Source organism: Pavona decussata, unplaced genomic scaffold (genome assembly GCF_977016875.1).
Source record: "Pavona decussata unplaced genomic scaffold, jaPavDecu1.1 SCAFFOLD_14, whole genome shotgun sequence".
NCBI lineage: Eukaryota > Metazoa > Cnidaria > Anthozoa > Scleractinia > Agariciidae > Pavona > Pavona decussata.
Genome location: NW_028145437.1, coordinates 321,068 through 445,000, shown reverse-complemented (window position 1 = coordinate 445,000; position 123,933 = coordinate 321,068). Strand labels below are relative to the sequence as shown.

The 123,933-nt window shown below is 37.9% G+C and overlaps 5 protein-coding genes and 1 long non-coding RNA gene across 11 annotated transcripts in view; 1 reads left to right on the top strand and 5 right to left on the bottom strand.

The window, feature by feature from the left end:
- Nucleotides 1–2,407: 2,407 nt before the first annotated feature.
- LOC146487568 (protein CFDP2-like) lies at nt 2,408–2,932 on the bottom strand. The gene has a single exon (XM_085129048.1). It carries the CDS (start codon nt 2,930–2,932, stop codon nt 2,408–2,410), a length of 525 nt encoding a protein of 174 aa, XP_084985174.1.
- A 3,735-nt stretch (nt 2,933–6,667) lies between these two features.
- On the bottom strand, nt 6,668–34,413 carry LOC146487567 (uncharacterized). Of its 4 annotated transcripts, none has more exons than XM_085129748.1 (24): nt 34,187–34,413; nt 23,411–23,526; nt 22,466–22,507; nt 22,138–22,251; nt 20,703–20,786; nt 19,966–20,136; nt 19,674–19,792; nt 19,302–19,380; nt 18,822–18,881; nt 18,443–18,526; nt 17,545–17,645; nt 17,309–17,380; nt 15,666–15,723; nt 15,124–15,174; nt 14,528–14,632; nt 14,229–14,300; nt 14,010–14,096; nt 13,381–13,467; nt 13,129–13,281; nt 12,537–12,604; nt 10,471–11,317; nt 9,755–9,833; nt 8,894–8,979; nt 6,668–8,479 (listed from the first exon to the last, which is right to left on the bottom strand). In XM_085129748.1, the coding sequence occupies exons 2-24, from the start codon at nt 23,438–23,440 to the stop codon at nt 8,192–8,194; spliced, it is 2,937 nt and encodes a 978-aa protein (XP_084985874.1). In that variant the 5' UTR covers nt 23,441–23,526; nt 34,187–34,413; the 3' UTR covers nt 6,668–8,191. The 4 variants fall into 4 exon arrangements, with proteins under 4 accessions (XP_084985874.1, XP_084985881.1, XP_084985857.1 ...); XM_085129755.1 differs by lacking the exon at nt 34,187–34,413 and adding an exon at nt 27,546–27,706; XM_085129731.1 differs by lacking the exon at nt 34,187–34,413 and adding an exon at nt 27,407–27,518.
- Nucleotides 34,414–54,481: 20,068 nt separating this feature from the next.
- On the bottom strand, nt 54,482–79,148 carry LOC146487566 (inhibitor of growth protein 4-like). Its single transcript, XM_085129722.1, has 10 exons — nt 78,937–79,148; nt 71,902–71,973; nt 70,218–70,384; nt 68,753–68,852; nt 64,318–64,353; nt 59,792–59,861; nt 57,966–58,083; nt 56,419–56,457; nt 56,216–56,277; nt 54,482–55,571 (listed from the first exon to the last, which is right to left on the bottom strand). The coding sequence occupies exons 1-10, from the start codon at nt 78,971–78,973 to the stop codon at nt 55,532–55,534; spliced, it is 741 nt and encodes a 246-aa protein (XP_084985848.1). The 5' UTR covers nt 78,974–79,148; the 3' UTR covers nt 54,482–55,531.
- Nucleotides 79,149–86,724: 7,576 nt separating this feature from the next.
- Nucleotides 86,725–99,990, bottom strand: LOC146487564 (uncharacterized). Its single transcript, XR_014868477.1, has 4 exons — nt 99,734–99,990; nt 94,473–94,544; nt 93,498–93,725; nt 86,725–87,430 (listed from the first exon to the last, which is right to left on the bottom strand). It is a non-coding gene; the product is annotated as an uncharacterized LOC146487564 (long non-coding RNA).
- Nucleotides 88,816–97,917, top strand: LOC146487565 (uncharacterized). Its single transcript, XM_085129703.1, has 3 exons — nt 88,816–89,622; nt 93,468–93,771; nt 95,980–97,917. The coding sequence occupies exons 1-3, from the start codon at nt 89,322–89,324 to the stop codon at nt 96,230–96,232; spliced, it is 858 nt and encodes a 285-aa protein (XP_084985829.1). The 5' UTR covers nt 88,816–89,321; the 3' UTR covers nt 96,233–97,917.
- Nucleotides 99,991–102,681: 2,691 nt separating the features above from the next.
- Nucleotides 102,682–123,933, bottom strand: part of LOC146487563 (kazrin-like) — a 24,657-nt gene continuing 3,405 nt past the window's right edge. The window contains exons 2-10 of one of the 3 annotated variants that reach the window (XR_014868472.1): nt 123,838–123,933; nt 119,795–120,101; nt 115,849–116,029; nt 115,252–115,305; nt 114,173–114,274; nt 111,877–112,043; nt 110,995–111,121; nt 104,024–104,268; nt 102,682–103,989 (exon numbers count right to left, since the gene is read on the bottom strand). The exon at nt 123,838–123,933 is cut by the window's right edge and continues 147 nt beyond it. Coding sequence is in view for 2 of the 3 variants with exons in the window: in XM_085129684.1 (XP_084985810.1) it covers nt 104,119–104,268; nt 110,995–111,121; nt 111,877–112,043; nt 114,173–114,274; nt 115,252–115,305; nt 115,849–116,029; nt 119,795–120,101; nt 123,838–123,933 (1,184 nt within the window). In the remaining variant the exon portion in view is untranslated. Of the gene's footprint in view, nt 104,269–106,520; nt 106,600–110,994; nt 111,122–111,876; nt 112,044–114,172; nt 114,275–115,251; nt 115,306–115,848; nt 116,030–119,794; nt 120,102–123,837 lie in introns of all 3 variants that reach the window. The other 2 variants (XM_085129693.1, XM_085129684.1) reach the window with 2 other exon arrangements.

Genomic DNA, 123,933 nt, shown 5'->3' with positions numbered 1-123,933 from the left:
TAACGGCTTGCTTTTTATGGAACGTTTTTCATTTTGGCTACAAGAACGATATCATCATCAGTTTTATGAGAGAGAAACATAATGCGTTTATAAGTTTGAACACACTGAAACATAGATTTGCGAAATATAAACTTTCAGGAAACGAGACTTGGAGAGATGAAGAAGAAGTGAAGACGATTATCAAGGAAGAAATTCAAGGGTTCTGGGTGCTTGTTGCATTGGGTTACAAAAAATGTGGCATGTGTTTAAAATTAAGTATACAATTGTCCATGTGCCGCGGAATATGTTTGAACAAATCTTACATGGTCTTGATCCCGAGGCAAGCAGGTTGAGGAAGAAAAAGAAGCAAAAGCGACGTTAGTATTTATCCCATAGGCCAAATCAATGTTGGCATAGTTAGTTAGTTAGTTCTCTCCGCGCCATGAGGCGCATAAGGCTGCAACTTTCGTTTTCCAACCAGTCCTGTCTTTTGCTGCAGTCCTGGCTTCAGCCCAGCTGGTCCACCTTTCTTGTCTGCACTCTCTCTCCTCCACGTGATTTTAGGTCGCCCCAATTTCCTCTTTCCCTCGGGTTGCCACCCCATTGCTACCATACAATCATCGTTCCTGTCCTTTCTAAGCACATGGCCAATCCAGTTCCATCTTCTCCTTCGTATTTCGTCACTTATCTTTCTCACGCCTGTTATTTCTGAAATTGTGTCGTTTCTCATGCGTTGCGGCCACCATACTCTCAATATCCGTCTTAGACATGCGAACTGAAATCTATCTAATTTCTTCTCTTCGGCAGCTGTTAATTTCCATGCTTCACATCCATACAATAGCACTGGTCGTACCAGAGTCTTAAACAGTTTGATTTTTGTATTCCGACCAATGCTCCTTGTATTCCAGATCTTCTTTAGGTTGTAGAAAGCTCCCTGTGCCTTGCTTAGACGTTTCTTGATGTCTTCCGTGCCACCACCCTCTTTTGTCACAGTCGCTCCCAGATATACAAACTCTTCGACGTCTTCAACTTCCTTTCTTTCAATCATTACTTTGTCTTCTCTTCGTGCATTCATTCTCATCACTTTGCATTTTTGCGCATTCAATTTCAGCCCCACTCTCCCTGCATTATCTACTAGTCGGTTGGTCTTGTCCTGTATTTGTTGGTGTTTTGATGAGAGAAGGACTATATCGTCTGCAAAATCGAGATCTTCAAATGTAGTTGTAAAGTTCCATCTGATGCCATTTCTTTGTCCTTCTGTTGTTCTTCGCATTACCCAGTCTACAGCAAGCTGGAATAAGATACCTGACATGACACATCCTTGCTTAACGCCAGTTGTGATCTTGAACCATCTTGTTTGTTCTCCCTCATCCAGTATTGAACATTCAAAGTCTTCATACATGATCTTCACCATTCTTATCAGCTTGTCTGGGATCCCATAGGCCTTCCTGATTTTCCACAGTCCTTCGCGGTGTACTGAGTCAAAAGCTTTTTCAAAGTCGACAAAGTGTGCATAAAGTGTCGCCTGCCATTCATTCACCTGTTCTATGATGTTACGGAGGATGAATATTTGGTCTACTGTGCTCCTGTTCTTTCGAAACCCAGCTTTTTCTTTTCTAAGGACACTGTCTACCCCGTTTCGGATTCTCTGGATGATGACTCTGCCCATTACTTTGCTAGCCACAGGTAACAATGTCACACCACGCCAGTTCTTGCACTCTTTCAGGTCGCCTTTTTTGGGTATTTTTACTATCAAGCCTTTCTTCCATTGTTCAGGTACCTTCTCCTCGTGCCATATCTTATCAAACAGTCTTGTCAGCTCCTTAACTGCCACATCACTATCTGCTTTGTACAGCTCCGCTGGAATGCCATCTATACCTGGTGTTTTTCCACTCTTTGTCTTCTTCAGTGCCTCCCTTACTTCTACTTCCCTTATCTCTGTTGTATCCATCTCGCTAATTTCGTCTTCCTCCACTTCGTTCTCTTCAATTGGGTTCATTGGGGCCTCCCTGACTAGCACCTCCTCAAAATGTTCAGCCCATCTTTCAAGTCTGGCATTCTTGTCTTTTATTGTCTCGCCCCTCTTGCTCTTAATTGCTGCAACTTGGCGCCGTCTCTTGTTTGTGATTTTCTTTGCTGTTTGGTACAGTTCCCTATTTCTCCCATTTTCGGCATACTTTTCTGCTTCATTTCCTAACTGTTCTAGCCAAGCTCGTTTATCCTCCCTTGCTCTGCGTTTAACCTCTCTGTCTTTCAATTTGTACTCTACTCGTAGCTTGCTTTTTATTCTCTCTGATTTCGTGCAGTGTATTTTGTCGTGGATCATCTGTCGTTGATCTATTGCTTTCCAGGTTTCCTCTCTCAACCACTGCTTGTTTTTCTTTTTCACCCGGCCTAGTACTTTCTCAGCAGTTTCTATGTAAATTTTTTACATTTGCATGCAATCTTCATTGATGTTTTCCTCGACCTCTAATGCTGCAAATCTGTTTCGCAGTTCGACGCTGAACTTGGACTTGAACTTTTCGTTTTCCAGTTTTTTTGTGTCAAGTCTTGCATTAGTCTTTGCTCTATCTGGGTTTCTATGTAGTTTCAGCTTTATTTTCATGATTAGCAGAAGGTGATCGCTTGCTGCATCTGCACCCCGGTACACTCGTGTGTCTTCCACAGACCTCCTCCATTCTTTACGGATCATCATGTGATCAATCTGATTTTGAGTCCTTCCATCAGGTGACACCCAAGTCGCTTTATGAGTTGTTCGGTGTGGAAAGCATGTTCCTGTGATGACAAGACCGTTCATTGAGCAGAAGTCACATAGCCTTTCACCATTATCGTTTATGTTACCCAGTCCATGTTTTCCCATTATTCCTTCCACATCCTTGTTGTCGTCACCAACCTTTGCATTCAGATCTCCCATAACAATGTTGGCATATTGACGGTAAACATCATCATTCATTTTTGTTGTTTAACAAATAAAAAAAAACAGTGCTTTGTTTGTTATGTTAAAAAAAATGGCGAAAGCATCAAAAACGTATATTGAAAATAAGCTGATGAATTGCAGTTTAGATGGAAATAGATGGAATTGACCCTAGGTAGATTTGAATAGTTTTAGCAGCATTGCTTCACTTCCGACGTTTTCATCCTAATTTCATAACTGTAGAGTCATATATGTTCTCAACTTAGAAAGAGGAAGAACCACCTTGAAACTAATACATACTAGGCGCTCAAAAAGAGAAATAGCCAATAGTTCAACTGGCAGTAAAAAGCCAGCCCTATGTTATGTCGCTGTTACGTCATCAGAATGGAATTTTCTAAAAAAGGTGGAAGCCGAATCTAAGTCGTGGGAGTCTAGCGATGACGCGTAACCAGTGGGCGGGAAGTGTGGCCTGCTTTCGCACGCTATATTGGGACAAAAATCGCTGTTTCTTTCCCGTGTTAGAATCCTCCTTCACTATAGGTTTATCTGCTAGGTTTAGTTGTTGTCAATTTAGTAATTGATCAGTAATGGTCGTGCCAAAAAACAATAAAAAAAAACCCTTCAATCTTTAAAGGTTTGTTGTACCACCTGGAGATGTTTATATGCTGGCAAATTAGTTGAATACGGTCAACAAAAAGTGACCCTGAATTCTGCAGTCGGTATAATGTTTCTTTACCTACCATTTTGGGAACAATTGTACTTTACTTTTGTACGGAAACCTGCCATTTGTACGGGACCCCACTGTAATTTCAAAGAATTGATTATTTTAAAAGGTAAACTAAATAAATAAATAAATAAACAAACAAACAAACAAACAAACAAATAAATAAATAAATAAACAAACAAACAAACAAACAAATAAATAAATAAATAAATAAATAAATAAATAAAAACGGAACAAATTGTTATTCACCGGCAACGCTATTTAACAAAGGAATTGTGGAGCTCCCCTTTTAGGCTACCCACCCATTACTCTTCGCGCGATTTTATTGGCTACTTTACGTCACGTGGTGCAGATTCACAGGACGGTTATCAGGCAATAACCCCTGCCTGCGTCGATATTTGCCCTCCTATTATTTCCATTGAAAAGAAACAAAGCCAGCGAAAAATAGCCAGCTCAAGAGTTTCACCTTTTTATCTTTACTATTTTACATGGAAGAAAAACAAACTGGGTTTTTTAGATTTCCAGTCATGTTTACAGCAAAAAGCTGGTCGCAAATGCTATTCCGGAAAGTACAAAAATGTCAACGAAACATGCTGTCAACGTCTTTGAAGGTGAAGAAAGTTACGAGTAGACTTTCAGATTTAGTCCTACGCAAACTGAGTCAGTTTGTCAAATTTGCCCTCGAAATTTGTCATATTTGCCCTCGAAGCTTCGCTTCTCGGCCAAATATTCAATTTTTGGACAATCTCTCAGCCGCGGACATTATCAGCCGACATACCAGCCGCCTGAAGGGATTTATTTACTAAATATAAACACTTTCAACTCTTTCAACCTCAACGCAACAGTTGTCAACACACCTCCATCCCCACGGCAGCGTTTACAAAAACAAGACACCTAGAGGCGTTCACGCGGGATGTTTTGACCGATACGAGCAGTTACTTTGAATGGCTACCCACGGTCACAATCTGTTTATACGTACAAATAAATTATGAAAGGCATTCATTGGTGGGCGCGGGGATAGAAACAAGTTTCACTTTGTACTTGGAAGGGTCAATTTAATACTTGTAGGGGAAAGAGTTTAAACCTTGAGCCTTGTTTGAAATATTTGTCAAAATATTGAAGAAAACGCAAGGGGATGTAAGCTTAAGCGAAATACAAGAAAACCATAAATGCGTAATAAGCGGCGTCATTTATTCCCATTGTACGTCTCGCAGATTTCTTAAAACCTATTCCCCCGTCGCGACTGAACTAATTGAATAGCATGAACTTGTTTTGGTGGTTTCCGGTGCGCTATGCGCTACTTGACGTCATACCGGAAATTTCATGATGATAACGTAATGACTGAGTGTCAAACCATCCAGGACCCATGGCGTAATGGTATTTAAAGACAAACGATTTCGCACAGTCAAAAACAAAACGCAGACGAGCTTGAAAAACACTCAGACGTTTCTCCATCGTATTTTCTCCCTCCATTTCGCCCGAAATCTCTGCTAACTTGAACCATAATCTCATTCTATTGGAGCCTTTCAACACGGCTTTTTGACACCAAAATATAAACGTACGAGGTCTATACATCGATTTCACGTTCATGTTATCGGTCAGTGAGCTTGGGCTGCCAGTGTAATACCTAGTATTCAATCAAATAAGAAATTTTATCCCCGTTGTGGCCGGACCTTTCGGCCTCGTTTTACAATCTGTTTCGGGAATCTGTCCCTCAAAGCGTGATTTCGGCTTTGAGCTCTCCAATTTCCACCACTTAAACTGTCGAGTACTTCTTTGAAGTTATTCTTTCGATTCGCCGCTTAAAAAAAAGTTTGTTTCCTTTCTGAAAACAGCATATAAGAGTCTTGAAAATTACGCTTATAGCTGCCATTCTGACTGACTGATTGAATCTTTCACTGGACAAAATCATTCCTTTCTGTAGGCCTAATTAAGACCTATAACTATGCGGGCAGGTAATGGTTCTGATTGGGCCGTGGTTGCTTCAGACAATAGCCCTTTTCATGGTTGATTTTTCTCATTTGCATTACAATGTTATCCAACGTGGATGCGAGGCAATTTCGGGCTAAAACTACAAAATAGCCCGAAATTGCCTCACATACATGCTAGATTTCATTGTCATTCAAATGAGCAGAGTTAACCGTGAAAAGGGCTATTGGAACGATAGAAGACAATTGTGTCAATTTGCGACCACGATGAAGTAAAATACAACGACAACGAAGAAAAAAAAGATACTCTACCGAAACCTTTACTCGGTCTGGCCCAAGGCATCCTGCGTAACAAGCATCTACCAGGCGGGAAGATAAACCAATCGCTTTGAAATTTTGGACTCATTTTTGGACCTTATTTTATTTCTTATTTGCTTCCCAAGCCCAACCTTATTGCAAGATAAGATTATTATCACTGGGTTATTCCCAAAAATAATTCACTGCTTTGTGGAACGTACGGAGAATCTGAACTGAACTATTTTCTCTGTGGTTGCTAGTGATGGGTTGTACTGACGGTTGAGGCTTGCACCCAGTAGCCTTTTCCAGGCATCCAGATCGAAGGGGGACAACAAAGGCAATACGCGATGAAAAATGTGGTGAGGGGAAAAAAGACAGGGTATTCCCTTCAGCTTTATTCGCGCCGTGCACCTGATCCTCTCTTCGCTCTTCACAATCCGGAATAATCTGATGATCTACAAAGCCTTTGTACATAAGAATGGTATGATTACATTCAGAGTTGTGCATCGATTAGTAATTAAACTGGGTACTTTCAAACAGCAAACTGTGCCCATATCGTTTCACACGCGCGCAGAAAATGCTTTCAACGAGCATTGTTAGAAGATCACTGAACACGTTCCTGAACCCTTCCTTGTGTTTGTTCTTTTGATTTACAAGTGGGTCAGTGGGCTTGGGTCAGATTAATCGTGTTTGAACAATTGGGGGTTGGGTGCCGATAAACTCAATGCCACCCAAGTTTTCAGTAAAGTCACTCCCAGTTAGTAATGTGCACCACACTTTCCTTGTCTGTAGCACAAAAAAAATAATAGGTTTTAAGGATCTCAATAAGGGTTTCAACTGTCATTTTATTACATTTTTGTGATCATAGAATAGTATTTTTACGCACAGCGAATAAAAAAAGTATAACGTTTTCTTCTAATGGAAGAATAGCCTAAATTTGTGGATCGTAACAAAAAGAAAAAAACAACAACTATAACTATTATAATATTGAGTGATTTTTCCTGTTTTTTTCCTAGTAAATTACTTTGTTAGTAACATTAAATAATGATAAATTACTCGATCTGGCAATTCTGTACAGTGAAAAAACTTTAGCTCATAAATTACACTTTTCGTGCGAATTATTACCATGTATTCCACCATGACAATCACTAATGCGTAAATTATAAAGGGTAGGTTACGCTATAATAAAACTATAACTATAGCCAATGGATTTGGGCTCCTTCTTAGCTCTATATTAAGAAATATCACAGTATTAAAAAAGCCGCATAAAAATTAAGTTTTTTCTTTGAAAAATTCTCTTTAGCCTGAACTACTACTAGCGCAGTTGTCTGTTCCAAAATTGTAACACAACGTTGTGAAACTAAGGTAATCCAACTCAGCGTTGTCAAACAATTCTGAAATAACTACGTACGATGTATAACTTTTTAAGGAAATTGTTGGCAAAATATAGTAGCTTAAATCTGAAATAAATTGTACATTAATTAATGTACACAATTAATTTTCAATATGTTTTTATATATTTTTTCTATACCACAATTATTCTCCCTTTCACTTGAACTTTAGCAATACGTAATAATGGAATTAAATTTTTAAATGACAAGAAAAAAGATTACAATTTTAAAGCTTAGATTTGTCACATTAGATCTTTCAGCATAAAATTTGCTTTTACAAAAATACTTTTTTTGTTTATTAAGCTGATTTCCTAGAGGGTAAGCTACCAAAAGTGTATTTGTATATTTGTTTGTACAAGTTGCTGTAAACAATTGGGATAACTGCAAGCAACCAAAAGGTCCATTTTTTCTTTCAAAAGTGACTTCCTCACTTCCTGTTTAGTGTGTTGACAGTCGTTAAAGACCGTCAAATTGAAAAACGAATCACGGTAAGCTTTATACATTTTGTCACACAAACTATTAAGAACACTGAATAATTTGTTATATCAGTAACAGAAAATTCCCAACTGTAAGCCTTGAAATTACATACGTTCAAAGAGCTTTTCAGGGGCATATTTGTGGCGAAGGCTTGTTTCCGGGGAGAGGGGAGGTGGTACTACTGGTATGAATTTTGTGCTTCAACATTACACAGGCCTGCCAAAAAAAAAGTATGTGTTCGTCTGACTACCTCGAGCAAAACTATAAAGCAACAAAGTTCGCCAATGAAAGGCACCATTCGAACCGGATCTGAAAGCAGTGTGAACGACGCACTCTTTAAGTAGAACAGGTAAAGTTTAGTTTATGAGTAAACGGAACCAACCCAGATTTCAATTACCTAACAGCTACGATACCACAGGTCATTTCCAAAATATATTACAGAGTATTTACTATCAATTCGACAGCGTTTATATATGCTCTCTCAGAGCCGCGTATGTCGATAAGGAGACCTTGAAGCGACTTCTTCAGGTTCGTCTCTTTCCCTTATATAAGATCCTGTCGTTACGTCTCTACGGGCAAAGCTTCCTTTAGGAGACGAAATACTGCTCTCTCGCACAGTGACAGTTTCTATCGAGGAGGAGTCCCTTGGGGGAACATTTTCACTTGGGAGTAGAGACCTCAGTCGAGCTATTTCACACCGCGCTTCATATAAGTCAGCGGTCTGCTTCATGGCTCTGTCTTTAATGGCGCGGTTTTCACGCTGCAGTAGCTATAAAAACAGACAAGCTTTAGTTAAAGAATGAGTCCGAGCATTATCACAGTGAACATTTTACACGTACGACGCAAGGGCTAGCAAACGAACAAGAAATCTTTCCCTTTTTTCCTATGCTAGCTCTTGTGGTTGCGCGTTGCGTCACACGTGAAAACCGGAATAATACAAATATAAGGCATATACAAGCAACACAAGCAGCGTGCACCAAATTATACTCTCGTCAAGACAGGTGATCATAGTTTAATGCCACAGTGCCTGCGTAAGTCAACTTTTGCGTGTGTTAAAATCCTTGCACTTACGTTCTACGTAAAAAGCCTTAAACTGAAGTATCTTTACTTTCCAATGATCTACACACTGAAAGCATAAATCGAGCCTCTATTCATTGGTATCTATGAACTGAATTCCACTTACCACGTTCTGCCGCGCCAAGTCAAGCTTTTCACATTTGAGCTTAGAAATCTCATTTTTGAACATTTCGATTTGTCTGAGAAACGATTCTGAAAAGGAATACAACACAAAAAGTAACGTTAAATCATTGCGTGGTTCACAAAGACAAAATATCAACTTCAGATGCTGTTTCCTCTCGTGGACCTACCAATTTGGAACGGCAGCCAAATGACCTCGTTACGTCCGCTATGATTGTTACAAACACGTTATGTAAGGGCGGTTTTCAATTTAGTCTTGACAGTGGTTCGTGTTTGCTTTGCGCTTTGTGATTTGTTATCGAAACTCGCGTCACTGTCTCAACCAATGAATAATGCATCAACTGCTCGCACGCGTTTTCACGCGTTGGCACTGGTTGTATGTATTTGATTCTAGTTCTGATTGGTTAATTAGGCAGATTACGTCTGTCTGTGATTGCCAGAGTAATTACTTGAATTTTGGTTTTACGACACTCGTTTAAAACCGCTCTTATAGCAACAACACTACGTTACGTGCGCAATAGCATATTTTAGCTTTACCGAGAGTTTATTCGTTAGTTATTTAACTATAGCGTTGAATGTTGACTGAGCTATTTACTTTCCTGAAACAGTCAAATTTAAAGATGTTTGTATGTTGTCACAAAACCACAATCGTCTCTGAATGTTGTGACGTTCGAATGAATCCACTGAACAGGGTTTTCACAGCCTTCGTTGCAAACTTGGAAACTAAATTCCGTATAAAGTTACTTTTCAATTACGGGGAATTTCTAAGTAAAAAAACTGTAAACGACGAATGAAGCAAAAATCTTCCTATCAAACTAGCTCACAGTCGCTGTCCAACACTACTCACCACTGGAAGTCATATCCACATTCGACAATACACTTTCGCTGTCCAGTTTAGGAAGAGACGGTGACCTTTCATGAAATACCTGAAGAAATAAAAAAAAAAAAAAAAAGACATGCTTCTATTTTTTCGGTTAGCAAACAGAACGGGTATTACCTAAAGAAGAATTTGGCTGCGTGAGACGGCATAACCGCCGGGTGAGTGAGGTAAATCTAGCAGAAGACGCAGCTTTAAAAGAGGGCAGGAGATGCGAATAAATGCTGATTACTCAACGTAATACAAAAGAGATTCACATCAACTATCTTTCAGATTTCTTACATTTTAACGTTTACAGACTGCTTGCACCATGGTAAACCAAATGGGACATTAGGAAAATGTAAGAAAATTATATTTGAAGTTTCTTCCCAAACGCCAGTAGGTTAATTCCATCATGTTCCGATTGTTCAAAGCAGGAAACCGGAATTACGCGTCACTCTGTATGGGTCACTTGCGTCAAAAGTTGAGCCTTGAGTGTTTATCAATATTAGAACTTTACTTTCCGGTTGCGGTGTGAAAACAGTTCTTCTTGTGAACACGGGAAAAGAAAGCTTGATTTACATTTCCTTCTCCTTCCCCACATCGTGGGAAATGACCAACATGGTATATTCCTTTCATGAAGTGAATCAACCAGCTGTGGTTTACTGTCACAATAAACAGTCATTAACCAATCACACTGTCCTAACCTGCTCAACTCTTTCCGACTCAGGGTCGGTTGGATCAAACATCATAAGGCCAGGTGGAACCGAGCGGGGCCTGGAATCCGACATCTCCAACAACGGCGAAACGATGGCAGTTTTCTTCTGCTTCTGCCCAGAAACTAGAGTTGAACCCGCGGACTGAGCATAATTTGCACTGGCTTGGCCATCAGTGGCTTTTCTACGGAGATACGGTGAGCTTGTGGGTGATCTACTAAAGTTCAGAGGAACGTCTGCTCTCTCATCTCGAGGTTTGTGAGGGGATTGAGTGCAAGCTCTGCTGAGTTCAGAAACACTTGAGCTTGGCTTAACATTCTCAGTTCGTCGCACTTCTACAATGTCCGCCGGTTCAGAGCCCCTTCGATGACGCGACGGTGACCTATCGTAAGGCAATAGTCTAACCGGCTCTTCCGACTCATCTTCGGGACCCGAGCGGTACCCCCCGACGTACCTAACTTGGTAATCTACAGACGAACTTCCCTCGTAGGATACCCGAGAAGAGGACGATTTTTCCTGCTCTCGAGATGGAGTCCTTACTCCACGATCATAAGTTTCCAATTGTGGCACCGACTGCGCATGCGCAACTGGTTTAGGTGTGCGCGGAGAGCCTTCAGGTGACGATGTAAACTCAGTGATATGTTTTTCTTTTCGTGGTTCTGGGGTGCGAGAGCGCGTGTTTTGTGTCCTTGAAAAAGATGAATCCTCGTCCCGATTCCTTGACATGTCGGAAATGTTCGATTCGGAGCTGGAGTCTTCAGTGTAAAACACTGAATTGTTTTTGTTTTGTTCTTGAACCACAAGTGACTCCATGCTTTTACAGCGGCCAGCGGACTCCCTGAAAACACAAGCAGCAAGATTTAATTTCTCAGCTAGCACGCAATTCGTTGACCCTTTTTAAGAGTTGTGTAGGACATCTCATTTAGTCCCAACAACACTAGCTTCATCACGTCAGTTCCAATATAAAATATCAAAAAACACACAGACAACAGAAACGCGCTTCTCAAGAGTTTTCACTGGAATGGTCACAATAAAGTCTTTCTGCATCCAATCACGCAACAAAGCAACCAGCCTGCCGTACAGCAGGAAAGTACTGCTACAAAGGAACACAGTTGACGCTATACAGAGCTACTAACCAAGAACGATACTGCTGAATACACATCTTAATCTTCAACTCGAAACTCGAAAGGAGTTTTAAAAAGTACTTATCGGCATTAGTAACATGCCTGGCGATATTTACACCTATAGGCTACACAATTCTTTCCACATACATGTAGTACAGAACTTTTAATATTTCATTTCTATTCCTCAACTCAGACATGTTATTATCACTGCCACGCCGGTAAAGAATAATTTTTCGTACAAATGGAAGGCAAAATATTTCGCAGCCATTTAACAGTCAACAGTTTCACTCAAGATGAAGATATATAGTAGTCTTTATAGTGACAAACTTTTGTTTTAATAATTTACCTATTCAATTCCAACACTAAACAGAACTTTCGATTACATGATTTGATGGAAAGCAACATCTTGGTAAATTAGCACAACTTTCAAGGGGATGAAAAGATACTCGAAAATTTCAGTTTCATTTCATCTGAAGTTTACAGACAACCCCAGGCCAACTCGCGGTTTTCTTACATTTCAAACTTGGCTGGAATAGGGAACAATGGATACTGCTGTTTTAACGTATGAATTGGGAGCTTTTTTTACAGAATAGTGACAAGGGTTTGTTTCAGAAAAAAATGAACTTTTGCAAACAATTGCATAGCAGTGCGTAAATCTCGCGTTAAACTAATTTTTTTTTATTGTAATGGTCACCAGATTTCATGAAATTGAAAGATAACTGCTTTGTAATGATTTACTTTGGCGACTTTTGAGAGAACAAGAATGCAAAAATGAAAGGGCCCTTAATTTGTTTGTTTGTTTTTTTCTACATTGTGAAAAAACGAGAAAAATGAATGAATACCAACCAAGCCTTTGGTTTTTCCCTTCATGGCACGTTTTCAGTCCTTATTTTAGTAAAGAGCACAAACGCTGATGTTTATCACCTCACTTACTTTTTTGGCGGCTTAGACGATTTCTTGGCCGTTAATAAGCTTTGCACAGATTTTCTTCTTTCCTTAGCCTAGAAGAAAATTGAAAGAAAAAGACAAACGTAACCAATCAATGAGTAGATTCATTGATATTAAACAGCTAAACAGGAGCACAAATATGGGGACTTTGAGGTGAACAATACGAGAAGTATAAGAAAAGTTTCATAGCAAATGAGATTTCAGCAATGCTTCGTAACGGCTTCCACAGTTTAGAAAATTCAGCTTTTCCCAGTTTGCAGTTTAATTTTTTCAGCTTCTCTGTAGCAAGTGAAACGAGTCTGGGGGATATTTGACAACGGATGGAAGATTTAAATCTTTAAAAGATGTCTAAAGTATGACCTATCCAATTTTCCTTTAATCCTTTCACCCACGGTTAATATGCATGACTTATTTCATACAGTACAAATGATTCAAATATGGCAAAATTCTGACCATCTCCTATCACTTTACAATTCAGACAGCATTTGCTCGCAGTCCACCTGTATTACTCTGTATGATTTATTTCTTGTATACTAGTTATCACGAAAACAGGATGTGTGTTATAATTATGTGTCACCTTCTTGGCCCACGCTCTTGGTACACTATCGTCTGAGTCTGCATCATCAGCCGCTGAATGTGATTCTCTCATAGACATTGTGCGGCTGACTGGACTCCTGCCACGCCACACCGTCCGTATTGACCGAAAGATCTTACGTTCCCTTGGCGGAGCCTAAAGCCATGCAAATACCAAGTATTAGAATGGCAATACGCTAACACGTGAATTTCACCGTCAGACGTTAATCATTTCAAGTGAAGATTTTAAGCTTACCTCCTCGCCTCCTGTGTCCAGTATCAGAGCATTCTTCTCAATCAGATCATTGGCCAATCCACGCAACAAAGTGGAACGAGTACGATCCTAGGAGAAACAACAGAAGCAACTCTCTACTATCTTAATTGGATTCAAGAGCAATGAAAGACAGGATCACCAATTACGATTTTCAATTATGATGCTGATTATGAATGGTTTTCGCTTTAATGAAGCGGTAAAGTACTATGTATACGAACGGAAAAGTTGATCCAGTATCCCATCCCCTTTCAAGGCCATAACTGTCAATAGAAGATGGATTCCTACAACATCGCGCTTACTTCAGACATAACGGCGAGTGGATAAAAAAGAGGCTTATATTCCAACGAGCTTTCAATTTCCTTATTTAAAGTTTAGGTAATAAAGTGAAAGTCATTTCTTCCACAGGTGTTTCTGATGGATGCCCCCTTCATCCACATCAGAAGATAAGTAAACTTGGAGAGTAACCCTCTGAGATAACAGTTGCTTCATCAGGTTTGAACGCGGGACATACTGGTACATTGCCAGCCCTACAGCCGATAATCCAAAACATCACTCTTTTCAGTATTTGTCAGGGAAAATATGCACCAGATGGCAACCATGTTTATACTCACTGCTAGTTTGGCAAACTCTGCACTGTTGTAAGCCGCTAGCTCTGCATTGATAAGCTTTGTCAACAGAAATTTGCGAAATTCCGGACCCTAGAAAGAGAGAAACAAAAGTAAGACATAAACATAAGCCAACAACAACAACAAACATTAAAAGAAATGAAGAATCTTTTGATGATTGGTTGTGGTATTACATTTTTTTGTAATAATAATGGGAACACAAACCTTTTTAAAGACAGCAGGATTTGGAAGCTTAGGTCCGAAATGTGGAACATCCTCACGAGCAGTGACAGAGACCTATAATGACATCGATAATTCATCAAAAAATTAGTCAGTTACCCAATCACTTAGCCGGCCAGTCTTAACCAGCACGCCAGCCAACTGGCCAGGTAGTCAGTCGGTCAGTCTGCCTACCAGCCAGCCAGTCAACCAGCAGACCACCTAATTTTATAAAATGTTTCAAATTTACACTTAAATTGGAGGAAGTACCAATACTGTAACCAAGATTACTACTCAAACTGTACCTTGTATCTTGTGTTGTTTGTGTTTGGTTCTTCAACTTGTACTACTATAAACACATGTAGAAAGTGCGACCGGATAGAAACTGGTGAAAAGGGTGTGTTTTCATCCTAAAAGTGAATAATATTGAACTTATAAGGGGTTGAAAAAACTGACATTAATAAGTAAATTAGAGGCAATACATTTGATATGGGAACAGCAGGAATCTCATGATGCTTGTTTTTGGCTTGACACACACACCCCAACTTTCCACAAATGGTTACTAAATGAAGATCTTCTTGAATTCCAGTCTAGAAGGTCCTGATGCTCATGGCCTGTGCTTCTTTCCCTCCCCCAGAGAAATTCCCAGCTTGACTTGTAGGCAAGTCATAGATAAACACACAAAGGAATATACCAGTGACATGTTATCAAAAAATACTCTGAAAGTCAATCATCAAAAATAACAATAGGTAAAATTATGCAATACATAAGCATAAAACTGCTGAGGAACAACATCAAATCAAATTTCAGCTGCTTGACAAGGAAGAAATCTTTATGCACCCTTCTTGTCTGTAGTCATGGCTAAATTTTTAAAATGAAGGCACAGACAATAACAACTTACTTGGAAAACTATGGCCACGATATCATTCCCAATGTGCCTCTTTCTTTGCACCTTCAGAATGTATAAAACACACATTTAACATAACAATATGAAGAACGACATTCAAGTTTGTAATAAAATAATTACAAAAAACTTGTGTTCCATAATGGAGTAGGCATTATGTAAATTAAGCATATGGGAAGGGAGCCCAACTGGGGGGGGGGGGGGTGGTCTGGAATTTGGGCATGAATACCAAAGTAAAGAAATTAGCAGTAAAAGGTTGTAAAGAGGAGAAAAACAGCCCTATGCTATGTGAACATGATTGTAGAATATTGAAAGTAACAAAAAAGGCAGCTAATGTTCAGCATGGTATATTACATCGAGACTAGCAATAGGCAATTGAAACATCATTATTTTTCTCTCAAGTGACTACAGTACTGTACATCATAAGATGAAGAAGAGCGTCCTTTGTTACTTTCTTAAAAGTACATGTCATTTTTTATCTGAATGAAAAGAAAAATGAAAACATTTAGAAATGACAAACATTGTCCCTATCACTGTACCTGCTGATTGTCACCATTACTGAAAGGCAAGAGCGTGGAAACATGAAACATGATCTCCCTAGAAAAAAAAGGTTTAAGGCAATTTAATACCAAAGTGAAACTACACTGTACAATACAATTTGGGATGGAACTACGAAAATCCACATATTTAAAATGATGCTGCTACACCAGACCATGCTCTGTGCAATTTGTCATGCAATGCCTAAACATAACAAGTTGCAGGAGAAATGCTACACTATACAATAATTGAGAAAATTGTTGGAGCAGTAGAACTGACTCCAACCTTTCACAACGATTTTGGCAATGCTTCAAGAAATTTATCAAGTGCCGTGTAGTCTAACATGTCTTCCAATGCCACAATGCACCAATTTTGGCCATTGCAAGAGAGGCTGCATTGTATTGCCTACTGTAACACCACCTTAAAGGAGAAGGTCACTCAAGAAATCATGTAACTTTTTAAGCCACCAATAAAAAGTACATACTGAGTTGAGCTACTTACCATTGTTTTAACTTCTGAAGTGCAATCGAGGAATGCCATTTTGCTTAGCACTTAGAAGCCTGGCCACCTTTTTGTGACGTCATTCCGTCCAAAGGAACATTGTGAAACCAACAAACATAAACACATGTATGAAGGAAAGGAAGATAATGAAAATAACCAGCGAGTACAAGGGACATTTTGGTGTAGCTGTGAACGTTGTGAAGTCATACCAACCCCAAGAGAATGCCTTTGTTAATGGAAGAGCTGGAGTCGGAGAATGGAATGGTACAATTTGTACTCGCTATGGTAGTTTATTAACAAATTGTATGTCGTTTCAAGAATTAAACATGCTTTTCGATCATTTTTGTTTTACATTTGTGTTTGATTTGTCTCTAATTAATCTTATTCACTGCTTAGCAGTGTATTATGAAAAAATTTCATGTATCACTGAAAATGAAAAATCTTCAACGGCTTGTCTTTTGACGAACAGTGTCAATTATGAACTTCAACCTCCATTGTTACAATCGTTTTCCAATGCAGAATCGGTACGAGTAATAATGCTTTATTCTACAGTTTTTCTTAGCTTAAATTATTATGATATTTAAAGGCAGTCTCAAAGTCTTTCAAGGCAATGTTCACTATGCACAAATACATTTTGAAGTTTTTTTTAGCAGCCCAAGTCTCTTTTCACAGCAATGCAAAGCTGGTTGAGCCACTTCTTTGCTAAACTCTATTTTTTTTCTGGCAAATGACGAAATGTTACATGCCTTTCTTTGTCTATTTCCGATGTTATTACAGTCTGGAATGAACACGACAGCATTTTCAGTCCAAAGACGAAAAATAAAATACATCAATGTGACTAACTACATTTAAGATCTGTGCCAACTTTGTTGGATGGAATGACACCACAAAAAAGCAGCCAGGCTACTAAGTGCTATTCAAAATGGCAGCACTCAATTTGGAGCTTGGAGAGGAATTTTGTGTGGATCAGTTGCACTTCAGAAGCTGAAACAACGGTAAGTAACTCAACTCAGTATGTACTTATTATTGGTGGCTTAAAAAAAATACATGATTTCTGGAGTGAGCTTCTCCTATGTTACATGTAAATGTTACATTGTATGTTCTACACATGTCAAATGGAAAGTTGATAGAGTTTACTTCATACTTGGAATCTAACACTGTATGAATGGATGTTTCTCCTGTTTGCCCATGCTTTACATCTAAGCCTCCATGAAACCTAAAAGAGAGTAATTGTGAAATGAAACACCTAAATGCAAAATTAATGTACTATGCCACTCAGAAATATTTAATATGCAAAGGCATGTTGTAAATTATAGGTTCATTTGCACATTGGAGATTCAGAGCAACAACTTCACAAAATTATTAAGTTCTGCAATGTACCCTTTGAAGTTTTTGAGATGGACTTGGTTACCAAGCAGCTCAAGAAACTCAGTCATTCCAGGACTGTGAGTTCGGTTACAGAAATACTCCTCCTCTGTTCTCTGCAATTTAACAAACACAACATTTAATATTGGAGAAAAGGCTATACATGTAGCTTTTTTGGGTCCTGCCAGAAAATGACAATAATAATAATAATAATAATAATAATAATAATAATAATAATAATAATAATAATAATAATAATAATAATAATAATAATAAACTTAATTTATATAGCATTAAAATTATAATATATTCTAAAGCGCTTTACAGTACATGAGTAAAATCAATATAAAAAAGCGGACTAATGTGAAAATGATCACAACAAACTATATGCAAACTTAAAAAGGTATGTCTTTAACTTTGGTTTTAAAATAGAGACCTTCAGACTGGATCGTATATCAAGAGGGAGTTTGTTCCAAAGTAACGGCACAGAATGCGCAAAGGCCTGATCACCAAAGGTCTTGTGATTAGTTTTGGGCACAAAATGAAGTCCCTGGTCACAAGAGCTTAGGTGATAGGCTGAAATGGAATTGGGGTAACAGCAGTTACAAATAACCATACCATACCATAATTATTATTTATACATGATAAGTTTCCAAGCAATAGCTAAACAAGTCAAGATAAATAGATAGATAAACACAGGACATTTTACTTTACAATAAAAATAATTCATTCAAGCTTGTCATACATGACATCATTGCAGTCAGTGCATCAGTCACTGCACACCTCATTACCCACAGTTTGTATGAGGTAGGCTCAATTTTTTTGAACAAATGTCATTTTTAGTATCAAATGTTAATTGCTTGTTTGCTATTTTAAAAGACTGCTTCCCATTATAAATTTTATAAGCCATTACCTGTTGATATTTTTGATAAATTACTCCAAACTTGAAGGTATTGGATAAGTTGTGTTCATCGTACTTGACTATGAGCTCTGATGCCTAAGATTTCATGAAGGAAAAAAGGAAACAAGTCAACATACTATAACAGTAGGTACAGTAAGTGTTTTTCCACAGGAAATACTACAAGTTTTTAAATTTAAGACTCCTCTCTGTCTTAAATGCAAAAAGTGACTACTGAAACAAATATAATAAATTTAAGAAGAAAACTTTATTTAATTAAAATGTATAATACTAAATGACAAAAGTTGAGGCATTTGTCTGGGATGGTATTGTTCATGCCTGCAAAAGTGACAACTCAGATGTACACATGTAGAAACTAAACACTGATCCATACCTTGGGGTGGGCCAAAACTTGAAACTGATCTACATTTTCTGCATCATCTCCAAGAAGATACTAAAACAAAAAATTAATAAAAATATTATTTTTTCCTGTAAAATATTATAAAAAATTGTAAAATATGTCATTACAGGTACTCATAGATGCATACAATCAACACAGAGAAACCAGAAACTGCAGCTGGAAAATCAAACTGTTTAGAGAGCTGTTCATCATGTTTGGTGATTTTTGAAATAATTTATATAACGGCACTGTCACAGGTGATATTTCAAGCATAATCATTCATAATTTTCCTCCTACAGCATAATTATTTGTGATTTCCCAAAATGTCTGTCCTTTTTTTCTCAAACAAATGAAAAATATTCAATTGCATTTCCAATTTCAAACCAGCATAGTAGCAAGTCAGCACATCTTTGTAAATGATAATGTTGACAGTTACACAACATAATGTGGTACATGTATCTTGTATGTACATACTTTGACGATCTGTCTTGGTCCTGGATTCTCAGACAGATTCTCTATTGGTAGTGAGTCTGCAATGGTCTTTTCTGTTGTTCTGTTGATACAGTAAAAAAGATCAGTACCCACTTAACACATCATTATATGCACTTAATAAAACAACTAACCACATTATTGTGGTCTGCAAATAAACACTTCCTCTTGTTTCAACACCTGTCTAGAAAATGCAACCATTTTCAAGCAGGAAATTAATATTAATAACAATTAATATACACTAAAATTCAGCACATGTTAAGTGATACTGAATGTTTAATGTGCTGCACAATGTCACGAATTTGTTATAATTAAGTTGATTCTTTTGTAATCAGACCAAGCCAATACTGATGATACCTTAGAATCACTCTAATAAAGCCTTGTGTGTCGCAACCATCCAACTTCTCAATTTCCTGTTTTACTGACAAGATAACAGGGCCAAGTTTTTCATCATCACAAATGAAGTTCAGATGCTCCTAAGAAGTAAAAATAAGAAGAAAGATTAGTAAATTATAATAGATTAAACGTATGTAACTTGTATCTAGAAGTGTCACAACAAAATCACAAAATTAATGGCTTAAAGGTGAAGAATTGTATATCACAATTTCCCCAAAATTTGATGCTTTAATACTAAATGAATTAATTGTACCTTTCCCATGAAATCTCTCCTGTAACTCTGAATGATGTTGTTTGTCTCTATCTTGCAATCAACTGATCTGAAGTCAGAGTTACTAGTGACACAATGATTAATTCCTTCAAGCCAGTATTCACCACCAACTGGTGGAACTACTAAGGGATAGGGACCCCCTGCTGCTAACACCTGAAATAAAATACAGACATATGTGCTGTATGAGTTGCGGTATATTCATTTGTATCTAACATAGAGCCTTCCTGAAATGCAAAAATTTAATGTTTATGCAAAACAGGATGGAACCTCAGAATGTTTCTGAAACTCTATTATATGAGACAAAAAGTCTGATGTTCAGAAAATTTAATGAAATGTTAGAATGCAAATAGCGGGAAAACATTAAAATGACAAAACTACATTGGAGATGACTTCTGTATTAATATTTACTAAACATTAAAATGTCTCTTCCATAAAACAACAGAAAGCAAAAATCCAAGTCTAAGATGTGCATCAATTTTAAAGACTAATTCTGCCAGTCCTTTAAAATAGTGTATGTTATTATACACAACATGGTGGAAAAAAATGGTACCAAACAAGTTGGTCACATTAGCACAGAACATTAATTAAAAACTGAACGTTGTAGTCATCCAGTTCTGAAAAATAGAAACTTTCTCATGAGAACTGTATACAAGGAGAATACAATGGCATGCCCACTTTTCATGCATATTGTATGCACGTATCTAGAGTTACCATTGTACCTCTATAACAGGGTCAAGGTCTCTCATCATTCCTTCGTCGTCTTCTTCAAGTTCAATTTCTTGCTCTTCTCTTGAATTATCACTCTGAAAATCACAGAAAAGTTGTAGTTTAGATAAGTTAGTATTAAGACTAAAAATACTACATGTAACTAATTATGTATTTACTAACAAACTTGATACACTAACTTATGCTGTACCCTGTTAAATTGGCAGTACAGCACGAAAGTACGGGCATGTCACACCTATACTAAAATAACTTAATTGGTTGCCAGTATCTACTCAACTCAATCATTGAAAAGCCATTCTGGCATTTAAGTGTATCAGGAACAGTGCTTCTGACTCCGTGGAGTCCTAGGCCAAAAAACACCTCTCTACTTGGAACACGGACAAAATGTGCTGATTTTGGAAAAAATAAAGCCCTGCAGTAAAGCTAGGAGCCCTACAGCCCAAATGTTTTCAGTTTCTCAATGTTTTAGAAAAGTCATAGGCTAATGTTAAGGGTAACAATAACTAAGAAATGTATCACAAGTCTTAAGGGTGGAGCCTACTAGTACACAGATATTTTTCCACAGTCTATGACTGTGGGAAAAGCAGATCCTAGCAAGGGCTATTGGAATCCAAAAAGAAAATTGGGGGTAGCCCACATTTTTTAGAGATAAACAAGCAACAATTATTACAAAAAGTGCTAAAATAAAAAGCAATGTATGGCATTTTTTCCCAAATTGAAAATTAATTATCTCCAAAAAATGAATGGTTACCCCAAATTTTCTTTATGGATACCATGAGCACTCACTAAGTTCTGCCTTCTCCTCACAGTTTTAAACTGCATTAAAATATCTCTATATTAGTATGCATCACCCATAGGAAACCCAGGTATCTCTAGATATGCAGAATGTATGCGCAATAACAAAAGTAGGCACCGTCCTTAACATAGAAAAAAAATCGCTAAATTAACTTTTATGTTTGTTAATAATATTATTATAAGTAATAACCAATCTGTTTGCTAACCAGGAAGTACATGTAGTCCTGGAAAAAAGTCAGTGGAAATTTTTAGATTTTTCTCTAATTTCACCCACAAGTTGTCTAAGCTGAGTAGTTTAATCCTGAAAGTTTTGTTGTAAAGTGTCTGACCAGATTTTGAGATAATTGATGTTATTTAAAATGACGTGCTTTGCATCACCTTTGCTATGGTAACAGCTGTTCCTTGGAACCAACAAAAACATACAATTTGATCATGTATGATGGAAATCAAAGCAGGCCTTCAATGTGAAATATTGATTTAGAAAGATTCTTCCCAATGGCAGAAAAACTGTTGCGAGGCTTCCTTTTTAAAACTATAAGGACACCTCAACACAGCCAAGGGGACTGTCACCAGGCTGGCAAAGCTTTAAACACTGGTGTGTTCAAAAGACACACTGCTCATGTGTATACTGACCTCTTCTATTTCCTGCTTATTGTCTGTTGTCCTTATAACTAATGATGGTACACTGCACCATGAATTTCTTAGAGAAATGGGCAACTCTACTCTCTGTTCGTTAAGGCGATTTGACTGCAAAGAGAAAATGGCAAATATTATTTTGTTAGCAGATGACTAAAGCAGAACCTTCAAAATCTATTCAATATTGTACCTTACAAACTGTCTGATGTTAAGGGTAAATAAATACAAATACAGGTGTAACTGTATTTACTATAGGAATGAGGGCCTTTAGTTTACTTACAAAGTTACTTGTATAAATACAATCAACGGAAAATGATTAGCTTACCTGTGCTTTCCCTATTTGATCAAATAACTCATTTTGGTCTTTCTGTAGGTAAAAACAAAACAAAACAAATGGATAATGTCAAAGTTGTACAGGGAATTACTGAACTCAAAGAGCCAGTTATTTAAACAAAGTTTGACTGAGGCCATGGCTTACAGTGGGCCTCCAAATCTGTTATAAGTGGTTTATTTTAAGCCGATAAATGGCCTTCTAGTCTGGGATGCAAGCCTTCTTACTACCACCAGCAGCAGCCAATGATTGGTGGCAAAATTGAAAACGGTTTAGAACGTGGTTTTGTTAAAGAGTCTAAACTATATTCAAATAACTGACCCAAAGAGAAACTTGTAATATACACCTGTAGAATACAGTTTACATACTCAGTTAGTAAAGAAACTGTCCTGAACTGGTAAACGTTCCTTTAGAGTGAAATGCATGCCATTTTGATCAAGAGACAATCATTGAACTTTTCTCATATCAAACCCTCCAACAGACAAGAAGAACAGAGATCTCAAATGTCAGAGAACTATGGCTGATGGCACTCAATCACCTAATAATTACCAGGATGCAATTCACCATTCAGCTGCCTGCTTCTGCTATTCATGCCCTGTACTACAATGAAGATGACCAGCCAATTATGCGGAGTTTGAAAATGACCAAAAGAGAACAGTCAAAGGGAATTTCTTTAGTTTATGGCTTCCCTCCCCCCTGCTTACAATGTTGAGCCTATATGTCCAGAATGGGTAACTACTGTGAAATTTGGATGGAGGACAGGGAGGGGTACAGTCATACATGGTGAACAACATAACCACTGTTAGTTATAGTCCAGATATCTGCCAAAATGCTACAGCTGCAACCACTTGAAGGTGGACACCTCTCATTAGGACACTCAAATGTGGTTCCAGGGACATCCTCATATTAAAAAAAGTATATATGTATATATGATCATACCATTGCCATTCCAGTCTCAATTGAAGGCATAGTCCCTGTTGAGGACTAAGTGCACACTGGAGAGCACACAGGGGTGGACTGTGAAGTGTCTTTAATCCCAGTATCATAGCCTTGCCCTACAAAACAAACAAATTATTATTAAAGGTCACATCAGATCAAAACAAATCATAGTATATTTTAATGCAAGGCTGCATGTCAACAATCAAGTCAACTTTGAATGTCTGTTCATTCCTATTCCTGGAAACACAAGGATTAGAATAAAGACAAACTCATAAAAGATATGTAACAGCAACCCCACAGCTCTATTTAGAGTAAATATGAAATGAATTCTGCATGCATTAGCCAAATAAAACACAAAATAAACCAGAATCAAACAGAATCTTGAAACGTTTCATTCCATGTTTAAAACCAATAATAAATTCCATCTGGAAGCAGATTTGTCCTATCAATACAATCTAAGCACATTAGTCGCCCTACTTGGCTTTGCCTGGTTGCATGCAAGATGTACTTTGTTCCTAACATGTTTTGACAATAGCTACTAACATTGTATTCTTCAATAGTGTACAACAGCATAGCCAAATACAGACTATTGGCAATGAAAACAAATTTCTGGCCTAGTATTGATAATGAAATTTGCTATCACATTGCCAAAATAGCTGAATTGTTGTGTGGATTCAATTATCTGACAGTTGCCTCACAAATGTTATGTAAACAAGTTGAGTCTAAGAACATACAGACTAAATAATGATTATGTCCATTGGGCTGTTCAGATGTGAGTGGGAACAGCAAGTGGGCACAAAATACCCCCTGGTTCATGGCAATGATCCATCAGCAAGCAGCCAGAACAACAACATCAATATCAACATGACAGAGTTTGTGAAAATTACATCAAACTAAACACGCAATTCAAGGCTGACAAGCACGTAATTCTGATGTACGATTACATCTGGTATAATCTTGAATCTACCTGTTGAGCCTACATACCCCCCGGGGCACTACTCTGGGTATATGCCTAGTTGCCATTTGAACTTTTAAACTTAGTGCTGTTGAAATTTTAGAAGAGGTAACTCATCCATGTCAGGGTTAATAAATGACGTTAGGACTGGCTGAACATTGGTGAGCTACACATAAGGAATGAGCCTCACTGAATAATGGTACTTATCCAACTGGTTTCTTTTAAGAAGTAAAAACACAACATACTCCTTTTTTGTCATTAAATTACAAAAAAGGCATTCTGTCATCAACTTGTGATCAAATTATAGAAACTCAAAATTCTCTATCCTTGTCTTGTTTATTGCTGTTGCTATTTTATCGCAACACCTTTGTCTTTTGTCATTTCTTCATGCCACAGATTTGTTACTGTGTGGCTTATCTGCCCGGAGTTCACCCTGACAGCATCTCATCTCAGAATATTACTCACTAAGAACTCAAAATGCTTGAATCTCAGGTAGACCCTGAGCCACATCTTAATCAGTCTTGGTTTAATTAAAAATATTTTAGCACAAAAAATCACATGTGGTACAAGAATCTTGGGAATGGCACATTTTGATCATTATAATAATAATTTCAAATATGTTCCCTGAATTGGTACTGCCATGTTATCTTGAATCTATTAAGTTACTCTTGGTCACTATTAAACAAATCCATTGAGTCTACATTTACAAGTAACATAAATTACTGCCCAGTGGAACATCCAAACTAGAAAAACACATGCAGGCATAACTTATGTGAAGAGCAATAAATTCTTCTACAACATCTATATTAACAATATATCACATAATTTGTTTAGGTTGGTGTACCCACTGAGTGTTTACTTATTCATGTAAATCATTCTGAGACACAGCTGTGTTAATTATAAAGAGGTCCCTGCATTCTTAAAAGTTTATTCACCAAGGCCCTCAATAAGATTTCAAGAAGGTGACTGTTATAGTGTAGTATCCAGCTGAGGGTAATACTTGTATCATGGGTTGAAAGCCTCAATCCACTTGGAGAATTGCATTTAGCTTATAATTACTGTTTTCAGCATTTTGAGCAAAATGATACATTAGAACCACAGAGAACTCTTTGGTTATGTACTAGTTACTTTTGATTTGCATTAAACATCATGTCTACATATACTAGAATGTTGTGCTGAATAAAGGAATTATAACTGGCTGTTTAGAGCAGAATACCTGCTGGAGCTCTGGAGGATGCCATGTCTTATTATAAGCACTGTACGCAGTTTTGAGAACCATGCAGTAATAAGTTCAACCATGCAAAATATCATATCTGTATATGAGCTCAAAGTTTGAAACAAAAAAAAACTTCTTTGGATCCCATAGGTCTATCACCTAATTTGAAAATTATCTTTAGACATGAATTCCAAGAGTTATAGGTCACGTCGTAGGTGGCCTTTTTATTACACAAGATCACCTGGAGTCATGATTTAAAATAAAGTGCTGGCTCCAACTGTGTTGTTAACATTGTAAAAGACAAGAAATATGAAAACTTTCATAGTCAGAAACATTTAAACATCATTTCCTTTGAAGCAAAGTCCTGTTGGATTTGTCTGAACTGGAAAATAAAATAAAGGTGCTGTAGACAAACCAACACAGTCACTACAACCACCAAAGGTGATTAACATATACAATAAAGCGGATAGGAAATACGTGTTTGTACTTGGCTAAAGAGCGCTGAATGACTAGAATGGGTTGGCCTTGCATGAATTATTTTTATTATCCCAAAGGACAGATAAACATAAACAGCAAAGCTTGGGAAACAATGGCAAAACTGTTATTATCATTTAAAGGAAATCAGCTGTGTTCCAGAAATGTAGCTAAACGTTGAGAAGATTGCACAATGATAATCAAGATTACATAGCTCTAATATTGATGAAGTAGAGATGATGGCATAAGCCAACAAATCTAACGATCCATGAATGAAGAAACAAAATTTGCAAATCAATACATAAAGACTCTATTGTGCTGTGAAATAGGGGCAATTAAGCTTTTTCCCGCTTCTTGCGAAGAGAATTAAATTGAATGTAAAAACACGAAAACATTGATTGAAAGAGATGTCGGCACAATCCATTTCAAATGTGATCACTCATAATTTTACACCTAACCGGATAAAAATGCTTTCATTTTAAAAGCAGCTAAAAGTGTTTCACTTGATTTTCAAAATACCTTTAGCGCTAAGAATACTCGATAACACTTAAGAAGCGAAACTTTCTGAATAGAACGCTTTGAATGCGGCAATTATAAGATCGCTCAACTTTCCCTTGGTAAGAAAAAGGGGTTAAGGTGACATGTTATTTTTGATAACACTACAACCTCGATTTTACTAAACAAACGTATAAATCTGAGGCCAACAATGGAAAGAAACTTGACAAACATTACAAACTATTTCACTTACCGTCAGCTCGGGCAAGGGGACTTTGTGAAAATTTAAATAAGAAAGGTTCCCGTAAAAATGCCAAGCTTTAGAAGTTACCGCGTATAACGCCTTGGATAAAAGGTCACGAGATTATCAGTTCGGCTAATACGAAATTTATGATGCAGTCGCAAGGCTTCGCATGTATTTGTGCTCACCGCAAATTTGTAATACAAATATTTATCCGCCAATCAACGTTGGAAACAATAAAGTGACACAAAATGTCTCGAGGCACTCAAGGCTAGAGGCGAAAAGGCGGTCTAGATTGGTCAACGTCGGACAATTTTCAGTCGTGACCACTGCACACAGTCGAATATAGTAAATTACATGTACATAACTTTTCCCACAAGTGAAAGAAATGAAATGATACATTCTCAAGTCGTTAGTGATTTCTTTAACCTCAATATACTCAAAATAAACTTAAACCGTGCTCTTTGAAACACGAAATTACAAAAGTTAACAATATTGACATCGACGGACAACTGCCTTTGAAAGCAAAGACGTGCGGACATGAATTTGACAGAAGGCCGGTCGCCTTGAACCGAAAAATAACAATTGTAATCCAAAAGTAGACGAAGTACATACCTTTAGTGTAAACCAGGTACAAAAAAGATAGAAAAGAAAATGAGATCTCCGGCAAAAGCACAGGAGAAAAGCTGCAAAATTCAGCTGAGTAATTTGTTGTCGAGAATTTGTCTGTAAATTTCTATTAATAGCCACTGACCTGTATTGGCGAAGCACTGCGGGAGCAAGATAGAGGCTTGGCTCCCATTCCATTCCAGAGAACATATTTTATCAATACTCCCCCCACTTTACATAGGAAAACAGACCACAACGAGCGCTTTGCATAAGATCAGTTGAAACAAATGCGTATTTGCCAACGTAAGGAAGTGCTTTGATGTGTGAACTTCGGTGCGGGAAAAAATAAGTGTGACGGGAGAAGCAGGCCGATATTGAAGTGCGTTTTCATTGGCAACGATCTAAATAACAATAATTTTTTCTTTACTATAATAACCTTTCTTTTCGGCTACTATTTGATCTTTCTTTAAAGGTTTGAAGCGTGATTTAACGTAATAATAGGCCAGTAATAGCCGCCACCGGTATTCATTTTAGTTTACCGCAAAGCGACTTTCATGCCATCGTGACAAATTTTATGTTAACCCGTACAAACTCAATATATCAATATCCGTGAGAAAGCGTCGAGGATGAGCCTGTGTCATAAATCTACAGGAAATTTGAATGAAGCAAGCCATCGCGATAAGAGCAAATATCACTGCATTAGAGCTTTATCAGTAGAGACAAATTCATTTGCTCAATTCTAACTTGTGTCTAAATTTTATTTCTTGCAATCGATCTTCTAAAACTGAATCTGCTTTTTCAATGCTTTTAGTTTTTATTGAGCATGCAAAGACACGAAAATCTGACGTGTACGGCAGTACATACTAGGGAGACTTCGGTGGACTCAAAGAGACTGTGATAAGTGATTTCCAATTATATGCCGGCAAGAATATATTTAGAGCTGTTTGCTCTAAATAGTTGTCTATTTTTGATAACATTTTGCACTTTATTTTTTCAATAATCAATCTGGTTAGGTATGGTTGTATTAGAAGTAAGCCCCTTTTCGACCCTTTAGTTTATAAAACAAACCACATAAGGTAAACATCCACAAAAGTTTTCCTGCACGCGACATCCTTGTAATATTTAGCCTATTAAACTAAGCTAAGAATTGTTGATTCTTAAAGAGCGAATACACGGCCTACCATATCTTATATCAAGTGCGGTAACTTGTGTTTTAATACTTTCTTAAGTACAGCATGCAAACCCCGTTAAGTTCCTCAAAAAAAGTTAATTAGAGGAGTAACTATGATTTGATGAAAGAACAACAGAAACAAATAACTCAACAGTTTTGTTATTGTAATTCCTTTGGTGGAATGACTTCTTTTTGGCAGTTTTTTTAGAAGCGCAAAATTGTGCGTGGGCAGGTTAGTCTCTTGTAGATTCCGTTCATTGTAATCAAGTTGTAGTCGCCTGCATTATTAGTTAATATACGCTCAGTTTTGAGTCTCATCGATATAAAGTATATGATTCATCCACTTATTTTGATGCTATATGAACATATGAAATACACGAAACACACGCGATTATAGAATAAATTACTCAGTAGCAGTCAGTTCAGTTTCTCATTGTTGTAAAGAAATATGCACAGAGAGACACTCAAACACACCTGATCCAATTTGAGAGAACTTCCACAGAAAGAATAATGCTGAGTAAGTGGTTTCAGTTATTATCATCTTGGAGGGGCCTATGAGTTGATAAGACTGAACACAAAGTGATTTGCATTCAATTGATGGAGGTGGCTACAGGCAGTGTTATGGAGGGGCAGCAGTCAAGTGCTTCGGGCGTCAGTCCTGGCTTTTGTTCTGGGGTTTCATCTTCAGATAAGACACGTGACTCTACATCTTCCTCTCCACCCAGAATTAATTGATAACAGTTCGCAGTTCATGCCAGACCTCGCTTCACCCTTCACCCAGGCGATTCATAGTTTATTCAGCTTTGTGGTCTAACTTAAAAACGGATACCTATCTTGGAGACGTTTCCGTTTGACTGACGAGTTCTCAACCTTATGTGTAAGTGGTATGTGAGTTGGATAGTGTCAGTGTTGGAACAATATTCACTATTGCAAGATGTTTACTTTGGACAGCTGGTCACCCCAGCAAGGCCATATTCCCAGAGAATACTCTCTTTCGAGGCCGGAATGTCATCTAATTTGATATGTGGTCATTTTGAAGCAACGTACTCCATCCTTGAATTGATGTCTCGGTTTAGGGAGGATTTTGTTAAACCGAGCATGAAAGATTCCTCCTGGGAAAGTATCTGTGAAATAGTGAAACTTCAAAGAATTTATATGCTGCTAAAAAACAAGAACTAACAATTACGACTGAATTACCAATCAGCACCCTGACGCACAGAACCACCGGTTTGGGCTTTGTACTCCCTATAATGGACTATACAAGGTGCAGGGGGCTCCGTCTGAAAGGGCTACCTTTTGCATGCTGGAGATCAATAAACTGAGGGTAGGGATTTCATACACGTACATACATACCGGCAGAGGTGTAGTTGTTCTGGCGTTAGCTGAAATGTATTCCACAACTTGAAAGAAGCTCCACTGTAGGAAAAGCCGCGTTTTAAAAAATCAGTACGGGGCTTAGTCGCAGCAAATCGGTTCTCTTTGTCCCTGAGTTCTGATACGGAGTTCTGAGGCACATGAGTAGTAATCAGACGTAATTATAACCCCAACAGCTCGATTGTTTAGTCTTTTCGACTTGTCGGCCAATTCATTGCTTAGGCCGCCCCAATAGCAATAGTAAAGCAGCGGAATCGCAGTAGTAAAAAATAATTCTAGGTAAATGCTGATAAATTTGAGTGAATGAAGATTGCTAGGGATTTTGTGTTATACACTGTTTTAATTTTTTGACCTTCTAACTGTATCTGGGATGAATGGCTAAGTGTACTAGCAAGTCGTTGGCGTGAGCCTGTCAGCATTAGCTCGGTTTTGGCAATGTTTAGGCTTAATTTATTTACTCTAAGCCAAACGTGAGGGTTAGCAAGCTCGTCGTTTCCTGAACATTCCAGCTCAGGTAGGCTATTAGCGATGATGCTGATGTTTGTGTCATCGGCATACATTGTACATTCACGGTAGCGCAATACTCAAGCAGTTTGGCAGATTGTTTATGTATATCAAGAAAAGTAGGCGACCAGTGAGACTTCTCTAGTCCCAGAGGGACACGACAAGTAACAACACTCAGCGCACGAGAAAGTTCGCCATTGACCAAATACTTTTGTTGTTCTACTCCAAAGCTACAATCTAACTTGCGTAACAGGATTGAATGGTATATCGTGTCAAAAAACGTTTTTAAATCTATGAATATTATACCTTTAATGAAACCGTTGTCTTTATTGATAAACCAAGCGTTGCTGGCATCAAGCAAGACAGTAAGTGTGCTATGGACTGAACTGAAGCTGGATTGACAGTTAGTCAACGGCTTTTTAGTGTGAGATATTTATAAAAGTGATCACAAATTATCCTCTCGAATACTTTAGCAACAGTGAGAATGATCGAGATCGGATGGTAGTTGTTAATATCTAGTTTGTTACCCTCTTTAAAAATTGGCGTTACTATGGCTAGCTTCACACTTTCGGAACAATACCAGAGGAAAGAGACTGTTTAAACATAATGCCAGGGAAGGTGTAAAAAGCTCCTGCGGTCAAGGCCTTCTTAACGTCTAATTTTTCAAGTAAAGAGTGGACCCTCACTGGTACTGCAACTTTTGAAAGAGAAGGACATATTTGTCCGATCAAAAAAATATACTGGTTTCTTGTCGGCCTCGGGTATGTCTTTTACTAGCTAGATTGTGTCCTATGTTTGTGAAATGACAATAAAAGGCCCCTGCCCCTAATTACAATGTCTGTAACGACCTTATCTTGTGTTGCTCGGCGCTCGATTCATTAACAAACTCCTACGTTTCGCGAGGACCTTTACAATTGGAAGCTATGTTATCTTTAAAATATTGTGTTTGTCTTATTTAACCGATATGTTCACATCATTTCCTGTCTTTTTTAAATCATCCCAAGAGGAACAGTCTTTTGTCCGTTCGGCTCTCTTTTTTAGGAATTGAAGTTCCTTTTGCTTTTGCGTTCCTTTTCCTTCACCTATAAGCTGATGGATAATCCAAGAAAACTTCTTGTTCCCAATTCTTTTGGTTTTCAAGGGCGCTTGGGGTCATAATTTTTTGTTTTTCAAAAATGGTACATAGAAGGGTAAGGATTCGGACCAAGGTCGTCAACGTCGGAAGCACCCTATTTGGCGTTAGAGACAGAAAGAAAAATGGCCAGTTTTTCTCCTTAGTTGAACCTAATACTGTAAATGGACAAGCTCGCCACGGGTCTCCCAGTAGCTCAGTGATTAGATCATACGACTGGGACTTAAATTAGTTTCTCTCTCCCATGCTACCATCTTTCTTTCTTTCTCTCTTTAATACTGTCTACATCCATTTATGGCGTCTTTGGTAAGAACCGCTTTAATACAGCCTGGCGATTGGTATCGACAAGGCCGTGTCAATCCTTCACCAGCACAAGTCCTCTACCACCTTTTGTCATCAACAACACCGAGACCAAGTCCGCCAAGGCAAAGTTCTACTATCTTTCACGTACCACAAGTAGGTCTCATATGCAAAGAACAGCTAGCTTTCCGTATACCCATGTACCCTGTACACACCATGCTCACATCCCACACAGATTGTCGCGCAGTGCATATTTTACTGCTGCAAGAGTTGGACCAAGTACAACTAGGACAGCTCAAACTCTGATCCTTGCACAAGCTCTATATAATTTTAACCTCCAGATCAAAAAATAGTGTGGCTTACTCAGTAACGGGTGCCCATAAATCAACTGCCAGCTACGATGGACAGGATACGACGTTGTATGTTTGCAAGACAACAGAATCGTTGTTTGGAGTACAAAAGCAAAGTCAACATGACGAGAGAGGTTTCTTAAAAGTTAAATAAAAAGAAACTTTTGGAATAGGCCAACCATAGAATATTGACCATGTTCTTCTCGACAGAGCACACTGGAAGCAGTGGGCAGGGAGTAGAAGGCATCGGCCGTAAATCAAGAAAATCTAGGAAACGAAGGGAACGGATAACTAAGAAGCAAGGCGACCGCCTTGTAAAATTTCGTCTCTTGCAGTGTCTGCGAACGAGCCTCCTGGACTCTCCCCGACCTTAAAATCCACCATGCTTTCTTTCTTTTTTTTTTTTAGAATCATCAACTTTATTAAGTGCAATTATAAATTACAGTGCGTTTACAAGAACTGGATTTTTATTGATAAATTATATGTTACTTTTAAGTTAAGGATAAAAAGGTTTATTTTTTGAAGAGTGTACTTTGATACAGCTTCCGTTTTCAAAACAAACAAGAATAAAAGAAAAAAAAGGATAATAAATAAAAATGAACTACAAACGAATCAAATTATCAAATTGGAGGGAGTATCCATTTCTTTTGAAAATTGTCTTTCTTGTTAATTTTCCTTTCTGTTTTATATTTTGTTCTTAAAGCCGGTAATTTCCGGAATAATTTGGTTTCCTCCGCAGTCCCACAAAAACAGTTTTCCAATTACTATAAAGTTATTATTCCGTATAAAACATTTTCCAGCGAAAGGTGTACCTGTTGATTTTATTAAAAATACCAGTAAGACCCAAAGGCAGTCCAGAATTGCCTGGAATGACGACACGATAAAAATGTGGCTTAAAGTTTCTGATTGAGCCTTGTAGAAAGTGCACAGATCATTTGGTTTAAAACCAATTTTGTGTTGGTGTAAAGTACTGATGTCAGTGACTTTGTACTGGAAGGCCTTGACATACGATTCGAGGGAAATACGGTGAGGTAAAATAACAAAAAATGCTTTGAGCTAAAAAGATATTTTTTGGTGGTCAGGTTTACTGGAGAAAACTCTCTAAAAGAATGTCATAAGTTAAAATCCTCCAATAGGACATTAAGGTAAAATAATTTGCTAACCGTCGAGAATCCTGGATTGAAATTTTCGGTCATTAGTCTAATGTTAGAAGGCTTTTCTCAGTTAAGGTTGCTATCTAAACGAACTGTGCAATAAATATCAAAGAAACAAAAAATTCAGACTGAGAGAAAAACACGAGTTTTGAATTCACACCATAGAACCTTTATGTACCACTGATAGAGTTACGTTAACCACTCTTTCCCTTCAAGTGACTTTGTTTTATAATTTATCTTACAGATAACCTCTGGGTGACGACTTGTGTGGACTGGACCTTTACATTGGAGCGATCTCCGTTATGAAATCCTTATGAATTAGTTCCCAGTCAAACACCGTATAAAAAAATCGTGAGGTAAACTTGGTATAAGACAGGCTTTTCTGACCCCAAGTGTATACAGCTTACAAATTACCTCACCAATATAACTGATCTCATTTAGGTATTCAGTTTCACAAACCGAGGCATCCCTATTTTAATTTTTGGCCTATCGTTCGATTATGTCTACCTTTCTTGCAGGCATCTTTCTGTTCCTTTCAGTAAGACGAAGCAAAACTTAAGCTACTATTCGAAAGGAAATGACAAGGTTAATCAAGTTCAGAGAGGAGGGCCGGCATACCCCTGGGGGCATACATCGAGCCATCATTTGAGCAAATGATCCAATTGTTCATTTAGGATTAGTATCAATCAGCAAAAAGGTTTTGTACTGTAACTGAATTGCTTCATTTCATTCCAGGCAATACAATCGTTATCCTAACATTTCATTTGCACTCACATACCGCATGATTATATTTTGAGTTACCTTCGTTATCCCAGGTTGTTCATATTCACTACCTCGACGGGTTTGTGTTTGTAGCCAATATGTCTCACAAATCAACTCGTAAAAGTTCCGTCCGGACTCCCAGTTGAATGAAGCTTGATAGATAGCGTAGAAAATCTTGATGATCGAGACAATAGCCCCAAATGGTGTGCCGCTTTGATATACGGCTTCGTGAAGTACGTGTTGCAGTGTATTGCTGTAGAGCCCGTCATATCAAGCGCCAGGCAGTACAGCCATAGGTCGCCCGTATATAGACTCTATATACAGTGATGAGGTGGAATGGAAGGCAATATTTAGCAATCATTCCGAGAAAAATCTAGCCGAGTTTGAGATTATGTTAAATTTTGTTTACTTACAAAGGCAAACATTCCTGTTAAAACTAAAAGATTTTTTCCAATGTTTACTTGAAAACATTTTTTTAAATATCAGCTAGTAGCCAAGCGGTGTAGGAAATGAACCTGACGAAATAGAGCAATTACTCAGAATATCCGATATACTGAATACACATTATTGTAGAAGATTAAGAGTGCTTTCCTTAGTCAGAATTGTCGCCAAACTAGACAGTTTGCAAACGGAATCCATCAATTTTTAAGGTCCGATTGTAAGCAATCCAACGAATTTCTTAAAAATGGTGCATACCATTGAAAGTGTGCCATTTTGGAGAATTTGACAAACCATCGCTTTCAAAAGCTGGATTGTACTAACAAAATGACCCACCTGGCGGCTCAGTGACCCGGTTTAGTTCTTACAAAATGACGGTGCCCTGCGTTTATTGTGCAACATTAAGAATTCCATGAATTTTTCGATCCTTTCTCAGCATTACACTGAAAGCAGTGGCTGTATATTGTAGGCAATGACCCTGTACTATATCAAGCTGTCCTGTGTCAAGTGAGACCTTAGCAGATTTATTTTTCGTGCATGTAGTGTTTAAAGCATTTCCATTACCGTCCGTACTACCAAGAAACTAGACTGTCCCATAAATGACTGAGGTATTGCTACTGTGAATCAAAATTCTAACTACAGTGCAACTCCACCTTGCGACCAATCCTTTAATAAGACCACCTCTTTTCGGCCTGAACAAAATTCATGCAATCATTTTCTTATCTAAAGACTTCTGTTAATGCAAGTAAACTGGTTCGACCCCGTGTTCCATCGTAATTACATGTAAACATTTTCTTTTAGTTGGCCATAACTTGACATCACTTGCTAGAGAGTGACACAGACTTTTGACGGATTCACTAATGCTAAAATAACAACTTTTGGCTATAGCATCACAATCGCATGAAACTGTAAATTATTAAGATTAAGGCTGTCTATCATTTACCGGAAAAATTCTGGAAATCTATTTCCGTTTTTATGAACGAGTTCCATTTACCCCAAGAACCTGCCATTTCAGTTGAGACCATATTTGGGATGGCCGTAAAGGCCATTGGTGTGGAACTAGCGTGGAAGATGTGACATGTGAATGGGACACAGATTTCCACTTAATCACAGCATCCCGCCAACAGAGAAAACGCACTGATTACATTTTCCGGTGGAAGGAGCCAAGAATACTGAACTGTGCTCCATTTTCTTGCTGAACTTTTTTGTGATGTTTAGGTGTGATCTCGATGAATGCCACGTTTCTGGAGTTTACAGCGTTTTTTGATTTTTCTCTTCGATGTTTCAAACAATCTAAAAATGCTTCCGATAGGTTTGCTGTTGGAGGCCACGTCAATGTTTCAGAAATTTTTAAAGATTTTTTTAGGTTGTTAAAAAGAAAAAAGAAAAAAAAAGGGAATAAACTGAAAAAGTTTATATTATAAGGTGATTAAAAATTTTAATGTGTTAACGATTAATAGATAACTGAACACCAAAACAGTCCGCTGATAGCCTGGTGTGTGCTCGTGCGTGGTGTCCAACTGTCTGGTAGTGTGTCTCTAAATCACATCCTGCACCCTTAAATGGTAAGACCTAAAACCTCTGGCGCGGTGTAACGAAGCAGGCGAGACACGGTCACTAAGAAAATCTGCTTCACGTTGCGTTTTCCTATCCAGATGTATAAATGGATACCGATTACATGCTGTGTGGAAGCCAGCAATGGACTAGCACACATCCACGGGGAAGTAGTAATATCTCTTTGGCTCTTCAGGGAGCAAAACAAGTAAGACAGTGTAGGTGTCCTGTGGCCTTTTTATCATATCAACCTCTTTAATCAGCTGCACTTCCATCAGAGCGACCTTCGATTGAATGATAACATGCTATAATAAGCTATTGCCGAAAGATAAAACACACGAGAGGCGTCGGGTGTCTGATTATTGGATGAAGCGGGAATGACGAACGTTTGCTGCCATTTATAGGCATAACTTATGATTAACTAGAGATTCAGCTCTTATTGTTGTTTTTGTTTTGTATGCACACCCAGTTTAGAGATACTCTCGCGTGCAGCATAAGTGAAAGTTAATCACAAATTACAAAACTTCCGTTCACTTGAAAGTGCTTAGAAACTAGCGTTAAACAACCAATTCTTTGCTGCTTGATGTTTTGCATTTACCTGGCTGCGTGGGTCGTCAGTTTGGTAAGATAAATGACTCACCTCATCTGCAGATTGATAAATATTGATAAACTCAGTTTACTTATTGTCATTGAATTAAATATTGTCACTCTGGTGAAAGGCTCGAGAGAAATGAAGCCTTTTTAGAACAAGTTAATACACCGTACCAGTGATGCATTGGCCAAATTCAAGGTCGTATTATTTGCTTTTTCCAGATTAATCAACATTCAATTTGTCTTGAATCTCATAATGATAATGGCAAGCAAACAGTCAAGAGAATTGTCAAAATACTACTATTACTAATAATATCTGGTTTAATTTACCACTATTATCATATTGGCTTCTTGTCATAAATAGCTTCTAAACAGTATTCAGGGCCACCCATCAGCTTATTTCAGTAGAAGGCCTTAATCACCTCAGAAATTCGGATTAAATTTTAGGTTTTAAAGGGTTTTTTTGGCAAAATAATAGCTCACAGTTTCGTAACACTGTAAAACTAACCCCTTATGTTTTCGGTGGGGAAAAAGAAAGTATCTTAAAAACGCGTATATTAAGGTCAGCTGGAATTTTCGGTAAGCCGACAACAGTTCGTAAATTTAATGAATAAAAGTCCGTTTCCCAAAACTTTCTGCGGTGGAAATTTTCAGCTAATGGATTCGAACAAGTATTCCTTTAAAGTCCACCAAAAATCTGGGAACACAGGAGAGAACATTTTGAGTGTTTTGCGTTAACGTTCTCATTGAATGTCCCTGAGTATTCTAGAATAAATTAACTTCAATGTATTCCAAAATGGACGGAAAAGATTGAAACTGAAAACTAAAATAAGAAATGTGGCGATCGTTAAAATTGTATATCGTTCAGTTTGTTGTTCATTTTCCTTTGTACGGAGCGCTAAACAAGAAATGTGACGACGCTTCCTGTAGACAGCATCTTAGTTTATGGCATAGAGACAGCCATTACAACATTTGATACCAGTCCGGCGTCCAAACAGTTACGGGAACAATATGTGTGGTTTCAATGTTCCTTTCAGTAATCTAGTTCGCCTGTAATTAGCTTGAGACAAGAAAGGATATAAAGTCTCCATACAAGAGAAAAATAAACCTCCGTGAACTTTCCCACAGCAGAATCATGAAGACAGCTTATTCATTGAACCTAAATCCATCTTGTCTCGCTCTATCACTCGGCATCATGTTTTTCTAATTTTCCCGATACGCAAGAGGAGCCAAAAAAAAAAAAAAAAAATTCGTTGGCTCCTTACGTCATATTTGCTTTGAGTTAACTCCGCTCTTTATATTTTGCCGTTGTTTCAGTAGTTTTGTACTAATAATTATATTGCCATACGGCACTTCAGGCATTTGAGAACTCTTGAGAATTTGGAAAACACACGCCTCCGACTCTTGGAGCCACGTGTCTGTTGTGTTCTAGAATGGCCATTATGTTTTATTATAGCCCATCATACGGATTTATTTCATTATTTGTCAAGTAAACATCAGTTGCTATGGCGAAGGTGAAGTATGAAGATACTACTCTAGAGATCACTGCACTATTTTTGGTAGAGGCCAAAAAAATAGAGGTAACAGAATACTGATAGAAGGGAAACGTGGTTTGCGCTAATTTTAAACCCTAGTATCAAGAGGCATTTTCTAAATAGCGAATTACTTAACAGTTATTTTTGCACCTACCTTGCCATCCAGAAGATAATAATGTTGATTTTAAAAATTTTCATCTCCAGAATCCGGGCGTCGAAAAAAAACAGGAAAATGAAACATTCCGGAACATCCCGGGACAGGAAATAGGACGAGATATAAATTAATGAAAAAAAAAAAAAAAAATAGAAAAACATATTTGGAAACTAAAAATGTGACAAACTTAATTATAAAAAACACCAAAACATGACATAATTATAAAACTTAATTATAAAAAACACCAAAACATAACATAAATCAGCTTAACTAAAATAAAAGAAAAATCTGTATAAATAAAGAGTGAGCTTTAACGAGTATGTCTTTCAGAGTTTAATTGGGCACAGACCCTTATAAAAAAAAGGCCAGTAATATAACAACAAACCACCGTATATAACTCAGTGCCAACAAACGACCCTATATAAATACATGGTTTAAAAAAGCCCTTATATAATTTGCAGTTTCCAACATTCCTTACAAACGTCGGTTGTAAGAGTTCTTGTGAAAGACCTTATAAACGGCGATTTTACTGAGATTCCTTATAAACGTTTCCTTTTATAACGCGCTTTATAATCGCCGTTTATTAGGAGTCTTAAAATCGTCGTTTATAAGGCGTCTTATAATCGCCGATTTTAAGAAAATCCCCGTTTATTAGGAGTCTTATAATCGCCGTTTATTAGGAGTCTTATAATCGCCGAATTTAAGGAGTCTTATAATCGCCGTTTGTAAGGAGTCTTAAAATCGCCGTTCACAAGGCGCCTTATATCGCCGAATTTAAGGCCGAATTTATTACTGGACTCACTAACAGTCCAACGTTTGACGTGCGTTTTTATGAACTCAAAAAAGCCACTTGATTTTAGATCTAAAACCAAAAAGTACACGCACTTTTTGGGTCAGCCGGTATACTTTTATAAACTTCAAATCACCTTCGAATTTCAGTTTCAGTTTTTCATTTTCCTAAAACTTTTTATCTTCCCCAGCTTTACTCTTCTTTTTTTTTAAGACAATTTTTCTTGCAACTTGTCTCGCAATTTCTTTGCGTCGTTGCTTTGCGTAATGCCTGTAACATACCTTGAAATGTATGTCTCGCAGCGCTTTTGTTGCGGTCACCGTCTCACGAAGTAGAACCAACTTCTACTTCTCGCAACAAACAAATTGGGCGATGAAGCAGCTCTCATTAGGTCTCACGTGATTGGTTTACAACCCTTCTAGAAAGCAATAGGACAAGCAACAGAGCAATAATCCAAACCCTAAAAGCAATAGCAGATGCTCTGACAATTAAAACAATTATAAGTTTGCGAGAGCTGCTTCACTACCGAAAAAAATGCGAGACATATTCTTTTCAGGGCATGTTATACTAGGTAATGATTAGTACAAGTTCTGTCACAGTAAAATTTCGAGCCAAGTTGCAAGATTGAAAATTGGCTAATGGAACAGCGCCTTATAATGCCCGTGCTTCGCACACTTTCCACGTGACAAAGTTTGACGTCCTTATGAGAACTCTCTGATGGCTTCTGCGTCAAGTGTCCAATCAGACAAAAGAACTCTGCGGAGTCGTCGACTTGCACGTCCCCCAACAGTCAGTTGTCAATGGCATTTAGGGATCATTAATTGACCTATAATACCCAACGGGATCCGAGAAACAGACAGAAAATTTTTATTTTTAAAAACAATTAAGGAAATAAAAAGGAAACGAAAAATTGTCTGCATTGCTTTCAAATTTATAAGAGGAGGCTACAGCACATCATGAACTTACAATGTGACCTCAGATCGAAAAACCTAAGTGCATGCAGGTGGTTGACAAGACCAAGCCATGCGAGGTAAAATAGAAAAGTTCTGTCTCCAACGTGCCAAATTATCCTCGATGTCCAATTATGATCATTCGACCCTTCGTGGAAGGCATGGGTGGTAAAAAAGAAAAGATGTGTTTCCAAACTGAGTACCCAATTATCCCTGATGCTCCATAAAGATCATTCGACCCTTCGTGGAAGTCATGAGAAGAAGTCACCCAATTATCCTGGATGTCCAATTATGATCATTCGACCCTTCGTGGAAGCCATGGGTGGTAAAATAGAAAAGATTATAACATAGCGCGCTTGCATCCTAATCTAATTCCTTTTGGCGTCATCATGGTACATTTCTCAACATACGTACGGCCGTGCGTCCATCCGATGACGTGTGCAAGTCAGATGAAGGAAACATGCGCGCGCTATGTTATAAAAAACGTTTTACAGAGAGACAACACCATAAAAAAAATAATTGTATATTTATACGAACTTGTCGAAGTGTAACGAAACGTTAAGATTAAGCCGATATGAGAAACCACTTTCACCTTTTTTTTTGTACAGAGAATTTTATAATTAATCAGGAAAAAAAAAACTGTTTTCCAGGAATCATTTACTTTATTTTCTCTATATTATAAAATAATTGGTTCATGCTTTTAGCTGTGCGTATATCAAGTTATGGATACACTTGGGAAGTTACGTGGGAAGTTTGGAGAGCACTCAAGAAGCTAGAGTTGCTGTGGGCTACGCCTTGAGCAACTTTTACGCTTCTCTCGTGCTCTCCAACCTTCCCGCGTGCCTCCCTAACTCGATATACGCACGCTAAGCATGAACAAATTCTTAATGTGCATGTTTTCAAAGTACCCAATTATCTCTGATGTTCCATTAAGATCATTCGACCCTTCGTGGAAGTCATGGGTGGTAAAATAGAAAAGATGTGTTTCGAAAGTGCCCAATTATCCTCGATGTCCAATTCTGATAATTCGACCCTTTGTGGATCTTCATTTAAGGCAAAACGATGCACCTCAGCACCTAAATAAACGAGAAGTATTCTACTCGACGAAACGGTCCCACATTTGTGGATAAAAAGATATCTTAAATGTACAGTTTGTGTAGTCTGATACATAGTGTCGTCTTCTTAATTGGGTTTCGTGTCCGCATTCCACCGGGGGTGCTTTAAGGAGGCGCATATCATCTCTTGAAAACTCAGGACGTCATCACATTGCAAAGTGACAGTTACAAATGTTTTTAAAAGCACATTGACGTGTTCTGAGAACGTCATCAGAGGGAAATTAAAAGTGGCAGAACTTGAAATTGTATTAATTTGGTGAAAGTTAAAAATAATAATAATTATTGCAAAAGATAAGGAATAAAAGATGGATTGACGTTAATCCCCATGAGGCATCCCTTTTTTTTGTTTAATTCTGCTCAGTTATGTTTATAAATTTGGTTCAGGTACCGTCATTACTGCAAATGTAAACTCTTAAAAACGTGACTAATAACATATTTAATAACCTGTCTTCGAAATAATCGATTTGTTTAGCTAGAAAAAATTCAATTTAATTCGTTTTGGCGGCTATGGTCAACCAAAGACTCAGCCTTAAACCCGAAATTGAACGTCCTTAAATTTACAGACCGTAACTAAATACAGTCAAAGTTATTATCGTTCATGATGAACTCAGCCCTTCAATCCGATTGGCTGTCAAGTGGTCCAGATGTTTTATTCGGACTTCTCGCGTTTTCAAATGATGTCTTTTTAATTTGGAATTTTACCAAGCCAGGTTTGGTCCAGATGTAGAAATACTGTTTCCTTTCTTTTCTTAGCCCACATGTAGCAGGAATCTTAATGTGAAATGAGAGAACAAGCATAAAACATTTCAAGGGCGTGTGATTTCCACCTGGGCTTTCATTGGGTATTGAAACTGACTCACGTGTTAAATTCAACCAATTTCATTGGCTTTTGAACTGATGAATAATTAAAACTTTGGGAACTTTATTTTTTTTGCCTTCAAATGCGTCTGAATACAAACAGAAGTAAAACCGAAACATCACCTTACGCGGCGAACAACGTGAATTGAGAACATCCTGATTACTCGAGATGGCCTCTTTTGATGTGACGTGCTCAAAAACGAATGATGGCTTTGAAATGCAGTGTTCTGGAAAAGTTTTTGTCATAGAGACACAACAAAGTGAGAAGGATTCAGTTCAAGGCGTACCGTGCGAAGTTATTGCGGATACAAAGAATGATTCGCAAAAGCAGAATACTCAACTGGCAGGCACAGAAGCTGTGTATGAATCATTGACGACCAAAACTGTCCGGCAACAAAAGTTTGTATCCCGTTTCACGAAGTCGTTGAGAAACCTTCTTTTGCTGGTTTTTGTGACAGCTGTGGCCAGTCTGGCTTTGACCGTGCGTCAACGCAGTTCGTCATCAGGTATGTTTCCTGGTTTTCCTCAGGAAAATTTTTGTTTGTTTGTAAGTGGGTAGCTACTAGGTACACTTGAGAATGTGTTATTGTACACCTCTGTTAGTCATAAAAGACGCACATTGGCGGTAAAGACGGCTTTTTTCGAGTACACGAAAACAAGTTAAGAGACATCGTTCGCGGATCTAGAATGGCTGTAAGTCTTGTTGGTAAGTTAATAATATCGTGTTAATGAGATCATAAATCAAAGAAATCGGAATAAGTCTAGGCCTTTTCGAGTCTGACACGCAAGTTGTACGAAGTTTCTTGGAATAGATAACGGTCTTGTTGTCTGTACATTCGAGATCATGTAAAATTGCGACGACTTCTTCGCTTTGAATAAAATCGGAATTTCAGGTGGTTCTATGGACAGAAAGAAGCCAGAAGAACTTGTAAATGGGGCGCGGTTAAGGTTTTGGCTGAAATTTCGCGGATGATGGAAAACAAAAGCTCAGCTGTTAAAACCCTAAGGTAAAATGTACAATGGACTATCACACAATTATCCTCCTAACCTCCTAACCTCCTAACCTTACCTATGTAATATGGTGTTGATTAGTATGTTTTTATCAATCTTCAAGGTCGAATTCCTATCTCAAGCGATAAATATAACGCAAGGAAAAATTATTCCTGCATGATTTGAGAGATCTTTTCCTCTCTCGCTTTGCACTTAACTGGGGTGGAGATTGACAAGTGTTCATTCACTATCACCAGCATCTGACGTTTTCTCCATTATTGCCCGAATTTGAATATTCAAAGAATGCCACTGAGAAGTGCTAGAGTTGTGCAAGCTTGTTTCGAACAATATTCTTCCATCAGAAAGCACTTGACATCTCTGTTCTAACAAAGAAACTTTCTTTTCAAACTCGTCGCATCAGTTTTATTCTTGTAGAAGGGATCTCACTGTTTTAAATAAAGATGGAATCGGCGAATTAGAGTTTACAGATTCATTTTAAGGGGGCAATTCACCTAAACGCCATTTTTCTGCCACTTGACATGGCTTTAACGGCAATTTCTCATTCACGTTTCAAGCAATCCAAAAACCCTATCAGTATCCCGTGAATCTGTGTTGTGGGGTATTTTGTAAATTTTTGGGTGATTTTTGGATATATTTGGGAGGAGTAGTTTTTTTTAGAAGGATTGGTTAAATTAAGAGAAATAAGAAATATTGAAGATTTAGTGAAGTTTAAAAATTAGAATTTGTATTTAATAATTAATAGACGGATACCAGTTAGTCCACTAACAACCCGGGGTGCTCTTGCGTGGGTATCAACTGTCTGTTGGTGTTCCAAAAATCATTTTCTTTCTTCTATCCCTTCTTAAAACCTCTTTAAATTTCATTCAAATTTAGGTAAATTGCCCCCTTAAACATTCTTTTGTCGGTTTCGGGAGTATTGTTGGCTGATTCATCCCAGGAATGTTTCAGGACCTGACAAAAACTGAAGATCATTTGATCTAGACTCTGGCATCATATAACACGAAAAATGTACAAAGAATCCTTTGAACCTGACAGTAATAACCTGTGCTGACCACTTCACAATTTTAGCTGATGATCACTTGGACTGAAGACGCTAATTGCCAGCAAGCACCAGAAATACCCTAAAAGATTTATTAAGCCTCCTCCTCTAATAATTCCCCCGTTTGGAGGTCGGTTTTTGAAAAAGCCCCCGCTCTCTAAACTCCCCCTCCCTTTTGGGACAATACAAAATCCTCTTCATACGGCCCAGATGATTTGTTTTTTACCAAATATACACTCAAATACTTAATAGTGATGGCTGCTCTTTTAACGTTGCACTGCAGTTGTTCGAGTTTTGCACAGAAACTATTTTAGGAGGAAATCGGTGTTTCAAGATATGAAATAAGCCCCGGGGGTTAATAGAGGTTTTACGGTGTTTCTGGTGTTTGCTGGCAGTTATCGTTTTCAGTTCAAGTGATCATCAGCTAAAAACAGTGAAGTGTTCAGCACAGGTTATTACTGATTTCGAAGTTGTTCACGATCGGTTACTGAACATCGAAGGATGGCTATTGAGCTTCGTTTTCATGTACCCGGCGCAAGTCTTTACCGCGCGTCCTTCGCCATTTATGATTACATGTAAGTTGTATTTGTACTTTCAGTTTGTTTTTTTAATTGGGTCACATACGTAAACAGACAAATTTTTAGGGGTTAATTTGGGTGGTCTAAGGCCGCATGTTTGAACAGGTGAATGACTGACTGACTGACTGACTGACTGAATGAATGAATAAATGAATGAATGAATGAATGAATGAATGAATGAATGAATGAATGAATGAATGAATGAATGAATGAATGAATGAATGAATGAATGAATGAATGACAACCTGTTTTCCGTGGAAGCCGAGAATTAAAAAAAAAAAAAAAAAAAAAAAAAAAAATAAATAAATAAATAAATAAATAAATAAATAAATAAAAAATAACAGTTGTACACTAAGTGTATGTTAGAAAGAGACTAGGATACTGATAAGGGCCTAATAAATAACAGCTACCGTTTGAAGGATGAAATATTTCTTGCTTGAGAGGAGAGCAAGCCTTCTGAATAAAAATGGTTTGATAGTCGCGCTTGGAGATGGCAACCTGTCAATGATCCATTTTAGAAAAAGAGCCATTAAGTAGTTGGGACAAGGAAAGACGGCACCGACTAAATCTTGACTAAGATTGTAGCTTCACTGGTAGATATCTTTCGGTTAAGAGCGAATTAAATGAATGTAAACATTTCATTGTAGATAGCTCACGTGAATCAAAGAAAGGATCGACCGAAGGAGGTACTCACCAGGTGAATTCTGAAAAGATGAAAAGGGAGATTTTCACAGAAAAAAACGAAGCGCTGAACGTTACTCGTCTTGAGCTGAACAAACTCAAGGGGAGAGTCAAAGAAATGGATGTAAACAGCTTGGTGAAAGAACTGACACGCCAAAAGTATACAGAAGTGGACCTACGTCGGCAGCTGAACGAGCTCAGGAAGCAAGTCGAAGATGTGAAAGTTAACTCCACCCTAGCTGTGAACGAACTAAAACAACTTGCTAACCGGAGCACGCAAGTAACAGTAAGTGATATCTTCAAGTTTTATTACATGACTCAGATAACTGGTTCCGTGGGAGCCGGAACCAGAAGAATCAAATCCTGCACTGTGATTGTCTACCTAAGCGAGCAAGATACCTTCATCTTGCCCGCTCGGGATTACCCGGTTATCCACGTACAATGCAAGCTTTTTCTATGGGAAAAACGCGTCCACGCTTTTGAAACGCCTGATCTGCATTGTTTTCTCATATATCACCACCAAGGGATTGACGGAAATTAAAAAGCTATCTGTACAGCCGACTCGCGCCTTGCAGACCTGTCGTTATAAAGGACATCCCGTTATTACGGTAGAGAACGGGGAAGTTGAAGTCCAATTAAGGGAGCAATGATTGGGGACCTTCAGATCTGAGTACCCAGATCTCACTGCTTAATGGCGGGAGATCTGGGTACGAGATTAGATCCATCACTATGACAAAGTCGTACGTGTAATCAATCTCACACTCGTAGTCAAAGCTGAAGGTCCCCAACTGCTGAAACTTACATCCGCTACTGTCAGCTTCCGCTACAAAAGACACATTCGGCACTTCGATTTCGCTTGCTTCCCCGTACCCGAAATAGCGAGGCATCCGGAAGGCGGGAGTTGACTGAAGTTGTCGGAAAAAAAGAAACTAGCGAGGCCACCTTTGTTGACTTCTATAGCGGACTTTTGCTTTGTTCTCTTTGAGAAGCAAGACAATTTTTAAGCAGTCTATTCTTAGTTGCTAAAAATTACGCTGTGAGGGCGGAAAAGTGGAAGGGAAAGCTTCAACAACAGTGGCGGCTCACAAACTCATACACCTGTTCATTCCCTTCTGATTTAAAAACCTCGACCCATCTGGATATTAAGGTCTTGTAAAGATCTCGGATGCCTGAGTTTTCATCTTTGTGCGCTCAAAAAATTCCAGCGAAGAAAAATTCTGGTTAATGTGATTAAACGTCACTTTTGTAGAATCCCGACTCCAACAAATTCCGATCTCCCCTGAATTGACCCTACTTTCGGTCGTTTACTATCAGCTAACTCGAACTCATTGAATTCAAGTTTCCCACGGCTCAAATTAATTCCAATAACTCGAACTTTGCTCAGTTTAAAATCTTCGACTGGTAAAGCTCAAAGTGTCGGAGCATACCTGATTGACGTGTCGAAATCTTAATCTATATTGATAACCGGTGAGTGTAATATATGGAAACGTTCTTTTGATTGTCCTCAGTAAATTTGATGTTAAAATTTTGGCTAAAATTCTAGCCTGTGAACAAGTCCCCCGAAAGCTTGCTCGCAGGCTACTAAAATTCCCAAACTGAACGTTCTTATCAAAGGACTCTTACCAAACAAACAGGATACCTGAAATTCAGCACCAGCCTCGAAAACTCGAATCCCCACTTATTCGAACTATTTTTTGGTTTCCCTTTGGGAGTTCGAGTTGGCGAGGTTCTACTATGTACCGTAAAATAAGGTTATTTGACTTAGGCGACGTTTGGAAACATTTCTCTTACACACGTAGCGTTTTTGAATCGTATTTGCTCGTCCACAAAGTTTTTGTTTTTTTTTTTTCACGTTTTTTTTCACCATTTTCATCGGATGATGAAAATGGTCATAAGAAAATGGCCGTTGAATTCGACCTCGTGATGTCAGTCACCATTTTCGAAAAGTTCGGTTTTCAGGCGTCCATGTTATAAACGATCGACGTTTTCAATAATTTCCACACTGGTAGAGTGCTGTCCTTAGTGTCGGAATGTGTTCAGTTTGTTTGCTTGAGACTTAGGGAGCTTTCCATTTGTCAGAACTGGCTGGACTTTTTGAAGAATTCAAATCTCGTGACCTGGACATTTGACACCTTCAAGAAACAGCAATTGGTAACCTTGACCAGGGTTATTTTTGGGATTGCAGAATTAGTGCCATATGCTTTGGCCTTTGGGTCAGTTCTTTGAGTTAGGGTTAGAGTCGGGGTTTGGGCGTCGAGAAGTCACGTGACAAAACTTCTTATCACACTGCAACACCCTGGAGTAACTAGGCATAAGGTGGTGTGTTTGTGAAGCGAAAAAGAGTTTGCCCCGAAAGGTTAATTTCAAAACTGACCACCACCCTGACTTGCACTTTGGGCTTGTTTTGAAACGGAGCTCTTGAAGGCTTATACCAACTACTTTCTCCCAGTAAGTCCTTATTATTCGCTGAGACTAACACAAAACTTTCTAGTGTTACTAATACTAAAAGCTAACAACAGTTTTCGGAGTTTACGACATCGAAATATGAACTACAATGAAAAACGAAAATTTCTTTAATGCTAGCCTCTCGGATTTCTTCAAGAGGGCCTACGATTTTTGGAGTGATTATTTTTTAAGATTTTGCACTACCATCCCTTCAAAATGACGCATTCAATTTACAGACTGGCTGGTCTGTCCGGCCAGTTCTGGAAAATGGAAAGCATTCCAAGATACAGCAAGTTGTTGTATGAATAAAAGGTTGGAAAATCATTTTGCATCATGCATCTAACAAAGGTAAAAGTGCTTAATTGTATTAACACAACGTTAATCGTTGCAGGGAACTCACGCACCTTCTGCTCACCTTGAGGGCGCAGTCTCAAATGGATATGTGGTGGTGAACAATGACATTGCGGGCAGGTGTGAATTACTGCTTTGTATCATCCTCTCTTGTTTGTACTTATCCTGATTACACGACCGTGGTCGATATTTACTTTGTTACTCTTAAAAGAAGTCAATGATGTTTTGAGCTTCGGATGATAAAAACCGTTTGAGTCCCCCAATGGGAATTGACCAAACTTATGATCCTCGGCTGGATCCTCGGCACACCATAATCTTAACGCCTTAGACGTTACTGCATGATCCGAAGGCCATTCCCATAAGAGAAGAAAAATTGACAAAATAATAAATAATTGTGCAGTCAAAGGTTTTATACGGTGAGGTTAAAGGGGAAGTGTTATGATTTTTTTGACCTCTTTTGTTAAAAATTGGTGAAATAAGACCTTTACTTAGCTACAAAATAATTCTAGAACAACGAGAGGAAAGAAATGATCTCTACTCTTGATCTCAACCCGTGATCTGTTCTAGCGCATTTTGGAAACAAACATTTGTAAACTTGAAAAACGTTAACCTAACATTTTTGGTTTTGAAATGACATCAAATACGCGTGATACTTTCCCCTTTAGGTGCCCATTGTACCGTACAAAAGGCTTCACATTCTCATTGTCGCGAAATTGCATCTTTTTCATCCACCGACTTTTTCCCGTCTGGCCTCGTAGCTCAGTCGGTAGAACTGAGCTACAGTATAATGGCAAACACAATAGACATACACAACATGGTACTTAAGCTTAAAAAAAAAGTTATGTCAAGTTAAATAGTGGTTCATCAAATCCGGAGCTCATCGATTCCCACCGATGTCTAAGAATGTTTTTCTTTACTTCGAGTGGTTTTCCATTTCCTTCCTACCGTCTAACGCTCAGTTGGAAATTCATGGGTTCGCCTCAGCTAATTTAACCTTCATCGCGGGGTTAATTCTGATGTATCAGAAATAAATAACCCCCCCCCCCATGACCACCATTTTGAAGCGAGTCACCGTCATACCAAATACGACCGACTGAAAGTGTCGTTATCAACTCTTTATACACTGCCCGCGAGCACTCTTTAACGTTTATAATTTTTTTAGTGTGCGAGCAGGTGCAAACAAAATTTGATGAAGTTTTCGGAAACCTACTTAGGACATGTTGTTATGAGAAAACTTTTGAATGCAGAGGTCCACACAACGCAGGAATTAAACTTGCTGGTAATTTTGCCGGATCTCTCTTGTGAAAGACCTCGTGTCAGGCGTCACTTGAACGTGAAAATACAAAACTGAATGCAAGGCTGGCACTACGGCAAAGGGCAGATTTATTAGTGGCCAATATTTCGACTAATAGAATTAGTCTTCCTCAGGGCCAGAGCTATACTGAAGGAAAATATAATAACGGCTCCTAAAATTAAAGTTTGAAAAATACATGGAAAAACATGATTGGCTAACACATGATATGATGACAGCGTACTTGTAAATATAAGATAACAAAAAAATACTAACGGCTCCTAAAATTAAAATTTGAAAAAATATATGCAAAAAAATGATTGGCTAATACATGACACGAAGACAGCGTACTTGTAAATATGAGATAACAAAAATATAGAAGTGTATAATCAAGGTTCAGCGTTCGTTTTTCCTGTTAATGCCTTCTGGAGATAACGTTTTCCCTCTATGAATTAGAAAAGCCTCGCGTGCCTTACGGCGGGAGGCATTGATGGTGGGTTGTAGTTCGAGAGGGATAAGTCGCATGTCCGCAGAAGAGTGACCTGGTAAGTTGAAGTGTGTAGGGACTGCTGCTGTGGAGTTGGCGTGATGTGGGTTGTTTTTCGCTTGTATGTGTTCTGTGAACCTTTCACGGATCGTGCGTTTGGTTTCCCCTATATACTGTTTTTTACATTTTTTACATTCAATCATATATGTAAGGTTAGCATGTTGTTATGGTCGGTGCACGTTTACTGCCGTGGCAACCGAATTTCGACGAACATTTTTTCTCAGAAACTGGAACATTCCAGCCTTAAAATGAAATATATATATCAACTTTCATAGGTTAGCTTCCGTTTTCTGGTGTTACTCTATGGGTTTTTATTAGTTTTACGTCAATTATAATATGGTGGAATTTGAAGATTTGGGAAATCCAAGATGACGCCATTTGCAATTGTGACGTAATTCCCACGCGATATGACACTTTCACTTCCCGTTGCGAATCTCAAAGGAGACATCCACTGGACGTAATATCTACCCTCAAGGTTTCATTGCCAATTCGTTTGATCATTTCTTTCGTTTTGTTTTAATCAGTGCTTACTGCGTGGAATCCCAATGATACTAACAGTCACTTGATGCACAGCTTTGTGTTTATTGGGGGAACACTGCAAGTACCAAGGGATGGTCGCTACTATATCTATCTCTAGCTGTACTTCAGTGCAACGTCCCCAGGGGGTAGGAATGCAATCGTGATTGTCTCCACTAAAAGCTAGACTGTTCACAGTCCCCCTATTTTTCAGTGGGATTCTCGAGACCGGTACGGTTCGATGGAGCTGCCGCCATCTTGGTTTGTAAAATCGAGCGCGATCTGGGAAGAGTGTCTAAACTCCCGAGGGGAGGGGAGCGGAGTTGGGAACACCCACTCCTGCTCCCCTCGGTAGTTTAGACACTTTCCCCAGATCGCGCTCACTTTTACAAACCAAGATGGCAGCGGTTCCATAGAAGCCTACCGGTCTCGAGAATCCCACGAAAAAATAGGGGGGCTGTGAGCAGTCTAACTAAAAGCCGCCCTCTCCTTGTGATACAGAGGAATCTGCGAAATGGCGAAGGGAAAACAGTTTTTACTGGTGGTTTGTTCCAGTTAAAAGCAGGAGAGAAGATACGCGTCGTCACATTCAACAAAGGTGCGACAAAGATGTTTCTGGGGCCACACCACTCTTATCTTGGCGCTTATATGATATGAACCCTAAAAATACAATAGAATCACGATAGATCCGTTTCTAAAACAAAAAATAATTCGAACTTCTAGTTAACTCACACTAAATGTATCAGGAGGTTAGTTTCTAAACTGTGGTGCTGCGTAGATCAGTGGGGGAGTGGAAACGAAAACGTTTGGTTTTATCAGCAAAGAAATTCCAGTGCACCACAAAGAAATTCGAGTGCTGACTCCGTATCCAAGCTCTGACCAACGGCTAACATTCGAAACGTCAGCACCCGAATCTCGTTACGGTGGCTAATTTTCCTTATCAACTCTTTTGATAAAACCAATCACACTAAACGTAGTTGCTCGTGAATTATACCCGGGATTATACCCTGATAACTAAAAAGACTCAGCTGCTCAGTACTGAATCAGAGTTAAAATTCAACTTGAAATTTTTTTTTTAGATTATTATTAGCCTTAGACACAATGGACGGGGGAATTTTGGAAGCCAGTTGACAAACTTTGACGTGATAGACATATGACAAACTGGCAGATCCCGCGTGTTGCGCAAAATATTTAAGGGATAATAAACACAATAGCCTCCAATTGACTTAAAAATATGCTGGGATATTTGGCCTTGGACATTATCTGCTCCTCGAGGCTCACAGTTTTCTTCGAGCTTCGCTCTCGGAAAACTGTTCGGCTCTCGAAAGAGATAATGTCAGCGGACAAATATCTGAGCCTATTTTCGCGCCAAATGGAGACTATTGTTTATATAGACGAAATTCTCACTTTTCCATTGTAATTTTAGGTTAATTAAAAATTACAAACAGCAAGGGTGTGACACAGTAATTTTGCATGCATATAAATATTTCTTTGTGAACAGAAGCAACAAACCTAGTTGGCGGCGTAGGCCTCGGTGCACAGCGGGGGAGACTATAATTTTGAAAAGCACGCAATAACGAGCTGCTGTTGTTTGTTTTAGACTTTCGAATCTCAGCATTTCTAGAGTCCTGACCCAGGGTTCACTCATCCACTGGCCACTTACTTGCAAGGTTGCAAAGCCAAAAAAAAGTTCTGAAAAAGGTTCAAATTTTCGGAAAATTCATGGTGTCTCTGAACCCCCCTTATGTTGCCGGAAGTCTCATCTTCTTTGAAAGTGGTATCAGGATGATACTGTTAGAAGACCCAGGCCTACATTAGCCCTAATGAGGGTATTGTGGTCTATTCCGTTTGGACTTATTTTATTGATTCGTCCTGTAAGCGAACACCCACAAAAGTGACCACTTTCTTGTACAACTACGGTGATTTAATGATTTAAAGCTACAATGACCTACAACAGTTCAGTAATTGTAGTACATCGTTCCTAAAAGAATCAACGCTTCGTGTTCAGGAGTAAGCATTTTCTTTCTGCCGCTCAAGTCTCTTGTTCTTGTGTACTTCCTTGTAGTTTGAGCTCGTTGTGCGGTGAACACTTGCTGTCGAGATCTGAAAGCGTTCGGCGATCTCATTTTAATCTGTCCAAGATTGTAGTCTTAAGGACGGTGCCTACTAATACCGAAGTATTTTTGTGCAGTTTTATGACTATGCGGGAAAAACAGATCTTAGCAAGGCCTCTTGGAATCCAAAAAGAAAATTGGGGGGTAACCACGCATTTTTCAGAGATAAGTAAGCAATAATATCTCTAAAAAGCGCCAAAATATAAAGCAATGTATGGGATTTTTTCCCTAAATTGAAGTTTAATTGTCTCTGAAAAATGCATGGTTACCCCTAATTTTCCTTTGAGATACCAAAAGCACTTGCTAAGTTCTGCTTTCTCCGTATAGTTTTAAGCCGCGCAAAATTATCCCTGTATTAGCAGGCACCACCCATAGGAAACCCGAGTATCTCGAGATGCGCAGAACGTATGCGCAGTAACAATAGTAGGCACCGTCCTTAATTGGTGCTTGGATTCCAGACCCTTTTTGCTCGAATAAATACAATCTCATTGACGACTGGGGGGCTGCAGCGAATAAAAATTATACAAATAAACAAACAAAACAAAATCATAAGGTGATATCTATACTGATGAACGGCCCATCGCATATTGTTACTTCAGTTAATCAGGGGGCAACAGATTGCTCTGCTGACGAGAAGCAAATTACCAAAAAAATTACCTCATCGTAAAACTGCAAAGCAACGCACATTCAACTTAACTTTTCAATTTTATTTATCGCTAAAAATTACTTCATGTAACGTTGCATTACCATTTCTTAACCGAAGTCATATCATATTGAGCTGAATAATTTCAAGGCTTATATAGGAGGCCTCCCATTCACTAGTATCACGTTGTCCCCATTGTGATAAAAGCGCCAGAGTGCTTTGTGATGTTTTGATTAGGCCACAAAGCACTCTGTGGTGATAAAATCAGTTGAGACAATCATATGTTCAAAAGACTGTGTGATATGCTTGTAGGTTTCTAGGAAACTCCAGTTTTCATTGTTGAATGCCCATTAAACTGACCATTAACCGCTATATGGCTTCGCATACAAAACCACAAAGCGCTCTGTGGCATTCGTCGGATAAAACACCACAAAGCGTTTCATTGCTTTGGTATACGACAAAAAAGCGCGCAAGGTGAAGACAAAACGACTTACAAATCGGATGCAAATCTGCATGTCAAAGCACGTCGACGGTAGATTAAAAACAAGTAGTGAGATCAGATTTATGTCGCACTTCTCTGTTGGGCTCCTGTTTATTTGCGAGAAATAAATGGTAATGAAGAGACACATGGGGTCAGTTATTAAAAGACAGTTTAGATGGTGTTTAACAAAACCACGTTCTAAGCCATTTTCAATTTTGCCAACAGTCATATCTAAACATTGTCTGTTGCTGACGGTAACAAGAAGGCTCGTATCCCAGACTAGAAAACTATTTATCTACTTAAAATTAAGCACTTATAAACAGATTTGGAGGCTCACTGATTGTCTTAAGCCGCGGCCTAAGTTTGACTCTGTTTAAATAACTGGCCCATGATGTTCCAAAAATAGACTGTAGATTTTTGTCGAGGGTCGAGGGTAACATGTCGATAATTTAGCGGGCGTGTTTAAGAGAGATAAGTTGTGTTAAATTCATCTACTGGTTACATCTGCAGAATATGATAATTTCTTACCTGCGACCATGCAGGTGTTCTAGGAATATGTTACATGTTCTTGTCTCTTTTTTCCCATGGCAGGAAAGCTCCTGAAACCTCCCATGACGAACGCACTTGCAAATTTCACAGTGACTTTGCTACATTTTTCCGAAGACGCCAATTTTTATTATTTACTTTCGACAATATTTACAAACTTGTTGATGGGAATTGATTACAGTAACTAGATACACTGGAACCCTAAAACAACGACCACATGGGCGACCCAGTGTTCCAATAGAGAAACTCCCAAAGGGCGGTTCGTTGGAAAAGGGTTGCACTAGGCTGTGTTGTTTCGATAAAAACGATCATAAAAAAATATCGTAAAAGCTCTGTTAAGCCGTCATCTCAATGAAGCCCCACTACATATAACCTTTAAAATCACATTCTATAATAAGCACCTCTCCCATTTACCCACCTTGTGGACTCTCAAGTGTTAGAAATCACTGAATTTCGTCATGAGTTAGCCCCCAACCCCTCCCCGACCTACTTTGGAGGAACTTAACAGAGCTTTCACAGTATATTTATTATAAGCAACGATTCACATTAAAATTGGAGTCACCTGTTGAAATAAAACAATTTTAAAACAAGCAAACTACAAAGGTATAGGAAAAGGCAAAGCTTTTTCTCTGTTACAAATAGTGTGCTAAAACCTTCCTATCAAGGCTGAGCAAGACGGTCAAGTCCTTGACTCGGTGCAGTCAATAACCCTTAAGGGCTGCGTCAGACATTGCACCTCTCATGCCCCATACCAAATACGAACAGGTTTGACTTTGGTAAAAGTCTACTGCAGTTTTCACATGTCAGAAATAAGGAGTTCCTCAAGAGTTGCACAAAACAACAAGTTTTACACCAAACCAGACTTTGGTTCAATAGCAGTACCATAGTCATACCACTGGATGGCATGACAACAGGGATGGTGTGCGAGAAGTTAAGACGTCTGAACTGGGCCTTATGTCCAAACACGCAGGCAAGATCTTTGGCTTTTTTAAGAATTGAATCACGTTATCCCTGTGACAGAATAGCACATTATATAGAGTACTCCAATGTAAACAGATGATTTTGTCCTTTCTGCGCAAGTAATGCACAAGAAGAATAATTGGTGTAACTGTTCCACTGTTGAATCAGAATAGTGAAGTATCGGCGATGGTCAAAACTACTTCTTCTTTCTCTCTTGAGCGCATTTTGGACAATACCTATAAGAAAAGTAAGATAGATAAAAACTTGTATATAAGAACCTTGAGGAACCATTTTGACCCCCAACATATAAGGACCTGTTGTAGGCCACCAAAGGATTTAGGAATTGTTGTGGGTTTAGAGGAAGATCAGAGATGCAAGGGACTACAGCCAGTTTTCTGGCCAGCAATGAGTGCCGTTAAAAACTGACAAACTACTTAAGAACCTAAACAGTCTAATTTCTCAGTATTCTCCAAATATGTAGGAACCTTGGAAAACTAAGAAAAATCCTGCTTATTACATGCTGGTTTCTAATTTAACATTGTATTTGTCTAAGTTCAAATATTTTAGGGAATTTTTATGATAGAGTTAACTTATGACATTTCTTGTTACGATGATTTCATAATAAACTATTTTGATTACAAGACACTATAGTTTTTCTGCTTCAGTTATTATTTTCGAGAAATATTCAATAAGCAATTCCATCATAGAGAATCATAGTTAGGGGCACCATTTGTGAGTCATGTATCATCACAGAAGATTCTGTTTGTCACTAAGTAATTAGGCAGTTAAAACAGTCCGTTTGCCTATCAAGAAAATATGCGTCTAAACATCGATAATATGCAATCTTAAATTATTACAAAAAGAGGAATCCGGGACTGACCATTTTCCTTTTGGTTTTGAGGTGAGGCCAACACATGGGAAGTGAAACCATTCAATTGGACACTGCAAGATAAAACCCAAGGTCAACGTTAAACATTTTCAGGAATGATAGAAATAATCAGTTCAAAAAGAAATAGCGGAATTTAATCAGGATTAGAGAAAGTTATTATGAAATATAACGTTTTGAATGTGCGATTTTCTTACTTCTGTGTTATCACATCCAATCATTTCACCATATGACACCTGGAAAAAAAGACAAGAATACTTTAAGTTAATCATACCTTTTTCAATTCATAACCAGTCTAGATAATAATAATAATAATAATAACAATAACAATAATAATAATAATAATAATAGTAATAATAATAATAATAATAATAATAATAATAATAATAATAATAATAATAATAATAATGATGATGATGATGATAAAAATAAATATTATTTAACCAGGGCGACCTCTCGATGACTTTATGCTTCCCCACAAAGTGAAACACACTCTGTGGTGTCGATCTATTGTTAGTTCACTGTAATGTTAACTTCATGAATTGAGTCTTTTCAGTTGTTGTATGTCAGAATGCACACGCACTCATTAAAAACTGCAGCATTGGACAATCAGTTCCAGAGTTTTTATTGGCTCAGCAGCCATGGATATAAGCCATTATACCACATCCCAGAAAAAGTGGCCACTAAATAGTCTTCTGGTTGTTTTGCTGGAGTTTCTTTGATTGTATTGGGTTTTCTCATTTGTTGTTTCTGGGTCACACGGTTAAGGGTAAGCTACACCCCAAAAGGACACAATGCACAAAAATCTCTTCTAATTGCTTTTTTTTACTTCTATGTACATGTATGAAGGCATGTGTTTACTTCATGAAAGAAGGCGGTGTGACCTTTTGGGCATTCGCCTTGAATAGGTTAAAGTGGGGACTACTATACACTTAATGTATCGTCCCGGGGGAAACAGTTAGTTTTATTTTCCTGAGAGTCCTGATTGAGGGAAACATCAGGACTTGAGGGAGAACAAAACTAACTAGTTTCCCAAGGTACCATACATTAAGTGCTTTGTTACATATTTAGACTTTCCCTTCAAAAGTCACAGCAAAACAAACAAACAAACAAACAAACAAACAAACAAACAACTGAGAGGGCAACAACTGCGGAATTGTATCCCGGTCGGGATACATTTGTATTTGATCAGGGGCATGTGACCAAGAATCAACCAATCACAGTGCTTGTTTTGACGAGTGAAAGTCTAGGTATATGGGTGGTATAACAATTGTTGTTGTCTGTGTTGCTGTTCTAACAAAAAAAAAATAATAATAATAAAATAAGGTGTCTACGAAGAACTGTTTTCCTAGCCTCTTTAGCCCCAAAACATTAAAAACGGCTTCAAAAACACAACCATAAAGTGACCAGAAATCTACTATTGAAAGTCGTGGCATTTTATGAGGAACGCAAATGGAAGACAGCTGATTTAATAAGAGAGGAGTTATTGTATCTTGAGTAACTTGGATTACTTTATGAAACTCCTCTCCAGCTATATAACAACAACAACAACAAAAAAACATTATTTACTGGTCCCTCATGAAACAGCTTTGTTTTCCCTTTAAAACTGAGATTCTTGGGAAAACAAAAATTAAGGGTACAGTATTTGTTACTAAATTTTCAAAATATATCCAAACAGATAGACATGTGTTGAAATACAAATTGGATGAAAGTGTTATTATAGATGTTGACAGGCCTTACTTACCTGATGACACAGGCAGTATGTTGGCTCATTAGGGTCAACTGGCATGTCCAATACTTGAACCTCAGGTGCCAGTAATGACACAGCAACAGCAAGGGACTTGGGGCCTTCTGATTCAACTCTACAATACACCAGTCAAACAATAAACAACCCCTACACTACTACATTAGTGTGTCACTTGCAGTGGTATAATAAGACGCTTGACTATGCAGAGCATGGGAGGTGATCACTCATTTCCACAAGATACCAGCTACTAAAGTTGAAAGAACATGCATTACACAATAACAACAAAAATCTGGCAGCAACTGTTGAAAGCAACTTCGCCTTGGTTGAATAAGCTAGAATTTTGTCATGGGGTGAAAAGGAAACTCTGAAAAACTCTAAACAATCATTATTTTTGTGCAAAATCTCCTGGGTTCAGAAGCATCAAAGTTTGGTGGCAACATCAGAGACACTCTTTCCAGATAAGTATAGTCATGACAAGGACTGTTGTAATGTTGGTGACTACGACTAATGAGTCGGTAAAATTGAAGAAGAACAGCTCCCCAATAAACCTGTCAGCCAACAAACAACCAATAGTCGGCTGACAAACGGCCAACAGTTCAACCTTATCCTAAGATAACATGTTGGCTGACACTTGTCTGACAGGTGGTAAACTAATGACTTGTTGCTTGCCAGTCATCTGTTGCTTGACAGTTTGCTGACAGATTTGCTGGGGAGTTGTTCTTCAAAAATACCATTTTACCAATGATTCCACACCTAAGCAGAAGTAGAAGTCATAACCAGAGTCAAGTGAATTGTGTATTGTCAGTGGATTGTTTCCACTCTTTGGTTATTGACCGGATTGGTAATTGAAGATAAAATGTTACTGGTAATCAGTCAGTTAACATAATGCCATTCACTGTCAAGACTGTCAAAAGTGATGGGTGTGTTTCTATCTCTCTCTTGTTGAACAAATGTCCATTAATCTATTGTGTTAACATTAATTTTACCGATGATGTTATTGGCTGCCACACCAGTAAAAAATGATCAAGGACAGTCTTGATCGGTGTTTTGATTATGAAATCTGTCAATATTTAAGTATAACAATAGTAAAATTGATCAGTTTTTAAGGTGCAGGACAGGTACATGGTAGCAAAGATTCAGTGGTGTTTAAGTTAGTAGACCAGTTTTCCAGGGCAATTTGTTGGAAGTAGTCCAAATTGTTGGTAACATACTGACTGCGACAATGTTTGGTTTTATCAACAGAGTTGATGAGGTACGGCTTTGGCCACTGTAAATAGATTCAAAGTGCTGACCTGAGAATGTCACTTGGATTGAAACAGCCTTGACAACCAATAACATCACAGCTCAACTAACACAACCAATGTGATCATGACTTTGTTGACTAATCACGTCAATAACCAGAGAGTTAATGCCACCCGCTGAGGATAGAAATTCATTTGACGCTGATAATGACTTCTGCTCAGACTGTGAAAACCAACAGTCCTTCTCAGAACTACACTCACCTAAACAATCAAAGTTTACAAACTTAAAAATGTTTCCTTAAAATATTGATGTCTTGTTTTTATACTCACTACGTTTGTGTTTTGACTGATACAATATAACACAACTTGCAAAACTATACATGTACAGCAATAATCTAAGAAGATATTACAAGTGTACAGTATGCATGTCTTTGCCCTGCAGAACACACTACACACACCACTGATATGCAGGGATTCCTGAAGACATTAGAAGACATCAGTACATTAATGGTTCCTAGCTAAATGTACGTCAGTATACAAATATATAACAGTGTAACGCCTTTATAAAACTGGCAACCTTACTTTTTCTTTTTTCTTGCTGACTCGCCAGCATCTTGCTGCTTTTTTCTTCCTCCTCCTCTACTCCTACCACCTGTGGCATAAAAAACAAAATTTTACACTGAGACAACTCATTCACAAGAAGTCCATGTACAGCTACAGCACTGTACAGCTGAGTGATGAAATAGTTTACTTGGTACTGTACAGGATGATCAAAAGTACTGAACATTGTTGAATATATACTATACCAACTATACCAATATCTTGATTTGGTAATGTATACTGGTATTTAATTAAGAAGAAATGAAATGTGTGGTTCCAGAAAATATTCATACCCCCATCACGGAGGGAATTGGAAATTCCAGAGGGGAGGGGGGGTCAATGGCCCAGGAAATTCCAGAGGGGAGGCGGGGTGAATGGTTGGATAAGTTTCCAGAGGGTCAACTTCACATTCATGTCAGATATAGTTGTTCAAAATTGTAACTTACCAACTTAGCAACTTCGTAGATCTTTCTTGAAGACGTTACTTTGTTTAACTGTTTTAAAGAAACCCTTGTTACATTAAAAACATGTTTCCCTTCTCCGAAAAGCCTTTGTAAGCGAAGTAGTCCAAGTGAGACAAGAAATCTTTGTCTGCGTTGCGTGACTCAGTTATTATAAAACTGTTGTTTGTGAAACTTTCTTGCGTAGAAAAATACTGTTCACTGGCGACAATTGAATTTGTATCAATGTTTAAAAGGGAAACTTTTGTATGGCTATAAAGTGAAAGCCCCAATTTTAGATAAAACATTGAAATATTTGTTTGTTATTTTTGTATGCTGTGTAGAGTTACGGGCAAAGGTCAATTCCCAGTGTCAATTATAACTGGTTTGTCAAAACTGACCCATGTTAAAACTTATTTTGTCCAAAGTATTCCAACTCCAAGTCCAAAACTATTAACTTAATTTCTATGCCAAAATTCAACAAAATAGAGCCAATTCGACATTCTTTTAATGCATTATTGATCTCATACAAAATTTGCATAAGAACGTGAACATGCTAATTTCGTTTTGCGGCTCCATTTGGTCTGTGGTTTCAAGTTACGATCTGAAAGGTCAATTTGTCTCCCTGCCCTGCTAATGCTTATTTTGTCCAAGCTATTCCGATTCAATAGGAAAACTATTGACTAAAGTAACTTGACTGAATGATTACCATGAGAAATATCGATTGAGTAGAACTAAAGCGATAATCCTTTTGATCTCCTACAAATTTGCATAGGAATGTAAACATGACATATGCAAATTGAATGAAAACACATTTTTGCATTGCCGGACTTATTCCAACAATTTAGATTTAAAATCTTCAGCGAAGCTAATTTTTTTTTTTTTTTTTTTTGCATTTAACACTCAACTTTATTTCAATTCTAAGTCAAATTAACATTCCTTTCATTTAGTATATCTATCTTAACTTCCTTTAACACTTTTTTTTTTACATTTATATTTGATGAGTGACAACACATATGTATATATGCAAAGTAAAACAAACATACAAACAGTATTATATGTACAACCAAGGAAAATAAAAGATAACAATTTACATGCACTGTCAAAACACTCTCTCTCTAATGAACTAACAATGACAACTAAGAATTGAGGATGTAAATCAGATTTTGACGCGTCCAAATGGCCATCAGCAAAAACAAGAGAAAAAAACACAAACAGAAACAAGTGCATAAGTAAAGAATTGCACAAGGAAACAAAATTTAAATTTCAATTTAAGAGGGCAACAAGGAAAAATATCCCGAGTGCTGCCCTTGAGAGGGGAACTCGTATCAAATAAGAAAGCCTGACCAGTCTTGGCCGCTTAATCAGCAAGGCCGGCAAAGGCTCCACTGCACCTTATTATAGTATTATAATTGAGTAAACTGAAACGCAGCTTATCTAAAGAATAATTCTAAATAGCATAATATTCAAACAATAAACAGTTCAAAGTTTATGAAACAACATTAAAGGGCTACGCTCAAAAATTGAAAAAAGGCTGCGGAGCCTTGCAAGACACGACTATTTGGCAGCCATGCTCGTTCCAGTCCTCATCAGCGAAGCTAATGGTAAAGTTTGATGTCAATGACCACAGGTAACTATAAAACACAACAATTATTTCAGTATCAAGAGCTTTTTAAACTATCTATCTATCTATCTTTTTGGCAAACTCTACCGGTGAAATTGAACAGCGCGCGCGCTCTTCGTTAACGCATATTTTCTCCTCGTGTAGGCAGTTCTTGATATTTCTGAAATGTTCACATCAAACTGATTTTTGAGGCGTTCTTTTGATATAAAACTTTTCCAGAGGGGGGTGGGGGTGTATTCTGTATTTGAGGAATTTCCGAAGGGGTGGGGGGGTTAAAAAAATACCTCAAAAATGGAAAATCCTGGGGGGTGGGTCCTATGTGAAATTCCCTCCGTGGTGGGGGTATGGATATTTTCTGGAACTACACAATACATAATCTGATCTGAAAAAAAACAAAAAAAAAAAAAAATAAACAAACAAACAAACAAAAAAAAAAAAAGGAGTTGTAGCAACTATAGTGCACTAAAATGCTCCCTAAAGCTGTCCTGTATGCATCTGACGTTGTCACGAGGCAAGCAAACTATAAGATGTAATGTTCACAGTTACATGGACATCTACTGTAAAATAGATTGTTTTCACATGACGTCACTACCACATTGGTGTACCAATTTCCATTACGTAATAGCATGCAAAGGTGCAACTCACGTATTTAACAATTTATTATTCTATGAGTGTACATTGGATATGAGATGAGCCATTGCCGAGTTGGCTATAATCATCTCATATTCAACAAGCGCAAGTGGAATAATATTGTTTCATAAGAAATAACCAAGAAACATTTCTAGATCGGGCTGATTTTGCTTTGCAAGAACAACCAAAAGACAATTAAATGGTTTCTATTTCTTAGGCATGGTATAATCACTCATATAACATGGCCGCTAAGCCAATCAAATCCCTGGCATTGCATTATACAACGATGCAGTTTTTAATAAACAGTTATAGCCTTTAGAAATGAATATTTCAGAAAATGAAGTGAAATCAGGAAATAACCCCAACAATGATAATTTATTGTTCTTCACCAATTTCGGAATAACCTATTAAGTTTGAACAGCGAGTCAAAATTATTTGAAGAAATTTCAGCAACTGGAATTGATCCTGTGCTGATTGAGAGAAAGCCGGACTGCCACGTTTACATCCTGTTGAATCCACAGATCTTTTTGTGCTATGTGGTGTAGGAGACAAGCTTTTACTAATTTTACACCCAGCAACAGTCAAAAAGCCTTGAAGATTATAATCATATCGTATCTGGATTCATTGCTAACGTTAGAGGTCACATAAATTTGTTGTTTTAGCGAAACTGTAGTGAAGGTGAGACATCATTCACAACGCATGAAAGACTCTGATCCTGATATTGGTTATCACAGACAGAGAAGGAACTGCAAAGCCAGACTAACAGAATCTTGTTCGCATAAAGCAGTGTTCTTTTCTGCTGGGAAAAGAGATGCTGTACTTTGACCTGATGCATTGAAAAAAGCCAAAACAAGCCTAGCTATGCCTTAGAGGCTTAAGAACTATAGTTGTAATACAGAGACAACAAGAGGTAAAATAAGCAGGCAAAAACCACAGAACTCATAACAAAGAAATGACCTGTTGGATCAAAATATGACTCAAAAATACATTTAAAAAATAATTAAAAAATGTGAAAATTAAACACATGGCCAAATTCCACCAAATCCTCATGTTAACCAGCAAGCTATAAATATGCACAAGAAGCTAAATTAGTTCAAAAGACCGAGATGAAAGCAGCAAAAATGTGAGTTGTAACTTGGATAGAAGGTCTACATCTAAACGTTTTTGTACTGGTTCAATAAGTTTTTTCTTCCTTTCGCTTTTCTTTCTGCCTTGAATTAATTATCTCTTTCCGCAAAATCAAGTTTTCTTTTGCTTTCAAGTTCCCTTGTCCCTCTCACTTGTTTTCGCTGCACTTTATCTCAATCTGTACAATCAACCTTCTTGTTGTGGCCTAAAATGATGCATTGATCACACCCAGTCAACGATAAATTTATTCCAGCTTCTGGCCGCCCTTCTAGAAATGACATGCTTCACATACTCGACCATGTTCCCAAATTTTATTTGTGAGAGCTTCCCTGCAAACCATGATTGCCTTTCTTCACATAATTTTTGGGTTTCTTCCTCTTGATTAATTTGTAACAACTGATGGTACTCTTACATTGAAAGTACAATCTGTCCCACTTTAATTGCCATGCCCATGATCAGGCACAAAAACATCTTCAAAATGACCCACATTCACAGGAAGCAGGCACCTTGATTACAACATTTTGGTGCACCAATATCGTGGTGTAGTAACAGTAGTCAAGGGTTTGGTCACATGAGTGAAAACAATCTATTGATTTGCATATACATGTAGGACAAAGCACCAAGAATAAAAAAAAAAAGTGAAGAATGATGACTATATTACACAAATATACATGTAATTACTGTACCTGACTTGCTCTTGCGTTTTGGCGTTGGTGATTCACCTGCAGGACAAAAAAGAATCTCCATGAACGTTTTCATAGAAAATGAAAAACATTTATTGCAAGGACATTACTGATCGCTTAGAAACCCAAATCTCCCTTGCAAAATACATGTACCCTGACACACCAAATTAATTAAAATTCAATTATCCAAACTCTTAAAAGTCATCATTACTTACACAAAACTCCTTAAAACATTTCTGCTGTATCATAATTTTGGTCTATTTCATCTTTTAAAAATTGAAAATTCTGTTGAACTAGTCACATTGATTTTTGACCACTGTGGAATTGTTTCTGAAATTTATCTGGCACACTGGAACGGTAAACACCAGTACATGTATTTCCAGGGAATCTCTGGGTGTAACATGGATATGTATGCAAGCATTTACAAGTCCCTTAATTTGTATACATTTGCATGTTTAAAATGTCTAACTTTGCACAAATAAAGTGCACTTTTACTGTTGACTCTACACAAGCAACATGGTGGCAGCAGTGACATGACGACTGGATTTATAGAGCAAAGATTTAGTACTTTTTAGCCAAAAGGCTGTGGCTCCCCCAAGCTCTCCTTTTCCCAGCCTCAAGACAGCAAGCAATGACCAACATGATACTGGAATCTACATCAAAGATCTGATAGATTACTGTGTATTGCAGAACTGGTACGATGTGTCGAAGGAAATCATAGTTTGGGGCTGAGTGGAGAAGATCAAAACTTAACCTCATCTAGTCATAGAGGCATTGAGAAAATTTTATGGCGCCAGCATAGGAGACTCAGGAGAACTACAGAAACTTCTTAGTTTCTTACAAGATGAAAACGAGTCAGGGCACACAGTACAAAATTAATATTAATGAAAACTTTGCAGATGAACTCATGAGGGATCAATTTATCGCCAGCTTGCGATAAGAAGTGCTGTGAGTTAGCCTTTCAAGTCAAAGTGATTGGAAAGGGACACCGAGCTCACGATTCATCGCAATCCAAGGTAACCTTCAAAGAAGTAGATGAAGTTGCAAAATACTTTGAAGCCACTACGCACAAAAACCAATTCATGAAAAACACCAGAGACAGCCAAGGACAAGTGTACTTCGCAGGCAAATTCAAAACTGGTAATGAAGCCACTCAATGTCCATCAACCCTGTTATTAGCGCAATGGTTATCACCAGGAACCGCATCAAATATAGAGATGAATGAGAGCACTGCACAAGCCAGTAATCAAAATCAGACTTTTTTCCTTTTCTGTTTTTAAGAGGGCAGCTGTTACATACACATGCACTTGTAACCATGCATTTAAAAGTCCCTTAATTTGCACATCACTCGTACATTAAATTTAAAATGTCTAACTTGCCATAAAGAAAGTGTACTTTTATTTTTGACTCTACACAAGCAACATGGGTCCCTGTTTTCAGACACAGTCAGTGTATTTGTGATTAGTTTAAATGAATTCAGGTTAAATTAAAATTAAAATACTTAAATTTTTATTTTCTTTGTCATAGGCTATGATAATAATTTGGGACAAAGGGAAATAAAAAATAAAGTAGTTTGAAATCCTTTTGGCCTGGTACATGCTATTAGTGTACACAAACAAAAATCAAGCTTTCATAATGCAGACTGACATTCCAGTGACTTCAAGACACCATATTCAAAGTTGTGTTACAAGTTCGATTACCGGTATTTGAATCATATATAGAATAGCGTGCAAAAGTTGCATTTTGACAAGCAGAGGGTGTTCATTATGAGGTAAGTAGTTTTGCTTTGATAGAGTCAGACTGAGTGTTCAGTATTGGTTTCTTGTCTGTGATAAAGAGCACTTCGTAGATAAGACAATCGAGCTTTCCACAGCATTTCTTTAGAATGGTAATTTGTACACGCTAATTATCAATTGACTGATTGTGTGTGTCCTGTAAGTGTTTCCCAATAGCAGAATGCATGAGCAAGCATTCTGCTATAATTTGAGAAACACTTACGGGACAGTCAACATTATCATCGCTTGTTTTTATTTTAAATTGTTTATTGAAAACCTCCATTATTGGTATTTCACTTTTGTGAAATTATTCAAACTCTGATCAAATTGAGAATTGCAACAGACTTCAAGTTTCTAGACTTCTTCAGGCTGGAGGAATGTGTTTTCGTTGCATAACTAACATAAGTGTTGTATTATTTTATAGTTAGTATTGTAAGTAATGTTACTATATGGTAAATAGTGTTACACATTGTTAGAAATTTAGTTTTGTAAATAATGTTAGTATCGTAAGCAGTGTTAGCGTTGTAAGTAATGTGTGGTACTTAAATGAAAGGGAAAATAAAAAAAAAAAAAAAAAAGCGCTCAATGTAAGTACCGGTAGTTCAATCAGCTATTTACCTGTAATAAGAACAACTGAACTCCCTTTTAGGGAATCGCAATTAAGTATGTATGTATGTATGTATGTATGTATGTATGTATGTATGTATGTATGTATGTATGTATGTATGTATGTATGTATGTATGTATGTGTATGTATGTATGTATGTATGTATGTATGTATAGGAGATTGCCGAGAGCCAGGTTTCATTGAGCCTTTGTATGTAAATTAGATTGCTTCATACAAATTATCTATTTAGGCTGGTATGCAAATTTGATTGAGGATTTTAATTACATCTCTTGAGTTCAGTAGCTTTAACTATAGTGGTAGTATACAACTTCGACTAATCGAACATCGACCACAGACCACATCCTGAATTACAATTGGAAGAGAAAACAAAACAGCGTTTATTGTTGTATATACGCGCGCATTCCTATTACATGTAAACATATGCATTCAAATCTTTTTTTACATAAAGTTGTACAAAGTTTTCAACAGCAGAGGGTATTTACATTTACATCAGCTCTTCCTAAGATAACTATCTTAATATGCATTCAGATTTTCAGAGGATTATAGCTTACCAGTAAAATTAAAGAGAAAACATAGGCGGATTCCAGGGTGTCGATTCAAAAGGAGTCCTCTGAGATAAAGTTGTAAGAGCATGACAAGGCATCTGTCCATGTATATGGGGCAGAATTGCCCTGGTTCTTATTAAAATCTTTTATGCAAGGGCAGTGTGGTAATAATTCCAGGCTTGAATGATACCAGAATGCACTTGTTACCTTCCCTCTTTCGACGCCAATCGCCAATGTTGCTATCCCGTTTATGTCCAACTGAGTACTAAACTATTAAACTTGTATTTTCTGCAGCAGTCGTTTCTCAAACTAAGAAAATACCCTATGACCTTCTCCAACATCTACACTGCATAACTGTGATATATTAGAGCAAAAATCAAGCGAGAGAATCCTACTATTTTATAGAAATGTAAAATAAGAGAGAAGTTCCTTTTTTTTAAAACATGAATGCAACCAGTGACGTCACAACACTGTTTAACTCGGTCTTAGTGCCTGGACGTGTGTTTGGCCCAAAAAGTCATTTGCAGCAGCGAAAAAAACATTTTCCCTTTCCATTTCTTTAAAAACAAACCTCACCATCTTTATAAGCACCTTTCAAACTAAATTGAGGCCATAAAAGTGTACATGAAAATTTCGTTTCAGTACCACTTTAATATAAGTATGCAGAATCTTGCAAGAAGACAATCAAAATTGTAAACTGGCACCTGAGGTATCCAAAAACCAATGCAGGGTGGCCAACTTATCATTTTACTGTAGCTGTACTTTCAAGACAACATAATTCCCATGCACACTGATAGTCATATTCATAACAAAAGAATGGGCGAGTACAACTTTTTAGTTCAGCATGGATAAATTATCATCTAATTTTCCAACATACAAGTTGACAATTTTGCATGGCATTTTGCTGGTCTCGGAAGATGCATGAAGTCTTTTTCACTTCCAGTGGCATGCAATGCGATTTATTCTGCTGGTCGAGTTTATAAATTTTTGACGCTACATCGACCGTACTGAAAGTAAAATTCTAAGCTTTCGATTCTGCTACTCCTTGGGTTTATAGTATTCACAGTTCTTTTAACTGTTCTTTTAAATAATGTAAAATGATTTTATTAATTGAAAAACACAAAACAACAGTGAGTAAGTTCAAATTGCTGTTTCATCAAATTATCTACTCAAAACATAATGCGCTGTTCATTGTACAATTTGTACTTGCGGTTGCCAGTTCTTTTTTGCCGAAATGTCTATGAAGTGTGCATAAACTGTGCCTACAATGTGCCTAGACTGTGGGTGAAAAAAAATTTCTTGTGCTCATGCACCCAAACCATGCATTTCACCAAATGACAAATTTTGTGCACCAGCATCGTGCTACACTCGTGTAAACCAGTAGCGTCACAGAACATTTATTTCAAAGTAGAACATTTGTATACATTTTGCCTTGAAATTTCATTAATAAAATTGTCAGTCATAACAGTCTTTGTACTATACAAACTTACTTTCGTAATCTGAATAGCCAGCTTCTTTAGCATGTTGTTCCTTGAGGTCTGATTCAAATCTAGCCAAGTCAGCATCCAGTTTACGTATGTGTTTATCAACCTGTGCGAGAATTCAGAAATTGGCAAAATGGCAAAAGATGAGTTCTTTCCATAATTCTCCAAGATATGTCATATCAGGACTGCTTGGACAGACTAGGCCTGCCAACGCTAAAAGAGAGACGCAATGAACCATGTAAACGACTCTTTGATTCAATCGCCAACAACTCGGGGCATAAACTACACAACTTACTGCCTCCAAGAAATGAGCAAAGCTACTGCCTGCGGCAACAGAGAACATATAATTTATCACGCTCGCACACAGACCACTTTAGACAGTCCTTTGTGTATGCAATGGCAAAAGATGCCTAGCAACAAACAACACATAGTACATAGCTAGCAACTGTACATATTTTAATACCATTAGATACTTATATTTTTATATCATGTACATATGATTATAATTAGTTTTAACATTTACCTATTTATATATTTCTCTGTAAAATACGCAATTCAGTCTAATGACAGCGATGTATTTGTGAATAAACAGTCTATTCTATTCTAAGATGAGCTGTAGAACTCTACAGCAAATGGGCTATTAACTATTGTTATACAATCAACAGTGTAAAACTCGCATTTTGATTGTTTTGATTGGTGTAGTGGAGTTTGTGATTAGAGTATAGAAGTGCAAATGACATCATTGAGTGGTCTGACTGGCGCACGTGATCAGAGCCTAGAGTCTAGCCAAAGTAACTGGTCAACAAAGTTTTGCAAACTGTTTTGGCAAGTAGCGGACAAAAGAAAGGGTGTTGTTAATCCTAAATACTTAATTTAATATTTAATTCTCTATCTAATGTACAGCCATTAACAGGGAGTTTAAAATGAGAACAGTCTTTAAATTTCCAGGGACATGCAATGAACATGAACTTGGACCTGTAGGTATTAAAATTAATGTAACTAGTTTATTTTCCTTGAACCAGAGAGACCCATTCTCCAAATCAATGTTTAACTTGAGCTGCAAGTCTTCTTGGGAGGAGGATGAGAAGGAGAGAATGGCGGCATCATCAAATGGGGCAACAGAATCTTGCTGTAGACACTAAAACCAGCAAGGGTCCTAATATGGAACCTTGGCCTACTCCAACAGAAAGCTGCCACAATAACAAAGTGACAATCAAACGGCTACTACATGTAGATCTAAGCAAGACCCTGTAGGAGTCTGTGTGATTGCTTTTGATGTTTACAGGTACCCACATATGCCTTGTTATACAACATCAAAAGTTTTCTTTTACAGCTACATCACACCCAGAGGGATGCAAAAGCTTGGGCAATATAAAAGTTTTATTCTATGATATTTATTATTTCACTCTCACTATTTTATTCTATCCTATTATTATCAGTAGTCACACATGAAGACAGTACGGTTACTGACCATTTCATATGTTTGCATGGCAAGCTGAACTTTATCATCTCCATATTCTCTGCTTTTCACAAAGGCATTTTCAATCTTTTTTAAGTGCAGTGTTCTCTTAGCAGCATCCATACTCCTCACATTAGCCATGTAGTCTTCTGACATTGTGTTGATTTCTTTCGATAGGTCTGAAGATCAAAACAGATACAATAGTTCAAATTTCACAACACTTAATAACAATCACAGTGCTGCAAACTTACAACCAGTCAACCACTAACCTAAATGAGGACTAACACTCACAATGTCACACCAAAGTGATAACAACAACTGCTGTTTGTGACAAAATAATGATGAACGAAGCTTAAATTTCAGCACACATTTAATATGGTTGAAATGCCAGGCTCATTGCATCTTTCTAACCATGAGAAAACATTCAGAGCGGAAAAACGCAAAAGCATGCGCGAACTCTGCGTGAGCATGGGGCACCAAAATTTTCAAAAATGGTGGCAATTTAATTTTCTTATTTTCAACAATTTACTCTGCTACCGCAGATATCCCAGTAAGAAGCAATAATTTTCCTGCACAAGAAGATAGCTGAGATGTAACCTTGCTGTGGTTCCATTTTCTTATGGCTTCTTAAACTTTAAAAAAAGATATTAAAGCCCTCGATATTCCCTCGGTGTGTAAACAAAATCTTTTTGTGTTTTACTGCCTGCCTTGATTAGCTTTCGCTACTTGCGGTCCAGTGTAATTAGCTAAAAGCTGATCATGATAAATTAAACACTATAAAAAAAGTTTGTTTTTGACACAGTGTGTGTATCTAGTAGTAATTATGTATTGTAGTAATTATGGGGTGAAATAAAGTATTGTGGTTGTTGTTGTTGTTCTAGTAGGCTCAGGTCAATTACACAACTGATGTGTAACATTATTTGTCTGCAGAGGTCAACTGAAGGCAGGAAAATATCTTTAGTTATGGAAACTTCCCAATAATCCCTTTTGTCACTGTGCTTAGCGTGGATTTTGAATTTGTTCCACAGAGCCTTCCGTTACTGCACTCTTGGCATCATTCACTCATCGCGCAAGTTTGTATTAGAAACAAACAAAAAGACAAAAAAAAAAAACAAAAAAACAAAAACAAAAACAAAAAACAACAAACAAACAAAAGAACAAAACAAAACAAAAAACTGCATCCAGTGAGCAGAGGTTGACCAGCTGCAATTTTGTAAATAGAATTTTACTTCAATTTCAGTTGTGCTGTGGCCAAACATGAATTGTTTTGTAATAACGAATACTGAGAGCATTACATAGAGATGAAGCTCAGGTAGCATAGTTACCAGAAGTGTCCCTGTGTCCCTGTACCGCAAGTCCATGCAGTTTTCATTCTTGACCTTACACGGTGTTGGTAAAATACCTAGTCTGACATTATAGTATATTCGATGAAATTGGACAAAACGTAGATGATAGAATGTTTTTTGTACCATGAAAGCCACTGCACAACACTGACAGCAGAATTCAACGGCAAGATTTTCAGGCATTTACGGATCACTTGCGCCCACGGACAGATATGTGCAGAAATATTATGCAGAACATTTTTCCCCTCTGAAGAGAAAACTTTTCTGCTCAACAGTATGTAAATAGAAGATGCACTAGTTTATGTTTGCCTTTACATGTAAGTTTATAAAGTTAAGCATGGTTGACAACCTACCTTGTGTTCTTTGATCAAGCTCCCTCATGAGGGTAAAGTTTCTTTGAAGTTCAAATGGAAGGTTTTCAATACCTAAATTTGTAACAAAGGCAGGATTAGATTAGATTAAGATACACAATTAAGGATAAAAATAAGCCCAGAAAACACAACATTTCATTGTTGCCATGACATCATTTTCAAGTGACAAATTCAAAATTTGAAACGGACTTAACATATACCACGAGGTGATTAAAGAACTAACAATAAATAACATTTAAGTGTGCGTGCAAGGTAAGTATGTCTAAACAATTTTGTGTCTAAACAAATAGTTTTGCATGGACTCTGAACCTGAACACACAATCAGACTATTTTATGTAGTGCGCACTTAATAAAACTCTAATTTAATGGCACAATTTTTTGCCAAATGGAATTTTCATTTTCAGAGAAAAAGATGAATTTTAGTTTCTAAAATTATCATCATTTCTCTGGAGACAATAATTGCATGACTTCAGCAGTCACGGGAATTTGAGTCACATAACATCTCAACAGTTTACTATCAACCATTCTGTTGAGTGTATGTGACCAAAGACAGAGTACTGTATATACTAGAAGTAGGCTCTGAATGACTATTCACAGCCTTTGAATGGGGATGTTTTTCACTTAGAACATTTGTAACTACGGTTGAACCTCTCCACAACGGCCACCTTGGGGACAGAAGAAAGTGGCCGTTGTGGAGAGGTGGTCGTTATGGGGAGGTAGGGGTGTAATATGACGGGAAGTACAACATGTTTATTGTGCCAAGTTCATGCTTACTGTAGCTTATAATGGCAATCCAATCTTAAATAATATATACAGATAAAATACACAATAAAATGTAAATAATAGACCCTATGCAAAAATGGCTGACATTTTATTATTCTTTTGCTTACATTCAAAATTAGCCTTACTAACCTCGTTCTTGAGTTCAAAAATCAAAAGAATATTTTGCCTTGAACGAGGCTAGTGATCTAGTGAGGCTAATTTAAATACAGACAAAAGAATATTAAAATGTCAGCCATTTTTGCATAAGGTGTATGTTTTGAATCAAAATGTTAACAAGACGAAACGAGCAAGGTTCGCAACATTCGCTGTATTATTCTAAACAATTTATGCTTACTGCAGCATATAAATGGAACACAATCAAAATACGTATATCATTAAAATGGATACAGAAACGCAATGTTCCGAAGACAAATGTCGATTACTGCATCAACTTATAAAAAAAGGTTTTGTTTTTACAAAAAATAGTTGTACTGGCCATTGTCGAGAGGTTATTTTGGCAGTTGGGGACGCACTTTAGTGGCCGTTGCCGTTGTAGAGAGGTGGCCGTTGTAGAGAGGTTTAAACAAGAGGTAATGTATGAACTGTCCGCCGGGACAAAAAAAAGTGGCCGTTGTAGAGAGGTGGCTGTTGTGGAGAGGTGGCCGTTAGTGGAGGTTCGACTGTATTGAAAACTTTGTAATTTTGCTGACAATGTTAAGACAGTATTAAAGAATCTGAAGCTGAAATTTTATTGTCAGGAAAAAGGAAGACAAAGTTTGTCAGAGTTTGTGATCAGGAGAAATTCAAGAATCAACAGTGGCTGATCATGAACCACGGAGAAATGGCTCCATTCTATTATTGCTTTGGATCAGACATTTCCAAACGGAATAAAGGTTAGTTTCCAAAAACCTTTTGCAAATGTCTTTCGACTTATTTTAGGGGTACAATTGTGTACAAAAATCTAAAAATTTGTTTAAGTCTTGGAGAGATTCTGATTGACATGCCCACAAAAAAATACATGCCATTCAAGAAAGGAGTCTCGTTATTGGAACTTATCGTTCTGTGAGTTCTCTCCTGTCAGAGGTTTCTTCCCGTTGTTTCTTTTCTCCTCTGACAAAGTTTATAAATAAAAATAAAATAAAATACCCTATATGAAATGTAACAATCAGATTCTGTTTAGACATGGGCCTTAGGCATTAGACTTGACCCGTTTGTTTTCTTCCAGCATGGTATTTATTATGTTTTTATAACTTGGGAGTGGGAAATCATGCGAGTGTGTAACAAGGTATATTCTTTGTGTTGAGAAAACTGAGTTCTGATCTACTTGTTTTGTCAATTGGTTTGTATATGAGTCCTATCGATTGGTCATCAATACCAATCAATTCACTTGACTAATTTTATCAATTAAGAATGATTACTGTCCCAATCATCGATTGGATACCCCGGGTCTAAGGGTGACCCAGGGTAACATGATGAACCTGCCAAATCTCACGCATTATGCGTGAGTCTCACACCTGCGGACTAAAGACATTGGTCTCACGCATCAAAGACAATTTCTCACGCCTGACTCACAAATACGGACGAGTTGTTCCTTAACACATGATGATAAAAATTCAATTCAATTTACCCCAAAAGGCACTAAATGTTGACTTTCTGTCCTAAATGTATCACAAGTAAAATTTTTACAAACGCTTTTGTAACGTTGTGGTTTTAATGTAAGCTACTCGCAAGACATTGTTGAAACGTTGAAGGTTCGCCGAGCGAGAAAGAGAGCACACACATATAAATTACGTGCAGCTTAATATATACAAGTTGGCGAATGCCACGCAAGATATTGGCACGTGCTAATTAGCAAGATAAATATCGACACATCTTCCCTTGACAAAAAAAAAAAAAAAAAGAAATAAAACAACAACAACAACAACAACAACAACAAACAAAACAAAACAACAACAAAAAAAACAACAAAGAAAAACAATAAAAGTCATAAAGTCATCGATAATTCTCCGCCAGAAGAATTAGAGTCCTCAAAAGTAAACAAAGTCCTCACTGGTCCTTATATATGAATAAGTTATGATATAACAAAATCTTTAAAACATTCAGGAGGTCTTCTCGGTCTTGTTGATCTCCTACTCGGCAGGACAACATCCTCAGCTTCAGAAGATGGCGCCGTGGACTCAGTTACTAGACGTGGCGTTAACGATTCAGCAACAGGAGAAGGCGTTACTGGTTCAGCAAAAGGGGCAGGAAGGGCAGTAGCCGGGGGTGTGACAGCAATCCGTTCAAATTCAGCAACTGGTTCTTCAAAAGCTTGCGCATTCAGTTATTCCCCAGTGCGCCATATGTCTTTGCGATTTCAATGGCGAACCGCTCCATCGATTAGAACATCGTATGATCTGGGGGCAACTTCCCTGGGACATTCAGCTGCTTTCCAGGTTCCAGCAGGTGAACGAACGCAGACAGTCTTGCCAGGCTTTACAAGTAAAAGGGGGGCTTTCCACGGTTGTAGTACCAGTGCTGTCGCTCTTTCCGGGCTAGAACATACACTCGCGAAGATGGCGAAGGCAACCTCCAAGGCCAATGTGACTCGAGTGAGCCAGAGACATAAACTCCTTTCGGAGTGAACTGGGAACCAACAGACGAGATCCGCGTAAGACCAGTTCTCCTTGAACGATCAGCTCACTACGAAACTGGAGGAAAGGGCACAAAACAGGTTCGCACTTGCAAATGTCACTGGGCCAGCCTTGTAGAATGACTTGTCGAAGATCAATACAAACTGAATCACGGGCTGATTCTTCCTCAATTTGCGCCAGCCGAGACGGAGAGACCCGCAAGTTCTCAATATGGTCTACGAGTTCCAGAAACTTCACCTCCTCTGAAAGCAACGTTTCCTTGAGATATGCACGGCTTAGCGTATCCGCGATGTACATAAGGGGACCTCTCTTGAACCTGACTTTGAGATTGTAGCGCTGAAGTCGTAATTGCATGCGCTGAAGTCTTGCTGGTGTGTCGCAGAGACTCTTCTTGAAGATTTCTTCTAGAGGCTTGTGATCAGTTTCCACATGCACAACATCACGCCTAAAGATATACTTGTCGAACTTCTTGCATGCAAGCACAATAGCCAGGAGCTCCTTCTCAATTTGTGCGTACCTGGTCTCGGTTTGGGTAAAGGCTCTGGATGTGAAGCTCACTGGCTGCTGAAGCTGAAGCAAAGCGGCTCCCAGCCCACTCTCAGAGGCGTCACACTGGAGAGAAACCTCATCTTGCAGGCTATAATAATGCAGAACCAGGGCTTGGGTGATGGCAGTCTTGATATCACTCTATGCTTTCGCCTGCGTTTCAGACCAAACCCATTCAGCATTCTTACGGCCAGCTGACAAAGCGGGTGGGCCATATCAGAAAGGCGGGGCAGGAATTTAGCCAAGTACTGAACGGTTCCATTAAAACGCAGTAAACTCTTCACGTCAGTGGGGCGTAGCATCTCAAGAATAGCTTTCACTTTCTCAGGATGAATTTTCAGACCAGACTTTATAGCATAGTGGCCTATCAGAGGGACTTCTTCCAAGCACAGTTGAAGTTTTTCCACAGCAAGCTTGACGCCACGTTCAGAACATCGTTGAAGAAAAGCAACAAGGGTCTTGTTGTGATCACGAATAGCTTCCTTAAGCGTGTCCCCAAAACCAGCAACTATGAAATCATGTGCCACAACCTCAGTACCGCTAAGTCCCTCAATCAGTTCGTGCATGCGCCGTTGGAAGACTGCGGGGGCAGAACTTATTCCAAAAGGCATCCTGCACCAGCGATAGCGCCCAAAAAGGTGTGTGAAAAGTAGTCAGGTAAGAAGACTCCTTGTCTAAATTGACTTGCCAAAAACCATTCTTTGCATCGAGGAGGGAAAATACTTTAGCCCCATGAAGACGAGTAGCAATTTCCTCTATGGTAGCATAGGTTAGTTCTCCCAAAGAATGGCCTTGTTCAGATCCTTAGGGTCCAGGCATATTCTTATTTTACCATTCTTCTTCGGAACGGCTAACATCGATGAGATCCAGGGCATTGGCGTTGTGACTGGTTTAATGACTCCGGAGCTATGAAGTTCTTCAAGACTCTCTTTGATCTTATCACGAAGAGCGACTTGACCTCGACGGGGAGCGTGTTGAATTGGCCTTGCTGAATCGCTAAGTTGGATGTGGTACTTGCCCTTGAACAGACAAGGCCTTTGTCGAAAACATCGGGAAACATCTCCATGACCTGCTCCTTGGAAGGTGGCCTGGAGCTACACATCACTTCTTGGACAGGAAAAACTTGACCGCCACGAGTATCAGGCCAACAAATAGCGTCAGAATCCTTAATTTCAACCCCACCCATTCCTTCACAGGCCGATTTGCCCAAAATGGGACGACAGCGTTTGCTTTCCACGAGACCACACAGCAACAGACATGTGAATGATCCTCTCCAACTTGGATCTTCACAGTTCCTGACACCGGAATATTTCCACCATCATACGATACAATGGACGACTTTGCTGGGGTTAACCTGCTTGAGGTCAAAATCACCGGTTGCCTTCTTGTAAATGTGCACAGGTAAGACGTTACAACGCGCTCTGGTATCAATCTCAAACTGTATGAAGTTTCCACTTGAGACCTTCATCGTCACCAGGTTCGAGTCACAACTGTGGGCTGACACCTTGAACACTTGAAAAACTGGGAGCTCATCGTCCTCCTCGACCAGTGACACTCTCTTTGAGGCAGAGGAAGTAGGGCATTTCTTAGCAGAGTGGTTCTCTCTTCCGCACTTTTCTCTTCAGAAGATGGCGCCGTGGACTCAGTTACTAGACCTGGCATTAACGATTCAGCAACAGGAGAAGGCGTTACTGGTTCAGCAAAAGGGGCAGGAAGGGCAGTAGCCGGCAGTGTGACAGCAATCCGTTCAAATTCAGCAACTGGTTCTTCAAAAGCTTGCGCATTCAGTGGTTCCCCGGTGCGCCATACATCTTTGCGATTTCGACCGCGAACCGCTCCATCGATGAGAACATCGTATGATCTGGGGGCTCCTGATACCATGTAACGTTGTGGTTTTAATGTAAGCTACTCGCAAGACATTGTTGAATCGTTGAAGGTTCGCCGAACGAGAAAGAGAGCACACACACATAAATTACGCGCAGCTTAATATATACAAGTTGGCGAATGCCACAAAGGACATTGGCACGTGTTAATTAGCAAGATAAATATCTACACAGCTTTACAACGTCTGCAATCAGATGGAATCGAAAATTTTCAAAGGTCGTCAGAACATCTTCGGACATTTTTGGCAACATTTGGAAAATTGTCGGAAATCTTCGGAAGTGGCTGGGACATTTTTTGGAAATAATGGTCATGATGAGATGAAAATCTCATGCATTTGACACCGAAAAAGTTGGCAGGTATAACATAACATAACATAACATAACACAACACAACACAACACAACATAATTATATTCATTCAAGATGTCAGGAAAATAAAATTATAAAACATCTTGAAAAGGAAAACTAGAGGTTAATACTTTGACGTTTCCTCAACTAACAAGGTGCTAAATTCATTGCATACAGATACTCAAGGACTTAGAAGTGATTTCAATATGAACAGAACAATCAACATACGCTCGATATTGCTCACGAGAGAATGCTTTCCATTTTAGGCAACTACACATTGTAAGATATATCCAACTTGTAAAGTCATCAATATTTTTAAAATTGTTCCTTCGTAATCAAGCTTATCAAATAAACGGGCAACTTCATGAATTTACAAACGTCTTCTTAGTCTTGGTATAAGAAAACATATAATCGTTGTACAAAACATCAAAATGTTAATTTCTCGGTTAGAACTGACCGATACTCCAAATCAAAATGATATCAAGAACATTGATTCTTTTGATCGTTTTAAAAAAGGCTTAAAATTATATATTCAAAATCAGCCGTGTAATTAATAGTAGAACAAATATGGTTAATTAGTAAAATGATACCTACAATGTAATTAGTTTACTTGTCATTAGTCCGCCTTCTGTAATTAGTCTTAGTAAATTGTGTTAATACTGCGGAGATCTTTTAAAAAGCTCATTAGAGCTTGCTGGATCTCCTGCCTTATCCGATACTACATGTATATGATTATGATGTATATGTTTGAATGAAAGAAGGCGAATAAAGAAACTATTATACCTAATTTGCATGAATTCTGGCGGGATACACAAGTAGAATGAGCATGAAATCAAACCACTTACTGTCAAGGTAATGTTCCAGGTACATATTCGCTGCCATGGCCTGAAAATTGTAACTAAAGTGTCTTCTAGTCCACTGCCAACTTGTGAAGAGTGAAAGGACAGCTGCAATCAGCTTCAAACAGGACGAATTTCAGGAAAATAATTGTGGACATGCCTCTTTACCGGCGAGGGGCCTCGGCGACGTCATTTCTCTCGATCCGCCATAACACAGGGAACAGCATCATGGGATTGTAGACACGTGACCGCGCGCGCGACAAGTTCACTGGTCCAACTCTTGATAAAATGATTAACAAAAAAAAAAAAAAAAAAAAAAAAAATCCACCCTGCGGTTCTATTTCAAAATATGCCGTAAGCAAAGCATGAAAGTAATTTAATCGAAAAGTCTTCTGATGCTGAAAATTAGGTTAAAATACCGGCTTACAGAGTTCAGTACTGACTGCTTGAACTCAATGACACCATCTTCGTTAGCGTGAGCCAACTAGGAGGTCCAAGGGGTATGCTCCCCCGGAAAAATTTTAAATTTAAGTCTTCTGGAATGGCTGGAAATGCATCAAAAATTTGTCAACAATGATGTATATTTTTAATCGTATCAACTAAAATATGTTTTTTTTCTTTTGAAGTAAGAAGTCAATGCTTCAGTCTGGCCCTTACATTTGACCAACACAACAGGCTGATGAGGCAGAAATTTTAGACTTGTTTCTTGTGAAAGCCAGCAGCTTGTGAAGACCCATTTTCGTTGTTCATGTTTTCGTCAATCATACGTGCTTCTTTGTTCGTTATGACAGCGGGATTGAATGATCCAGGATGACCGTAGCTGTACCAGTAATTCTCAGTTTCAAATATTTACGGCGATTTGTAGCTTTCATAAATGAATGCCTTTGTACAAAAAATTCCTCGAACTTATTCAGTGATGAAAATTTATCTTCGTGAAACACCGATCCGAAGAATGAATCAAAATAGAAACAACAGCTGAAATTCCATTATTTCATGGTTTAAATCTAGCCGTCCGTTCATCAGCAAAACTAACGACAAACTATTAAACTTTAATATACTAAATATGTGAGGTAAGTTGTTTCTGTAAGTGATGGATATGATTAAGTAAAACAAAATATATTATGTTTGTAACCAACAAGGGGGGGGGGGGGGGAGGGGCTAACCTAACCTAACCTAACCTAACCTAACCGCTAAAGCAAGACATCACCTCCGTCTCACGCCGCCTTAAGCCAACTGAAAGACCACGATCACGATCGTGCATCAGTACGCCGAGCAATTTGGAAACCCACGCCGATTAGATCTTCGGCGTAACCTACGTAAAATGCAGCCTGATGGATGGATGGGGTACAAGTAACAGGCATCAAACCTTACAGACACATGTCCGTACTAAATAAGAAGTGTCCCCGAGCACTTTAGTTCTTTCGAAGCGGCACGGTCCATGTTGCCACACCATGCTAAATTCTGTATAAGGCTGGCCACACACAAGCAAGTTTTTCTAATCACAAGTCCACAATTGACAAGTTTTGTTTTCTTGTGTGTCCGACAAAATTTGTCATGTTTTTCATTCTCTTTGTTTTTGAGCAACTTCACAGAAAAACATTTCAGCCTGTAAAAACGAGCGACTCAAAATTGCCATAAAACTAGCCAAGGAAAACTTGCTCGTGTGTAACTAACCTGTTTGTCCGTGGGCGAAAACTCTCCCAGAACATCACTGAAGGGCCATTCACTGAGAGACATCTCCACAAATGTCAGTACAAAGCAGATTCTTTATGTCATTAAATGTATCACCTGAATTAACCCGATAAGCTACACAGAAATAATCCACTCACAATGCAACATAATGTACTAACAGAATTAAAGTTATTTTAAAACAAAGACCAGAATGTAATGCACAGACGAAAGCAGAACGCGAATTAAGTCTTCAAGAGCTCATTCATTAATGAATGCTCATTTCACATTCCTAGGTCAAACACACCAGACACCCTGGTCTCAACACATATAACGGAAACTCGCCGACGTATTGAACAAAATTAACAAAACAAAAAATAACTAAGTCACTTAACAACTTCTACGACTGACGTAAACCAAGTGTAACTGAATTTCATACATAAGCTACATTGGTATAAGGCAATCTAGTTACAATTAAACTGATAAGAAGAGCATACCTCAAATCAAATTAATTTTAAGATGTAATTAGAATTATCGACGAGAACATAAAACACAATGATGATTAAAAGTCGGCCATCACCTCGTTAACAGATGCTCACTTCAGTCAATTTGGGCCTGCACTGGCCACACACATCGGCCGTGCCTAGACATGAATACAGCTTTGATTCTCTTGCTTTTTTGAACCAAGTCAAGATTGTTAATTAGATTTGTAGTTTTAATAGCCGACAAAACAATTATAATAATGCATCCTAAACCTGAAATATTTGAAGATACGATGACTTCCAGGCAGAGTGGTGGATTTTGGATGAGGGCTAGCGCCCTCTTTTTTTGGATCTACTTTCTCCTCCCACCCTCCCCTCCAAGGTGCATAATCCTTAATTGGAGAACGGAGGATATTCTACACAAATTACAGTATATAGTCAGGTTGCGGTTTTTAATGTACTAGGATAAAATATCCTGTGCAAGGTATTGATTGTGATAGATGTGTTTATACAGATCTTGAGGGCTTGTTCCAACCCCTCTTCGGATTTTGTTTCTCTTTTATACTCTCCTCTCCTTTCGGGATTACACACAAGTACAATTTTTGTTTCAAAAATCAAATGACTTTTTTTTGTCCCTGTATACATGTCGATACACGTCACTCATGAAGGGTATTCAGTTTGCATATTCCCAAATGACTGAATGTCTTTTTCTACACTCGATTTCTAGCCAAATGTGCGCCCGCGTTCCTTTGGGAGTGGATGAAAGCCGGACTCCCAAAACCCCTGTACCTGAAAAAGGGTGGTATTGGCCTGCAGCCGAAATATTGTACACAATTAAATCAATTAACTGTACGTTGTGTCAGCTTTGTTCCTTTTTCCTCTGACACTAAAGAATGCAATGTGTTGGGTGTTGGGGGTGAGACTCTGTCAGTCGGAATACCTTCATTTTATGATTTCTTACTTCCTACAATGATCAGTTTTAAACTAGTCCTTTACGGGGGGCAGCACCCTCAACCTGTGGTCTGATTCGTAATGCTTTCGAACGAGGTATCTTTTTGCAATAGGTTTGAGTTTATCGTAAGTTAATGTATTTAGTAGATTGAACTTTGGGGCACGTAACTTTCGAAACCAATCACTCAAATATCTGCCAAAGCGTCAGCCACACCTCCCTACCTAAAGTTTACAAGTCGGGATACGAATTCTTGTTTTCCTTGCTTCTTCGGTTATGCTTCAGATTTCAGCATAGGCTAGACCCACGGCACGAGTCCTGTATTAGCCAACTTGTAAAAACAAAACGGCACACTCCAGAAATTGAGCACGGCTTAAGATGCTAAGGCCGACATGTCTACAGTCAATCCAAACACAAAAGGCTTTGTCCGTTAATGCGGATAGCGAACCATAGAATTAAAAATGTGTCTCACTTCTGTGAAAATTAATGACATTTGTGACAGCAAGCGCCAATTCTTTTAGGGTAAATTGTTACAAAAGGTGTCCCGTGAGTAGCTAGTGACTTGTCCAATTTTAAACTTTTCTGGTCACCTAACGTCCGCCAATCGTTAAAACATTGACTGTTTCCATGACATTCTGGAAAATAGAGTATTCCAAGTCGGGTTGTTTTGATATATTTTTTTTACTACTTACTTGCGCGAGCCGGATGGGGTATTTCGGTTTTCTATTACTGAGTCTCGTGCATACTCGAAAATCTACTACTTATGTACATAGGTCAACAACACAACACGAGACAACTGATATATCAGCAAAGCAGCATCTGGAGTGTTCACTCATGTGAGCTCAATCAGTCCAAAATAACCACAACTGAGTAGTAGTTTTATACTGACTTCCCTCCCAATTGAGCCAATAAGGATTTCTGTCAGTGCTAAGGTTCATATTTTTTCAGGGCTTTTATGATCTGTTGTATCCGAAACTGACAGGCTAGAATATTGCATATCCCAAAAGGTTGCTAAAATTAAAATCTGATCGTTTAAAGAATTTCATAGTTTGAAAAATTGCCGGCGTCGTATACAACGTTCCGCACGACTGTATAAATCCTTGGAATTTAATAATCTGTTATTATCTATGGAATGGAAGTGTTTTACTTATTTAGGGACATGTCAACAGGGATATAGCATTTCATCACGGATATCTTACAGTCTAGAAATATTTCTGAAGGAAATTCTTACGTCCGGTATGTTTTAAATACATTTTTGTAAAAATGACATTACGCACTTTTTGACGAAATCTCTGTGTGTAAAATACATCGTAATAGCTGAATGCCGGATCCATTTCTTGCGGGAAAAGTATTGAAGTCGAAATATCTTTTTAAGGCAGCGATGACATGCAATGTAACGACTCATAGATAAATAATTTTATGGTTTTGTCGGATAATTCGTAAATTCAGCTCAATAACTTAAAGTTCGCCTCCAGAAAAACCATTCTGAGTAGATGAGTTACTTAAACTTTTCAGTTTTTTGAAGTTCGAATGGGTAGCGTGATTTCGTGATAAGCGTTTAATAAAGTGGAGAATTTTAAAACTCGTGGTAAACCGTCATGCTGGAATTTTTGTTTGAAAACAAACCATCAACTTGACCCGATCAAAGGAATCGTGATAATGTACACGGCAGCTAACGCACCAGACGTTCTTAGCAGTCCGATTAAACGTCTGCGCGCAGCTCACGCAATTTTAGTCCACTGAGGGGTGGGGATGGGGTTATTGCATTTTCCATGCTGGGAAAACACGAGTTGTAGACGAGTTTCAACTGCTGTTTCGAGTTCTATATCAAACTTGTACGAGTGTTTGCGTGCATTCTATATAAGCTAAGACAACGCGGTTACATTTATAGAGAGCCAGTACCCATGAGAAATTTACCATTATTCTCAAAATATGGTGCGTTCGATTAGTGGTATTCCGAATTAGTGCCACATCCAATAATTACTAACAATTCCCCTTAAGAGGATTTGGAGTTACCGGAATACAAAATGGATCGACTTGAATATCACGAGGAAAAGTTTGTATATTTACCCAAAAATGAGGAATCCAGAGACTGTTTCGTTTGTTTATATTCGAGAATACGATCAATCGAACGCGACGTTATACGACTATATGGTGGCATGTTTTCCAAAGGTTATTTTCTACATTCTAAAATTGGTAAACTGTGTACTGGTTTTCAGTGAGTGGCTGCTTTGGAAAAAAATATCGTATAGACTTCGATCATTTTGGAAAAAATGTTTTGGCTACTGGTCTGCCAAGGGGAACACATCTGGACAAAAGGAAATGTTGTTCACACTGTAAATGTGATCCTGAAAACTGATGTTTTTTGGTCTGTAATGACACTACTGGCCTAAAAATCTTAATAACGCAACTGTCCGATTATCTCACAAAAAGCGAACATTTGGTCCAGTACACATTATGCGGTCAAAAGAGCATCGGAGCTACGCCAAGTTGGCACTGAATTGGACACAAAAAAAAACTAGGGTCTCACGTGATTGGCTTGCAACACTTTTAGAAACAATAGAACAAACAACGGAACAAAACCACCTAACCGAAAAACAATAGCAGATGCTACACAAAACAATTACAAGCTTGCGAGAGCTGCTTCGCTTCTGGAAAAATTCTCTGATTATTCTCGGTCTGCAGGCTCATCCATCCATTCTGACAGTTCTAGGAATTTTTATCATCCAATTATACTAGCCCTAAACATGCTCACATATTTTCCGTGTTTCCATACAGTTACAGATACATTAGCAATCAGTTTGGGAACACGAGCCGTAGTACAGTTGACCTCAGTTTGGTTAAAAAAAAAAAAAAAAAAAAACCGCTGCAGAACGTACCTTAAATAATTATCCCACTGTCGTCTGTAACTTACTTAACAGTTGATATACGTAACAGAAAGGATTGACAAGAATAATCAAAACTAGCATGACCTTACAGGCATCTTAATTGAAAATCGGATTCTGGAGCGTCAATGCTTCGTCCCGAGACATAACATAGCAATGACTGCTTCACGTGAGGAGGTAGAGTCATCGGCGCATTCCAAAGATTTAAAACACTGACTCGTGCCATAATATTAAAATTTACCATTATTAGTGAGAAACACAATTTTTAAAGAGGCTAAGCCGTATTTTTCATATAGTTTTGTCTGCCCTTGGTTCTTTAATTAATCAGCTCAGCTGCTAACTTCATAACCTATGCACCACAACAACGTAACGACCAAAAGAGAATCCACGGAGTTCGGCTCCATGCAATCCACTTTAACCTTGTCTTCTTTTTAACCATCAACGTAAAGTACTTCTTTTACTTTTTCCCTGCAATCGTACACCGTTAACGAGAGCTTTTGCTTCATTTTAGGTCCAACTTGTGTGAAAACTGAAATAGCACTGACACAAAAGACAGTTTTCTTATTGCATGAAAATTATTAACTGGTGCACCTGTATTTGGCCGACTTGCATTCTCGTCCCCAAAGCCTCCTGTCCCTCTTAGCCGGCGGGGCCTTCCAGCGGCTAAGAGGACCATGCGGCTCTGGGGACGAGAATGGCCAACTTGCCTTTAGAGTCATTCAGACTTCCACGCCTAATGCTGTTAAACCTCCTGAGTACTCTGGGCACTCAAGTGTACAGAATAAGCAAAACATACAACAGGTGTCTCACTTGACGAAAATCTGTCTTGGATCAATTGGACGGCTCACGTTTACGTAAAATTGGCCGAGAGAACTTTGAGCCAGGATCTCCCATATCAACTGTGCTACTCATTTATCTTACGACAAATGACCTTATAATAACTTTGCTCGCAAACAAGGCATCAATGCGCCGCGCTGAGAGGAGAGAAAGCAGGCACAGTTTTCACCCAGGTTCCTTTCCCTTTGTATCTCAATTTTGCGAGTAAAATACGATGACCTTGCAAGTCATCGGAAGGAATTAAAAAAGACAACTGACAGGCGACGGTTACATGAAAGTTACAGTCAGGCATAATTGTTAACATCAAATGTTATCTTAGAATGCCTGACATTGAATACGCCTCGCGATGGGTGTTAACAACTAACGTCAAAAACTGTATGAATCTTTGGATGCCGTGGATCCGCCTTACCTATGACCATTTAAATGAACAAATTCTTTCTAACGGAAAACAGAAAAGCAAGGTTGTTAGCTTCGGGATGGCGGAACTGAAGAAAAAACTGTTTTCATAGTTGTACATTAATTAACAGGGTACAATATCTAAAACCTACGCCCTTTAACATGTTCCAAGGGAAAATGCAAACTGGTCAGAAGTTTTCAAACAGCTCCACGAAAGCTTTCCCCAGAACCAAAACTAAAACCATTAGTTCTACACAGTACACAAAGTACGGGATATTACCTACAATTCACGTGTGCAGCACCTCTTTCTAAACAAAAACGTATAAAGTGGTTCATGGAAGCGACTCGTTTACTGCAGAAAGTACGTTGTTCACAGTTCTATGGAGCATTTAACAATATCGTACATACAAATTAAATCTGTACAGTTCCTTCTATAGAAAAGTAAGAACTTACAAAGTGGTTGTGGGTGGAGGCTTTCCCACAGAAAAGGCGTCCTTGTGTCGACTAGAGCGGAAGAAAATAGGCGCCCCGGAACGACAGGGCGAACAATATAAACCACAAAAAACACATTTACATCGCAAGAACAATTGTCTTGTGGTTTTAATAATGTTTTTCACGCTCGACAATACAGTAACTGATAAAGATTGAGTTTCACGAGAAAAAAAATCTGTTGCCTGCCTTTCTCATATGTGGTCCAGCTTTTCTAAAATTGCCGAAGTCTGCAACCTTGGCCAGGTTAAATACTTAAAGCAGATAGCAGTGACTGTTCTATGCCCACATGTTGAAAGAAAGCGAAAACCTGCGTAGACGGTCGCTTCACGTAGAAGAGACATCGCATGTAAAACATATTTACTAACAAAACTGTCCAGTGTCCGCTGTCGCATCAGTTGCTCTATTTATGTAAATAAAAAATATAATGGAAGAAAATAACTCCATCAAGAGTATAGAAAATCAATCAACGAGTTGATCCTGAGAATTACTGAGCACAACGACCTCAAGCAGGGCACACGCCAGCTGGGTAAAAAAGCAAACACTGTTCTCTCTAAGAAAACCCATACTTATCAGAACTTATCGCATTTAGTTGTTTGTGTCTGCGTTCCCGTTATTAGCTTGAATTCTTGCAGTTATTTCAGTCCGAGATTGTCGTGAGATACACAGGATGTGACGCCAGCAGTAAATGCTCAGTCACGTCAACGGCCAGGTTGTTTTCCGCCTCGGCCTTGTGTCAGAGGCGTAAAAGGAGGGCCTTCCATGTGCACTAACTACACCACTCCATGTCGGAACTGTCAATGCAAACATACACAGGGAAAATAAGTTTCCATTGCGAATCAAAAACGGGGTTAAAATAATGTTTGCTAGGAATAACAGGAATGGCTGGCGTTACCAACGAACAAATTATATACATGAATGTAAATATATGAAACATGTTTTATATATAAATTATATACAGTAGAAATGTACATTCAATGCACAAGAAATTGTTATATCCCACACCACCAGGAGTGATGTTACTTTGTACTCGTTATCTTAACGATGATATTTTGTATGTTTCCACATTTATGCATTTGATGTTTTTCCACCGTTTTCTTGGCAATACCATTGCGTAGATTGCAATGACAAATAAAGTTGCTGCTAAATTTCAGTTCAGATTTATGTCGATCTGAGGCGGATGTATCATGATCATTAAACCCTATTTGACAGTATGGGGGTCACAGTACGTCTAACGGTTGATATTGGAACCTATTCTCTTTTTATAAAGTCTAAGCTAAAAACAACACTGTTATATTTGTGCAGTTGATACCCCCCCCCCCCAAAAAAAAAAAAAAAACACCCCTGAAAACCAAGTAAACAAACTCTTCACGCCCAGCATCTACATAAGCGATGAGCACGAAAACAATGTGCGCTGGAGCTATTTTCAGTATACTGGCTCCATTACACAAGATAATCAGTTTCAATTACTGTTTACACGTCGCAGAAGTTTGTGTCACTTGGCTAGTCTTTGGCTGAATGCGGAAAATTTAATGAGGTACAATGCACGACCTGTCTGCATCACAGCACAACATTGACGTAAAAAGGCTAAACCTGTACGGGTGTATCGCCAAAACGGTGTATTCTGATCTTTCAGCACACACTTAAGATATTGTGCTCTGTTCCGGGCGCAATGCTCCCGTCTCATTTGTTTATTTGGGTTTCTAGGTAGCCGAGAGAGGGTGCGGTATATGTTCTTTTTCAATTTTACCGTAATTGGTATCTTCGATTCTGTTTTCATTGTGATATTCCCTGATAAGAAGGAAGCTAAATTCAAGTTTTAAAGTAACTGTGCTAATAATATCGTAGCTTTTCTACCCCAACACTCAACCTATTTCTGTTTTTAGTATATTTTGTACAATTTCTGTGGACCACCGTAAGGAAATCTTAATGAAGGTTTTTTCGTGTGGTTTCTTTACAAGGCATAAACATAAATAAACTCTTCTCGGTAGAATTATATTATCGGGATATTATCCATAAAAAAAAAACAGACGAGTTGTATATTCATTTTGAGAAACACTCAATACATCGCTTACTTAATTACGCTCGGTTTTCGTTGCGAATTTATTCTGTTCGTACTCCGCAGACATTGAAAGCTTTGTTTTTCTGCAGCACACTAATTAACAGAAAGCGGCTGACGAAGTTTCTAATCTTAGCCGTGAGCTCAATCAAACAGTATGCAAATTCCTTGCGGAATGTGTCGGAAATTTCCAGCCGAATCCCTGCGAACAATAGACAACAAAGGAAACAAAAGTCGACAACACGTGAAGAAGCCAATGACAGGACGGTAGGGTGACGTAAATATCCACCAATCACGACCTTTGCAACCAACCCCACAGTTTATTAGTAACGCGCGAAAACACATGGTTACCGCCGCAGAGAGCAATGATTGTGAGTTCGAGCGGGAATCTTCTTCGACGTGTGCAGTTTGTTAGCAATTTTTTTCATTGCTGGGAATGATATGGGAATAAACTTGCAAGGAGTTGCATCTTTTAAAGAAAAGACATTTCGTGAAGGGGCAAAATACTCGGCACTAAACTGAACTCGAAACCTAACACCGCCACTTATCGACCTGCAGTATTCTAACCGGAAGGCTGCGAGCAAACGCAATTATTGTACTGAAGTGACTTGGCAGTTCTTTATAAGATGGATCCGCTTCGGAAAAGAGTACAACACAAGGATAGTTTGGCGTGGAGATCTCCTCCAAGCCCATGCGGACCTTCATCGCCACAATCACCGCCTCCATTAGTAGTAAGAGGCAAAAGCCTTTCGCTTAACAGGGTCAACCCGCCATTAGCGCCGATCAGAGAAACTCCGGCTAAGGAGTTATCAAAAAGAGGTCGTAAACAAAGACTATTACTTTCCCAGGCTGGGAATCTTACTCTCAAGCGAAGGGAAACGTCACCAGATTTCAATAGACTAGAAGCCCGGTTAAGACCGAAGCGAGGTAAGTTGTATTAAAATAATGCTGTCTATGCAGTCATTACACATTGTGTCGTACCCACAAAAGTCTCCGTTCGCATTATTCAATGTTTCAATCACATCTACATAAGGTTCAATGCGGCATTTCGACCATGGTTTTACTTAAATCGTAATTCACTTATTAAAATCGATTTGCGGGCGATATTTTTGTGGTTGGGGTGTGATAATCTAACACTAACAAGGCTATAAACGAATTTGAGCGTGTCCGCTACACCATCACGACAACATTTCACTCCTTTGGCGAAGCATCTTTAGAAGACCTCGTTTATTTTCAAATTTTGGTAGCCTGTTTCCGTAGTACCGGTCTGTATTTACGAGTTTTTATATAGTACGAGATGTTGGCTTGTGACAAGTTACCAATCAAAGAGGTCCTTGTAAACGTGACTTGATGCATTGCGTGCTCCCGCTTTGGGAATTGTTATTAATGGGGACCAAGTAACTGCCCTTGCGGCAGCCGAAGTCTATTATAGTTCATTGACAGTTGCCTCGCGGCTCCCAAAGTTTCGAAACACAAGAATGCGACTCGAAACGCGAATTACGTTTCGCTGTTAGTTTACCTAACAAACATATTTTCTTGAAAATCGCTTTATATATTGTGGTCGTATTTACTTGTGGCTCTTTGTTTTATATAAACATTTCACTTCCATAGAGGGGTCGTCGGTTGCATGACTTGACGCTCATAAAAATCTGATGTGCCGGTCAGTACACTAACCGATGCACTGAACCACTGCTTTGAATGCGGCGTCGAGCTCAAAGTGGTGTCTAACCTTAATAGCTCAAAATGAACCGCCTTTCGAGTCCTGTTTGATCCCACGTTGAACCTAAAGATGTGTACATAACCAACTAAGTTTCCACTATAGAGTAATAATATGCATACTAACAGACCTTTTCCACGAGGACTGTTTGTACTCAAATCAATCTTCTTGATAGGTTAACCTTCCTGATTTTTAGTTTGGAAGAATTCGTACAGTGTTCATCGTTTGGAAGAAGTGTTAGAATACATCTCGTGACTGTCGAGGCACACATTAGCTTATCATGCGAATTAAACAGTCATAACAAATCGCTTCGAAATCATGTTAGCCCCCTGGGTTTAAACAATCTGAAAAAGTTTATCTTTATTGAATAAATACACTCTGATCAGTCGTTGATAAGTCTTACTATAAAGACTTTCACGAACATCTGATATCATGGAAAACGTGGAATAAAACGACACGCAGAACGCTTATTTGTCAACGAAGCGAGAGGGAAGTGTTAAGTTTGCATCATTGCGCACAAGAGGGGTTGATCCACTTTTGTATAAACTAATGACGGCTAAATGAACAGTTTATATCAGCATATATACGCTGCAGTGCGATATATCCCGTATTCTCAAGTTCATGAAACGACTCTATTTAGTAAACATATAATATCGACGGAGCTTCAAAGGATTCGGCTATATTGTAAAACGTGAAAACGAGAGGTGAAGAGAACATTTCTAATGAAATGCTCTAGACAGTGCCAGGTATTCTTACAGTGACAGAATATAGCGACAGGGTATTCGGTTTATTCTTGTTTTTATTTCCCTGAAAAGCGTGGAACAAGACATGATTTTTGGCTAAGAGAATTTTTTTATGTCAATGGTCAAGAAGTTACTTAACTTCCATCAATTGTAGGACCGAACAGGCTTAAGAGGCAGCAGTCATTAAACGTTCAGTATAAGACTCCCCACTAGACATGATTTGTTTTATTTGAATCTTCCGGTGCAGACTGACAAAAGGTTTACAAGTATGAAAAGGCGATTTTTGACAGCTACAGGTCACTTTTTAGCATGTTTATCTTTGAGTGTTCAATAACATTTTTAATCACAGCAGGTAAAACTGCATGCATGCACAGAAAAAAGTGAAGAGCAAGGCACTAGTGTTTTACTATTAAATATATGCTATCTGACAACGTAGATATATTTTTCATTTAAATTGAAACAGCTTAATTCAATCCGTACATGTGACAGGCGTATCTACAAGTAATAAAAAGAATTCGAGTTGAACAAAACTCATTTGTTTTATTCTTATATCAAATACTGCATAGTCCCGCTACAATAATCTATAACACCGGATTTCTCGAATCTCTCGCTATCTCGAAGAGAATCCCTTGGATACTGGCTACTGTCTATAGCTTTTTACTCTTCTGAGCTATCTCGAACTCCCGCTCTGTCGAACGGATTTTTGGTTTCTTAAGTGCTCAGAACAGATGGCTCGCACACTATTGTATCAAAATCCTTGCTTCCTGGCATGATATTCCAACCATTGCTTTCTACGCCAACTAAGCAAAGTTCAGAACTCAACAAAAATTCAGAAAATATTCATATCAATGTAATTTGTATGACTGACGTCTAACTTCTGGATTATAATCCCAAATGCTTCCAAACCTTAACATTGTTGTTTTTAAAGATTTTTCCGTAACTTGGAATGTTATTATTTTAATGATATACAAAGCGACTTTAGTACGTATCAGTTATCAAACATATCTTTAATAATTTTACTCATAGCTTTGGTTTTCTGGTTCTTCTTACGGAATAAAAAAATTATGTCACGTCCTTTGCACGGCGCATATTCGTTTCAGCAAAATACCGGTTATTACACCACAAGACAACGATCCACATGTATTTCCGCGTAAAACCCATTTAATATTCTTATGTTAAGTTAAAATGGTACTTAAGAAAAGTTATGCTTCTCCTGTAAATCCCGGCAATCTTTGCTGATATTAGCTCACAGAAAGATCTAGTACCTCTTGTGATTATTGTAAATGGTTAAGAGACTGAAGTTTACAAAGGAAATGTAATATAGGGTTGATCTGTAGCTTGATACAAAATTACAATCTACAGAGAATTGCAGCTGGCGTGCAAGGATCATGCATTGAACAGACGAACCCTAGTTTTTTACGTTTTATTTTATGTAACCCCAAGCTATACTTTGGACTAATTTGTGGTCAAGTATATTAGTATACGATTTTTTGGTAACAGAAACCTTTGGCTAATGAATGTTAGGTGTGGCCTAACTGATCAATAGGAGAAGACTTAGCCAGACTGTCTGGCTAGATTTGTTTTAGTGTTAATATGTTGTACATAATGATAATACCTGTCTACAAGCTTGCACACTCAAACTACTGCAGCCTAACAGATGTTAATATGCTGATCAACTGACTGATGTTTGAACATGCTTTGGAAAGTACACACAGTACCAAGAAAGTTTTAGAGTAAGGCTAACAAGTGTGAAAGAGACACTAAAGAGCTGGTACATGATCAGCATTTTAATGTGATTGTGCTTGTGGACTACAAATATATTTGATTTTTCATCCAAATAAGGAAAATACAAGACAAATTAAAAATAGAACTACTTAAAACGACTGTCCAATATGAATAGTGATAGTGGAGCTCATGTTTTAAACTTCCATGCAAGTGCTTTAAAGGAGCTCCTATATATGGGCTGTTAGTTACCATTCATGGAAACCACCAGAGCTGGTGCAGCAATTTGTAGCTATAGTTTTTTAATCAACACATACCAATGATCAATTATTTTATCACATTAACAGACCTGCTAAAGGGCCTCAAAACGGTGTGCTCTAACGAGACCTAATTATCTATTTCCTCTGCATGCATTGCATGAGCTTGCACTGCACCAAGTCAAAACAGAAGCTATATTTCCAAAGAAAAGAAGGTACTTTAGATTGTCAGTTAGCTAAATATACCCATGGTGAAATCTCATAAAAGCCCAGTGTAAAATTTATGTGAGCTAGTAGAACTACAAAGATTAACGTTCATTTTATGTGCGGCAGGTCCTCTTCCAATGCGAATGAGAGCCCTACCTCAATCATTCTGGCAAGAGCCCAAGGACATCCAGAATAGCTCTATGAGTACAGAAGGGTCATTGCAAACATTACCACCATTATTCCATAATGCCAACAACACAAGTTATGATGTAAGCAAAGTAAGACCTGTGACACCCCCAGAGGAAAAGCATCTTCCACGGCCCCCAAAGGAGCCTAAGCTGGTTATCACATCTCCACCAGAACAACTTTTAAAACTGTTTGAGACTGTAGAAGAAGACAAGACCAAGAAGTTTGTAATCAGAAGAGGAAGGTAAGACTTCAAAATTCCTTTTATTAAGTTACTGTACTTATGCACCTGTCAGTTAAAGGTCTTTAGATGTCCTGTGATCTTCCCACCCACAGGAAAAAGATTATTAAAGACGAAGGTGTCTGGTTACACCATATAATTGGATCATCTCAGTAAATTTGAATTGAAGATTGACAGACAACCAGTTTGTCTATTAAAATGGCCTTGAATTTTTTTAAACTCGCAACAATACGCCAACACTAAACCTTGTTGATCTGAAGACTGAGCTACAAAGATCTCTGAAGGAATTGTATGGATCAGTTTATATGAAATCATGTGGAGCAAAAGCTTTCCTATAGAATTAGGTTACAAGGTAAAGGTCACTAAAACAATAGGTATCCAGTGAATGGACCATCTAATTTAAGTCATTACTTGTCATAGATAAAAAACAGATTTCTTGGATAACTACTTACATATGTTTGCTGTTAATTTGATAAGTGTAAATTGCTCTTTCACACCCTAAATTTGAAAACATTTTTAAAGCATTCAATTTCATTTGCTTCTTCAAGCCATGACATTCTACCTCTAGTAGGTGGTTGTGTGGGTTGTCTGTGCCTGACTTTCGTACAGTACCCATATTGGAAATGGTGGTACTAGAGAGGCATTAGGTACATTCACTGAGGGACAAGGGCCTTGACTAAACCATTATATTATTTTAGCTATACCTTTGTTGCATGCTACACTGCAGCACAGATAAATTATGTCATGCAGCTTGGCTAGTAATTTGTCATCATGAGCTGGTGAAACAAAAACCAAAGAACACTCAGCCATTTATTATCTGTTGAAGTACAATGATTTTTTCCAACACTTGCACCCTGGAGAACATGTGACCAAGTGTAGTTTATGTATACCAGTGATAAGCATAAACTCTATTACAGCTTCATCTTGGGGACTTTTTATGAGATGCCTATTTGATGTTTATTTGCACTAACCATTTTTTTCAATATAGACAACAACATGTTCTTTTTTTATTATTCACACTATTATTTTCTTGTATTGTTTCAATGGAGATATCTTGGAGCTTTATGTCAGTCTCATTAGTCCTTATGCAATTGTTTATAAGCACATGCTAATTTTAACTCTATCTTGAACTTGAAAATGACCATCGGATGGTCGTCAACATTCTTCTTTAACATTAACATTTATAGTTAAATCCGTTTTGAAAAATTTGTTCATACTGTACAATAACGCATCCAGAAATAGGGATATGTGAAATTACTCAACCTTGTTTTGTACTTTTTACAAATATTAATCAAGGCTACTCAGACATTTAATACAGCGTTTATTTAAAACCATACAAGTGCATAATTATGAAGCAAGCATTGATATGAGACCATGCTATGAATGAGGTGATGTGTGAGCAATATTGGCCACATTAAGTAAAGTTTTTGGTTCTCAGATCCTTAAAAGGCATGGCAGCACTGAAGAGAGTTAATTAAGTAAATATTTAACAATACATCATAAATCTAACAAATGCTTAGTAAGACCCTCACACTTCTCCCTTTTACTTGCAGTAGTGCCACGTGGCACATTGTAATGCCATACCTTGATCAATATTTGGCATAGTTCAATTATTTTTCGACCTTAGTCTTACTAGTATTGTGAATGTCAACTAATAATTATTGAAAGTATAAAACTCTACATCTTGAGTATGGACTCCTTTCCTGATTGATATGCATGACATATTTCATGCTGTGAGTTTTTGTTTATAGGGGCATACTAAAATTGAAACATTTTTTATATAGTAATGGTTTCCAGCTTCTGAACCTTTTTTCTTTTTTAGTCAAAACCAATTTCTATTCAATCTGTAGAATAGTGATCAGCAGCTCTCAAATAGTATACCATACATGGAAATTGAGTTATCACTTTACCAGGAAAGGTTAATAAACTTAGAAATTTAATAATAACAAATTTATTAAAATGCTACAACAATTGTCTACTGCAGCTGCTACTATTTCTATTGTTGTGGTTAATGCATTCAAAATATGTGTTAACTTCTGAATGTTTCTAGTAACTTGAAAGTGACCACCAGAACTCTGACAACTCATTAACTTTTTTTTTTTCAGAAAATATCTCTACCTCTTTTGGTTTGAAAGTTCCAGTTTAGCTTCATACTTTCCTTTAACATTATGGCCTAAGTTAGCTTACATGTAATTTCAACTTGTCTTTTAGACCAAGAAGAGCTCAGTCAGATTTAACTCCATCCTTTAACTTGCCAAAACTAGAAGAGGACCCATGCATGATGACTAGCCTTGCAGAAAAGATGTTTCCACAGCTTTCTCTGGAGCACAAACAGACCACAGGGGCTAACACGTCACTGTCTTGTGTATCAGTTAGTGATGGAGACAAGTCAGTGCAGCTACCGTCCCTGAATGTGGAGCAGAACTACTCTCAGATGTTATCTGAAATTGTTGCTCACTTCTAAGGACTTACAAGGAGAGTGATCACCTATTGAGGGCATTATATTGCTTTTGCCTGTAACAGATAGATTTACTGTGTGACCCATTGTGTGACTCAAAGAGAGTCTGGGTAATCCTTCACTTAAATACTGGTGCCTGTTTTGCCAGCTACATGAATGAGATGCAATATAGTAAGTTCACTAACGTCAAGTATATGTGAAGTATTTTTGCAGGGAATTGATAACTATCAAAATACTGGTAGTCAGAAACCAGTTAACATTCCTAAATTACACCTGCATGATCTGGCATAAACAACAATCTCAAAAATAATATGCTTTAATGTTGGCACCAGGTAGTGACTGTAGGTGTGTCATTGCCATGTTGAATATAACATGGGCATAAAGTTTGCTTCGTTATGTAGAAGTTCTGAAGTGGATAGAAAACCACAAATCATTACCACAATGAAATTTACAATGGCTGGCTTATTAAATTTACATGTGGTATAATATTGTGTGGTTACAGCTGTTGCCTAGTGCATACTTAGTAACTTATCTACTGAAACCCCAACCCAATCATGCAAACAACTACACCATGTGTACAAGAACATTACTGTAGGAACTTCAATCCTTCAAATTCTTACTAGAAAAAGTAGATTTTCCTGCATGATTTATTGTATAATTGTGCCATGTCAAAACATTTGCATCATTCTGAGGAACAAGTTTTCAATATCATCCAAATCATTTTCTTTAAGTCTCTAAGGGACTGGAAAATATATTGTGTGACATCAGCTAAAATGAATTGCATTTATTTACTCAAGTGTACTTCCAAAAACTTTAAGGTTCAAAATGTGATAAACAAAAAAAATTCCAAAAGTATTCATTTTGGAACATATTGAAAACTAGTACCACAGGAATGTGCTTCTGTGTAGCTTTTATTAATTTGATTGGCCACACCTTAAACAGGATTTAAATCAAATTACAATACATGGCTTGGGATTCAATGCTTGTAATAATCCTTATTTATAAAAAGGGTTAAAAACACTTCAACAGCTTGCAGCCTGACTCTGACAGGAAAATTTCAAAGGTATCTACCTCCCAAAAATGACATCCCACTAGGACAAAAAGGTCTTCAAGTCATAAAAATGTCATCAATACATATATCCCATGGATATCAACAATATTAGATGTAATTTATTTTGAATAAGTGAATAAATGAGTCCATTTGTAAGATGATCAGGTTGCAACAGTATTTTCTTGTGCAAATTATTATTCAGTTTGCTTGACCCAAATTGAGAAGTGTGTAAGATTTTTGAAACCTTAGAATCTGAATTTTTCAATTTAGGCATTAATAAATACAAGTGAATTCATAATGTTAAATTTAGTGGCATAATAAATTTTGTAAAGGGTTGTTGGCATGTAATGTTAAACTAATATTATCCCAAGGTTAGTACCACTCAGTACAGCTGTTGGAATACAGAATAAGACATACTAAGGACGATCTGGTTTTATTTAAATTTCTGTAAGCAGTGTGGACTATATTCTAAGTAAATATTAATTAATTTTCATTAAAAGTAGATAATGAATTAGTTAGTCTTCAATATATATCATATCAACAGTAAAAAGGGTCTTGGTATAAATTAGAGACCCCAGAGGACGAAGTTGTATATATGTGTATGTAAATACTTTTGTAAATAGAGAAGTATTTTTTATAATTTTGTCATTGCTTTGTACATATTCATTTTTTTTTTTTGGGTGGGCGGGGGTGCGGAGCATGGGAAGAGAGTGGGTTTGTCAGTTCTGGAGGGGGGGGGGATGGGGGCATGGAAACAGAGGGGGGGTGGTCAACAGAACTAACATCCTTTCAGAATCACTCCTCATTTTCCTCATTTGCCCATTTTGTGTCAAGATAGCAATACCCTATTCTCTATTCCTGAAAAATGCTCTAGTTTTTGAGCTGTTTTGGTCTGAAATTGGGTATGGATTCTTGAGGCCAGGGGCCCGTTTCTCGAAAGACCCCGTAACTTACCGGGCCCCTTAAGTAATTTGGAAACAAATGTTTCTTCATTTTTGTTAGCTCTGAATACTAAATTTTATAATCTTATAATTCTATGAAAACATTGGCGAAGTACCATGTCTGTAATCATTGTGTAATCAGCGAAAAAACATTTAAAAATATACTTATCGGGCCCGGTAAGTTAACGGGACTTTCGAGAAATGGGCCCCAGGTCTGAAAAATACGGGTACGAAGTTTAATAATTTCAAGCCTTTAGTTAATAGGACTGAGTGGAGTCCAATTCGGGATGTTATTATACCACTGATCAACAATAATTATATGCTTTATTCCACATTCTTGCAGAAAAAAAAAACTGGCTTAATACACCCAATGCAAAAATGGCGGACATTTTAATATTCGTTTGTCTGCATTCAAATTAGCCTCACTAGCCTCGTCCAAGGTAAAATATTCTTTTGACATTTGAACTCAAGAACGAGGCTGGTGAGGCCAATTTGAATGTAGACAAAAGAACATTAAAATGGCAGCCATTTTTGCATTGGGTCTACAAGTGGTAAAATCCCTATAAAGTAACAAAGCTTAGAAAATATGCTTAAATTAGACAGTCTGATTGGTTTGAATTGGATGACAAGAAGTCCTGTTACACATAAACACAATTCAAGTAAGAAAAACAATGAAAATACAACAGTTTATTTGCGAGACAGATAAAAACAAAAAGAACTCACTGAAGTGCGACTGTGATTATAGCATGTGATGGCATGCCCTGTTCAAATTTACAAAGATATGGCATTTACACTGTCCAATTACCCATCATGCTCAAATAGGGCAGTCCTTATGGATTTTATTTATTTAATGCCACAGTTTGACTTGCAATAATAACTATTTTAAAATGGTACATTGAAATTTAGATCACAAAGAGATTTTTCGCCTCACACAATAAATTCCTGTCTCAGCAATTTTATGAACATGATTTTTAAGTGTCTCTATTTTATAGCCAATATAAAAGAAATTATGAGTTCATCAAATACTTAGCGGCAACAAAAAGTTAGACAATAAAAGCTTGATCTGTGTTTGAATGTACATGTCAATTGTTGAGAAAATTAAGCTTAAGCTTACTTAAGACTATATTTAAAGTTTATAGCTGATATTTGCATTTTGATCCATAAATCAAACACCAATTTCTAACGTCATTGAAAGACGAAAGAGGCCTGTTTACTTTAAAACATTTCTCGATGGGAATTACGCTAAAATAAGGAATGAATTTTTAGGGTGAAAGCTCTACGTATTAATAGTGGGAGATACACTACGAACCGGTAAATATTATTAAATTGCTCTGAACGCCCGACTGTTTTGACATCTTGTTTATCATGTTTATATTTACACAAGCCACAAGCGAAACCAAACAATACATTTTATCGACTAAGCTAGAATACATTTATCTGACTGTCCCTGAATATTTAACGAACATAACGTGATTGTGTTTGAAAAATCTGCCAGAAGAAAAACGCTAAACTTACCTTTCTACCCAAACACACGACTCCCCACTGAAGAACAACACTGCACGAATTTTTGCTCTCCGGTATCTTGCACTCCTCCGACTTGTATTCTAACCTACACTCTGATTGGTCGATAAATATAATACTTTTGCTGATTGGTTAATTCATGATTTGCGGCGTTCTCGTGGCGGGAAAAAACATCGTCCGCTATTTCTCGGATGAAAGATTTAATTTTCTATTGCAATATTTCTGACGGTCAAAGTCTGTTTTCTTCGAATTGGCATCAATGCATGAGAGAGAGGTTTTTCTTTTAATATCCCTCTTTATATGCCTGAATGTACGAAGGGAAAGAAATTCTGCTTTGATGTGAAACCAGGATGAAAAAGAAAAAAACCGGGCCAAAAAAAATTGGAAACCTCACACTGAAAATGAGTACTTTATTACATTACTTGCAAAAAATTTCGGACGATTTTAATTTCGGACAAAAATAGTGTCCGAAAATAAAACCATCCGAAATTTTTACAGTATAGTATAAAACTTTAAAAAGTACTTTCTGGGAGACGGCATCACATATTCAAAGCCAATATACATGATATGGCTAGAATTCGGATCAGGCGGCCTTGCTCAGTCGTTCTTTTTATCACTGGACAGGGCCGTAGCCAGTATGAGGCAAACCGAGGCACTTGCCTCAGTCATTGTTGACAAATTCACAAACAGTTAAATGAGTAAAAAAATAAATGTTAACGTAACATGATATTATGTTGAATGATAACGCGAATCAGGCAGTGCCCTGAATTACGGATGAGAAAAATTAAGCAAAAATTCATGCTAACTAGGCAGGGGCTTCTCAAAGAAAACTGTCTTCTTTTTTTGTGTTTTTCCGCTATTTCTCGAGTCTTCTGTCTTCTCTGATCTGAGTGAGAAAAATCCATCAAAATGCAGCGTTCTATCAACAGCTTTTTTCAAAGAAAGCAGAAAGTAGTTGCTTTCATAACATGCTTTCAGTTCTTCTCAATAATCGAACCAAAATTTAACCGGCCTTGTTTTGGCATTACTAGTATTCAGCGAAGCAACTTTGTCTTTCATTCCATCTAGTAGAGATGGTGGTGTCAGTGAAGAAGCCACCGGAGATGGTCGGAAAGAAGTTGTAGAGGCAAAAACCGGACAGGCGGCAGCGCCACTAAGTACAGGAAGCTGTTCGTGCGAGCCCAGCTTAAGCGCTCTCCGCAGGTTGAAGACCAGGTGCCGTTCATTGATGGGCTCTAACAGGCTGAATGGCCTTGCATTAGCTTATGTCCACAGCGAAATCCCTGTAGACCCGCTCGAGCCTCTACAGCGGTGGGATGCCAGTGGGCAGAGGCGAATCACGCTGGCATTTAACAGCTAACTTCGTTGCCATTTAGAAACGAACCCTCAAATGAGAACGGCCGAGACCAGGTTTTATGAGCCTGCGAGCCCCCAATAAACCCTTCTTTTCACGAAACCTCTGGTCAGGCAAACCTGGTTTAGGTGATTGTTATCGAAGGCCTTCCTAAAGAAACAAACCGCCAACAAACACATTAAACAGCCGCATGCAAGAAAACAGAGCCCCTAAAGTAGCATTTAAGTACCCCCCCCCCCAAAAAAAAAGTCACCTCGATCTCTAGATCTAGATGGCCTTAAGGGCTCTTAGCGGATTTTTTGTCAAATAAGGTTTGATCCCAGTGTTTTGTTTAAACGTAATCATCATAAAGACCCTAAATTGCTGGGCGGGGAATTCAACCATGGATATTGCCTCAGTCCTCATTTTTTTCTGGCTACGGCCCTGCTGGAAAGGAAAATATTTGTTTCTTTTATGAAAGACAAAAACATAGATAAATTCCATTTTGCAGTTTATTTTTTAATCTTCGACCCTAGCCCAGTTTTATGATACAGTAATTGCATTGCCAGTGCCAGTGGTGCTAATCCTCTTCATCATCATTATCATCATCATCATCATCATCATCATCATCATCATCATCATCATCATCATCATCATCATCATCACCATCAATCAACACAATTGAAAGGTCCTCTTCATTGTCACTAGCGTGTCGTTCTTTACCTGTAGCTGTCGGTGACCGAGGGGATAGATCAAGAAGCTCATAGTTCTTTTGAATAAGCTCGGTAAGACGAAGAAGAAACCGTTTGCTGTCTTCAATTTTAAGCGAAACTGATTGACTATCATTTTCACAGATTTTATTTCAGTCTAATTCATGTTTTTTAGTCGTAAATTTACTTTAGGCATGTTTCAGCGCAGTGTCCGAAATTTTGGTCCGAAAATTGTCCGAAATGAGGGAAAAAGTGTCCGAAAATTAAACGTCCGAAATTTTAACGTCCGAAAATTTTTGGAAGTGATGTATCTATATGGGCATCAAGACAACATTACCTAGCCTGCGTTGCAGACTGTCTATAAATCCCTGATATAGACGGACTATATCGAGTTCTCTACAGGTATTGAGTGACAAGTCCGGCTGCAACGCATATACTTACATAGTGTGAAACTCTTCTTGCTGAACTTCATGCAATTCTTGTTCATAAGTTAAGTGAACACAATTTGGACGTAAAACGGCGTTTATTTTGAGCTCGGGGCTGATTAAATGTTTTGACACTGCATGACGCACTGTTCAACATTGGTTGAACCGTCTGCCACCAGCTTTAGAGTAACTCAATGCTTGATTTTCGGCCTTAAATCACCCTTACTACCCAGAATGATCATAACGGAATTCGTGACAAATTCGTATTATCGGTAGGTTGAATTGGTGAGTCCAAAAGCCTATGAATCAACAACAATCAGTTGCAAAAGCAAGGACGCTTTCACGTAAATGCTAAGCGTCAAATAAACGCCGGTGCCTCGAAAGTTTACTGAAAACTCTGCTAGCTTCTCAGTTCGGCTAGTCATTTTTGCCCGATTCTATACCATCTCGAAGAGGAATTGAATCAGCAGCAAAGTAAGAGTTAGTAAGATCCTTTATTTAAACACGATGAGAATAAAAGCATTACATGCTTGAAGGGTCGGCAAATTCGTGAAATTTATTTCTAGTTGGTGCCCATAAGAGTTGTAAGTCTATGTAAGTTCAAAATTCCCTGAATCTTGACGATGGTGTATTGTTATGACAAAAAAGAATCTGTACCACAGAGGGCATTCCAAATATATTATACTGTTGAGACTGTACCAGGCGACCATAAGTTTGTACATAGAATACTACCTGAAAATATCACTCAATAAATTACAATTTTTGCAAATAAGCTAAATTAAATATCAATCTTTGGTGTTCTTAAATTAAAATTTATCACATATATATTACAATTTAAAATTCAAAAAGTGTAGATAGTGCTTTCAGGGAATATTTATCGAATATTTAAGATCAAATGAAGAGCGATCGAAATTCCACTGCATGTTTATAATCGGCTCTAAATGGACAAATTTCAATAAATCAAAATACTATCTTGTCTCTAACGGGAGTAAACAAAAGATTAAAATTACTCATTCCTGCAGGTCCCTGCAGTGGTGGGTCCAAACCTCCAGGTAAGTGGGAGACCCGCTCTCCAACGCTACGACTTGCTTCCTTTGTAAAACGAAATATCGCGGCTCCTCGGGTTTGATCTAAAAAAAAGGGGGAGGGGGGGGGGGGGGAGAGGGGCAACCCGAGCCCCTCTTTTTGGTCCACCACTGTCCTGAACCACGATTTGATTTCTTTTGCTCTATTCCCCTTAGCTACGAGTAGAGTAGAGTTCAGTAAACAAGTAATCCGTTCGTGAAAAAGTGATGCCACCTCTAAAACAGTTCCATCAGTCTATCAAAGGGCAAAGAAGAGATAGGGCAAAGAAGTACGCAATTTTAACTAAAATCATAAAACTCTAACTCTATTGGAGATGTTCTTTGGCGGCCACTGTGACCTTCAACTAATAAAACATTCTTGACCATATCTGAACTTGTTTCACGTGTCCACGCGCCACAATCGTTTATGGTACGTAAGTATATATTCAGACTTTCCGATACCATGTGGCTTAAAATTTCTGCGAGAATTTTATTACTTCGTTTGGCGGTTGTCTTTGGTTTGTTTGTTTGTTTACGGTTGCGCATCGTACCTTTCACATACAAAAACGATTTTCTTGCCAAATTTCATGACGAATCCGACTACCATACTTCGTGCATTTTGGTAGGTCAGATAAAATGGGAAATATTGGAAAAACAAACGAACAAACCTGTCAACAATAAAAACAACAACAACAACAAACAAAAAAACAAGACAGAAAAAAAAAAACAACAACAAAAAAAACCAGACAGAACATAATACTAATCACAAACTTCTGTCACGTGGCTACAACAAACCGCACACCATTGTAAAGCTGCAAAAATTTTCTACCACACGGATTGTTTGCGCTTATTGTAAAGACGACTTGGGTCGCATGCGAGGCATCCTTAATGAACGTCTCACTGTTAAAGAAGGATAAAATGCTTTGGATACATCGGTATCATCGCTATTTGTTCTAGTCGGTCTTGCTCTTGAACTGGATCGAAGCAAAAGGGAATCCTGATGAGAGAAACAGAACAATGCCGGGTGAGGAAGATACACATGAACGCCTGGAAAAAAAGTACAAACCGTAACTATATAACTTAAATAACCCATGCAAAGGGACACCAGTTAGGTATACAGCGGATTTCAATCGAGTGTCTAAAGTCACGTTTGCGTTTGATTCGGTTCTGACTCAAGTGTTTATCGCACTTAAAAACTCAGTTTGGATTGAGTCATTTTGTTGTTTGCTTCAGTTGTGATTGGCTAGAGTGATGATTTGGATTTTGCGCTATTCTATGATAATTGTCTGGGTATTACTAGAAAGTGAATTATACAGAAGGAAGATGTGAAATGTAGAATAACAAACTGGAACTGAGAGAGAGAAATTTAACGATAGGCTTTCTTTCATCAGTTCCATTTTAATAACTTAGATTTTAGCTGAAATAACTTGAAATAAAAATACCTTTAATTTCAAATGAGTCAAGAACTAAACATTTAACCATTTTTACTGATAAAGACCCATTTACACGCGTTATTTTCGCAATATTTTAACTGATGCAACTTTTGTCGCGCTTAGGTTTCGAACGGGCCTGAACCAATAACTGGATGAACGGGGCAAATTATCAATGGTAGAAATGGAGTATACTTCTAATTTAGGTTGACAAGTAAGGGCCAGACCTGGCGGCAGAGAGCGAATCCGGGATGAAGAGGAAAAGCAGACGGCCCACTTATCAGCTAAAGAGCCATATAGTAGAGCACGCTGCAATTTTCCTAAATTTTGAGTTTCAATTTGGAAACAGAAACAGAAACAAAAAACAGATGAGTGCTGACAGAAAAAGCTATTGAAGAGGGCAGTTTCCCGGCTGGATATCTCCGTTGAAATAGAATGTAACGAAAATAGATTAGGTGAGCGAAATTTTATTTTCGCGATACGGTCTCTTTAAAATTAACAAACCGTGTAAATTTGAACGCTATATCCAGTTTGGATGCATTTTTTATGCCCAAGAACAAATTCAAAATTCAGCCAAATGAATTTAGTAAATCATGACTGAGTGAGACAAGGAATAACTAAAGACGTTCAACAGTTGAAGGAAATTCAGAAACTCAGGATATTCAACCGTAATGGTGAGCTGTAGCAGCAATTATAGCGAAGAAGATAGCAAAGAAGATTGCGAAAAAGGCAAGCACAAACATGGTTACCCACGCATTTTTTCGTTTCGGAGGGACTTGAAAGTTTTAGCTCCTTTCGATAAAATAGGAGTTAGCTGTGATGCAAGACTTAGGCAACTAGCTAGTGGAAGAGGGGGAGGGGGGGGGGGGAAGGGATTAATGAACCAAATATTCAGCTAAAGAAAAATATATTCGCGTTAGTTTACGCTGATGTAACTTCGCTGGCTGTGGCAAACTCATTTTGAATTAATACGAGTATATAGAATAGACAGGAGCTGAGGGCGGGAAGTCGGTACGGTCAGCGGTGGAAAATGGAACGCTGACAGACAAGGTGTGCGAAATGAGTAGTATAATATGGAGTATATGATTACTGGGTTAAACAAGAGTTATAACATGTGCAAATAAGACATGTACTAAGGAAACTAGAGGAAAGATACAAAGCTCAACACTTAATTCTCCTCATAGACAAATAGACGCTCTCTTCATTTCAGCGTTAAAATGATCGGAATTAGAAAATTATCACCAAGGATCAATCAAGAATGTTTCCTTCAAACTGTGATTTAATTTGAAATTAATCCCAGTTCCTATTTTCTCTCTATATGATTACTTTGTGACACCTTTTTTTCGAATTGCAGTTTTTTTTCCTTCGTTACAAGGCATGAGTATTAAAACATTTCATTTTGTTTGGTAAATGAACGATTCCCATGCCCTTAGAAATAAATAATGTTAAATTTAGCATGCTGCAAGATCCTAAGTATATGACTAGTCACTACAAAAAGTCGTGTTATGTTGTCAAGTAACACTTTTTATCGAATAGCTGATCGCATTATATTCAGCCGCTGCTGACGGAGGGTATTACAATGTAACTTTACTGTCCAAAAAATAAGCCTTGAAGTCAATAATAGATTAGTTTTAAAAAATCTTCATTGTTGTCATGTAAATTATCGAGTTAGTCTCGGGAAGACCTTAGTTCATGCGTAGGTAAGGAAATTTCCTAATGATTTTAGATAATAAAATTTAGGCGTTTAAAATATTACAATGTATTTTTAAAAGGTGAGAGCGTTTATTATGCCATGAGAAAATTCAGTTGTAGTATTTACATTTAATTATAGGAAGGTTACTCAGCCGGCAGCTTCAAAGATGAGTCTCCGTTGTTGATTTAGCACAGAGTTTGACCTTCTACAGAGAGAGGGTTTGAAAACAGATCAGTGTGACTTAAGTATCTGCAGTTATACTGCTGAATTTAACTGCTTAGAAAACAAGTATAATGTGTTATCAAACTCAGAAATAAAGTAACTTGAGGTTATTCTTATAAAAGGAAAGAACATGTGGGTTACTTTTTAAGAGAACGACAATCTCTAATACTATATTTTCCTTTTCTGATTACGGTTAAGTAATTCATAAATGATCCAATAAAGAAATCATTTTGGAGGTTAACCTTGACTGTTAATTTTATTGAGGTATATGTTTTATACAATATTAAATATTATTGCACTGATCACAGATTAGCGAAAACGTTTTGAACTTCAATCAAAAAAATTATTTAAACTGCAAGAACAGTATATCCCCGTTTTACAGTTTTTTTTTTTAATAATTTGAGTAACTAGTTGGCCCAATCTTTGTTTTGTTGGTTATGACACTTATATCTACCCGAATTTTTGAAAAGGTGGCCAATGAAAACTTGAGCAGTTTTCGTGAAACGACACCGAATCAAGAGTTTTATGGCGTCAAGAAGGTTCAAAATGATGCAAAAGAGAGAAGGAAGGGACAGAAGAGGAAGGAGAGCGAAAAAAGACTATAAAAGCTTTTGTTTTTATATTGACAACTTTGGAGAAGCATGACTTGAGCGGACGCATTTTCAAAAATGCTGGTAGATATCCTGTCCTTTAATCCCCACGCTCACAATGTAGCCAAATATTTCATTGTGATGTTAATTTTAAGAATTTGACACAAAAAATACTAGTTCTTTTAATTTCTTCACTCTCCACGCTTCTCTTCTTTTAAGAGTCATTGTCTGAGAAAACCAGGCAGAGGTGAAAGATGGGGGTCGGCCGATTTCCTTCAAACTTTCACCATTTAATGTCTGTCCGAAATGATAATGAATGATGCTATTTAGCAATTCTCTTGCTGTTGCGTTTCGTAGTTTGACCACCCCCCCTGGTTTTGACCCTTACTGACCCTGATGTCACGCAAAATATATGCAGAATTTGAAGCTCAATAAAATATATTTCGCGTCATTTCTGGGGACTCATATCGATTGCTCGTATTGTTTATCGTCTAAAAAACGTTGTTAAAGGAAAATATCCCGACTTAACATAAAACTTAATTTTTTATGGAATTTTGCAACTTCCTTGCGATCGCGAAAATGTCTTGGGCCAAATGTGAGGCAATTTCGAAACTGTTTTTCTCAGAGGTGCGGCTTTCCTTTCCAAAAATTTCTTGATATTTTTTAAGCCAAACATCTGTTCTTCCAAAATCAGCAAACTCTAACTTGAGCCATTAAAATGCGTTTGCATGAGCCACGCTCAAAGTCAAAGATGACTCGGTATTTTTGCTAAGAAAGTTCCACAGCGGGTTTTTCTCGGTTTTTCTTTATTTCATCTTCTTCTTGTTTGGTTTTTGTTTTTTGTTTTTGGATGAGCTCGATGAAACTATCCTAACTCTTCGAGGTAGAACTTCCCTGGAAGATTTAGTTGAGTGACGCTTTGGGCAGGAATAACATCAAATTAGTGTTAGCTCACACTTGATTTGATTATGCGTGACAAGTCACGGTATTTGACAATTGTCAAACGTGATCACAAACAGAACACATTTCCCCCTCTTTTTTTTTTACATTTGCATTTTAAACTTGGTAACAACAAGCATTTCCCTGAAACTATATTAAGTCTTGGAGTCAGTCTGTCGTTGATAATTGTTAATTAAAATAAAAACAGCATCAAATACCTGTGAAACTTGCCACGGGAAAAGAACCTCCGGTATGTTCGTTACATAACAGACAATTGAAAGAACAACAAATTTTTCTTCTGTAATGCGTTGGGTTCCGTCATAAATCTGAGGTGCTCTTTCTGGTCTGTGGGTTTGCCTTGTGGCGCTGAAGGTGTTGGTTTGAATATTTGTCCCTTGGTATCCAGTACACGAGATATTGAATCGCACTGGCTCGTCAGTCTTGGTTTGGGAAGAGATCTCCGAAGCCGATTTGATTCTCAACAGAGCAGGTAAATTTGATATCCCTGAAGATGAGAAGAGACAGACATCACAAGAACATTACAACAGACTAGACCGGCCGAAAACAGACTATGTGTTTCCACCCAAGTTATAAGGGACAGCGAAAGGGTAAAACACAAACCCGACGAGTACATGGCAAGATGTCACAAGGCATTTTTGAGCTGCATAACGTTGTTGTTCCCATCGGTTCAGGTTCGTTTTATGTTAACTGACTGACTGCATACTAGACTCATTTAAAAAATATAAACAACATACCATTTACGGCAGTGGGAACCGAACGCAAAGTTTCGGACATTTTTTTTGTTTACATTTGTTCCGCGGAGTCGCATTATGCTGCCTCAAATTAGTGGTATCACAGGACAACCAATCTTGACCTCCATGCTACACTATTGTATTTAAACAGCTTTTAGTTGGAATTTTGGAATAAAGGCGGGACACATTTTGCCCCATTAAAGTGTTTCTCAATTATATATTAAATATTTCATATTCATCAGAAGAAACTAGTTTTGTTTTATACCAAAAATCATGATTCCTTGTAAGAAAAAAAATACAATGTATTTTTGGTATAAAATAAAACTAGTTTCTTCTGATGGATATGAAATATTTAATATATATTTGAGAGACGCTTTAATGAGGTAGAATGTTGCCTGCTTTTATTCCAAATTCCAAGCAAAAGCTGCTTTTAAACTGTATCAAAATACAATAGCTAGCATGGAGGTTAAGATTGGTTTTCCTGTTTAAGGCGGCATTGCGACTCCGCAGAACAAATGTAAACAAAACAAATGTGCTAAACTTCGCGTTCGGTTCCCACGGCCCTAAATGGTATGTTGTTATATTTTTTTAAATGAGTCTAGTATGCAGTCAGTCAGTTAACATAACACGAACCTGAACCGATGGGAACAACAGCGTTATGCAGCTCAAAAATGCCTTGTGACATCTTGCCATTTACTCGTCGGGTACTTTGTGTACTTTCGTTGTCCCTTATAACCTGGGTGGCAACACATAGTCCGTTATCGGCCGGTCTGGTCTGTTGTAAGGTTCTTGTGATGTCTGGGGCAAACAGTCATTCCTCCTTCTCATCTTCAGGGACATCAAGTTTACCTGCTCTGTTGAGAATCAAATCGACTTCGGCGGAGATCTTTGAACCCGTCGCGCCACGCTTTCTTCCCAAACCATGACTGACGAGCCAGTGCGATTCAATATCTCGTGTACAGGATAGCAAGGGACAAATCTTCAAACCAACACCTTCAGCGCCACAAGGCGGATCCACAGACCAGAAAGAGCACAGAAGAAAGATTTGTTGTTCTTTCAATTGTCTGTTATGTAACGAACATACCGGAGGTTCTTTTCTCCAAGTTTCACAGGTATTTGATGCTGTTTTTATTTTAATTGACAATTATCAACGACAGACTGACTCCAAGACTTAATATAGTTTCAGGGAAATGCTTGTTGTTACCAAGTTTAAATGCAAATGTAAAAAAAAAGGGGGGAAATGTGTTCTGTTTGTGATCACGTTTGACAATTGTCAAATACCGTGACATGTCACGCATAAACAAATCAAGTGTGAGCTAACACCAATTTGATGTTATTCCTGCCCAAAGCGTCACTCAACTAAATCTTCCAGGGAAGTTCTACCTCGAAGAGTTAGGATAGTTTCATCGAGCTTATCCAAAAACAAAAAATAAAAAACCAAACAAGAAGAAGATGAAATAAAGAAAAACCGAGAAAAACCCGCTGTGGAACTTTCTTAGCAAAAATACCGAGTCATCTTTGACTTTGAGCGTGGCTCATGCAAATGCATTTTAATGGCTCAAGTTAGAGTTTGCTGATTTTGGAAGAACAGATGTTTGGCTTAAAAAATATCAAGAAATTTTTGGAAAGGAAAGCCGCACCTCTGAGAAAAACAGTTTCGAAATTGCCTCACATTTGGCCCAAGACATTTTCGCGATCGCAAGGAAGTTGCAAAATTCCATAAAAAATTAAGTTTTATGTTAAGTCGGGATATTTTCCTTTAACAACGTTTTTTAGACGATAAACAATACGAGCAATCGATATGAGTCCCCAGAAATGACGCGAAATATATTTTATTGAGCTTCAAATTCTGCATATATTTTGCGTGACATCAGGGTCAGTAAGGGTCAAAACCAGGGGGGGTGGTCAAACTACGAAACGCAACAGCAAGAGAATTGCTAAATAGCATCATTCATTATCATTTCGGACAGACATTAAATGGTGAAAGTTTGAAGGAAATCGGCCGACCCCCATCTTTCACCTCTGCCTGGTTTTCTCAGACAATGACTCTTAAAGAAAAAACTGGATGTTGATCATTTGGAAATTGTCTGTACTTACCCTAAAACTGTGCCTCTTGATTTCTGAGGACATACTAGTTCTGCTGCCAGAGTTAAAACTCAGAGAACGGTGTCTCTTTTGCTTCTGTTTGCTTTTGGCGTCAGTGTCATCAGGGTCCACACCAGCTCTGTGAATAATTAAAAAGTAATGCTCAGACAATGGCAAATAAAACAACATGCAAGATATCTAAGAATGAAACAATCTTTAGTGTTACATTCGGCAGCTGAATTTTAGCCTCAAGATGGGTAAGCCTTAACACAACATTTTTGTCCATTAGGAAAGTATGTGGCTACATTTCGAATCCCAGTGCAAATTTTCTCAACCCCAGAGCGGTTTACTGGCATTTTTAGCTCCTGTGATATTCAAGAGAAGAGACACTGCACACAGTGGTGCCGCTTAACCCATTCAAAAAGAGATGAACCTTAATCATTATTTTGAAAAATGTTTGAAGACATGATAGCAAGATTTAAAAAACAAAAACAAAAAAAAAATTACATGCAAAACCTAGAATCACCCCCAGAAAAGCAAGTCACCTGTAAGTCAGGAATATCTGTGTTGGTTGAGCAATGGAAAACAAAACATTAGGGACCTGAGCTCACAGTTCAAAGTAATCTGTTATACAGTGTATTGAAAACGACAACAAAATGTATTTGAAAGAGTGACCCTCAGTCCCATACACTAACCACTCAACTAATAGGCTGTAGAACAGTTCAATTCATTTATTAACACGTTTCAGACACGTGAGCGAGAAGCATGAGGCTGCACCATTCCCTTGCACTTTGTGCTCATTTCTTAACCTTAAAAATGCATAAAGTAATAGTGCCTGTTTTGCAGGCTGCTCAACCAACACCTCTCCTACGTGTGGTCACAAGTTTAAAGTACCTTGCAGGCACCAATACAGATAACAGTTCAGAAGTGAGATGTCTCCTGATAATATTTTTTGATGGATGTATACCAAGAGCTTGAGCAAGTTCATCAGCACCAAATGCTAGATCAAGCACTAACACAGCACCATGAACACCACTGTCCTGCAAGCTGTCAGCATATTCCTTTGAACACAAAAACAAAATTATTTTAAACCTCTTCAGTTCAGCAATAAGACCTTGGTAAATGCAATGTGGTTCTAGCTTTTGAGTCTGTTAATGAAATCCTAAAGTGTAACAATTCAACTGAAAGTTACTGTGCTGTACATTCCAGCTGTTTATTATGCTGTACAAAGGTCTGAGTCTTGAGTCTGTTAATGAAATCCTAAAGTTTGGCCGTCCAATTAAAAGCCACTGTGCAGTCCATTCCTGCTGTTCATTGTGCTGTACAAGTTGGTACTGACTTTTAGTCTCTGGAAGAAAGCCTGGTTGCTCATAACTTAAGCAGTTGCAAAAAGAAAGCTAGGCTTTCTTTTCGCAACTGCTTAAGTTACGTAGTAACTGCGAGGATCTTTCTTCTATGTGATCTTTCATCTGCAGTTCAAATATATGTTTCATATATTTACATTTATTTATAGAAATTCTGTTGATCTGATTGGTCGAGGATTGCGTCATATATAGCGGGAGCACAAATTTTCAAAATGGCCACTTAGAGCTTTGTCGATGTTTCTGAGGAGGAAAAAGATAGGATTTCCGAAAGGCATTAAAGACGCAGCTAAGTCCAAGGTGACACTTTTTGAAGGCAAGATATGAAAATTTTGCTAATAAATATTGTAATAAAAAAACCCTTGTAAATTGCATGTTGTCGATGTCGATGGCTTAAAATGAAGACAACAAATAAATAAATTATTATAAAGTTAAATTCGCACAAGATTTTCTTTATTAAACAGAATGATTTCACAAACAAAACGAATTTAAGACAGAATTTGAAAGCATGGAAGTAAACAAGATGAATAAATGTCTCTCTAAGTTTTACATTTCAGTGAAGAGAAAAGACGACAGTTTTTGTAATCGGAAAACTAATTTGTTGTCGGTTTGAGTGGCTCTCGACCACCATCTAAAGTCACTGCCTCACAACAAAAAATTTTCATCTGCGACAACCGTGTACTTGAAGCAGGTTATCTCCAAGGGCAATTTGTAAACGTCTGTTAGCCGGAGAAGCCAACATGTCAACAAGAAATTGTGCGATAAAGTGCTATCGCTAACAGTTGTGATCCTGGCTTGAGTTTTACACCAAACAGCCCGCTTCATCTCCAACCATTTTGGAAAACGGGTCGGAGAAACCCAACATTCATTCACAGAAGTCAATGCTTCGCCTCAATGAAACAGCAGTTAAAGAATACTGCTTGAGGCATGTGCAGTTTATCGATTGAGCATGTGATTGGCAGACTGCGCGTCTCTGTTCATTGACACGTGACAATTTGAAACAAACAAAATCCACATTTTTCGGAAGGTTCTGTTTTTCTCTGATAATTCACTTGAGTAATTTATTATACTAAAACAATTATTCGCCTCAGGCTTAGTAAATATTGGTGATTAGCATACCTCAGTGACCAACTATTGCGTAACGCGCAATCTGATTGGCTACACAGGTGCTGTCTATCGATCGATAGACGGCAGTTTGTCAGAGCGCGTGCGATTTAGCATGCATCATTGCACATATGTATCAAAATTTATGAAATATAGAGATTTCTTGGCTTCATAGATCGATCACTGAGGTATGCTAAAACAATTAGACGGCTTGCTCTCGGTTTCTATCGCCTTTGATAGTTGGCTTGGGGCTTCGCCCCTCGCCAACTATCAGCCGATAGAAACCTTGAGCTCGCCGTCTAATTGTTAAATATTCACCAAAATTTACTTCACCTTTGGCGAATAATTGTTAAGTACAAGGTGGTTCTAATTTATAGTCTGTGGTTGAAATCCTAAAGTGTGACCATTTAAACAAAAGTACTGAGCAGAACTTTCCTGCAGTGCTGTTTATTTAGCCTGCGTGCAGACATCTCCTATTTCCTTTGTTGTCTCTCTTCCCAATTTTTCCTGAGGGGAGGGGGCGGCTGTACACAGGCTACTGTTTATTATGCTGTAAAGGGAGGTTTTAACTTTTTAGTCAGTGGATAGAATCCTTAAGCGTGACTATTCAAATGACAGCTATTGAATTGTTACACATAGTTTACAATTTTTCTCAAATTTTTTTATTTTGGATGTTGTTGCTAGTGAAAGGGTTGACATCATAATCTCATTTGAAGCCAACTTACACTCAAGTCTACAGATTGACACCACTTTGCAACTCTCTGATTGGTCCACACAAGGGGATCCAGGTCATTATCCTCACTTTGTCTTCTCCGTTCCAATAGCAGCTATATGATGTAAAAAATATTCATCTTTACTGATGAATTAATGATTACAGTAGAAATTATTTTACTGTTTTTTAAACTTTTTAACAGTGACTTTGAGGTTTTTTAATGCAGTTTTTCTGATTTTCCTATAACTGGACAAAATACAGTGATCAAATATCAATCTATGGTGAAAATGTAGGCCGCATTGAAGCTTATTATTGTTACCTGCGATACTAACTCTAATGATAATGGTGGAAACTGGTTGACAATCGAAAAGAGCATCTCACAAATTTAAGTTAAATTTCACAGGTCTCACAGTGTCGATTTTTGGCATAAAGCCATACCAGAGCTTCAATTTCTTTTGAAAGAAGATCTGTTGGCAATGTTATGTCACTATCCAGGCCGAAGCAAAGTGCAAAAAAAAAAAGAACAGTTATCTGCGTGCATGATTCCACCCCCCTAAAGAACTTTAATATACTGTCAAAAGTTTCCGACTCATTAGCAATAGTTAACCATATCATTACTTGGTAAAACAAAATAAACACACATAGACTAGAATGACAAAGTAATATCATTATTTTGGAGGCAGAATTTTTTCAGGAGAATCACATTGTCTACATAATGACGCCCGTTTGTGCATGCAAAGAAAAAATACTGGATGAAAAGTGCAACAAATTTATATTTCAGCAAAATCTAAATTGAAATTTAAAATTGTGTCGAACCTTGTGCCTAATGAAGGCTCGAGCTCACAGAAAATATAATGCAAGCCTCTGTACCATCTCATAGGCTTGACCTTACCATTGTTTACCCCTAATGATGGGCCTGATGCAAGAGTGGCCATAAGGGATGATTTAGACCAATCTATTCCAATCAGACCTTAATATGCTGGAGTTGTCAAGCACACATAGTAGTCAAGCGACTCCGATCTCTATATTGTGCAAAGATTCTAACAGTGAGTCATTATACAGTCTATTTACCACATCAAGGGTTTATCATACCTCCTTGTTAAAGTCCATCATGCGGAGCAACTTTATGCCAAAGAGAACACTCATCTAAACAGAGCAAAGGAGCAAATTATTGAAGTTTGAAAACCTGAGAAGTTACTGAAGTTACTCATGGAATGTTGTTCACTCTTGCATGGGTCCTAAAAATGTCATTTTAAATGTAAAATTACCCTTTTCATTACCCTTTTCATTTGCAAGCTAGGATATAACAGCCACTCAAAACTATTGTGGGCAGCATTTTATTTCATGATTTGCATTAACTTGCCTCCCACAATTAAGCACTGTCCTAAAATAAGTGATGCACATACACTGTAAGAGCAACAGTACAGCACTAACTGATAATATTAATATTTTGTTGTGTTTTTATTGTATAAGTATTTTTCATTTTTTAGCATGCAGAAACATGCATGCATGTTTTGTTTTCTTGCTAATTTTTATCCGTAAATGTCTACGTAAATCTAAACTAATTCGAAGTCTCTATCAACATGCAAAAACACTAGATTTCTTTAATTGCTTTATTTTTCCATGAGTTTTTGTGCACTACTTTGGGTTGTCTAAGTGTATCCCCAACAGCAGCTGTATATGTCTTACCTGATGGAATTTCTTGTTGACATTCAGGTATTTTTCCATGTCCTTTTTCGTCAAAACATTTAATAACCTCCCATCAATCATCTGAGATTCAAATGCTGAGGAATACTGCGTAAGTCCAAGGTCATTTATCCACACACGGGATACCCACAGGTGATCTACTGATGAAATCTCTGGGTACTTTCTGCAATAAATATTCAGTGACAAACTAGTCTTGTGGAAATTATTCCAGAATAATTGAAGCACTGAGAGCTTTACTGTCTTATGTCGAAGGTTAGGTCAATTTTTCAGTTTGCTCAGAAGTACCTGAATTTTTGCATGTGGCCTTCAATCTAATCAAAGAACATTCCTCTGTGCTTTTTTTTGCTCCAAAGCATCTGTTTTCTGCTTTTTTCTTTGTTTTCTTTTGCTGACTTGGTATTTAGGCCTCATTTTTCCCAAAATTTGAATAAATTGAACCTGTCATGTGCAAAAATTCATGCGCTTATGCTCTCAGCCCTCCAGTTTGAGGAATCATAGAAGCATAATGTTTACAAAACAATTTTTGGAGTGATAGGGACAAATTTTTCACAATTTCACACAAAAAAACATTACAACAGTTTTTACAGTGAAGATAATGGATTTTGATAACCATTTTTTTTTACAATAACTGTCCAAATTCCCGTGCGCCGATTGGCTCGTAGCTATTGTCTATAAGAGTACAACCATAAAAATGACGTCAGATGTAATGTGCGCGCTTTCTCAACGAAAAAAATGCCAATTCTGCTCGTACTTTTCCATGTTATTGTAAAAAACAAATCGACGGCAGTTTTCTATGGTCTATACTCTTATAGACCATAAAATGACGCCATAAAATGTCCAAAACTTGGCAGTGAAACCACTCGCCTGCGGCTCGTGGTTCCAGTTGGGTTTTGAACATTTTTTGACGTCATTTTATGGTCTTTAACAGTACAGACCATAGAAAACTGCCGGCGATTTGTTTAAGACATTCTGGCTATTCAGTCAGTTGAGTTGTAACAAAGAGTTAGATACAGCTGTAATACTACCATATCAAGATACATGTCTCAACATAAATCAGTAAAAAATTAGCAATTTTTATTTCAGTGGCCAGGGTGGATTTTAGACTTACAAAGGAATATAATAAAAGGCAAACTTTTGGTAACTGTTACCACACTGACGCTCTTAACTTAGAGTGTGGTTTATCAGTGAGCACAGTTTATCTGCCAACCTTAATCGTATATATATATATATATAGGTTGTGTGGAAAGGAGCAAACAGCGAACTTCTTTCGTGGTCAACACACTTTATTGACGTTTCGCCTCTTCAGGCTTCTTCAGAAGTGTGAGTTAGGATTAAAAATACTTGGAATAAAAAAATTTCTATGAATAAGTCTTATATAGGGTAAAAATTTGAATACGATTGAAATAACAATAAAATTAATAGTGTAAAAAATAGGCACTACGCCTCTAGGGTATTACATAATAAAAACAAGAAGAAATAATGAAGCAAAAAAATATATATAATGTCGTAACAAAATCCCAAATCAAAGCCTTTGAACAAGGCGCTTTCGAACTCACAATGCGAATGGTAATAACAGGATCCGAAAAAAAGGCCTTTGAATGGTTAATAACAAAATCCTAATTATAAGCCCCTGAATTCCAGCATTGTGTGGTCTACTCTCAGCCTTGTAACAAAATCCCTGATTGAGCCTTTGAACGATTGATTCAAAGAAGTATCTAAAAAAGCTAAAAACCTTTGTCATCAAGTCAAAAGGAAGAACGCTTGCGGGTGATAAAAACAAGGTGTTAATTGTATCTAATTCTATTCCTAGAATTGAACTCTGATCTTTTATTCAACCCATGAGGTTGAAGGGTGCAAAGTTGAGCACTCCAAAAAGCTTCTCTTGTAAGCAGGCGGTTGTCGAGGCTATTGTGATCACTGAAATTGCAAATTTGTTCGATAATAACGAAACCGAAATCAGACAAAACATGAGTTTCTTTGTTAAAGTGTATCGCAACTTCACAAGTGTTCTTCTTTGTGCTCATGGCTGACTTGTGGTTCCGAAATCTAACTTTAAACTCGTTGGTTGTAGAACCGACATACTGGACATTGCATTTGTTACAAGTGATCAGAACAACCGCCTGCTTACAAGAGAAGCTTTTTGGAGTGCTCAACTTTGCACCCTTCAACCTCATGGGTTGGCTAGATCGTATTCAAATGTCAACGAAAAATGTAATCTTTGCTTATGGGAGAAATATTTCATAATTTGCAGACCGGAAATGTCATCACTCAATCATGGAAATGAACTGACATCGATTTGCAGACATTCTAAGAGGTTTCTGTTAAATACCGCGTTTACTTAGTTTACTCGACCGTTTTACATTGCGCCCAGTTTTACCGCCCAATAGAATCATGACACATCACGCAAGCAAGCATTGTTCCCTATTTTCAAATTTGTATATCTTTTCATGTAACCGTTTTTGTTGTCAGTTGCCTGATGATTGCTTCGCGAGAAGCATGAAACTCCGAGTAGCAATTAAATGTGTTTGAACTAGTCCGACTCCAAAAGTTCATCTTTTATATATATATATATATATCTATATATATATATATCTATCTATCTATCTATATGTATGTATGTATGTATGTATGTATGTATGTATGTATGTATGTATGTATGTATGTATGTATGTATGTATGTATGTATGTATGTATGTATGTATGTATGTATGTATGTATGTATGTATGTATGTATGTATGTATGTGTATATATATATATATATATGACTACCAGTGGATAAACTGAAGACTTCATCTGCTATAAAAGTGCTCAATGGTAAAACCAGAGCTGTGAATAAAAGATGAACTTTTGGAGTCGGACTAGTTCAAACACATTTAATTGCTACTCGGAGTTTCATGCTTCTAGCGAAGCAATCATCAGGCAACTGACAACAATAACGGTTACATGAAAAGATATACAAATTTGAAAATAGGGAACAATGCTTGCTTGCGTGATGTGTCAAGATTCTATTGGGCGTTAAAACTGGGCGCAATGTAAAACGGTCGAGTAAACGCGGTATTTAACAGAAACCTCTTAGAATGTCTGCAAATCGATGTCAGTTCATTTCTATGATTGAGTGATGACATTTCCGGTCTGCAAATTATGAAATATTTCTCCCATAAGCAAAGATTACATTTTTTGTTGACATTTGAATACGATCTAGCTTGCTTCATTTAATTTCATGTAATTCCACAACTGCAATTGCCGAAACAAGAATTCTTGCCCACTTGAGGGAAATTGTAATGTACGGAACATTGTCTACCAGGCAGAGGTCGTCACACCGCAGACAATACAAACTTACGTCGGATTGTGTGACACAACGTTCAAAGAACGTTACAGAAACCATACATGCTCCTTTAGAAACGAACGTTACAAAAATGTAACCGAGCTAAGCAAGTATATATGGAGTCTCAAGGAACAGAAAATCAATTATCAGATTAAATGGAGAAAAGTGAAGCAAGCTAGATCGTATTCAAAAAATGTAATCTTTGCTTATGGGAGAAATATTTCATAATTTGCAGACCGGAAATGTCATCACTCAATCATAGAAATGAACTGACATCGATTTGCAGACATTCTAAGAGGTTTCTGTTAAATACCGCGTTTACTTAGTTTACTCGACCGTTTTACATTGCGCCCAGTTTTAATGCCCAATAGAATCTTGACACATCACGCAAGCAAGCATTGTTCCCTATTTTCAAATTTGTATATCTTTTCATATAACCGTTATTGTTGTCAGTTGCCTGATGATTGCTTCGCTAGAAGCATGAAACTCCGAGTAGCAATTAAATGTGTTTGATATATATATATATATATATATATATATATATATATATATATATATATATATATATATATATATATATATATAAACCACATTGAACTAACCTGCTGACTGGTTCTCTGTATTCCTCAATAGCCAGCCTCAGTTTGCGTCGGTGCATTGTGTTTGCAATACCAAGTCCAGCTTCAAGTTCGGCATCAGTAAGCTCCAAAAGAACTTTGCCACTTTTGATGTTCTCATAGCACATCTGTGAGTAAACAGACATCTGGCATTCCACTTCAAGCCACGCTAACACCATGTTGGCCTTCCAGCACACCATGGGAATATCCTTGTGCAATTCCCACACTCTCTTTTTCTCAGCAAAACTTGTGCTGGTAGGAAGGTGGTCCACATTGTCAATGTCAGGGAATTCTGTTGACAACAAAAAAAGTAACAACAGTACTTAATACTACTTATGACTGAAAGCTGGATCCTTTTTGGATACTTGCACTCTGTGTTTTAAGGAGGATGGGACAACCAAGATCACCATCTACAGGAAGCCCACTTACACAGATCTAAAAGTATCTAACCACCATCTTGATTGCTAGAGATCAGTTATGAGATCCCTTTACCATCATTCTCAGATGGTACAGTAATCACAAATGACCAGGACAAGGAAATGGAGATGGAAGACCTCAAATTAGTCCTACAGGACAAAAATAATATTGCAGATCCTGGATGTTTGACATTCCACAGATAAAGTGGAGCATGGTGGGTCCAAATACAGTGTCCTGCTTCCCTAGGTTCAAGGCATTTCTGAACAACTCACATGACTTTTCAGGAAACAAGGGGTGGAAAAGTACCAGAAGCTGGTCAATACCATTAGACAACAACTACTGCACCCAAAAGATCCCAGAGCGAAGGAAAAGAAATGCAGGCTGTGTTACAAAATTCAGTGCAAGGACTGTGAGGGAGATTATGTTGGAGAGACTGGAAAAGCCTTTGGAACCGGGCTCACAAAGAAACAACAACACCAGTAGAGTGAGACTTGTTAATGGATATAAGGGAACACCCGAAGCACTCAGGATACTTACTCCCTGGCAAGGATTCAGCTAGAAATGTGTCCAGGCATCCTTTGAATGCCCAATTTTTTGAAACATTTATTTAACATTTACTTGATCCTTCAAAATATCTACAATAAAAGTGCCAACTTTAATTTCTAGCTAAAAGCTTGCTCCCTGGACATGCCTTCAACAACAATCATCGCAGGAGAAACTGACATCCTGAGAAGGAGGATAAGAGGGAATTGAAATATAGTGTTAGGACCCCACTCTCAATCCAGACAGCGGTTACAAAACATCAGCGGTCATTTTAGACATTTTGTCATGTGAGTCTCACCACCTTAAGTCACATGACAAAAAGCACTGGACAAAGATTATGCAAACCAGTCAAAGGCCTGTACACTTAAAAGTTTTTTTTCTTCAGAATCCTTAAAGCCAACTTGTTTTCTAAATAACAATTTATTGAAGGGTTTTAGGCAAGGGAGGTGTAAATGACTTTTTCTCCTTAAAATCGAAATTGCTTTGAATAAGCTCTATTTTGGCACAAAGACTGGTTGTCATGTAAGAGACTTAGGCGTATATTTGATTTTTGGCATTCTCCAAATTTGACTGGCAGATTTTCCAGATTTCAGAAAATCTGCATTTTTTATGTACATTAATTAACTTTCCTCACGATAAAATTCATGTTTTTATATATCACTTTTAAGAACTCCAAGTTGGTAGATCCAAAATGGCTGCCATTTTGAAATCATGATGCAATTCCAATATCACATGATGTAATCACTTCCTGTTGTGTACTATCTATCCTCCAAGTCAAGTCTCATTGTGATAGCTTTCATAAAAATATATATATCTAGCAGATAAAACATTGGAGCAATGTTTCCTGGCGGAATTCAAGGCCACTTGCAAAAACTCAGGTGAATCTGAGCTGAAACAACAAAAAGCGATTTGAAATGCGACATAGCTCTGTTATGCCCTGAGCTCTTCAATAATTAAATTACAGTAATTAACAGTTCAATTTCCAAATAAAAAATCATTAGTAATCACAATCAGCACTTTTGGAGACTAACATTAAACACTTTATAGGGGAGAAACAAAATCTTATTTTGATAGGCAGGAGGATTTCCACATCTTATCTCCTCTAACAGGTAACTGAGATTCCAAGGTGACCAACTCAGCTCACTTTGTTGCCACTATTGGTAATGGGAAGATCCAGGACCACAAGATTACGGTGTCCTTTGATGTAGAGTTGCTGTTTACCAGTGTACCTATCGAGGGTGCCGTACAAGCCGTGCCATGGAAGCTGGAGAGTGACGTACACCTGGCTGACCGAGAAACGGTAACCCCTGTTCAAACTGTGGACCTTTTTTAATTCGCGTTAAGATCTATATACTTCCAGTATGATGGATCAATTTACGAAAGAGAAGGTGCAGCTATGGGGAGCTTGGTATCCGCAGTTATTGCTAATTTCTGCATGGAGATATTTTGAAGAGCAAGCAATACAGTCCGAACCTTGCATGCCTAAGATCTGGAAGGGCTCATTGACAATACCTTCACCATCCAAAATCAAGATAGTGTTGACAGCTTCTTTCAACATCTCAATTGTCAACAGCCATCCATCTGGATTTTACCATGGAGACCAAGAATAACAACAAAGATTGCCTTTCTCAACAAATCAGTCTGTAGAGAACCAGACATTTGCCTTACTACCAGCATCTACAGGAAGCCAACACATACATTTACTGATCAATACTTAGCATATGATTCACACCACCCTCAATCAGTTAAACGTAGTATTTTGAAGTGTCTGTACTACTGGGTGAAAGGTCTTGTGACCATTATTTATCTTTTAAGGTAAGAAACATCTGTCATTTGTGATCTGTACTTGTTTCCAACAGATATCCCTCCTCCTTTGTGCAGAAGATCACAAAAACAACATCCCCAAAACAAGAGCTCACGGTAGAGTTTGAAATCCACCACCATTTACTTTATATCCAGGGAGTATCGAACATTTCTGCCACTACTTTGAACAACAGGGCATTCACACCATCTTCACTTCCAACACAACACTTGGTACAACCAAAGGACACCATTGATCCAGATAAACAAGATGGGGTGGTCAACAGGATTCCCTGCAATGCAGCAAAGTCTACAATGGGGATCAAAAGAGTAGGACAGGGGTATACGACTTGCCTGTACCCAGACCTCTGCCATTTCTGAACATGCTCACGAGACCAGCCACCATCTGATTTGGTACAAGGTTAAGTTTATTGATCGAGATCCTCACTGATATACATGTAGGGTCAAGGAAGCTATTCATTTCAAACTTCCCAGTCCCTAATAACATCAACAGGGATAATGGAAATGAAATTGAAATTGAAGCGTGGATGCCCATGAAAAAAAACACAACAGGAGAATGGTAAAATAGCAGACTGCTGAGGAAACGACCTCTAGCCAGAACAATGGATGATCTAAACAATGCAACCTTCTATGTACAATTATTACCACAACATTACCGCAACAGTTATAAAGCAAAGTTGCACTCAAGCCTAAGTGGCCCAGACAGCGGGAACTTAACCTAGTTTCTGTAACATGAACCAACTGGGGGTATTGCTACTCTCCCCATGGATGGGATGGTAGTCCCTTGTGTGGTTACCCCAGCAATATATTGCCGCTACCCAATTAATGGAGAGACCAACCTAGCCTCGAACCAACAATCCTCTGTCCTTTTGATTGTCTGTTTGAAAGTCTTACATGTACGTGCTAACTGCTACACCTTCACTACTATTCATTGTAAGTACAATGTACATGTGGGTCATAAATCAGCTCAGGGAAAGAAATAACACAATCTGAAAACAATAGCTCTGTATTGCTTCATAATGTGCCTGAAGACACTGAGTTTTTTTTTTAATTTTGCTACACTGCTACACCATACATGTATAGAGAAAAACCATCAAACATACATGAGGGCCATAAGTTAGAAAACTGTACATAACACGTTATCATGCCTCACTCTTAAATACAATTATTGTATTGTATTGTATTGCACATGAAATAACCCATTTACTGCTTGCCTCTGTCGACTTTATGTTGCTTTACTTGCTTACCTCGAACAACTCGAGTAAATTCAAGTCTCCTTTGTTTTCCTCTGGAAAAAAACCTTGATAATGAAGAGGAGCGCACCTTTTTCTTTTTCGCTGAGT

What these genes read in the sequence shown, in the direction of transcription:
- LOC146487568 (XM_085129048.1), bottom strand. Translation starts at nt 2,932, where the DNA reads ATGAATGATGATGTTTACCGTCAATATGCCAACATTGTTATGGGAGAT.
- LOC146487567 (XM_085129748.1), bottom strand. Translation starts at nt 23,440, where the DNA reads ATGCCTTCAATTGAGACTGGAATGGCAATG. An exon ending in CATCTCAAAAACTTCAAAGG is followed by an intron (nt 17,381 to 17,544) that starts GTACATTGCAGA and finishes ACTCTCTTTTAG; the next exon opens with GTTTCATGGAGGCTTAGATG. An exon ending in TCGTCTAAGCCGCCAAAAAA is followed by an intron (nt 11,318 to 12,536) that starts GTAAGTGAGGTG and finishes TTGTGTTTTCAG; the next exon opens with GGAGTCCGCTGGCCGCTGTA.
- LOC146487566 (XM_085129722.1), bottom strand. Translation starts at nt 78,973, where the DNA reads ATGGCAGCGAATATGTACCTGGAACATTACCTTGACA. An exon ending in CCATGCAAACATATGAAATG is followed by an intron (nt 68,853 to 70,217) that starts GTCAGTAACCGT and finishes ATTCTCGCACAG; the next exon opens with GTTGATAAACACATACGTAA. An exon ending in AAAACGCAAGAGCAAGTCAG is followed by an intron (nt 59,862 to 64,317) that starts GTACAGTAATTA and finishes TTTATGCCACAG; the next exon opens with GTGGTAGGAGTAGAGGAGGA.
- LOC146487565 (XM_085129703.1), top strand. Translation starts at nt 89,322, where the DNA reads ATGGATCCGCTTCGGAAAAGAGTACAACACAAGGATAGTTTGGCGTGG. An exon ending in CCGGTTAAGACCGAAGCGAG is followed by an intron (nt 89,623 to 93,467) that starts GTAAGTTGTATT and finishes TATGTGCGGCAG; the next exon opens with GTCCTCTTCCAATGCGAATG. An exon ending in TTTGTAATCAGAAGAGGAAG is followed by an intron (nt 93,772 to 95,979) that starts GTAAGACTTCAA and finishes CTTGTCTTTTAG; the next exon opens with ACCAAGAAGAGCTCAGTCAG.